Source organism: Anolis sagrei, chromosome 3, assembly GCF_037176765.1.
Source record: "Anolis sagrei isolate rAnoSag1 chromosome 3, rAnoSag1.mat, whole genome shotgun sequence".
NCBI classification, from domain to species: Eukaryota; Metazoa; Chordata; class Lepidosauria; order Squamata; family Dactyloidae; genus Anolis; species Anolis sagrei.
The window spans coordinates 159,526,030-159,670,208 of NC_090023.1; the positions used below are offsets into that span (position 1 = coordinate 159,526,030).

Below are 144,179 nucleotides of genomic sequence, written 5' to 3' on the forward strand. Positions count from 1 at the left end.
TGTTGGGGCCAATAAAACCCTTGGTGCCATTACGGCCAGCCGGTCAAACTGAACAAGCTGGATTGGCTGAAGGGAACTGACCAATCCAAATCTGTGCGCAAGTTTAATCTCAACTCTCTTTTAAAGAAATACATACAAGGGAACAAGTTCGGAAAAGGTATGCTAGGATGAGAGTTAAAATTGGTGGTGATGTAATTTCAGAATTCTTTAATATAACACAATTTCAGGAATTTCCTGATGCCTACAAATAGACAAATGCAATGGAACATCATTAAATTTAGTTTATTGATAGTTAATGGAGAGATATTGCATAAAAATAATTTCTTTTCATAAATAATGCAAATTTCAGCTATAAAAATAAAACGATTTCTGGAAGATTTTATACAACTCATTAAAATATAAATACATTTAAAAAAATCACTTATAATATTAGAGACTGGATGGTGAAAAAAGTTCAACATTCCTTCAAGAAAGCCCTTTGCTCAGAGGTCAAGATGAAAACCCAGCAGATGGAAATCCTTTTCCAACGGATAGCTGTTTTCATCCAGTACAAAATGGCTTCTGATTGTCAAAAGATAGGTTGCTTTTGTGTCTGTAAGAAGTGCATGGCATAAATCAGCTACAATCATGCCATAGGTGGTATCTAAGGAAGGCTCTGCAAAAGACAAAGACAGGCACAGCTATCAATAAAGCTCTTTTATCTAAAAAGATGTGGATTATTTTAAGTACCGCAATGCGATTTACAAAGATGTTTACAAGTCTCTAACTTAAAAAAATAAAGCAAACATTTCAAAAGGACAATGCACTGCTGAGATCCAGAACACAATGGAGATTGAAACCCCAAAGACCATAATGGAGAGGGAATCTTTTCCCTCCGGTGTTGGGGAGCAACCCTTCACACTGGTCCTATCTCTTCCTCATTACAACTGTAGAAAAGAAACTTTCACATTATATACTAAAGTTCTACTGACTGGATAAAGTGTTTTATGGTGTTTTGAGAATAGAATGTAAAGCTTCATTGGAAAATGGGTTGTTGTAGGTTTTTCCGGGCTATATGGCCATGTTCTGGAGGCAATTTTTCTCCTGACGTTTTGCCTGCATCTATGGCAAGCATCCTCAGAGGTAATGAGGTCCTACAACCTACAACAACCCATGGATTCCGGCCATGAAAGCCTTCGACAATTCATTGGAAAAGCTCTTGAATAAGGTAAAGGTAAAGGATTTCCCCTGACATTAAGTCCGGTCGTGTCTGACTCTGGGGTGTGGTGCTCATTTCCATTTCTAAGCTGAAGAGTCGCAGTTGTCCGTAGACACCTCCAAGGTCATGTGGCTGGCATGACTGCATGGAGCGCCGTTACATTCCTGCAGGAGTGGTACCTATTTTTTTTTTTGTAGTTTCAGGAGTGACTTTGGAAACTGCAAGTCGCTTCTGGTGTGAGAGAATTGGCTGTCTGCAAGGATGTTGCCCAGGGGATGCCCGGATGATTTTGATGTTTTCATCATCCTTGTGGGAGGCCTCTCTCATGTCCCCGCATGAGGAGCTGGAACTGATGGAGGGAGCTCATCCGCCTCTCCCCGGATTCGAACCTGCGACCTGTTGGTCTTCAGTCCTGTCGGCACATGGGTTTAACCCTCTGCGCCACTAGGGGCTCCATGTGGTACCTATTGATCTACTCACATTTGAATGTTTTCGAACTGCTAGGTTGGCAGAAGGTGGGGCTGACAGCAGAACCTCACGCTGCCCCCCAGATTCAAACCTGTGACCTTTCGGTCAACAAGCTCAGCAGCTCAGCGCCTTAACCTACTGCGCCACCAGGGGCTCCTCTTGAATAAACATCTAACAAAACAGGGATGAATAAATGGAAATCTGCATATCACCAGTTTTTCTTTATCATGTGAAAAGCAAGTTAAGAAATTGCACGTTGCTACAGGTGTGAGAGAATTGGCCATCTGCAGAGACGTTGCCCAGGGGACGCCTGGATGTGTTATCATCTTGTGGGAGGCTTCTCTCATGTCCCCACATGAGAAGCTGTAGCTGACAGACAGGAGCTCACCCCGTCTCGCAGATATGACCCGCCGACCTTCAGGTCAGCAATTCAGCTGGCACAAAGGTTTAACCCAGGGGTCTTCAAACTAAGGCCCGAGGGCTGAATACGGCCCTCCAAGACCTGGCCCTCGCTCAGGGTCAACCTAAGTCTGAAACGACTTGAAAGCACAACAACAATCCTATCTCATCAGCCGAAAGCAGGCCCACACTTCCCATTGAAATACGAATAAGTTTATATTTGCTAAAATTGTTCATTTTAATTATTGTATTTTAAGTGTTTTTTTGCACCACAAATAAAATATGTGCAGTGTGCATAGGAATTCATTCATATTTTTTTCTAATTATAAACCGGCCCTCCAACAGTTTGAGGGACTGTGACCTGGCTTAACCCATTGTGCCTTGGCGGCTGCTATATCTCCACTTGGGCAATTTATTTAAATTTATTTAAAGCATTTATATTCTGCCCTTCTCACCCCAAAGGGGACTCAGGGCGGAGCACAACATAAAAAACAGCAACTTTAAATGCCGAAACATACTAGACTATACACATATTAAAACATTAAAATCACTTATCTTGATGTTAAAATGCCAAACATTTTATTAGTCACTAAATATGATTTGCTTCTTTGATTCAGTTACACAATGACCGGGTAATTCACAATGCTTTACCTATAGTTTTGCTTTGCCACTCAGCTGGAATGTTGAGGAATATTTTCTCAATCAGTTCTGATATCACATGAACACAGATTTCATATCCTCCCTCTTCTATGGTCATTTGTGCTGGTCTAAAAAAGTAAACAAGGACAGTCATGCATGCATTTTTGATAATATACTTTGTCATCTGATGCTAATAGATAGGATAATTAATGTTACTAACTTCGGTCACACACTGTTATTCTGCTGGCATCTCTTTTTAAACATATTGCCTTGATTAAATGATAAGACCCAAACAAGCAATCAAAATGTATTGTCGAAGGCTTTCATGGCCGGAATCACTGGGTTGTTGTAGGTTTTTTCGGGCTTTATGGCCATGGTCTAGAGGCATTCTCTCCTGACGTTTCGCCTGCATCTATGGCAAGCATCCTCAGAAGTAGTGAGGTCTGTTGGAACTAGGAAAAAGGGTTTATATATCTGTGGAATGACCAGGGTGAGACAAAGGACTCTTGTCTGCTGGAGCTAGGTGTGAATGTTTCAACTGATCAACTTGATTAGCATATAATGGCCTGACAGGTTGAAACATTCACACCTAGCTCCAGCAGAGAAGAGTCCTTTGTCTAACCCTGGTCATTCCACAGATATATAAACCCTTTTTCCTAGTTCCAACAGACCTCACTACCTCTGAGGATGCTTGCCATAGATGCAGGTGAAATGTCAGGAGAGAATGCCTCTAGACCATGGCCATATACCCTTACAACAACCCAATCAAAATGTACTTTTGAACAATGGAGTAAAGCTTATTATTTCCCAGTTTTTGCTCCACTTCCTTCTCTCTCCAACCCGATATATGTTACAAAATACAGTAGGAAGTAAAATATTGCCATACTATTGCAATATTAGCTCAGATATTTATATACAAACAAAAGGCTATACCAGGGTTAAAGATTTTTTTTTTCACAACCCAGAGACTGAAAATCATGGATATTGCTGTATGGTGACTTCTCAGAACTATTCTAGGCCTGGGATGGTTTGAAAATCCAAAGCAAATAGATGCCACTCCTGGTTTTGGAAAGAAACTTCTCCCATTATCACAAGGCAGAAGAAACAGAAAATACGCTGCTTGCTTGCTATTTAATCCATCTATATAAATAAAAATGTAATGTTCATTTGTGGGATTAACAGAACTCAAAAACCACTGGGGAATTGACACCAAATTTGGACACAATACACATATCAGACCAATGTATGTCCTTCACTCAAAAAACCCACTCAAAAAAACAATGATAACAAAAAGCAGAAAGGACTTCTAAATTGCATTTCCACAAAGGAGAAACCGCAGACCCATGGCCACGCCCCCTCCTCCTTGCAGGGAAACAGCCGGCGGGTAAAGCATTAGGAGCCTGGCGCACATGCATGGCCACAAACACACACACACAAGCGAGAGTGGGCACCATGGGAGTGGAGGTGGAGGCTTGCCGCATGGAGCCCCTTCTCTTTCCCTGCTATGTCAGGAGGGCGGTCTCCTCCTCCTCTCCCTGCTGGAAGAGGAAGGGCCAGATGAGTGGCAGCGGCACCAGTGGAGCCCCCAGGCAAGGAAGGCGGGGAGGAGAAGGAGACGAGGAAGGTCGACGATGCTTGAGTGAAGGACCTCCTGTCCCTCACTCCCTTCCCTTCTTTCCTCCCTTTCCTTTTCTTCCTTCTTTCTCCTTACTGTCCCTCCTTCCTTCTTCCTTTCCTTTCTTTCCTTCTTTTTCCTTCCTTTCCTCCTTCTCTCCCTTTGTTCATTTCCTTCCCTCCCTCCTGTCTTCATCCCCCTCCTACCTTCCTTCCTTCTCCTTCTCCTTCTCCTCCCCTTCCTCTTTCTATGCAAGATATAAATACAATAGTAAATGGAAGGGACAGTCATGAAGTAATGAGAGAAGGAGGGAAAGAGGAAAGGAAGGAGGGAAAGAAGGAAGGAAGGAAGGAAGGAAAGAAAGGTAGAGGAACAAGGAAGGAGAGAAGGAAATAAAAAAGTAAAAGGAAAAAGAGAGGGAAGGAAGGAAGGAAGGATATTTATTTATTGTGTCATCAGCAACAATACCATTGTATTACATTTCTAACAGAACAAAACAAACAAACAGATAAAAAACCCCACAAATTTTGCAAACTTGGTAGTTGATTAAATGTCCTTTGACCAGTATCTGGCCACTTGGAGTGCCTCTGGTGTTGTCGCAAGGAGGTTCTCCATTGTGCATGTAGCAGGGCTCAGGTTGCATTGCAGCAGGTGGTCTGTGGTTTGCTCTTCTCCACACTCGCATGTCGTGGATTCAACTTTGTAGCCCCATTTCTTAAGATTGGCTCTGCATCTCATGGTGCCAGAGCGCAGTCTGTTCAGCACCTTCCAAGTCGCCCAGTCTTCTGTGTGCCCAGGAAGGAGTCTCTCATCTGGTATCACCCTCGGATTGAGGTGCTGGGTTTGAGCCTGCCACTTTTGGACTCTCGCTTGCTGAGGTGTTCCAGCGAGTGTCTCTGTAGATCTAAGAAAACTATTTCTTGATTTCAGTCATGATGTAACCAAAGAGCAAAGAAAGGGAGGAAAGAAACAGGTAGAGATGGAAGAAAGAATAGAAATAGGGAAAGAAAAAGAGGAAAGGAAGGAAAGCGGGAAGGAAGGAGAGAAAGAGGGAAAGAAGGTTGTCCACAGCAACGCGTGGCGGGTACAGCTAGTATATAAATAAAAATGTAATGTTCGTTTCTGGGATTAACATAACTCAAAAACTACTGGGCGAATTGACAACAAATTTGGACACAATATACCTATCAGGCCCATGCGTAACCATCACTCAAAAATTGATTTTGTCATTTGTAGTTGCTGGGATTTTTAGTTGACCTACAATCAAAGAGCATTCTGAACTCCACCAATGATGGAATTTAGTTGACCTACAATCAAAGAGCATTCTGAACTCCACCAATGATGGAATTTAACCAGTCTTGGCACACAGAATTCCCCCAACCAAGAGAAAATATTCGAAGGGTTTGGTGGGCATTGACCTTGAGTTTTGGAGTTGTAGTTCACCTATATCCAGAGAGCACTGTGGACTCAAACAATGATGGATCTGGACCAAACTTGGCACAAATACTCAATATGCCCAAATGTAAACACTGGTGGAGTTTGGGGAAAATAGACCTTGACATTTGGGAGTTGTAGTTGCTGGGATTTATAGTTCATCTACAATCTAAGAGCATTCTGAATCCCATCAACGATAGAATTGAACCAAACTTTCCACACAGAACTCCCATGACCAACAGAACATACTGTGTTTTCTGATGGTCTTTGGCGACCCCTCTAGCACCCCTTTATGATCTTTGCAGGGGTCCCGACTCCCAGGTTGAGAAATGCTGCCTTAAGGCCATCCAGTCCAATTCCCTTCACCAGGGCAAGAAAACATAACCAAAACTCTCCTGACAAAGAGCCATCCAGCCATAGGTATAGATATATATATATGATTCACACACAGAGAGATATAGTACTAGCAGTCCCCTGCCACGTGTTGCTGTGGCCCAGTCTGGTGATCTGGAAAATAAAGTAATGAGAAAGTGTTGGTTTCTAGTATATGTAATGTCTTTATGCTTGTGGGTAAACAGTATTTCTTGCTGTTTCTTTGTCAGTGTTGATATCTGGTTTGCCTACTCTGGAACATGCAACATATCATTGTCCTTCTTTAGGGGCCCCTTTCAAAGCTTTGATACTGCATCTGTCATATACATATGTGTGTGTGAATGGTTGGATGGCCCTTTGTCGGGAGGGCTTTGATTATGTTTTTTTGCCTTGGTGAAGGGAGTTGGACTGGATGGCCTTAAGGCAGCATTTCTCAACCTGGGAAGTCAAGACCCGGGGGAGGGGGGTCACCAGGGGGGTATCAGAAGGGTCACCAAAGACCACCAGAAAACACAGTATTTTAGGTTGGTCATGGGGGTTCTGTGTGGGAAGTTTGTCCCAATTCAATCATTGGTGGGGTTCGGAATGCTCTTTGATTGTAGGTGAACTATACATCCTAGTAACTACAACTCCCAAATGTCAAGGTCTATTTCCCCCAAACTCCATTTGTGTTTATATTTGGGCATATTGAGTATTCCTGCCAAGTTTGGTCCAGATCCATCATTGTTTGAGTCCACAGTGCTCTCTAGATGTAGATGAACTATAACTCCAAAACTGAAGGTCAATGTCCACCAACCCCTTCCAATATTTTCTGTTGGTCCTGGGAGTTCTGTGTGACAAGTTTGGTTCAATTCCATCGTTGGTGGAGTCCAGAATGCTCTCTAATTATAAGTGAACTATAAATCCCAGCAACTACAACTCCCAAATGACAAAATCATAATTTTTTGAGTGATGGTCACTCCTTGTGTTGTGATACGTTTTGTTGCCAAATTTGGTATGATTTCGTTCATTGGTTCTTTTGTTTTTCAGGAACTCATTACGCACAGAGCATTTATATATATATAGATAGATAGATAGATAGATAGATAGATAGATAGATAGATTATAGATTTGAAAGGGACCCCTAAAGAAGGACAATTCTATGCTGCATGTTCCAGAGTAGGCAAACCAGACAATCTCTCCATCGACACTGACAAAGAAACAACAAGAAATCCTGTTTATCCACAAGCATAAAGAAATTGTATATATTAGAAACCAACACTTTCTCATTACTTTATTTTCCAGATCACCAGACTGGGCCACAGCAAAGCAAGGCAGGGGACGGCTAGTATTCAGATATATTCAAGAATACAATTCTGTAGTCAATCTTATACTACACCTTACAAATGGTAGTTCTGAAAACCATGCAATTTGAGATCAGGGCATGCTCGGTACACTTTCACACAGATGAATGTATTTATTTACTGTAGTTATATAGCTATTTATTCAAATACAGCAGATGGTGGGCATGTGTACGTACATAGACTCAAGAATCGACTCCACCCAACATTCCATTTGTTGTTCAAATCCTCGAGTATCATGAAAGCGGGACGCAGAAGCTAGCATTATGTATTATCTAAATGTAGGCAACACGAGGAGCTAACATATGGCCCAGGGCTAAGCCGTAGCACAGAAAAGAGATTCCGTGGACAGGCTGAAATTAAGCTCTGAAAAATAAGTAAAGCAATAAAAACGAGAGTTTATAGAAAATGCCTGTGTGAACAGCTGGAACAACAAGCCTATCTTATGATCCAAAGTAAATTCAAGGGGGAAAAAATCAATATATGCTCAAGCATATCTAACCTTTAGCACTCCTCAAGTCAAGGACATCTCTCAGCTTTGAAGTCAAAACACTTGACTAATTGTGGCGCCTCACCACCCCGCTCTCTGATGCCAGCAATTAAATGTGTGCAGAGTCCTCTCCGCAGCCGAGCAGGCATTTCAGTCCCTCACTAATACTTTTAATCAGCTGCAAATAAATGGGACTTTCAAAGAGAAAGATATTTGACAAGATCCTAAATCATTAAAATACAATTATAAAATTGCAGCCTTCTCGCTTCCTTCCTTCCTCTGACAAACCGATGGAGACCTCTGTGCTGCAGTATGGAGAGCATTTTGGTGGGGGCACTGCTGGGTTACTCCCCTCACACATCCCCCCTCTTCAATTTTAAGTCTCCACTGGCAATTTGTGTGTATATGAGAGAGAGAGAAAAAAGAGAAATGTCTAGGCAAGGGGTTCTCAAACTGTGCTTCGCAGAGCCCCTGGGGCTCTGTGGGTGATAGCGAGGGGCTCTGTGGCACTATACAGGGTTAGTCAAAATGAATAGGCCAATAAGAAAATTAATTGTACCCGAATTGGCCTATTCATTTTGACTAACCCAGTATAATAATAATAATTAATAATATTTAATAATATTAATCCTGGTCTAGGCAATCATAGTTGCTCAGATACGCCTTGAGTTGGACTCCAATTTCATCACAGTGCCAGGAGAGGTGATTGAGGCACCTGCTTGTCCAATTTTGTGGGATTCTTTTAGGCTTGTTCTTCTTGAGACCGTGGAGGAGGTCCTTGGTGCTGTGAGGGCGACCACGTCGGCTTTAGACCCTTGCCCGTCTTGGCTAATTAAATCGGCCAGGGATGGGTTGATTGACTGGTTTTATTGATCATTAATGCATCATTGGAGCAGGGATTTTTTCCATCTCGACTAAAACAGGCTGTGGTCCGACCACTCCTTAAAAAGGTCTCCCTTGACTCCACGGTGCTGAACAATTACAGACCAATCTCCAACCTCCCTTTTCTGGGCAAGGTGCTGGAGCGGGTGGTCCCTCCCAGCTCCAGGACTTTCTAGATGACATCAATTACCAGGACCAGTCACAGTCTGGCTTCAGGCCTGGCCACGGCACCGAGACGGCTTTGGTCGCCTTGGTGGATGACCTCCGCAGGGAGCTGGACAGGGGAAGTGTGACTCTGTTGGTTCTCTTGGACATCTCAGTGGCTTTTGATACCATCGATCATGGTATCCTTCTGGGACGACTTTCTGGGATGGGTCTCGGGGGCACGGTTCTGTCGTGGCTTCAGTCCTTCCCGGAGGGTCGATCCCAGATGGTGACGCTGGGGGACGCCTGCTTGGACCCCTGGCCTTTGACCTGTGGGGTCCCGCAAGGCTCTATTTTGTCATTGCACCTACTCTAAAATCTTTACATTTCACCTGACATGTCCAGCACTTTTAATTTTATTCATTGCATTTGGCCCGGCCCTTTGTTTTTAAATGTGTCATGGTGTTTACTGTTTATTGCTTTAATGTTTATTGGTTTGCTTTTTTGAGTTTTTATTGTTGTATTTGTTATGCTGTTGTTTTATTGAGGGCCTTGGCCTTTGTAAGCCGCACCGAGTCCTTCGGGAGATGTTAGTGGGGTACAAATAGAGTTAATAATGTTAATAATAATAATAATAATAATAATAATAATAAAGAAGGGCTGTAGAAAGTCCATGCTGCATAAACCCCCAAGGCTGCTACTATGGTGCCCAGTGTCTCCCTGACCTCACAGTATTTTGTTTGAAAATAATTCAATTCATTTAGAGGAGCAATGGGGTTGCAGGGAGGGGAGTAGCTCCTCCAAAGTAGGTCTTGGAGGAGCTACTCCCCAAGTAGCTCCTCCTTCTTGGAGGAGCTACTTCTACCCAGGACTGGGTGTCCAACCTCAGTAACCTCCTTTTATACCTGGGATGTTGTCGTCTTCCACCAAGTGCGCAGCTTTGGGAGGGATGCACATGGAGTGGTGATGGAGGAAGGGGACACCCGACTAGCCAGCCAGATCAGCTGAATCAACCCTGGCAGTCAATGGGGTGACAGATGTTGCAGCCAGATCGCCTTCACATGGTTATCTTCTAACTTCTTGCAGTTATAAGAAGCTGAGTTAGAGACTACAGATGTGCTTACTTTGAGGCATAGCTTTGTCTGCTGGTGGTATGTGCTCTTCAATGTGCTCATCTACAATCAATTCAGCTCCTGGCCAAAAGTTTCCTACCTTGCTTCAAACACAAATAGACACATGCACACACACTTTTGTCTTTGTAAAACAGGGATAGGAATCATGATGGCTCTCCAGATGTTATTGGACTGCAACTCACAGCACTCCTTGTTCATTGGCTATATTTCCCAGCGTTGCTGGATGTCTCATTCCAAAAACATCCTGAGAGGCGGAAAACATTTGATTCCCGCTTGTGTTCTAAGCGATCAATCTGCCCATTATTTCGTGTATTTGCTACTGACTGTTTTCAATAAAGAGCAGAAAGACAAGAAGCAATTAAAGGGACCAGGAAAAGGAAATGTAGTTTTAATGTAATTTTTTGCATGCAGTTTCCTAAATGAGACAAATAAGCACTCTTTGAAATGCAGACAAAATCTAGTATTTGTCTTTTAACCATTCTACGCAAATAAAAAGGTTTGGTGCTTTATTAGGTGGTAAATAAGGTTAACTCTTTAAAAACAGGTGTTAAGAGACATGTTAGTGGTTATAAATGGAAAACTGACACAGGAATAAACACAAAGAAATACATAAAAATACATAGGTCCTCGGGTGTTTTGGCCTACAACTTCCAGAAATCCCAGCCAGTTTACCAGCTGTTAGGATTTCTGGGAGTTGAAGGTCAAAACATTTGGGACCCACAGGTTGAGAACCACTGCATTAGAGGCTCATTGGTGAGCTTCTCTGTAAACAAAGCAAGGCTCAGAATAAAAATAACGCCTCAAATTGGTAAGATCAAATTATTGCTGTTAATATTTATATCCCTCTTTTTCTCCCTCAAGAGAGACTCAAAGCATCTAACACAAAAAAATCATACAATATGTAAATTAAAACCTAAAACATAAATACTAAAGCAGGGGTCCTCAAACTTTGTAAACAGAGGGCCAGGTCACAGTCCCTCAAACTGCTGGAGGGCCGGATTATAATTTGAAAAAAAACATGAATGAATTCCTATGCACACTGCACATATCTTATTTGTAGTGCAAAAATACTTTAAAACAATACAATAATTAAAATGAAGAAACTTTTTAACAAATATAAACTTATTAGTATTTCAATGGGAAGTGTGGGCCTGCTTTTGGCTGATGAGATAGGATTGTTGTTGTTGCTGTGTGCTTTCAAGTAGTTTCAGACTTAGGTTGACCCTGAGCGAGGGCCGGGTAAATGACCTTGGAGGGCCGTATTCGGCCCACGGGCCTTAGTTTTGGGACCCCTGTACTAAAGGATCAAACCGACTACAGAAAGGACGGGATCATTTTTCAATGTTATTAAAGAAGAAAAAGATGGATCGAGGGCAGGAGCAATTTTACATTAGAAATATTGAGAAACAACACTCAGGTAGAGAGTTAACCTAGCTTGGAGGATATTTGGCATACATGTTCAAAGTAGTGACATCTCCTACCCAAGAAACGGGAAGCCAACGGAGAAGAGGGGAAGGGGAAGCAATTGTACTACTGTATTATATTTTATCGTGGACAAACCTTGCTTTTGAACTGTGGTGTTGGAGGAAAGTTCTGAGAGTGCCTTGGACTGCGAGAAGATCCAACCAGTCCATCCTCCAGGAAACAAAGCCCGGCTGCTCATTGGAGGGAAGGATACTAGAGACAAAGTTGAAGTACTTTGGCCACATCATGAGGAGACAGCAAAGCCTAGAGGAGACAATTATGCTGGGGAAAGTGGAAGGTAAAAGGAAGAGGGGCCGACTAAGGGCAAGATGGATGGATGGCATCCTTGAAGTGACTGGACGGACCTTGAAGGAGTTGGGGGTGGTGACGGCTGACAGGGAGCTTTGGCGTGGGCTGGTCCATGAGGTCACGAAGAGTCAGAGACGACTGAACGAATGAACAACAACAAAACCTTGTAATGCCTGCAAAACAATTGTGTATGTGTGTGTGTATGTGTTGGGGGGGGGGGTATTAAAGCAAGGAAATGGAGAAAATATAATCTATATAAATAAAAATGTAATGTTCATTTGTGGTATTAACAAAACTCAAAAACCACTGGACAAATTGACACCAAATTTGGACACAACACACCTATCAGGCCAACAAGTGACCATCACTCATAAAAACACTGAAAAACACAGCGGAAGAGACTTAAAAAGGAAAAAAATAAAACCAAAAAGACACCACAGCGCATGCGCAAAACGACTCTCTTGGCAAACAGAACACACAATAGCATATCCACACTACAGTTCCCAGCATCCCCTTTAGGAGAGGAGGATGATCCAAATGCACTGCTTCCAAGCTGTAAGCTTTCTTCTCCTTGGATTTCACTGTCCATACGTATTTCCCATTTCTTATTCCTGAACTTATTGCTGGGGGAGCAATCCTCCAGATAGATAGATTACATACAGATAGGTAGGTAGGTATATTGATCAATCAGGAGGGCTGCTGGGAGTTGCAGAGTAAGAATAGGTAGAGAAGAAAGAACAGGGAGAAAGAGGAAGGGAAAGAAAATGGGAAGGAAGGGAAGAGGAAGAGAGGGAAGGAAGGAAGGAAGGAAGGGGAGAAAGAAAGAAGGAGAGAAAGAGGGAGGGCAGGTTGGCCATGGCAACGTGTGGTGGGTACAGCTAGTTAAATATAAGAGTATTAAAATACATAGTTAGAACTAATAAAATCATCCAAAAACCTATTAAACTACATAAAAAATAGCACTATAATCTTGATTGTAAAAACTTTCTTCTTTAAAAGCCTGCCTGAGAGATATCTTTGCTACTGCAATGTTTTTCTCCACTTTGGAAGCATTGCCTCTGAGAGCCAGTTTTCAAAATGACAGTTGCAGCTTACCAGGAGACACATCATTGCTTATCTTTCCTTATTTTCGCCTTGTTATTTATCCTTACTAACATCCTTGACTTTAAGTTTGTCAGAGAAGGGCAAGCATGACCGATCGGTTAGGCAGGATAGAAAGAACTGTCAGAGAAGGGGCTCAATGGTTCAACTGAAAAAGAATCTTGGATCTTGCCATTCCAGTTGAAACATGGAGGGTTAAAGTCAATTGTAGTGGATTGCTCCTCTTGGACATCCTGAGAATAAAAAGGTTTTATTTAGTATGCCACTGTAAAGACAGCAGGGAGAGGCCCATTCTGGCTTTCCTAAGCGGAAAGGGGGTCCAGAGTCGAGGGGCAACCACCAAGAAAAAAGGCCCACTCTCTTGTTCCCACCAACTGAGCTTGTGATGGAGATGAGACTTTAAACCGCATTGAGTCACCTATTATAGGTTGAGAAACGCGGTATAGAAATAAAGCAAATAATAAATAAATAAATAAATAAAAAGGGCTTCTCATGAAGATCTCAGGGCCTGGGCAAGTTTATACAAAGGGATGCGGTCAGCCAAATAGCCTGGAGCTAAGCTGTATTATTATTGTTGTTGTTGTCATTATTATTATTATTATTATTATTATTATTCCCTTTTTTCTCTCTCTACAAGAGACTCAAAGTGGCTATAAAGGTCATAACCAGCACTCTGAATTGTGTCTGGAAACAGACTGGCAGCCAGTGGAGCTGTTGCAATGGGAAGGGGAGGGGGGTTGTCTGCTCCCTGTAGCCAGTCCCAACTCTTTGGATCAGCCAGTCAAACACAAATTATCTACTATAATCTGAAATGGTAGTCTGTTTGCTGCACTACAAAAAAAAATCACATTGTTTGCATTACAAAACATTGTGGGATCAATCAGATGAGCAGAATAAAGTTTAGGATCCAATCTCCCAGTTATTTTAGAGAACCTGCTTTTTTTTTTTTGTTGTGTCAGGAGCGACTCGAGAAACTGCAAGTCGCTTCTGTTGTGAGAGAATTGGCCGTCTGCAAGGACGTTGCCCAGAGGACGCCCGGATGATTTGATGTTTTTATCATCCTTGTGGGAGGCTTCTCTCATGTCCCCGTATGAGGAGCTGGAGCTGATAGAGGGAGCTCATCCGCCTCTCCCCGGATTCGAACCTGCGACCTGTCGGTCTTCAGTCCTGCCGGCACAGGGGTTTAACCCACTGCGCCACTGGGGGCTAGAGATCCTGCTGAGATACATTTTGTGGTTGTTATAGCCAGACACATCTCAAACGTACATTTTTGTGGTGGCTATAACCACTGGCACACCACTTAAGACTGGTGTGCCAAATGTATTCACTCCTGGCCATTGTGATATGTGTTTATTATGCTACAGGAATGCAGATGTTTGATCACAAACACCAAAACTCTGTGATAGTGATGAAACCTACTGTTAAGAGTAAAGTTTTGAAACTGGCCCAGTCAAACATAGTCTAACAGCAAACAAAACAAAAACAAAAAAAAAACCAAAAAAAAAACCTTGGGAGACCACCAGGGAAAGCCCATACACACAGACAACATTCAAACATCTGAATTAAAAACATAATTGCACTCATCTGAAAAACACAACCCCTGCTGCCACCTAGTGTTTGCTAACACAATTTTCCCACATTAGAATTGGTGAAAATAATTCAATATTGTGTTTAGTAGGGTGTTGTCCGGTATCGAATTTTCAAGATTCTTTTCAGCCCTAGAAAGTTGTGTGTGATGTTTATGCAGAACTATATGTATGAGGGAGAAACCACAAAGAAATATATCTTTGTGTGTGTATGTGTTTTAAACAGTCCTAGACTGCAACAATGGCATCCAAGGATTCAATAAAACCTCTAAGGGCAATGTAATCATAAAACTATTTTTTTTAAAAAGAAAATTGGACCAGTAAACAAAATCATTTCAGTCAGAACGGGCCTTTTGAATTCTTTATCAAAAATAATCTAAACACAACTAGATTGTTATCCAGGCAGGCTTTTAAAGAAGAAAGTTTTTACAATCATGATGTAGCTTACTATAAAATAATATATTAGAGAAATGTAATAAGGCACGATTGGTGGGACGAGAGGGCCTTTTCGGTGGTGGCCCCTCGACTCTGGAACTCACTCCCTAAGGACATCAGGCAGGCCCCAACTCTGGCAGTCTTTAGGAGGAGTTTGAAGACGTGGTTGTTCCAGTGTGCCTTCCCAGAATAATGTTCCCATAGCACTTTGTCCTCCAAAGCACTTTACATTTTAGGTCTGCTTGTATGTTTTCCACAAACGCCACTTTCGCCTTTTCACCCATGCCCTGGCATTACTTCCAATTTTAACTTTACATTTGACCTACCCACAGTTTTAATTGTGTGTTGTCTTATTGTTAATTGTTGCATTTTTATTGTCCATGTTTTTATTTTGCTTGTATTGTTGTTATTATTGCTTGTATTGCTTGTATTGTTGTATTTGGGCTCGGCCTCATGTAAGCCGCACCGGGTCCCTTGGGGAGATGGTAGTGGGGTACAAATAAAGTACAGGGTTAGTCAAAATGAATAGGCAAATAAGAAAATTAATTGTAGCCGAATGTATGTTTACTGTAACCAAACCACAGCTACGTAGCGACAGATAAACTATCAAAGTTTTTTTTGAGCAACACACATGTACGTTAATGCCGCTAGGCGTCGCTAGGAGTTGCTGTTTTCAAAATGGCGGAATCAGGCAAAGAGAAGGCGTTTTGTGTGATGACATTTGCTAAAACAATGTCAGTAATTACAGTCCAGCGAGAATTTCGAGCCAAGTATGGCAAGGAACCACCTCATCGACATTCCATTGCGAGGTGGGTAAAGCAATTTGAGGAGACGGGCTGCTTATGCAAGGGTAAAACCACAGGACGACCGCGTGTCTCCGAAGACACAGTGGAATCCATTCGTGCATCCTTTCAACAAAGTGAAATGATGTGGAATGAACTGGACTATCGCTTGGACGTCTGCCGTGTCACACGGGGCGCCCATATCGAACATCTCTGAAGGTGAGACAAAACTTTGATAATTTATCTGTCGATACGTAGCTGTAGTTTGGTTACAATAAACATACATTCGTCTAAAATTAATTTTCTTATTGGCCTATTCATTTTGACTAACCCTGTATTATTATTATTATTATTAGAAATTACAGAATTTCCATCCATAACATAAAATGCAGAGAGAGAAATCTGCCACTGAATTTATTTATAATTCAAAATCTAGAAAAAAATAGATGCATTTTATAATGGATATACTTTGTAACGAGTAAAGTCCACATAACTACATTGTCAGTGTTTTAAATACTACAGTACACATATTATAACATCAGTTAACGCTCCTCTTGGCCAGTTTATCACATATCTTTTCTGATTTCTAGCCAGCATCACACTACATTCCAATAGCACCCCCGACTAGTCATATGGCTATCTACTTACCTTTTCAGGTAACATCTTTCCTTCAACCATTGTGAAATCTGGACTTGTCATGTCTTCACAATACTCAAAAGTTTTGAATTTCTATTCCTATTCACACACATGGCTTGCTCATTCCTGGCTATAAAGGTATGTTCTTAGGTACTCTTACATCTACTCTAGGCATCTGATGAAGGAGATGCAAGTCTACAAAAGGTTATGTACCAACTTCCTTCTCTCAGTCTCTATGGTTCTACAAGATTCCTTTGCACATTTAAAAAATATATTTTTATTTGGATGGAAAAAGACACCTTTTTGGTAGTTAAGACCACAAACTATTTTTTAAAGTCCCTCAGTTTCAAAACCAGATTGGCATAAGACAGTGGTTCTCAACCTGGGGTCCCCAGATGTTTTTGGCCTTCAACTCCCAGAAATCCGAACAGCTGGTAAACTGGCTGGGATTTCTGAGTTGTATGGTCAAAAACATCTGGGGACCCCAGGTTGAGAACCACTGCCATAAGGGAAGACAGCTGTGGAGTATGAAGAACCATTGCGATATTTAATGAAATAATTGGGATCCAATGACTGTCTATACAATTACAATTTTTTACCTGTAGAATGTTTTCACTTTATTAGAGGGTAAACACCGATTGCATTGTTTGTAGATCTTGTTTTCATCTGCCTGAAGTTCACATCTACATTTTGCGCAGCCCACATAAGTGATAAGAGCAAGTGAGTCGACTATATGCTGTAATGAAGCATTTGAATCAAAAATAACTTCATGTGGAGAGGAAGTAACAGTAAATTTCAGTTCTGAGATATGGGCTTTCACCTGAAACACTCCTATGAAAACAGAAATAAGTTTTTCAGAATATATTTCTCAACTTTTTGCAACAAGAAAACAGTCAAAAAGATGACCGCTAGAAGCAGCATCCTTGCATGTATCATCACAAAATTTAAGATCAACAGAACAATCTTATATTATCCACCAAGAAAAAAAAGCCACTGACAGTTTAGTGAGTTTGTTCTCATTTAAGTAAGAAACCAGCCTTGGTTCTGCTGTTATTCTACAAAGAATAAATGTAGAGAATGTAGGGCAGCAATGAGACACACATGTCCTATAGCTCTATTTAGCAGCAAACTGAGAAAATATCATTAAAACAAACATTTCCTGCTTGTTTCCCAACATTTTCACTGAAGTTACTGAAATCTGGCTGAACAACATGCACTGGAGGAAGGATATGGTTCCCAGACCTGCCACAGTTAGAGTGACTTCATTAGGCCCCTTCCACACAGCTGTAAAAAATTCACATTGAACTGCGTGGCAGTGTGGACTCAGATAATCCAGTTCAAAACAGATATTGTGGATTATCTGCCTTGATATTCTGGGTTTTCTAACTGTGGGATCTCCCCACAGCTGTGAGATTCAAATAGTCTATGTTCTTTCTCAAAGAGATTTTAATGAATATGTTTTCTATCATTCTACCTCAAAGATAAGGAAGTGGTGATTTCCATTAGATTTTTTTGTGTCTCACGACCATGATCGTCTTCAAGCTTTTTGGAAAGGAAAGTATTTGAATTAAAACAAATAATCCACATCAATATTAAGTAAAAACCTCACCAGAACACTTCTTCTCTAGGTATGTAGCGAGAGTTGTGACACACATGAATAGTTTGAGGTCCTTTTCAAACTTTTCTTTGAATTTCACAGCTCTTTGGTCATCATCAAAGAGGCACTCTAGGGTTGACCAGGGTGTTGTGTGCAATTCCAGTTCACCAGAGAAAGGATTGTGTTTAGTAAACAGATATTTAAATTCCCAGATATGATCTAAGAAAAAGAAGAAATACACAGTTATTTCCATAATCACTCTAAATGTGTAGAGGTTGGGAACTGAATTGTGTCTAGGACAACTCTCTCATGCATCCCACCCACAGCAAGCCCAAATAATTCAAAAGTCATTCCTGTTAACATTTTTACTGTGACTACAGAAGTAAAAGGAGGCATTTGGGGGTAGCAGGAGGTTTGGGTGGATGGCTGTATTTTCAAATGTTTTCATTGTGTGTGTGTGGGGGGGGGGGGGGCTGTATGGATTGGGAGCCAGTTACCCCATAATCTTGAAGGAACTCTTCTGGAGTTTCAAGAGCCCCAGAAAAATGGTTCACTGATTGTGCATTAATAGGCAATAACTTCTGGAACCTGAATTCCTAAGTTGATTTTCCCATGGATTATTATACCTCAAACTTTCAATAAAAATAAAATAATTATTAGTGTTGTGGTAAAAGTTAACTTGTTTATATTAAGAAATATGGTGCTGTATCTCCTGAAGCTCACTCTTTGAACATAATATAAGCTGGTTTACATATACAGGCAGTCCCCAAGTTACGAAAAAGATAGGTTCTATAGGTTTGTTCTTAACAAAAGGATTGGTGATAAAGCTTCAGTGGAGACATCCTTTCCCCATGGCAACTCTTTCAGGAGTGAATTTCCCTTCCTGGGGATAGGTTTCTCTCACTTCCTGTTGTCCCCGTTCCATGCCAAGTGGTCTAAATTTTTAAAAAATTCCTACCATCATGTCTCCAATTTTGTTCAAATTTTAGCTGTAGCACCAGGACTGTGGCGCAGCTGGATGGGAGTCAGCTGCATTAAGATCACTACTGATCGAAAGGTCATGAGTTCAAAGCCAGCCTGGGTCGGAGTGAGTTCCCGACCAAAATTGTGTAGCTTGTTGTCGACCTTTGCAGCCCGAAAGACAGTTGCATCTGTCAAGTATGAAAATTAGGTACCACTTTGTCTGGTTGATACTGACACGATAAATAAAATAAATAACTTTGTGAGGAGGCTAATTTAACTGTTTTAAGAGGCCATAAAAATCACCAGGAAGTATGCAAAGAATGAGGAAGCAACAGCTGTCCTGGTGGCCAGAAGCAGGAATGTTAAATAGCCTTTGAGTGTCTGTCTATATATGTTGTGTGTCTATGGCACTGAATGTTTGCCATGTATATGTACATTGTAATCCTTCCTGAGTCCCCTGCGGGGTGAGAAGGGCAGAATATAAATGTTGTAAATAAATAAATAAATAAATAAATAGATGTTAAACTAAGTTTTCCAAAATTTGAGGTCTCCATCTGCAATAGTTGCTGTTCTAGACACCCTTATTTGAAGTGTAGTCAGGGTCTTGTAAAGAATGATTTCAGGGAAACTATATTGCTGATCAGATTATGTCACTGATGGAGCTGGAATAACAGCAAAAAATTGTTCTGGAATCCAGAAAGTATCGTGTCCTAGTGGCCAATCAAATGAACTAGTCAATAACTGTTGACCACACGATGAATTTGTGATTACCCTGACGACTTGGCTTTATGTAACTATTGGATCTGTATTTTAATGTATTGTAATGTATTAATGTACTATGATATTATTATGTTTTAGCTTATTTGTGTATGAATTTCCTGTTGTTAGCCGGTCTGAGTCCCTTTTCGGAGGTCGAGAAGACTGGGTTATAAAAGCTTTAAATAAATAAATAAATGCAGGACCATGAGGATGCACAAATGCAAAAATATACCATCTTTTGATCTGAGTAAATGGACACTTAATGGTTGAATTGCAAAACAAGAACATATCAGTCTTATAGAGCAAAATTTTCCCTTTCAGATGATACTATTCACAAGCATATTCAGGTATACTCTTTTTTAATAATTGGCTTTGAAATTTGGTAGATTTTACCATTTGCACTGACAGTGTCAAATTTGAAGAGTTCCTACAGGGCGGTAAAAGATGCTGGATAGTTGCAAATCTGGCAGTATTATGTTCAGCACAAGCATAATGCTTGGTCAAAATTTCAAGTCCGTATCATCGTTTGCATGGAAATTGTTGCAGTCATGACACATTTTGATGCAAATTTTGAGTCAACTTGTTTGATTGGATTTTGCATCCATAATGTTAAAATCAATGTCATTGGAATCAGCAGAAAAAACTGTGCAGGATTTCAATTTACTAGTCATTCTTATACATTTAATTTCAATTTTAGAGTCCAAAAATGGCATTTTGTTAAATGTTGTGCACACGCAGACAAATGACCTTCAGAAAAGGGGGGGGGTCTAGATCAGCAACTATTTCAGCTAGAGACCTCAAATGTTGGGAAACTTAGTTTAACATCTGACTGGTGCTACAGATAAAATTTGAACAAAATAGGAGAACATGATGGTGGGAAGATTTAGACCACTTGGCATGGAATGACCCTATCAGTCATTTGTAAGTCAGATGTTTGTAACTTGGGGACTGCTTGTACTTTGATTTCCCACACAAGTGACCATCACATGTCCAGCTGTTTTCCTAGGCATAGTATCCTGAATGGCTATCACGTGCTCTCTTGGGAATCAGCTGTCATGACCTGTAGCCCTGGCTGGCAGAAAGTGAACTCTGGATCCTGGCTGTCCTGAAGTAATCAAACATTTGGACTTGTCCAACAGAGATGGCTATTTGGACAGTTGAGAACACAAGTCTTATCTAAAATTCTAGACACTGTCTTTCAATGATTAAACCTGGTGTCAGAAATGTTGGTCACAAAGCAACCAATATAAAATATGTTTCCAAATTTATGGCAAATAAAGAGGTGACAAACACAAAGATTTGGGGGGAGCTAATTTAAAAAACAGCTGTAAAGAACTAGTATTAAGACATCCGAATCTGTTTACCAGATTTTCAACAAAATTTAATTGTTTTCCAATAGACTCTTGGCCACCCATGGGTTTCTGAGTGATTGAGCGTTACTATTAAAAACATTAAAAATATAAAAAAATACACCTAAGTAATGCTATACCGTACCATCAGGCATGTAGCCGGGGGGGGGGGGTAGCCCTCCCCAAACATTCTCATGGTTGTCCGCGAGAAAGCCTTACTGGTGCATTATTTAAACTGTTATGTTTATTCATATCATGATCTGATCACCATAATCAATATATCCCATATGCATGGGGATATTGGGGTAACGATACAAAAGGTTTGCTAGGGTAGACCCTCTTTCGCTCAGACTCAGCCCCCCCCCGAATCAAACTCAGCCCCCCCCCCCCCCCCGAATCAAAATCCTGGCTATGGGCCTGCGTACCATAGTATATACCGTATATACTAGAAGATATATACCATAGCCAGAGTAAAGAGAATGGGGGCCAGGAGACAGTTCGACCTTGTCTCCTGCATGTCATCAGCTGGGGATCCCTCCCCCCAGCACCAACGGCCGCTCCGAGCCAGAATGAAGGGGGGGGGGGAGGCCAGGGGACAGTTCCACCTTGTCTACTGTGCTATGCTAATAATATAACGTAATATAATATATTGTATATACATATAATATTTATAATATTATAATGCAATGCAATATAATACTAATAATAATATGATATTATAATTATATATTTATATTACATGTAATATTACTAATCATATTACAATATAATGGTATAGTACAGGGGTCCTCAAACTTTTTAAACAGAGGGCCAAGTCACAGTCCCTCAAACTGTTGGAGGGCCGTATTATAATTTGAAAAAAAAAAGAATGAATTCCTATGCACACTGCACATATCTTATTTCTAGTGCAAAAACCACTTAAAAACAATACAATACTTAAAATGAAGTAAAAAATAAACAGTACAAAATAACATAATGGAAAATAAAAAACAGTGGGCGGTCCAAATGCATGACATAAAATGATAAAACACTGGATGTGATAGAGATGAAAAGGTACATAAGACAGAAAAGGATGAAATGATAGGTATTCCAAATATTTTTCCCCTTTCTGCCGTCAAATAGCAACAGACTGCATTCGCATGTAATTTAAACATATTACACAGATTAGTCCCCCTTTTACCTCTTTTCCTTTGAAGTTGAGGATAGAGGGCTGTTAAAGCCCCCCATAACACCAAGGTGTAGTTCTGATCCTTGATTTGTTCCACTGTTATAACAATTTTTCTTTGTGTTTCTCCCTTGAAACTGTATGTCGATTCTGAAGTTAGTAAAGTACAAACATACATATGTTTAACATTAGACTTTTTTGGAAAAACAGGAATGATAGAGGACACTGAGATTAACCTTACATAAATTTTAGATATATAAATCACCTGAAATAGAGGGAAAACAATTTTATTATATAATGGTCACATATATTCTGGTGCATGTGGGCATACAGCACCATTTTAAATTGTAGGACTTTCAGAAATGGTTATGAACAATGGTGAGGAAATCAACATTTCCTGCATATCTTTTTCCTGGCTTTTCATAACAGAGCTTTGCTAGATCACAAACTCCTTGATAATCCCTTTGATTTAAAAAAATGGGTTAAAGGGTTACTATGTGATATGTGAATGCTTGTTTTTTTTTCCAAATATTAAAGAAAACAATACCAAAGAAAAGAGGGTAAGAGGTTTTTCATAAAGGAAGCGTCAGGTGATGTCATAAATCAATTTATGGCCTTCTTATCGCTACAAGATTTCAGGCACGGCTTTCAAGTAATTCCTTCAGAGCAATCTAGAAAGGATGTCTGCACGATTATACGCAAACAGGAAGATGTCCCAGAACAGACTCCGGATTCAAAGTGCTTAGGTGGTGGTTTTATCAGACAGAAGAGGTTAAAGAGAGGAATTACCTTAAGTTTTCAAAATCCTTAACTTTTTCACTCCCTATGACCTCAGAAGACACATATGGGAACGGAATGATTAGAAAGTCAACTGACCTGTTAGGACTGTGAGGTCAACAATTTTCAGGACAGAATGCACCAATATATCTGGTCTGAGTTGATCAAGTAGAACATGTTGAATATTGTTCAGAGTCTGTCTCTTTCTTTTGGGGAGACTTTCCAGATAGGCATATTTTGAAGACACATATGTCAGCAAATCCTGGAGAATATTAGCAGCCACTATATGGGAAACTTGGGGGAAAAAAACAAGAGAAAATCAAAATTACCTCTCAGTTTCATTCATGGAAGAAGCACATTGTTCTTGATCAGTGGTTCTCAACTTGTAGGTCCCCAGGTGTTTTGGCCTACAACTCCCAGAAATCCCAGTCAGTTTACCAGCTGTTAGGAGTTCTGGGAATTGAAGGCCAAAACATCTGGGGGCCCCAGGTTGAGAAACATTGTTCTAGATTGAAATAGCTATCAATTTGTGGTCTCCCATCCAAGTCTGAACCAGGGCCAGGCCGGCTTAGCACTCATTCTATTCAAGTCTGAACCGGGGCCTGCCCTGTGTTGCACCTTAGAGTAGATTCACCTTGCTAAAAACACCAAACTGTACACAGCCAGAAATCTTTATGGTTTATTAAAAATAAAAGGTAAAAAATTCTTAAAAGCAAGGTTAATGTTTCAAAAGATCAATATAACATAGCACTTGAAATAATCCAATAGGCATCAGCAAATCAAGACCCACGAGAACATGACAAAGTCCTGGAATCATGAACACAAAGACTGCAAGATAATCCAAGTTCTCAGCCTGATAATGAGAAAGCAGGGAAACAGGTAAGTTTCTTAGGTAAACGCAAAGTCGCTTTGACAAAGATCTGGTCTCAAACACCCTGTTTAATAAATACCCTTTGTAAAACATGAAGGCGTTTCTTTGGCCTCTGGCCTCCCTCTTGTTAGCTATCCTCTCACTCCTTCAAATTCGGAATTCCAACCAGTCAGCCCGATCTAAGTCTCCCATATCATCAAGGTCAATCTGTTTGTTAGCGTCAGCCTGTTTCCCTGCTTGCTCATTATCAGGCTGAGAACCAGGAGAAGAGCTGTCCTCCTTCTTGGAGTCCCCTCATCCTCGTCAGAAACACTCTCTGATTTCAGCTGTGTCGCAACACCCTGCTTAGCACTCATTGATGAACTCCCATCAGAGTCCCAAATGGGGAAGTACTGCTCAGCGCCAATTGGCGGACTCCCATCCAAGTCCCAAATGGGGTCAGCCCTTCTTAGCGCATTTTTGGTGGCCCCCCATCCAAGTCCAAACTGGGGTCGGACCTGCTTAATGCCCACTGGCAGACTACCATCGAAATCTGAACTGGGCCAGATCTGATTAGTGCCTATTGGTGATCTCCCATCCAAATCCGAACCCAGGAGACTCCCGAAAGACAGATCAGGGGCCCACTGAAATCCAGACACTGAAACAGCATGAGGTTCAACAAATTGCACACCCCCTAATATCTAACAGTGTTTAATTTAAAAACTTAGTTGTACATTCATGAATACAATGATAACCTGAGATGTTGTATTTTCAAGCAAGAACATCTGCAAAGGTAGACACTTCTAGATCAAATCGGCCATTAATGCCTTCCTTCCACTTGCCACTTTTTTCTGGCTTTGACAAACTGAATTCCTCCTCCCCCTTTCCCCTCCATTTTCTGTTCTTTATGAGTACTGCAGGTTTAATTTGGAAACCTGATAGAAGGGTCACTTTCTCTCTCTATGGGTAGTTTTGGGAGTCAGTGATTGCTGAAGAAACAGTAATAAACAAGCAATGGTCCCTATTTTAAAATTATTCATTTTTTAAATGGAAAATGGTATACTCTTCACATTAGCCATATTCTCTATTAAAGAATCCTCTGTTCTTTTTCTTAGAAACAGAAAGCAATTTATGAGCCATTGCAATATCTTGCTTCACCCACACCCAAAGAAGCTCACATATATATACTAGGACCAAAATCATGGTACAGACAGAAACATTAGGAAGATCTCCGTATAGGAGGTTATAGTATTGTATGGAGTAATGTATTTCTGGCTTGAGTGTGACAGAAAGAAGTAGAGGAGGAGACAAGTGTCTCTCATTTTTTAAAAAGTAAATACTGTAGTGAAACCTTGATATGTCACCTATCAACTCACAAATCCTCACATTCATTTTGATGAATATTTGAGCAGCTTCCAAGATTGAGTAACTGACTGGTAAAGGTTGACTGTAGCATTGTTTCCCCAGTCCAGGAGTTCTCATATAGAATGACATCTGCAATGAAGAAAAGATCACTGGTGAAATGAGGAAAAATTCCACTTTATCCATCATTTCCAATTCTTGGAAAGGTTGGTTTATCTCACTGTGCTTCTTCCTTCTTCATACAGTTTGACTTTTAGTATGCAACTAATTTTTCATCAAATAAAAGCTGTGACTGAAATAAGAAATGGAAGTCTTCTCAATACCATGATTTCCAACTATGGCTCATGGTTTCCAATCCTGATTTCCGTTTATCAATTTGGACTTCATGATCAGGCCAAAAATGAAATCACATACTGGGAATGTCCATTCTCTGCCTCCATTTTTCAGAAGTTATTTGAACTGAGCATATGGATACACAGAACAAAAAGCAGAGCAATCCTTGAACATATCCATTCATACAGTTATGAAACGAAATGTATATTCCATGAAGTTATGAAACTTAAGATGCTGGATGGGACAGAAGTAGTGACTTTTCCATCTGTCAGGTCAGAACTCTTAAATATATTTTGAACTCATATTTACAATAAAAGACACTTCAGAAATTTGGTTCTACATGGTCTACATTTAAATGGTTTCTCTTATGAATTCTATAAGCACTTGTTCCTCTGTCAACACTGTACAATCATATTGTGCGAATAGAAAGGGTTTTAGAAGCATAGACATATTGATAGGATCTCCAAATAGATGCATTCTGAAACCTCACAATACATTCCTTCTTCCTCGCTCTTACCAATCAAGAGCATTCCTGAATGTGAATGTAAAGCTATTTACAGGAATTATGGTAAGGGCACTAAATTATTTTAGTGTCCACACCAGTTGAAACAGATATGAATGAAAGACTCTATGATGAACACAATAAGATGCCTTATAATGTAAACAATATACCAGTTTCTATTATTTGCCTAAATACATTGAAGACATTTCACTGAATATAATGGCTGTATCTCTGCAAGCTGCTAACTAGGACTACAGAAAACAGGGTTTTTTTGTGTTACAGTAGTTTGGAAGCCCACTGGAACCTATCACATCAATATGTACCATATTTTCTGGCGTATAAGACTACTTTTTAACCCAAGAAAATCTCAAATGTCAGGGGTCGTCTTATACGCCGGGAGTTATCTTTTACGCCAGGGTTGTCTTACAGAGTGGGTGCTGAAACTTCCAATCCCAGTTGGCGAATCTGTGGTTGCCGCATGTGGTGGTGGTGAGCTCAAAAATGGCAGGGGCCGTGCCCCTGCCATATGCAGCAACTGTATGAAAGCATTAAGGGCAACGCTGTACAAGTACGGTAGAAGAAAATCCATTAATCAGGATTTGTGGGCTTAATGAAGTCCCGACAGTAAGGTGAAGGGTCACCTCACCAGGAAGGTGTAAGTGAAGGGCGGAGCAAGCTGCAGGTATCTGGGGTGCCCGGGATATGGAAAAAAGTGATAGAGTGGCTCTGGGCCCAGAAAAACACACCTCTTTTACCTGTCTGGCCCACCTTGTGTCCTATTACCGTACCTCCTCTTCTGCCTCTCAGATCTCGCTCCTGAAGACTGCAGGTGTGCAGGTGCGAGATCTGAGAGGCAGAGGAGGTACAGTAATAGGAAAATTACCATATTGAAATCAAATTTGATGATTTTTAAATTTTTATTTGGTGTGCGTTGGAAGAGGGGTAGTCTTATACGGCGAGTATATCCCAAATTCTATATTTTACCTGGAAAAGTTGGGGGTCTTCTTATATGCTGGAAAATATGATATATAGGAAATAATACAGTACTCCTTAACTCTGACTCATAGTCAACATTTTCTCAAAGATCACTGATCTGGAGTTCGGTTTAAGCAATTTAGTACCGTATATTCCAGAATACAAGGCGACGAAGGGTATAAGACACCCAACTTTTGATGATAAAATACAGGGATATATTCAGCGTTTAAAACTACTCCCCTCTTCAAAGACTATGCCCCCAGTGCCCCTGCCGCTCACCATTCAAGGACCTTCTCGCCCTCGCTGCTTACCTCCTCTGAATGCCACTGGGCTTTCCAAGGAAGTGCCTCTGGATGGCGACTCCTAGAAGCGGACCCCTGACTCCTACTGCTTCCAGCATGCCTCTGGGAGCACATCCAAGGCACACCGTTGCCCAGCGCTGCTTGGAGTCATCCGGAGACACTTCCTTGGGCCTCTGGACGCTGACTCCAAGCAGCGCTGGGTGACGGTGTGCCTTGGATGTGCTCCCAGAGGCATGCTGGGAGCAATAGTTCCCTGAATCCCACTGCTCCCAGGATGCCTCTGGGAGCACATCCAAGGCACGCTGTCAGCCAGCACTACTTTGAGTCGTTGTCGGGAGACGCTTCCTTGGGCCTAGGCAAGCCTTCGGAGAAGGTAAGCGGCGAGGGCAGAGGAGGACCTTGAATGGAGGGAAAAGGAAAGCCCAGCAGGCCATCACCCACAGCCGGTGTCTGTGGTAATGCGGCCTGCCACTCCTCCTCCCCATGCCCTCCCTCCCCCCTCCTCATCCTCCCTCCCTCCCCAAGCTGCGCCACTAAGGGCAATTTTATTTTTTTCCTTAATTTATTATTTTAATTTATACCCGGCGTACTAGATGACCCCAAACTTTTAATAAGATTTTCCAGGCATAAAAAGTTGTCTAGTACCCCGGAATATACAATAGTTACAAAAATTAAATTATAAAAAATACAAGTCCTTTTAGGTAATACTATAATGTTTTACCAACTATGCTTTGAAAATGAAGTTTCACACCTCACCTGTAAGCAGAATGATGTCCCCGGGAAAGACTGTCAGTGACCAAAATGCTGCTGCTCTCCATAACATCACCTTCCGTTGTATTTCTGATTGATCAAAAACTACGACTGTGGCTAATGGGACCCTTGAGGGTAATTTAGTTCCTGACTTGATCTGTATTTCTTTCACATGACATGGGTGCAGTACTGTGACGAGGACAGTGTATTTTTGGCCTTTGCAGATACATTCTTTAAGCAACGATGAGTGCTTCTGAATTGTTTTGTTTCTTAAAATGTTCTGCTCCTTAATTTGTGGAACTGGACATATGGAAGAATAAACCGACTTGGTTTTCTTTGATCGCTGCTCGTTTCCACTTCTAAAATGAATTGCAGGTGAGATATCTTCAAATGTTCGGGACCTTTTTGCAGACGAGTCTCTTTGAAAACTCAATGTTTTCGTCTTTGGTTGTTCAGTATAACAAAACTCATTATTATTAGGTTTATTATCAGGTGAATGATGTGTGGACATGCTAACGTTTTCCTGAAAGTGAGTTTCTTTGAAAATTAACTTCTCTTTTTCAGGACTATTAGAATCAAAAAGTTCAAGAGAGTTCTCATAAGTATGCCTACAATTTAATTCATCCAGGTCAGGCAGAGCTATTACTGTTTCATGATCCCTACCAGATTCAGACAATTTCACTCCCTGCTCTTCTGTAGATTGGATCTGAATTCCATTTTCTCCTACAGCATGTCTTCCTGAAATTAAGGCTGCCTGACTTGAGGTCAGAATACTAAGGTATTCAGTGTCTGTTGATATTACCAGGCTGTTACATAAATGGAGTGGTTTTTCAATTTTTGATTTGTCCATAATTTGTGGGCAACATGTCTTTAGGAATTGACCCAGGGGCTGGCAATGATCACACTGAAAGGCTGGTGGCTTATCATCTTGTTCCACAGACTTCATTTTATTGATATTTCTACTAGTACTGGGAGCTAACAGAGAAAAATCAAAGTGATTATTCTTCATGGAACTGATATCTTCTTCATTGTCTTCAGACTGTTTGCTTTGTTGTTCATTTGTCTTGAAAAGCTCCTTACAGGCAATATGATTCATTTGATTCTCTGTACTTACATCTCCAGGGACATGACAAATGATGCCAGTTGACTCACCTATCTCATTTGTATTGCTAAAGGATTTTATACTTGGAGAATCAACTGCACAGTCTGTCAAATTTGCCATCCTACTTTTTCCACCGAAGTTTGGTGTGACTTCATCTTTAAAGCGGGCAGTCAATGCTTCACTTTTTGGCATCTGATGGTCTGCCTGATCTGAACATCTGTCTTTTTTTGTACAAGGCAAAGAAGTGTCTTTGGTAAACGAAAGATAGAGTTTTTTCCATTTTTCAGAAGCTGTTGTTGAAGATATATCTTCTTTGGTTTTCTTTAATAAAGTTGGGATGATGGGTGCACCAACAAAAATATGAATTTGAGAGGCTTCGGACATGTTTTCCTTCCAAAGATTTGATTACAGAAAAAGCCAAGTTCCTTTAATAAGGACACCAATTCATTTCATAGAAAATGCCTAAAATGTCGTTTTAATTTTTCAAATAATTCATTCAAGGGTAGCTAGTAATCTAAATCTTCATAGTCTTGCAAAATAAATATATGTCATTTTTCAAATTGTCATATTAATGTGGACCATTCATGTAATATAATAAATAATAAAAAACACTAAACAAAGCTCATCACTTTTGTGACTGAATCAGATTTCATGTACTTTACAAATTAGTTAATTTTATATTTTGTTCATATTATTGCTGAGTGCTATTAAGCCCTAAAAGTAATTCTATTTTTTATTATACAAGTGCAATAATGGAAACATAGCTGTTGTAGGGAGTAGAGTGTCACATCTGTGTCTGCAATGAGGAGTCGTAGTGAATCAGGAAAAGAAGCTTTCTTGGGTTAGCCATTTAAAAGTAGAAATGCTGTTGCCTCCAAAACCCAGTTGTGTCTCTCCAGGCATAATAAAACATCCAATGTCATTAAATAGTATGAACACATGGAAATGACAAGGGCAGTAATTAAATTTTCCAGCCGGTATTTATATGGTGGTAGTAGTCTGTTTTCCACAATGTCCAAATCCTGAGGCTTAAAACAGAAGTACCAATCTTCTCACATTAAGTGTTCATGGAAGCAATGGCAAAACATATGGTGATAGATTTATGAAGTCATTAAATTGAAATCAGGAGTCCAAGATTTGTAGCAGAAATTTCAGGTGCTTGATGTCCTACAAATGATTTAAAGACAAAAAATATTAAATGTACATAATAGATGTACTATTTATTTACTATTTATTTATATGAACCAAAGTGCTGTTCCAGCAGTCACCAGCCAACCCTAACGTGGTCTACAGACGTCACATGCAACTCCTGGAACGACTCCATCAGTGCTGCCTCCGGAAAATCCTGCAAATCTCTTGGGAAGACAAGCGGGCAAACGTCAGCATGCTGGAAGAAGCAAAGACCACCAGCATTGAAGTGATGGTCCTCTGCCATCAACTCTGCTGGGCCGGCCACGTTGTCCGGATGCCTGACCACCGTCTCCCAAAGCAGTTGCTCTACTCTGAACTTAAGAACGGAAAACGGAACGTTGGTGGACAGGAAAAGAGATTTAAAGATAGCCCCAAAGCCAACCTTAAAATCTCTGGCATAGACAGTGAGAACTGGGAAGCCCTGGCCCTTGAGCGCTCCAGCTGGAGGTCAGCTGTGACCAGCAGTGCTGCAAAATTCGAGAAGGCACGAGTGGAGGGTGAAAGAGAGAAACGTGCCAGGAGGAAGGCACATCAAGCCAACCCTGACCGGGACCGCCTTCCACCTGGAAACCAATGCCTTCACTGTGGGAGAAGATGCGGGTCAAGAATAGGACTCCACAGCCACCTACGAATCCACAAGGAAACCCATCATGGAAGACCATCTTACTCATCCAACGAGGGATTGCCTAAGTAAGTAAGTAAGTAAGTAAGTAAGTAAATAATTTATTTATACCAAGTATTCTATTGCAGAAAAGGGGGCAAAAATAACCTACAGTACAAAGCAGTTTCCTTCCTTTTAATTTATTTGTTTATCATATCTGGAGCGAATCAAGGATACAGCTGTATCCATTTAATAAGTATATCCTGCAAAGTATTGGCTCTCCATTAGAGGTCACTATACACTTAGAAAAGTACAAAAGGATTGACTGCATGAGTCATGTATCAAATTTTAAAATAAATCCTGACAGAAAGCCCCCCCCCCCTCCATTAATGGTATGATCCAGGCACTGTTAAGAAAGTTAGTCTATTGTTCCTCATGGAAAACAGTTAGGTTTTCTGGATGGGCATCTACATGTGAATCTCATATATTTTTGCAGATCAATATATAATAAAACAAAAAAACAAAAACAACTTAATCTACATTTAGCATTTAAAGATACATAATTTTATCTGAATAATGCTCTTACTCCCTAAAGATATATATTACTGATACTTTTTGTTCATTTCTAGTTGTATTTATAAACATATACAAGCATAAAAACAAAGGGAAAAAGAGAAAAGATTATGAAAATAAGTGGCATATGCCAATGATTAAATAAAGTTTTGCTTAACTTTATAAACACCCCAGACCCAAGGATCCACATATATCTAGAAATTGGAAAAAATAATTGAATCCTGACCAAGGGATAGCATGGTGAAAAGATGCTGGATCCTATCAGCAAAAGGGATGCCATGTTTCTCTGCTGCATGCCGCCTGCGAAATCATATACCACCAAAAAGCTTACTATGCGTCTATACCAAGTACTAAAAAATATATTGGAAAGTCTTATAACTACATTCAGTTACAAAACAAAACACACTGAAACTACAAACATTTAAAATATATGATGGTAAACTAAATTCTGGGAGGGAACTATAAATAAAAGATTCAAGCTGACATGAACTGAGCTGACTTTTCTAAAGTAACTAATTTTGCTATGTTTTGGATGTGACCAAATGATTCAGTCCCAGGACACACTTTTCACTTTCCAATGAACCTAATATACTGTCTTTATACCTCAGTTAATATTTTCACCAGTCTATTCTTGCCAATATTCATAATTCCAAGAAATGTTGTCAAATGCCTTCTCTGCATCTCTCTCTCTCTCTCTCTCTAAGACAGCCTTGTCCTTACTGTGATGCTCCAAATATTCAATTATTTACATTATTCCTAATTGTCTTTTTGGAAGAAATCCACTCTGATCCTCGTGAATATTCTGGGAAATACATTCCTAAATTTGTCTGCCAAACTAGAAATGTAAATCTTATAGTCATTATTTACGAGTAATGACATATGTCTGCAATTCCTTTTAATGTCTCCTCTGTGTCTTCCTTATGTCTCACTATAATTTAAGCATTTCCCCAAGAATTTGGCATTTGTCCTTTATTTAATAATCTAGGTTCTGTTAATTTCAGACTAGATTCTAAACAAATGAAGAAAAATATGAAATCAGAAGAGATAAAATTCAAAAGCCAATGGGTACATGGCAACCTTCTAGGATACCCTGCAATCAACAATTCTTGAAAAAATTCAAGAGGCGACTGTAATGTGCAACTTAAATGCATCATGGAAAATTTAGCCCCAAATATCTGGAGAACACCAAATTGAGAAATATGGCATAGATCACGGGTGGGACTCATGCAGTTCTCCTACTGTCAACTGGACTGCAGATCCCCAAAGACCTAACCAAAGTGAGTAATGCTGAAAGTTGCAGTTCAACAAAACTGGAAGGCTGTATGAGTCCCATCTCTAATGGACAGCATAAAGTGTGCTGCTTATTTACAGATACGTTTGCCTGGACACTACGTATAAGAATAAAATAAAGAGTGAAAGTATACAGTTCTAAGAACTATGTTCCAAGTACTTTGGGGCTAATTAGTGATATACAAAGATGGAATGAAAAAAAAAAGGCCAGCCAAGCCAATCATGAATCACAAACACTGAAAAGGATGAAATATTACGGGAAACATCAGTACCGAGGCAGAGATCAAAGGCTACCCAGTGTTTGACGAAAGGTATGATGAAATTTTAGGCATTAGCCTACTCTCAAAGAGATAGACTTTGCTACATCCGAGATGTAGAGTTCAAACTGATGAAGGAATCACAAAAGTAAATAACCGGTTAAAATTAAGCACACTGAACTATAACCATTTAAATTTTCTCCAAACCAATTTGAGCTATGTAGATACATTTAATATTGGACAAGGAACGTATTTCCTTTACTACATGTTTTACTTGCCAAACTCTGTGGAATAAAGCCTTCAGATGGCTCATTAAAGAACTGAGTGTTATTAGTAGACTTCATAATTTGAACAAAAAAGTAATTGCACATAGGCTACAGCAGTTATCTGAGATATTATTTAAAATCCATCCCTGAATGAAAGGAATGCTTAGGGTTGGAAAATTCTGGTATGGAGTCTGTTTTAAATAAAACTGTTAAAAGTGAAATCCTAGATCAATTCACTCAGGGTTAAATCTTACTAAAATATACAGGACTTAATTCTAAGCAGTCACGAATTGCACTTACATCTAAGCCAACATTAGACTGCATTTATAGCCTCATATGCAATGTTATCTATTCTAAGAGTAGGTACAATTTTGCTGTCACAACTTCACAGCAATTCAGCAAAGTGATTGCATAGCAACAGATGTTGGTCCCCCCAGCACTAAAAGCACCAACATTTCAGTTTCCACTCCCAAACTGAAAAGCTGTTTCTGAAATAAGGCTATGGCACATAATGATTCAAAATACAAGGAATTATAGAGAATAGGACATTAATATTTACTTGCAAACCTTGTAAATTACATGTTGTTCACATACACTGTTGTGACAAAATTATTCAAAATAATTAAATGAAGGCACAACTACGGAGGAGTCAGATGCTGAATAGTTGTTCAAATGACACACAAATAATAATGACAATATGTATGTAACTTAAGAAAAGCCTCGTTTGCCAAGGTGGGAGTATGTTGAGCAGTAAAGTTACTTGTTTAAAAAGAAAAATATAGTTCTACTATCACTCCTGCATGCTATTTAGACCAAGCACAAATCCATCTAAAATTCAGTGTAGCAGAGGATAAACAATACTAACAGGAAAAGTCAAGAGGAGTCCACTGGGTTACAAAATGTCATCTCAACAAAGAAAAGCTAGCACTCACAAGTGAGACAAGTATCAAAAGGTCAGTGTATGCTCTTACAGTCAGCCATTACATCTCAAATACATTGGTTCGCTCCTGGGACGATAAATAAATATTACATCAGCGGTTCCCAACCAGTAGTTGTGGATCACAGGTGATCCTCAAGAAACAGAAAAGTGGTCATTGGGGGTCTTCTGCAGAAAATCTGAGTCAACATAGCGTGACTGTTGAGAAAGGCCCCATAGGCATAATTCCACCCCCCTCCCCAAACTCCACATACATCCTTTTCCTGCTGGCCTCCCCAACTCCTTCTTCCCAAACAGAGCCTTGGTTCCTGTTAACAATTGAGCTCAGAGTGCTCCTCTCCCACTGGCCCAGTGGAAGCTGGTGATGATGGAGCTATCCCTTTGGAGCTCTGCCAGCAGCAGCTTCAAGCCTAGGCAAGCAAGCAAGCAAGCCTCCCTTCTCACTCACTCCCTTTGCCCAGTGTTCGCCCCTTCCTTCCATGCTCTTGAGGAGGCTCTTGCCAGAGCACCATTTGAAGTCCTTGCAACTCAACCTCCTGCTGGCTGAGCCTGAAAGGAAGGATGGATTCAACGCTGGTGAATGGGAGGGAGCAAGACTGGCAGTGTTGGATCCTTCCTTGCCTGGGCTTGAAGCTGCTGCCAGACTCCCATTTCCAGGCTCAGGCAGCAGGGAGCTGGGTTGCAATGAGGAGATTGCAAATGGGGCTCTGGCAGCAGCCTCCACAAGAGCACTCATAAATTTTAGTTATTTAAAAATAATTTAATTTCTTTATGTGTGGGTTGTGGGGAGAGGGGTTGATTGATCTTGGTGATCCACAATGTATCTAATGTTTGCCTCAATGGTCTCTTAAAGGTTGGGAACTACTGCATTACAACATTCAGAATATACACTTCTATTTTCCATCTCCTCTGGTTTTCCATCTCCTACCCTAAGAACCTCAGCTATTCTTGGATATCAGAACACAAAGGAGCAAGCTTCTGAAATGGAAGTATACTATATTTCAAATCACTGTTGCCAGATGTTCACTACTTTCCAATTTCAGTATATCATATTTCCTTTATGCATACTAACCAACTAGAAGAACTTGTAAGAACTACTCAAAATTAAATATATAGCAGCATAGGAATAACACTGGGGATAGCCAGGGTTTGAACATTTACTCCTCTCTTCTGGCATGGCCATAAACAATAGTTTCTGTTTCCCACCAACTGTGGTTTGGTTCTATGTCCAAATTAGTGACTATGCTAAGTCTTTCACCATAGGACTGAATTTGGCATGTTTGTTATATCTTAGTTGAAATGAAAAAGCATTGTTCCGCAACTTGGACAGAATGACCAACAAGTGAAACCAAATGCTTCCAAATTTACAAATATATGGGAAATAAGGTAAGAATAAGGTAAGAACACAAATCCAAAAGTTGTCTTTATACAGCAGGTGTAACGATATATATTGAGGGGGCATGGGGAAGGGTCTTCTTTGCTGTGACCCCTGTTTCCTGTTTGTGGAAGTGTTGTTGAGACAAATAAAAACATGGCTTTTTATTGATGATGTTGAGGCCTAATCTTATTACCTCCTAAAATATGTGTAGCTTTAACTGTTTCAACCAGATCATTAAAAAATATTTTTATTTTTTAGCTATAAGTTGACCTCATGTGTCATGGGCTAAAATTTTTTGATATGAACCATGGATAGGTAGAGGGTCATTCTGTGGAAAAAGGAAGGCACTATTACCACCACAGTGGGTCGGTTGCCCCTGCCCACTGCTGTCATTTACTCAGGCATTCTAAAAGGCCAGAAGAGGTATCATGATGGAGAGAATAGAGGGGATTGGTGTTTTATTTGCTTCTCTCAGAATGGGCTAAACTTTTGCCTTTTTTGTATATAAGTACAGTACTTACACCAGGCGTCCACAAACTTTTTACACAGAGGGCCAGGTCATAGTCCCTCAAACTGTTGGAGGGCCAGATTATAATTTGAAAAAATATATGAATGAATTCCTATGCACACTGCACATATTTTATGTGTAGTGCAAAAAACACTTTAGAACAATATAATAATTAAAATGAAGAACAATTTAAACAAATATAAACTTATTATTTATTTATTTATTTATTTGCTGCATTTATTAACCGCCGCTCTCAGCCCTGGGGCGACTCGCGGCGGTGTACAACATACAAAAGACATTTTACAATGAACCAACATGACAAAAACCAACATATCACTACTACACAAACATCTAATTACACTAAAATAATCCGCTTCGTCATATTGTAGAATCATAATCAGTCTCATAGTCATATTCCGTTCCAGTTGTCATTTCCAGTTGCTGTAGCACTTAATTAAATGCCTTCTCGAATAGCCATGTCTTCAGGCTCTTACGGAAGGACATAAGGGAGGGCGCCTGTCTGATGTCAACAGGTAGGGTGTTCCACAGCCGAGGGGCCACCACCGAGAAGGCCCTCTCCCTCGTCCCCACCAGACGTGCCTGTGAGGCAGGCGGGATCGAGAGAAGGGCCTCCCCAGACGATCTCAAGGTCCTCGTGGGCCTGCTTTTGGCTGATGAGATAGGATTGTTGTTGTTGTTATGTGCTTTCAAGTCGTTTCAGACTTAGGTTGACCCTGAGCGAGGGCTGGGTAAATGATCTTGGAGGGCTGTATTCGGCTCCTGGGCCATAGTTTGAGGACCCCTGACTTACACTAACCATTGAATAAGTTGACCCAGGTCTTTCAGGTTGATTTTTGACTAAAATTTCTAATTTATGCAGTACGCTCTTTTGGTTTTATCTGGAATAATTTTAGCCTGTCTGGATTATTTCAATTTTATGCTGTTGTGAGATTTCATGGCAGAGGGTAACATAGAAAAGTTATAATGAATACATTTTAAAAACAGAGAAATGTAGTTTGGTGTTATGTCCAAATGACGCCTACAAAACAGTCATTGCCCAGTTGATCAATCTCAATCACTTCACTACTATAAGCCAGGAAGGGCAAAGGACCATGCAGACGTGTACTGACCTTGCCCATGCCCTCAGGTTAAATCAACTGAAATCCATTCAAAGATTTACAATAAAGAGTCTAAATGCCTGGTTCCTAACATGGCGCACAGACCCACGAGGAGGCAGTTTGATTTTTAAGGGGACAATTCGAGAATGATGTGATTTCTTCCTCAGTACTTCAACTGTCCTTTGGTTTTAATTTTTCTCTTCTGTGGATGTCATGTTCTTGGAAACTTGTCTAGATGTTAATAGCTTCCCTTTCAGCTTCCTCCAAGTAAACAGGAGTTTATGTTTTGAATAGTAAGAATTATGTCTCAAAGTGAGGGGGGCATCAGAATTTTAGAGACAGTTAGGTAGGTCATGGCCAAAAAAAAAAAAAAAAAAAGTTGAGAACCACTGATCTGAATTGACTTTTGGTAGAGATCTCATCCAAATGTAGCACCCCAATCAGAACTAAAAAGACAGTTTATATCTCCATAATGCTTTCCTGACAGAGAAACATTGCATAATTATGTTCTGCAGCTTGGTTTTAAAAGAAACACTTTCAATACTTTTAAATTAAAAACTATATGGCTACAAGCCTTAAATAGATGCCCACTGGATTGTAATTTTGTAATGATTTGCGGACGTCCATTTACATTTTTTCTTTTTTTTAAAAAAACAGTTAATACTACTGATAAAACTTGCAACTGAAATATACAGTTGGAACTCCAAAGACACATTTTCATTACCTTTGTTAATTATTACACTATTTCTCAATGTGCTCTGCTTTGTGTAGCCAATAGAACATTAGCTTTTTATCTCTGAAATGGTCAGAGTCTTGCAGATGGGTCAATGATCTATTAAAATGTGACTTAACTACATCAGCAGGTTTAGAGCTTTGCTATGATTTCTTTTAACAACTCCTATCACATCATTAGGACACAGAAAAGGGGGAACGGCTTGCACAAGCACTACAATAGGATAACATCTTTACACACATCACTTCAATGGCTAGTACAACTTGGTAATTCTAGTCACCTACTCACAACTGACACTTGGACCATGTTGTTGTTGTGTGCCTTCAAGTTGCTACTGATTTATGGCAATTCTAAGACCTTATTACAGAGTTTTCTTGGCAGGATTTTTTCAAAGAGGCTTTGTCTATGGCTGAGAAAGTATGATTTTCCCAAAGTCTCCTTAGTCGGCTTCCATGGCTGGTCTCCAGAGTAATAGTACAGTGCTCAAATAACTACATCACACTAGATCTACTGGGATCATAGGTAAAGTAAAGGTAACTCTCCCTGACATTAAGTTTAGTTGAGTCTGACTCTGGGGGGTGGTGCTCATCTCCATTTCTAAGCTGAAGACTCCGTGTTTCCCTCTTCACGTCTTTCTGCACTATACAAACAACAGGTTTGCCTCAGTGTCCGCCTCCTTTCAGCTACAACACGATCAGCTATGGTGCTTCACCTGCCCACACACCTGCCCCCCTCCCCAAATCAGCTACGGTTCTTCACTTGGCCGAGTCTGAAAGCACTGGTTGAAAACAGTCACTCTCTTCAAACCAGTGCTTTAGGACTCAACCAAGTGAAGCACTGTAGCTGATGGAGGACAGGCACGTGGCCAAGTGAAGTGTTGTAGCTGAAAGAAGAGAAGATGCACAGGCATAGCTGTTGTTTTTATAGTGCAGCAAGACACATGGAGAGGGAAGTCTGGAGTATTCCCAATGTTAGACTGTTTACAGTGAGAAGGCTGTCTTAATCAACTGGCTACACTGCATGTAGATTGTCTACCAGCAGCATATTTTTCATCGCGTAACAGTCGCACCCTGTTTTTACAGGCAAAAAAGGCATAAAATGTGACTACTACTTGACAAAATATGGTAAATTAAGTGTTAGCTGACATCACAGACATATTCATACAAGTCTCCTCTTTATTCTACACTGCTGGAAGGGAACTTTTCTTTCCAAGTTACATTTTCAGGTTCGGATCCTGACATCTACAGATAAAGTGGCAGACAGCAAGTCTTCAAAACAAAACAAATGAATCCAAACTACTACTGACCACACTTGCGGATTGTGATGAATGTGATTTTATCTTGACGATTTGGCTTTATGTATTTATTTGGTTTGTATTTTAATGTATTATGATGTTATTATGTTATTAGTTGAATTGTGTATGGATTTTCTGTTGTTAGCCAACTTGAGTCCCTCTTCGGAGGTTGAGAAGACTGGGTTATAAAAGTTCTAAATAAATAATAATAAATAAAGACCTTGGCTGACAACTCAGAGAGCTGCTGCCACCAATCCAAACAAACAGCATTACACTCTCATATTTTTACATTAAAATATAGAAATGTACTCCCTATATTTGATCAATGAGTGCACTTTCAGACATTTATTTATTTATTTAATTAATTTACTTTATTTGTATACTGTTGTTTCTCAGCCCTTAGGCGACTCAACGCGGTTAACAACATCAGCAGCAAAAAATCAATGCTAGCATCATACAAACCATTTAAAATCAATTAACACAATAATACACTAGGTAATTAAACATCAGTAAACAACTCATTAGCGTCTCATAACTAAAATCATGATCCAGCTCGTCATCCGTAGTTCCGTTTTCCTATATTTATTGCACTGCCTATTCAAACGCCTGTTCAAATAACCAGGTTTTCACTTTTCTCCAAAATACCATTAGTGAGGGGGGCGATCTAATGTCTGTGGGAAGGGTGTTCCACAGCCGAGGGGCCACCACTGAGAAGGCCCTGTCCCTCGTCCCCGCCAAACATGCCTGTGTTGCAGGCGGGATCGAGAGCAGGGCCTCCCCAGAAGATCTTAAAGTCCTAGTGGGTTTGTAGGCTGAGATGCATCTTGTCTTTTGGTATTATTTTTACAATTTTAGCATCCAACAGGTCTACTGCTGGTATAACAAGGTGTACTTCTGAGATATTTGTGTACATTTGTTATTCATTTTCCATTAAAAAACCCCTTGGACTTATTGGTACATTTAAAAAGTTCTGGATACATGAATTGGTGCCTCTATTGTGGGCATCTTGTTATCTGCAAATTTCACAAAAAAATCTGATTTTTCAGAGTTTCTATTATTTAATCATCTCATTTTACAGAAACTTTGGCTACTATAATTACAGAACTTTCTAGGCAGTTTTCTATTTCCATGTAAAATCTGATTGGATTAAAAAAATCTATGTGGTCAAAAATATACTAACTTTCTCAAGCATTATTTCAGATAAAATAAGAAATCACCTTTTCTGGTTCCCACTGCCATAAATATACATTCTGAAGTACTGTACCATAGACTGTTATTTTTAGAAATTGCATTCTTTCTCATGATGTAGATTAGATGTACCTAACATAAGTCACCAACTATTATATTTTATACTTTAGTTTTCCGTAAAGATATACTGTGGACTCACAGAAACTGGTCTGGAAGATACTGGTTTTTGCTTCCTGAATGACGGTGATGTGGAACGCTCAATCTAAAATGTAAATAGACATCTTTGGTAATATCAGAAATATTTATAGTTCCTCTAGCATTAACTGCACAGTGTCAAGTGTTTCCTGTTAAACTGTAACTAATCTGAACACTAAATGTCTAGATCACAAGATGGATGTGGTTGGGTTCTGACTTATATTCAAATAAAATGTTATTTAATAACAATCAACCGATGGATCTGACAGCTTTAGAAAAGTTGAACCTGCCCCTTTATTGGCCTCTTGGAATACACACACACACTAGCTGTGCCCTGCCACGCATTGCTGTGACCCAGTCCGTGTATATGTGTTTTGTATGTGTATATATGTGTATTTGTGGGTGTATATATTTGTGTATATGTGTGTATTTGTGGTTTTGTGCATGTGTTGTAATGTATTTTTTGTTTTTTTGCTTTTTAAGTCTCTTTTGCTGTGTTTTGCAGTGTTTTTATGAGTGATGGTCACTTGTTGGCCTGAGGTGTCTTGTGTCCAAATTTGGCATCAATTCATCCAGTGGTTTTTCAGTTATGTTAATCCCACAAACTAACATTATATTTTTATTTATATAGATGAAATGTGTAAAAATATGTGTGCAGCCCGATGGGGAAAAAAATCAACATCTCTTCCATACATCTCTTTATAATTATGTAATTATGTAATTATTATATGGTGTACTAATGTTGGATAATGGTTCCTGGTCAAAGTGGTCCCTGGTCATGTGGGTCCTAGTCAAAGAAAGGTTAGGAACCACTGCTATAGAATAAAGGAGCAAATGGACATCTCTAAATACTACCTTCTGAGACCTATCTGCATTAAAGCACTGCTGCACCCACCTTTCTAGAATGGTGGCTGAGCAATAAATCATTGTCACTAGTAGAAAGATGACAGAAAGGACCAGAAGAACTAAAACGGACATTTCTCTGTCTAGAGGCAACCTGTTGCCCTTCAAGATGTTTTGACTAATAACCTTATCATGTCCACTGTACTTGTGGATGCAGTTTTCTAAAACATCTCAAACACATTCATTTGCTGATCCTTATTAGGGTTACCATTATTATTATTATTATTATTATTATTATTATTATTAACTTTATTTATACCCTGCTAAAATCTCCAGAAGGACTCGATGAGGCTTGCAAAGGCCAAGGCCACCAACGAAACAACAGCATACAAATACAATAAAACTCATAAAACAAATAATTAAACATCAAGCAAAACAATAAACACTAAAACAATGACACCATGATGCATTTAAAACCATGGCTGCTTTACGTTTAGGACTGAAGTAAGGTTGATACGGATCCAGATGATCAATGATTTTCATGAACCCTTGAGACTGAATTGATATCAATTGAAACTACGCATAACTTCAATGACAAGTAAAATAGGCTAACTCCAGTTTAAAACATTTCTAGCAACAAATGCTAAATGATTTAAAAAAACATACCTTTAAATTAAGTCGTATTCAACTAATTTTGTTGCTCTAACTTTTGTAAAGATGTTTGTTAATGGGAAAACAGAGTCTGTTTGAATGACTAAAAAAGAAACCCCTTAAATCATAGTGTCTTATTTATCTAAAACCTTTTTTGGATCTCTAGAAGTATTCTTCTCTTTTGTTTACCGGGACTGGGAGGAAAGAAATCCAACAATTCTGGGAGCTGAACTGGGTCAACAAGATTTATTTATGCTTTTGAACCATTCCTGCTACAAAAAGAAAAAGCCTGAAGTGTGACACTGCAGAACAGTAAGAGTTCTGTATATTCACAAAAGCCATCAACTTGGCTTTCAAGTAATATCTGAAAACAAGCACAGAGAGATAAACATTCTGTGCAAATGCAAGACACTACAACCATGTTTGGTTTTCTATAAAACCATACTTTTTTTTCTAAATTTTCCTCTGAACTCACAGGTTCTATTTTTGTTTTTGAAGAGAACCCTGAGATTCCCCAACCAGAAAAAGGTTAAAAATTGTGGTTCAAGTGCATGGATATGCATAATAAGGAAGTCTTGAGGCACATGTTGAAACCCAGATTATTTCTATTCAGTAATACACCCACATCCACAAGTCCTTTCATTCATAAATCCATTTCTGATGACAAAGCTGTATTTCTGGACTTCCAAGCCTACAAAGAACAACTGCTACAAGACACTTTCTGACTATTTTCTTCACAGCATCACCACTTCAGTCATTCATATTTTTAACATTTTTTATAGCCTGAATACATGATGATCCCATTTTGAACAACTTCTTTGCAAACACCAGGAATTCCATAATCTAGCTATTGTAAATCCCTGCATTTGCTCCTTTGATCTTTAAAATTGGGTTTTTTTGAGTAATTACTAGTTACATCAGATAAATCAAATGATGTCTCATAGGTCAGCTCCAGCAGTTTCCAAGAAAAATACAGTTGCCTTAACATCATTATCTGGAATAAGGTCCAAGAATGTAAAAAACTGGGCCAAATGTTCCCTAAGGTGAGGATTATCTTGACATACTTTGCAACACTGTAACCCAACTTTATTTGTCCAACCGCTTTATCAGAAATCCAACAGGAGGTAGAAGACCTCACTATCTTTGACCTCTCCCAAGTTCAACTACTTCACTTTTTTCAATAATCATGTGTATCTGGAGTGGGCAAAGGAGCCTGGTGCACAGGACCATTTTCACCCCAGAAAATGCAGTTTTCCATAACAGACATTTTTGGTCAAACATAGTCTATTTCTGATTACATGTCCAATCCTGACCATTTGATTTTGAAAATCAATAGGACATAAACCAGCCATGACTAATAATCAAACTCAAATTAATTTGACTGGGATCTATTCTAAAATATTACTGAGTCTAGCTCCAAGTCACTATTGCAAGTCAATATTCTCAAAAAAAAAAACTTGTATCAGATACTCGAACACAAGTTATATTTGAGCAAAACAGAAAAATCCAAGTCCAAGGAGAAGCTAATTGGAAAGTAGTCGGAAGGAATGTAAAACAAACCAGGACCTATAGGGTTAGCTAAGAGACTTTCATAAGATGAGCAGACCTGTCATTTCTATTTGCTACAGTTAAGCAATATTATTTATTCCCTTCGATCATCCGAAGAGGCCCTGCTCTCGATCCCACCAGCATTGCAGGCGTGATTGGTGGGGACGAGGAGAGGGCCTTTTCGGTGGTGGCCCCTCGACTCTGGAACTCACTCCCTAAAGACATCAGACAGGCCCCAACTTTGGCAGTCTTCAGGAGGAGCTTGAAGACGTGGCTGTTCCAGTGTGCCTTCCTGGAATAATGACCCCATAGCACTTTACATTTGCCCTCCAAAGCACTTTACATTTCTTTAGGTCTGCTCGTATGCCCTTCTACAAACACCTTCCACAAACACCTATCACCTTTCGTCCATGTCTCAGCATCATTTCCAATTTTAACTCTACATTTGGCCTTACCGCTGTTTTTAATTGTGTGTTGTCTTATTGATAATGTTGTGTATTTTATTGTCTATGTTTTTAATTGCTTGTATTGTTGTTATTATTGCTTGTATTGTTGTGTTTGGGCTCGGCCTCATGTAAGCCGCACCGAGTCCCTTGGGGAGATGGTAACAGGGTACAAATAAAGTATTATTATTATTATTTATTTTTATTTATAGCCTACCTTTCTCCCCAAGGGAACTTAAGGCAGATAACAACCACAAAGGATAATCCACCAAAAACTCCTATGAAATATAACTTCATAAGGTTCTCTGAAAAGGCCAGCCACAGATTCAGGTAAAACGTCAGGAGAAAGTGCTGCATGGTCTTACGGCCCGGAAAGCACACAACACCCCAATAACGTTATAATGTTAGCTTAAAATGCCGAGGTACACTCATGTTTGAGAAAAAATATGTAGAACTGAGGTAGTAACATTGGGGATCTCTTTGCTTTTATATTATTATTATTATTATTATTATTATTATTATTATTAACTTTATTTGTACCCCGCTAGCATCTCCCGGAGGACTCGATGCGGCTTACACAGGCCGAAGCCTCAAAACACAATACAGTAAAAACAACACAACAGTAGAAAACATAGCAAATCAATAAGTTAAGCAAGCAATAACGACAATAACAATACATCATGACACTTTAAAACTGGGCCGGCCAGCGCAGTGGGGTACAGGGTTAAAAGTGCTAGAGTGGTAGGAGGAGCATGGGAATAAAATAGTACGGTGTGCAGTAATGTTAATTGTGCTAAAGTGCTTCTAGGACTTGGGTGGGGATTCCTAATCTGAGAAGGCACATCAGAACAGCCAAGTTTTTAGGTTCTTTCTGAAAGCTGCTAAAGTAGGGGCCTGGCGAAGATCTTTTGGAAGGGCATTCCAAAGTCGGGGGGCTGCCACAGAAAAGGCCCTGTCTCGTGTCCCCACCAGGCGCGCTTGCGACGTGGATGGGATCACGAGCAGGGCCTCCCCAGATGACCGGAGCAAGCGTGTGGGTTCGTAGGTGGAGATGCGGTCATGTAGGTAGGGTGGTCCCAAACCGTTCAGGGCTTTGTAGGTAAGCACCTGCACCTTGAATTGGGCTCGGAAAATAAATGGCAGCCAGTGGAGCTCCTTAAACAGAAGGGTTGACCTCTATATTGGAACAATCCCAAAGCAATGTTAACTTGGTAAACAGCTGATCTTATGAAAGAATGCTGCAACATGCACAATAATCTAATAGTAAGCCCCACTCAAAACAATGGGACTCAAGCAGTAAACACGCTTTACATTAGAGATCAAATTTATTTTCAGTTGGACCTCAATATATACAGATTTAATCATCCACAGTTTGAAAATATTACAATAAAGTAATTCTAAGAAGCAAATTCTGATTTTGCCATTTTATATAAGAGATACTGTTTATAATGAGACTGCGGAATTCACAAATATTGGTATTCTGGGAGGTCCTGGAACCAAACCTCTCTGGATACCAGAGGCACACTGTAGTCTATTTATAACTTTGCTTTCTGTTTAGAAGGGACCCCAAGCAGGTTACAGTTTCATTTTAAAAGTCAAGGACATTCTGAAACCCAAACCATCATAAATAAACTAGTTTATTATGCTGCAAGCTTTATTTATTATTTTTAATATACCAGCAAGTCACCAGCTAGACTTTTGATACTGGCAGCATGGGAAAGAGCCCTTGCCTTATTATTCAAGAGGAATGCAGTTCAATAGATGTTTATGGCAATTACATCAAGTCAATTCACAAGAACAGTCTGTTAAACTACTTCAAAAACTCATTTTTAGTATAAACAAAATGAATATAAGACTTTGCTTACTTCTTATCAGAATGCTGTTAGGAGCTTAAACAAAATGTTCTGTTTATATAAACAATACTTCAGATTGACCATTTCATACTGGAGGATAACCACTCTAACACAAATGACTTTGGGCTGCCATCCAGCCTCTGTGTCAGTCAGCAAAGAACAATGCTGACCAGCTTAACTTGAGAAAAGATCGGGGAAAAAGGAACACGTGTTATACCTTTCTTTTTCAGAAACTATGTTTTGCTACTTCAGTCTTTCATGTTTTAAGGAGCCAAACCTCACCCAGCCTGTGCTAAAATCTGCAATGTTATTTCCAAGATGTAGAAGGGTTTGTGTGCACGTCAGGCATCAGAAATCGTTATTAATTTGTCGTCCTCTGTGGAATGGGAACCATCACATACTTAAAGCCATCAGTTATACTTTTTTCACTTGAACTATCACTCAGATACTCACAATGACCTAAAAGCAAAACATGTAAGTACCGTATATTCTGTCGTATAAGACTAATAATAGTAGTAGTAGTAGTAGTAGTAGTAATAATAATAATAATAATAATAATAATAATAATAACACTTTATTTATACCCCACTACCATCTCCCCAAGGGACTCAGTGCGGCTTACATGAGGCCGAGTCCAAATACAACAATACAGCAATAATAACAACAATACAAGCAATTAAAATAAAACATGGACAATACAATAATGCAACATTAACAATAAGACCACACAATTAAAAACTATGGGAAGGTCAAATGCAAAATTAAAACTTGAAAATAATGCTGGAACATGGGCGAAAAAGTAATGGGGCATTTATGGAAAACATACAAGCAGATCTAAAAAATGGAAAGTGTTTTGGAGGATATAGTGCTATGGGATCATTATTCCAGGAAGGTACACTGGAACAGCCATGTCTTCAAACTTCTCCTAAAGACTGCCAGGGTTGGGGCCTGCCTGATGTCCTTAGGGAGTGAGTTCCAGAGTCGGGGGGCCACCACCAAAAAGGCCCTCTCTCTCGTTCCCACCAATCGCGCCTGCGATGTAGGTGGGATCACGAGCAAGGCATCTTCAGATGAATGGAGAGATCGTGTGGGTTCGTATACAGAGATGCAGTCATGCAGGTCCCAAACCATTCAGGGTTTTGTAGGTAAGAACCTGCACCTTGAATTGGGTCCAGAAAATGAATGGCAACCAGTGGAGCTCCTTGAACAGGAGGGTTGACCACTCCCTATAAGGGGCCCCAGTTAACAACCTGGCAGCCGCCCGTTGGACCATCTGGAATTTCCGAGCCGTTTTCAAGACTACTTTTTAACCCAAGAAAATCTTCTCAAAAGTCAGGGGTCGTCTTATACCCTGGAGTTGTCTTATACGCTGGAGTAGCCTTATGCATGGGAGTCGTCTTATATGCGGGAGTAGTCTTATATGCCGGGAGTTGTCTTGTAGAGCGTGTGTTGAAATTTCCAATCTGGATTGGAGAATCTGTGGTTGCTGCATATTGTGAGGAGAGCTCAAAAATGGCAGTGGCTGTGTCACTGCCATATGCAGTGACTGTATGAAAGCATTAAGGGTGACGCTGTACAAGAAAATCCATTCTTCAGGATTTGTGGACTTAAAGTAGTCCTGATGGTGAGGTGAAGGGGTGCTTCACCGGGAAGGTGTAAGTGAAGGGCGGAGCAAGCTGCAGGCGTCCGGGGTATGGAAAAAAGAGATAGAGTGGCTCTGGGCCCAGAAAAACACAACTCTTTTACCTGTCTGGCCCGCCCTTGTATCCTATTACCGTACCTCCTCCTCTGCCTCTCAGATCTCGCTCCTGAAGACTGCAGTGAAGTGGTGAAGGTATGCATGTGCGAGATCTGAGAGGCAGAGAAGGAAGTACAGTAATAGGAAAATTACCATATTGAAATCAAATCTGATGCTTTTAAAATTTTTATTTGGTATGTGTTGGAAGAGGGGTAGTCTTATATACAGTGAGTATATCCCAAACTCTATATTTTAACTGGAAAAGTTGGGGGTCGTTTTATATACCCAGTTGTCTTATATGCCGTAATATACAGGTAAGTAAATAGTTGCTATCATATCACAGGGCAATAGTCCCATTAATTGCTTTTGCCTAGAAAAAAGATGCTTCCTACTGACTTTTGTCATGCAATAAAGAATCCTCACTTCACGGAAAAATCCTTCCCAACCATAATTCGCAGACACCGGCAAAGTACTGTCACTAGACTAAGAGCAGTGCCAACTGTAAAAAACAAAAATGGCATATTTCTATGAAACCTGCCTTAGGTAGAAAAGCACTAGGGCAGATTTTAACTATTCATCACAACCATATATAACCTTGGCAATAAAGTCAATTTAATGTTCTTTAACTATGCTATATCTGAACTGGTAACACAGCAGAATGCATACCAGAAAACAACTGCAGTAAATCTATGAGCTGCTAAAAAAAATTGGTAACTCCTAGCCAAACCCAAGAGTTGAATAGCTACATTACTATTATCTCTTGACTTTGAAAAAAAGCAACTTGCAAACCTTTAAAATTCCAATTCACATTTTGTCCTTTAAACTGTATTTGCACCGATCAACTAAGCTATTTTCTCACGCTTTAAGGAAAACTAACACGGCAAAATGGTGTATCGGATTTGTGCTTTTTTGAAGGTCAGAGCAGCCTTCAACCAGTTACACATTTTAAATCTACACACAATTACATTAATTTCTCTTGAGAATGTTGTAGGGGAGACACTAAGTTTGCTCAGTATGAGAAGCTCAGTCTGCATGTTCCACTTCGCATCCATATAAATACAAATCATAGCAACATCATGACATGCTACAAAGCATGTCATGAGCCCTATCTACACCAACCATTTAGTGCAATTTCATACCAGTATTGAAGAAACTGGTTTTGCTGTGCAGATGGTTATATAGGAAATCCTGAAACCATTTTGAGGCCCAGATGGTGATTACACAAACCACAGAAAATTGGTGCACATTAGGGTCTTCCTTTTACTTATTTTAGTGGGTGTTTGTTGTCTGGCTGCCACAGTGTAAAACTAGTTTCAAACTCTGTTAAATGGTCAGTGTAGATGGGGCCATACTGAACTAAGCATATATTTAAATGGAGTTGAACAGAGTATATTTTCTAGCTACTCCAGCAACACATTCCTCTTTAGGTTGGCCTTATCACAAGATACAAGTCAAAAAAGTGCTTGTCTTTATGTACAATCAACTCTTTGTGGTCCTTATATTAGTTCTGCAGCACAACATCTCTTCAGTTTAAAAGAACTTTAGATTTCCTGAGTGTGAACTGAATGTGCAGAAAAGAAACAATCTTAGTTTCTCTTCAGATCATATGGGCCTTTTGCCTTTTATTTAAACAAGAACTGCATCCACCAGCAATGGAACTGGAATACAGTCACGGAGTATATTCATGTATTTGATCTTTGCATACTTGGGGGACTTTTTGAGGAAGCTTATTTATATATTTATTCATTTAGGGCTTTTATATCCCATCCTCTCTCAACCTCCGCAGTGGGACTCAGGACGGCTAACAAATTGGCACCCCATGGTGCCCATATCAGAACATAAATATACAATTTAACAGCAGAACAGCAAAACAGTATAAAAGAGTATAAAAACAATCAAGCAGTCAGCAGTCGCCGGTTTGACTCATCATCCAAAGGGAAGTCAGTCAGTTCTATAAACGTTGTCATGTCAGCAAGTCAACCTAATCTACAAAGGCCTGATCCCATAGCCAGGATTTCACGTGTTTCCAGATCTAATTTCACTTGGGAGGGAGTTCCATAGCCGAGGAGCCACCACAGAAAAGGCCCTGTCCCTCATAATAATAATAATAATAATAATAATAATAATAATAATAACAACAACAACAACAAACCTTTATTTATACCCCGCTACCACCTCCCGCAGGACTCGGTGCGGCTTACATGCGGCCGAGCCCAAATACATCAATAAAACAACGACAACAATACAACAATAAATAAGCTCATAAACAAAGCAAAAACAATAACAATAATATCATGACGCATTAAAAACCTGAGGAAGGGCCAAATGTAATGGTTAAAATTTTAAAAATGCTAGGCATGTCCAAGTGAAATAGGATAGATATTTTAGGGATAGGTGGGCGAGCAGACAATCCTTAATCTTGTTCCTTTGCTACCACATTATTTTCTCAGTCAAGCATATACACTCCAACAAGAGTGGATACATTAATGTGAAATGCTCATGGTTGACACAGTGGCCACGCAAACTCATAACTGGACATTAGTATTTTTTGCATGGAAATCCATGAAAAGAATAAAGAATACACTATCATAGAGACCACCCTTCATTAGTTCTGGTAGGGAAACTCTTAGATGCAAGCATTCAAACCCAGTAGCTTATTCTACATGCCCAGAATAGGCAATAAAATGAAGGTTGGCACAAGCTATCTCTACTCGTTACCTGTCCAATGGACTTCTACAGTTATGACACTAAATGATCTCATAGAAGTATGTGTGTCAGATAAAACACATGTTCATCTTTGGTGATACACACCCAGTTAGCATGCTGTTCGACAATCTAGCCATAAATTATAACATATTTCACTTTCACTGACATAGGGTTATAGGGGAATATGTTAAGACTCCATAACAATGCAAGTGAAACTTTTGTTAAGCAGAAGATTGGGAAAATGAATACAATCTTATCCTTTTACTAGATTGCCCTCATTGGCATAATGGATTAAACCCTTGTGCCGGAAGGACTGCTGATCAAAAGGTTGGCGGTTCGAATCCACGGAGTGGGGTGAGCTCCCGTTTGTCAATTTCAGCTTTTCATGTGGGAACGTGAGAGAAGCCTCCCACAGGATGATAAAATATCCAGGTGTCCCCTGGGCAACGTCCTTGCACACGGCCAATTCTATCGCACCAGAAGCAATTTGCAGTTTCTCAAGTCACTCCTGACATGAAAAAAAAACCCAAAAAACTAGATTGTGAACTATTAGCAGTCATTTTCATCCCTTACTTTAAATCCTCCACATTGCAAATCTAGATTCAGCACCCAGATCCCCCTTTCCATATTTATTTACCACACTTTTATCCTGCCCTTTTCAGCCCGAAGGTGACTCAAGGCAGCGTACAGACTGGCAACAATTAGATGCCGAACACACATAAATACATTGTTTAAAACAGGTTAAATCACATAATAAAATTCATATAAAAACAATTTAAAACTATTAAAATAGTGACTTCTGGGTTTAAATCCATATCATCACTGATACATAGAAGTCTACATAGAGGAAACAGCAAATTGGGAAATAATTAGTTATTGTGACATCTATATATAGCATTATAGATTTTTGAATTAATATGTGTGAACATTAAGAAACTGATTATCTTATTCCATATATATCAATATATAATGAAAGCATATAGTAGAATTTTAATATGTAGTTTATGTTATATGACCCATTACTATTGAATATATAAAAGAACCTCAATCAGGGAAGATAGAAAATGCAGGGGGAGGGAGAAAACCACAAACCATCAGCATAGTTCGTGATAAGAACACTAAGCAGGCTAACAGTCTTACAGATGGAATTACAGATGAAACAAAATGAATTCTAGGAGCTTATGAAGCTTAGCAATCGCCCATACAACAACCAGCTGTGCCAATACGCAAGTAAACAACTTTTAAAACTTGGTTAATAGATATTCTGTTTTGGCTCTAGGGTCCAATCTGAGGAAATACTGCTGCAAAGAATACCTCAATCTTAACCAACTATTTATTTAGAATTTCTAAAGCAGGAGATCAAACTTTACATGCTGGAGGTAGGTTTATGTGGTTTCCTGAGGATCTTCCAACACCTTGCAACATTGAAAAAAGTTTGATCCAAAACCAAGTACAAAGCATGCATTACAACTAGGATGAGGCATGCATCTAATGTAATATTGTTTTACAGTTATAATGCTTGAAGATAGCGAATGAACTCAGCTCTATTCAGTATTTCTGAGATATTTTACATAGACAAGAACCGAACTCTAGCAAATGCAGTTTGAATTAACAACAGATGATTTCTGGTTCCCAATAAAGGTTGGTGCAAATCTGTCTGGAAAATATGCCTTCAGTTTAGGGAGCCCACCTGTATAATCTCAATTGTACATGTTGCTAGGAAAATAATCCACATATTTTATTTTGAACGTCATTTCTCTAAATTCCAGGCACACCGTAGCCTAACCATGCATCTCCACCCATTATCCAACCCGCTCCCCCCCCCCCCCAAAAGCTTTTTTCCTAGAACAAATATGTACTTCAATCTCACTTTTGCCAATCTTGAACATGCTCCACTTTTCTTTCCTTCTGAATAGGAAGAGTTTAATGTGAAGCCAATGTATCTTGGGATTCCAAATGTAAATGTAGGTCCAGGGTTAACATAAAGAGTAATTTAACAACCCAGAAAAACAGGGTCAGCTACATCCTCTATTTCTCATGTACAAACTCTTAGCTTTAGCACGAAACTAGGATTCACATTTAGCCCAAACAAAGCTAACCAGGGCTTGCCTTTGTAATCACGATTTCCAATGGGCTTACAAACCATACTTAAGACTAAAACAGTTCATACAAACCATTGGAAATTATGTGTGAAGCCAAAAGATCTGACTTCTGTACAATACTGCATACTTATATAAGAAGCAGATATGTAGAAAACAATATTTTTCTCCTATAATGGAAAACTGATTAAACATATCTTATTATTTAATGAAATGAAAACTGGCATTTTTTTTTGTTTTGAAAGATTTACATAATTATTATGTATTTCTCCTTTTGCTTCTCATTTATTTCTGTGGTTTCATATTAAATAATAATAAAGTAAAGTGTCACCTAACACAGGAATATAAAACCATCTCTTCTTACTAAGAGATAATTAGGCCAAACACAATAACTTAATAACCTCATTTTTAAAAATTGGATAAATATTTCAAGTATACTATACTTTACTATTTTCTCTAAGGAAAAATACACTCTGCTTTTAAACAAGAGTAAAACATTCCGCATACAATAATGCATTAATGTAATGTGTACTTTTCTGATTAACATATATGGTATTGCTATTCCTATAAACTCTTTAATGCAGACACCTCAAGTACTGTAAGGAAAAGCATTTTTGGAAATGTTACTATTTCACAAATGACCTCAAGACTGGCAGAAATAAGTTTTAGCTGGCCCATACACCCACAGAGGACATACATTAATGAAAGGTCAGTGTTAGAAAGGGTCAGACAGAAAATACAGAGACCAATATTATGCAATAAACAGAATTAAGTCTATGAGACGGTCTTGGTCGCCTTAGTGGATGATCTGCGCCGGGAGCTAGACAGGGGGAGTGTGTCCCTGTTGGTGCTCCTGGACCTCTCAGCGGCCTTCGATACCGTCGACCACGGTATCCTTCTGGGGCGCCTTGCGGAAATGGGTCTTGGGGGCACTGCTCTGCAGTGGCTCCAGTCATTTCTGGAGGGCCGCACCCAGAAGGTGTTATTGGGGGACTCCTGTTCCGCACCACAACCTTTGACTTGTGGGGTGCCACAGGGTTCCATACTGTCCCCCATGCTGTTTAATATCTACATGAAGCCGCTGGGTGAGATCATCCGGAGTTTCGGGGTGCGGTGTCATCTGTACGCAGATGATGTCCAACTCTGTCACTCCTTCCCACCTGCTACTAAGGAGGCTGTCGAGGTCCTGAACCGGTGCCTGGCCGCTGTAACGGTCTGGATGAGGGCGAACAAACTGAAACTAAATCCAGACAAGACAGAGGTACTCCTGGTCAGTCGCAAGGCCGAACGGGGTATAGGGTTACAGCCTGTGCTGGACGGGGTCGCACTCCCCTTGAAGGCGCAGGTTCGCAGCTTGGGTGTGACCCTGGACTCATCGTTGAGCCTGGACCCCCAGGTTTCAGCGGTGACCAGGGGAGCATTTGCACAGCTCAGGCTCGTGCGCCAGCTGCGCCCGTATCTCGGGAAGTCTGACTTGGCCATGGTGGTACACGCTCTTGTCACATCCCGCCTGGACTACTGCAACGCTCTCTACGTGGGGCTGCCCTTGAAGACGGCCCGGAAGCTTCAGCTGGTTCAGCGCGCGGCAGCCATGTTACTAACTGGAGCGGGTGGCAGGGAGCACACAACGCCCTTGTTGTCCCAGCTCCACTGGCTGCCGATTTGCTACCGGACCCAATTCAAGGTGCTGGTTTTGGCCTACAAAGCCCTAAACGGTTCCGGCCCAAAATACCTTTCCGACCGCATCTTGGCCTACGAGCCCACGAGGACCTTGAGATCGTCTGGGGAGGCCCTTCTCTCGATCCCGCCTGCCTCACAGGCACGGCTGGCGGGGACGAGGGAGAGGGCCTTCTCGGTGGTGGCCCCCCGGCTGTGGAACACTCTCCCTGCACACATCAGACAGGCGCCTTCCCTCATGTCCTTTCGAAAAAGCCTTAAGACATGGCTGTTCGAGAGGGCATTTAATTAAGTGCTAAATAATACGGTAATGAGAACTGGAATGGAACAAGGAATATGAGACTGGCTATGATTCCACTAAGAGACGAAGCGGATTTTTAGTGTAGTCTGTAATTGTTGTATAGTTTATATGTTGTTGAAACTGGCTTTTTTGTAATTGTCTTTTATGTGTACTGTACACCGCCATGAGTCGCCCTTATGGGCTGAGAATGGCGGTTAATAAGTGCATCAAATAAATAAATAAAATAAATAAATATGAAGGTCATAAGACACTGCTTACACATACACCTATTGTTTACATGTTCTGTATTCAGAAAAAAGTGGTGGGCCCTCGGTATATATGAAGTTTGGTTCTAGGACAGCTCACACATACTAACAAGCCCATATGTCTCTTATTTATAAAATGGCACCGGGCAGCAGAGGATGTGGAAAGCCCTGGTCACCAGGCATACATTTTTGGGTTGCCCTGCCTTAGGAAAGCTCACCAGCCATCCGCTTCCACTTTTGAGGTGCCAGTTCCAGGTGCAACATTCCTGATTATTTCTTTGCAAGGCAGAAACGGGAAACTGGCAGGCTCCCTGGAGATCTCCTGCAAAGTACTGTTATCTCTAGCCTTGTCTCTCTCTCCAGCCTTGCGAACACAGTACACACTATGCTACTTGTGTTGTGTATTTTTGAATCTGTTCTTGGATGAATCTCAGATCCAGAACCTGTAGAAAGGTGATGAGATACAGCATATAGTCCTTTACACCAAGATTAGACAAATCTAGCTTGCCAGATGTTTTTGGACTACAAAGTCCTACAGTACTTTGCTACTTACTATTCTGGTTTGGGATGACAAGATCTGCAACTATGTGCCAATCAACATAATGTTTATAAACATACAGAGAATTGTACTATTAAAAGTCTAAATCAAAAGTAAGCACCCGAGGGAGGCTTAAGCAGGCATGGGCAAACTCTGCCCCCCCCCCCAGGTGTTTTGAACTCCCACAATTACTAACAGCTGGTAGGCTGTTAGGAATTGTGGGGATTCAAGTCCAAAACATCTGGAGATGTTTGTCCATACCTGGGCTAAAGGGACATATTACCTCCATAGAGACTTGGGGGCACATTTCATTCCAACCCCCCCCCCCAAGCCCCCCCCCCCCCAAATGCCACTAGTGCTCTCTTGGGGTGTAGAGGTCATTGCTGTTATGTTTTAAAGCCCAAGTAATGAAAAGAGACAAAGATATGACAGCAGTTGGCTCCTTAACTTTGCCCATCAACGATCTGAATCAACTGTCCTCCAATCTCGGCCTTCCTGCTATTTTGAACTTTAGTTTCTAGATACTATGAACACTGGCCCTAGCAGCAGGACCTTTGATCTCCAAACATCTGGAGGACAAAACATTAGGAGGCACAGGTTCCAATTAAATACTAATTCCATTTAATCACCATCTCTCAAAGCAATTGCTTTATTCTCAACTTAAGATTGAAAGTCATTGGACACCAAAAGATTTAAAGATGGGCTTAAAGCTAACCTAAAAAAATGTGGTATGAACACCAACAACTGAGATGTCCTGGCACTCAAGCTCTTACCAACAGTGCTATGGATATTGAAGAAGCACAAATGCAAAACAAATGGAAGAAGCATGTCATGAGGAAGGCACATCAAGCAAATCCTTGTCATGACTGCCCTTCCATCTGGAGGTCTATGTGTATTTAGAATAGGTCTTCACAGTCATTTATAAACCAATCACCAGACTCTATTTCTGGAAGACAATCATACTTAGGAACAAGTGATCACCCATGACCACAAGTTCCATTCTTTAGACGTGGCCAAGATGCTTCTCAAACTTATTCCTGTAACACGTTTGTAAATTGGGATACATAGCAAATTCTGCTTGCATTCCTGTCATGCATAATAAGAACCATGGATCTGAATGAAACATCAACATGAATTGCATTGGGGATCAGAGGTTACGATTTCCCATTATGTACATAAGACAATTTGCCATATAACTATATATACTTTTCTGAAAATTCAATAAACACCACATTTTTTTTCAGCACACCTCAAAGAAGTCTGGGAACTTCTACAGCATATACTCTGTAAAGAGACGTTAACTGCCATATTTTATATTGGGTCCTGGCACTCATATATACAGTCTCTCTTTGGTTTCCATTTCTCTCTGAACTGCCCCTGAATGCTGCATTAAAAATGCTTTCTTTCTGACTTAGCATAGAAGGAAGGTACAATACAAAGATGTGGGAGAGCAGTTTGTTTAGACCTGATTTGGCACTGCCAGAGTCAGGGAAGCAAGCAAAGAGTTGTAGATCAGAGTCCTACTTCTGTTATTTGCTGCATAAGAAAATGATTAAGATGAATACAGCAGTCCAATGAGCAATGCACTGTAGAAAAATATTGGCAGAACAAATAGTGCTTTCAGGAAGCTACATCACTATCACAATCTCTCCCCACCCCCTTTGCAATGTCCCAGGAGTCTTTTGGATGATCTAAATTGCTTAAAAGCACAATATCTGTACATACATACATCATGTGATGGCAGATATACAAAAAACCAGAAGGATCTGAATGTAACCCTGGAGAATCTCTCCCTGTATAACCTTATCTGCATGACCTTGGCAGTCCACGAATGTGCCCCTACCTCAGGCCCCTTCCACACAGCTGTATAAAATCCACATTGAACTGGATTATATGGCAGTGTGGACTGAGGCTCCTTCCACACAACTGAATCAAATCCCAAATGATCTGCTTTGAACAGGAATATATGGCAACGTGGACTCAAATAACCCAGTTCAAAGCAAATATTGTGAGATTTTCTGCCTTGATATTCTGTGTTATATGGCGGTGTGGAAGGGCCTAGCCTCCCTGGTAGTTTGGGAGCATTTGATGTTTCAGGACTGAGGATAAAGGAGGTTCACCCCGTGTCTGTGTCCCACCTGAAAGTCTAGGGGCTCTTCCACAAAGCCATACAATCCAGAATATCAAGGCAGATAATCCACAATATCTGATTAGAACTTGGTTACTTGAGTCCACAATACCATATAATCCAGGTCAACAACAACAACAACAATAAATAATGCAAAGAACCAGATGAAACAATAGATCACATCCTCAGCTGCTGCAAGAAGATCGCGCAGACAGACCACAAGCAGAGGCACAACACTGTTGCTCAGATGATTCATTGGAACTTGTACCACAAATACAATCTGCCTGCGACAAAGAACTGGTGGGATCACAAGCCTGAAAAGGTTACAGAAAATGAACACATCAAACTACTCTGGGATTTCCGAATTTAAACCGACACAATACTCCTGACCTCACAATCATGTTAAAAACAAAAGTATGGATTGTTGATATTGCCATCCCAGGTGACAGCAGGATTGAAGAGAAACTGGAAAAACTGACACGATATGAGGATTTAAAGATTGAACTACAAAGACTGTGGCACAAGCCAGTAAAGGTGGTCCCAGGATCAGCACACTGGGTGCAGTGCCTAAAGACCCTGGCCTGCACTTAAACACAATACATCACACAGTCCTAGACACTTGGGAAGTGTCCGACGTGTGATCCAATACAACAGCCAACAGAGTGATCTTGTCTGCTTTGGACTCATCTTGTTGTGTTTCAAATAGTAATAATAATACTTTATTTATATTCCACCCTATCGCCCTGAAGGGACTCAGGGCGGATTCCAAACATAAAAGGCAAAGATATAATGTTTGAACACAACAATAATACACCCACAGTAACGAACTTTGGCAACCCAACATATAAAAACAAATTATGCTTAAACAACTAAAATTTAATTTTTTTAAAAAAAAATGCAATCTGTTATATCAGAAATAAGGCAAAACATCAAACATCGAACAAAAGCATCAATTTCCCAGTTCCTTGGGGTGCAAACAGATTGATCATTGAACTGGTGGGGCAAACAGGATGTAGAATGTGGATTTTATGCTGCTGTGTGGATGGGGCCTTAAAACAGTGGTTCTCAACCTGGGGTCCCCAGATGTTTTTGGCCTACAACTCCCAGAAATCCCAGCCAATTTACCAGCTTATTGTTGTTGCTACTTCATAACTAATTTTGCTACTGTTATGAATTGTAATGTAAATGTCTGATGTGCAGGATATCTTTTCATCCACTGGACCAAATTTGGCACAAATACCCAATTATTTTACTTTATTTACTTTATTTATATACCGCTTTTCTCAGCCCTCAGGCGACTCAAAGCAGTGAACAACATCAATACAAAACATCACGAGACAAGTATAGGGCAATTAAAAACAATTGTAACACAAATAATTAAACATCCGTATAACAATCGTTAGTGCCTCAACAGTAAAATCAGAATCCAGACTCATCATCCATTATTACGTATTCCTATGTTCAATTGTAGGGGCAAAGAAACCAAAATATTTCCCAAAAAGGCAGAAGCCCCCTTTCCAATAGGGAGGGAAAGGATGGACACCATGAAAGTTGAATCTTTTAAACTGCAAAAAACTATTTATTGCGTGGCCATAGCAATAATGACAAACAAGCATACAGGGATGCAATCAAAGGATTTGTCACAACCCCCAATGGGGCTGCAGAGCATTTACAGTAAATGGAATATACACTTTCATTGGTTCCCAAAGACAAATCATTTCATTGGTCTAAGTTAGCTATACAGTTGTTCATTAGTTGTTTATGATTTTGATTGACATTATAGCACACGTAGGATCCTAACAATGGCACAACTATAACATAACTATAATCCATTGTTCTCTGAGCATGACTGTATCTTATGTTAGTCTGTTGCAAACATGGCTTCAGAGCAACTGGGAAACTTGGGGGGTTCTATCTAGGCAACAGCTAGCTGGTTTTGTCCGGATATACTGTTATCCTTGAATAGTAACTTCTTCTTTGAAGCACTGATTTCTCAAACAATCAGCATTTTCTGTGAACATAGGCCTACTGCAGAAATAGGCCAATATGGCAGTAAATCATGACATATGGGCATTGGGAAGATCTCTGAAAAATCCCTTTTTAAAACCACGTCCCCTCCACAATTACACTGTTTAATCAAATGCTTGTTTGAACAGCCAGGTCTTCACTTTCCTCCGAAACGCCAGCAGGGAGGGGGCCGATCTGATATCTGCAGGCAGGGCGTTCCACAGCCGAGGGGCCACCACTGAGAAGGCCCCGTCTCTCGTCCCCGCCAAGCGCGCCTGTGATGCAGGTGGGACAGAGAGCAGGGCCTCCCCAGATATGAATACTGGTGGAGTTAGGAGGGGATTGATTTTGTCATTTGGGAGTTGGAAGTTGCTGAGATTTGTGGGAGTTGAAGGCCAAAAACATCTGGGGACCCCAGGTGGAGAACCACTGGCAAGCATTACAAACAGTATAACATGTTTATATAACTGTTTGTTGAATTTTATTATTGTTTATCTTACAAAAGTAGTATTTTTGTTGTATGCACAGGCTTTACAAATCCAACAGGCAGGGACTGTTCTTCTCCCAACCCAGCACTTCCTGATGTGTTGTGCCATACAACCCAGTTCATTGTGGATTCTGTATAGCTGTGTGTAAGGGGCTTAAGAAAGTTGTCTCAGCAAGGCCCCCTCAATGCAGAGAAGCCTCCAGGCCGCATAGCTCAGGCCTCAATCTCCCAGGATTCCTCACCATTGAACAAGCTGGCTGGGGCTTCTGGGAATTGGAGGCTTCTCCCTCATCATCTGTCCGCGCGCGGAATTCTTAGGCCATCTGCCAACCAACGTACCGACACTTTGAAAGAAAAAGGAAACCGTCCTCGCGCGCGCTGGGATAGAAGGAACAGAGGGCGGGGCAAAACTAAGTCCACGCCCCTTTTCTGTGGGCGCGCATGCGGCATAGGAGAAAAAGACTTGCTTGGCGGAGGAAAGAGGGGAAGTGGCGCCTGCGCAATGGGAGGCTTGGCCACCTCCGCCCTCCCTCCTCGCTGAGGGGCCCTTTTAAAGGCAGCGGCGGGGGCGAGGCCGCCCGTGGTCGAGTGCCATTGGGTCGCCCAAGTGCAGCCGGCCTCCTTCCCCCTCCTGCTCGTCCTTTCCTTTTCCTCCGCGCCGACGCCCTTCAGCCTTTTCCTCAGAGAGTGGCGCGCGCTCCTGCCTGCCTTCTTGCCTCGCGCCCTCTGCTTGTCTCGCGCCGCTGAGGGGAACCACCACCGCCGCCGCCATGTACCGCTGCTTAGGGGAGCTCCTCGCGCCCGCTCGCGCCGCCGCCGCCTCGGCCGGGGAGCCCTGCGCGTCCGCCGCCGGGGCCTTGCTTTCAGGGAGCGGGACCCCCCGCAGCAGTAGCAACAGCAGCAGCCGGCGGCGCTACAGCCAAGCGGTGGAGCGGGAGGACGACCCCAACTTCTTCAAGATGGTGGAGGGCTTCTTCGACCGCGGCGCCGGCATCGTGGAGGACAAGCTGGTGGAAGGGCTGCGCACCCGCGAGAGCCCCGAGGAGAAGCGGCACCGCGTCCGAGGCATCCTCCGCATCATCAAGCCCTGCAACCACGTGCTCAGCGTCTCCTTCCCCATCAAGCGCGACAACGGCGAGTGGGAGGTGGTCGAGGGCTACCGGGCCCAGCACAGCCAGCACCGCACCCCCTGCAAGGGAGGTGAGGCCTAGCTCAACGCAACCAGGCAGGGAAGGAAGGAATGCCTTGGCTCCTTTTCCAGCTGGACCCACTGACAGGGGTTCTGGGAGGCGCACCAAGGCAAAATGACTCACAATATCTGCATTGAATTGGGTTATCGCAGCCCACACTGCCACATATCCCAGTTCAAAGCAGATAGTGTGGGGTTTTACTCATCTGGGTGGCTTTAACAAAACTGGAAGGGGCAAAAGTTGGAACCCACTGCCTTTGGGCCCTTCCATGAAGTCAATACGGACTTAACACAGCCACATAACCCAGATTGCAAAGGCAAGTGATCCCAGTATCTTCTTTGAACTGCGTTATCTGAGTCCACACAGCCATATATCCCAGTTCAATGCAGATCATGTGAGATTTTACTCATCTGTGTGGCCTTAACAAAACTAAAGGGGCAAAAGTTGGAACCCACTGCCTTTGGGCCCTTCCACACAGCCACAGAATTGTAAAGGCAGGTAATCCCAGTTCAATGCAGATCATGTGGGATTTTACTCATCTGTGTGGTCTTAACAAAACTGGAAGGGGCAAAAGTTGGAACCCACTGCCTTTGGGTCCTTCCACACAGCCACATAACCCAGATTGTAAAGACAGGTGATTCCAGTATCTGCTTTGAACTGCGTTATCTGAGTCCACACAGCCATATATCCCAGTTCAATGCAGATCATGTGGGATTTTACTCATCTGTGTGGCTTTAACAAAACTGGAAGGGGCAAAAGTTGGAACCTTTGGGCCCTTCCATGAAGTCAATACGGACTTAACACAGCCACATAACCCAGATTGTAAAGGCAAGTGATCCCAGTATCTGCTTTGAACTGCGTTATCTGAGTCCACACAGCCATATATCCCAGTTCAATGCAGATCATGTGGGATTTTACTCATCTGTGTGGCCTTAACAAAACGGAAAGGGGCAAAAGTTGGAACCCACTGCCTTTGGGCCCTTCATAACCAATCTGGGTGGCCTTAACAAAACTGGAAGGGGCAAAGGCTGGAAACCACTGCCTTTGGGCCCTTCAACACAGCCATATAACCCAGATTCTAAAGGCAAGTGATCCCAGTTCAATGCAGATCATGTGGGATTTTACTCATCTGTGTGGCCTTAACAAAACTGGAAGGGGCAAAAGTTTGAACCCACTGCCTTTGGGCCCTTCCACACAGCCACATAATTGTAAAGGCAGGTGGTCCCAGTTCAATGCAGATCATGTGGGATTTTACTCATCTGTGTGGCCTTAACAAAACTGGAAGGGACAAAAGTTTGAACCCACTGCCTTTGGGCCCTTCCACACAGCCACATAACCCAGATTGTAAAGGCAGGTGATCCCAGTATCTGCTTTGAACTGTGTTATCTGAGTCCACACAGCCGTATATCCCAGTTCAATGCAGATCATGTGGGATTTTACTCATCTGTGTGGCCTTAACAAATCTGGAAGGGGCAAAAGTTTGAACCCACTGCCTTTGGGCCCTTCCTCACAGCCACATAACCCAGATTGTAAAGGCAGGTGATCCCAGTATCTGCTTTGAACTGCGTTATCTGAGTCCACACAGCCGTATATCCCAGTTCAATGCAGATCATGTGGGATTTTACTCATCTGTGTGGCCTTAACAAAACTGGAAGGGGCAAGGGCTGGAAACCACTGCCTTTGGGCCTTCAGCACAGCCACATAACCCAGATTGTAAAGGCAGGTGATCCCAGTTCAATGCAGATCATGTGGGATTTTACTCATCTGTGTGGCCTTAACAAAACTGAAAGGGGCAAAAGTTGGAGCCCACTGGCTTTGGGTCCTTCAACACAGCCACCTAATTGTAAAGGCAGGTGATCCCAGTTCAATGCAGATCATGTGGGATTTTCCTCATCTGTGTGGCCTTAATAAAACTGGAAGGGGCAAAGGCTGGAAACCACTGCCTTTGGGCCCTTCAACACAGCCATATAACCCAGAATGTCAAGGAGCCCCCAGTGGTGCAGTGGGTTATACCCCTGTGCTGATAGGACTGAAGACTGACAGATCACAGATTCGAATTTGGGGAGATCGCGGATGAGCTGCCTCTATCAGCTCCAGCTTCTCACGCGGGGGATATGAGAGAAGCCTCCCACAAAGATGATAAAAACATCAAATCATCTGGGCGTCCCCTGGGCAACATCCTTGCAGACGGCCAATTCTCTCACACCAGAAGTGACTTGCAGTTTCTCAGATCGCTCCTGACACAACAAAAAAAACAACAACCCAGAATGTCAAGGAGCCCCCAGTGGCGCAGTGAGTTAAACCCCTGTGTTGTTGTAGCTCCAGTTCCTCATACATTGACATGAGAGAAGCCTCCCACAAAGATGATAAAAACATCTAGGCGCCTCATGGGCAACATCCTTGCAAACGGCCAATTCTTTCCCACCAGAAGCAACTTGCAGTTTCTCAAATTGCTCCTGACACGACAAAAAAAAAGGGCAGGTGATCCACATTACCTGCTTTGATCTGCGTTATCTGAGGCCCCGAACCCACAGCTGTATAAAATCCACATTGAACTGTATTATATGGCAGTGTGAACTGAGGTAACCCACTTCAAAGCAGATATTGTAGATTCTTTGCCTTGCTGTTCTGGGATATGTGACAGTGTGGAAGGGCCCTGAGTCCACACTGCCATATAATCCAGTTCAATGTCGATTCTATACACCCGTGTTACTCAACCTTCCTAATGCCGTGAACCTTTAATACAGTTACTCATGTTGTGGTGACCCCCCAACCATAAAAATTATTGTTGTTGCTACTTCATAACTAATTTTGCTACTGTTATGAATTGTAATGTAAAAATCTGATGTGCAGGATGCCTTTTCATTCACTGGACCAAATTTGGCACAAATACTCAATGCACCCACCTTTGCACACTGGAGGGGTTGGGAGGGGATTAATTTTGTCATTTGGGAGCTGTAGTTGCTGGGATTTATAGTTCACCTAAACTCAAATAGCATTCTGAACCCCACCAATGATAGAATTGGGCCAAACTTCCCACAGAGAACCCCCACAGAATACTGTGTTTTCTGATGGTCCTTGGCAACCCCTCCAGGGGTCTCAAACCCCAGGTTGAGAAACACTGCCATACACTGTGGAAGGGGCCCTAGGGGCCCTGCCACACAGCCTTATATCCTAGGATATCAAGGCAGAACATCCCACATTATCTGAGTGTGGACTCCAATAATCCAGCTCAAAGCAGATGGTGTGAGATTTTCTGCCTTGATATCATGGGATATAAGGATTTTCTGCCTTGATATCATGTGTGGAAGGGTCCTAGACCAGGGCTTCTTAAACATCTCCACCTGGTCCCATTTGTATCTAAAATAAGGAAAATAAACAGACGTTTGAGCAAATCAATATTTGCAAGGCTTGCTAGAACATTCCCTCTCCTTTTTATGAACTACAGCTGAAGCATTGTCTGAACTTTAAGGGCCCTTCCACACAGCCCTATAACCCAGAATATCAAAGCAGAAAATCCAACAGTATCTGCTTTGAACTGAGTTATCTGAGTCCAGACTGCAGTATAATCCAGTTTAATGTGGATTCTATACAGCTGTTTGGAAGGGGTCCTAGACTAGGGCTTCTTAAACATCTCAACTCGGGCCTGTTTGTGTAAAAATTTGAAGGAAAAAAACAAGTGTTTGCTAGAAAATCAACATTTGCAAGGCTTACCAGAAACAAAGCCTTTCCCCCCATTTTATGAAGTACAGCTGAAGCATTGTCTTCACACACGACTGTAAACCCTTCATAACTGATTAGTGTCAATGTCTCAAAACAGCCCGTAGTAGCTAGGACCTTGTCACACTCCCCTCTCACAGTGTACTTGCATTGTTATCATACTGTCATTGCTGAATCAGGACTATTGCACTAGTAATCGGTTTAATCTCAGTTGCTACATGGAAAGTAATTGCTTGTGAACATACTGAATTGTTTAATTGTGTTCCGTGCTGTCAGTGGTAGTGAGACTGCTTATAGTGAGTTCAAAGAACGCTTGGACTATTTTCCCTAATTAGCAAGTTTTGTAATGTTGTTTGCCTTCAAATTGTTGATCTTACAGGATTTTATGGGGCTAGGAATGGGTGACTTGCCTAGGGTCATCCAGTAGGTTTCTGTGGCTGAGTGGGGATTTTAAGCTTAGCCAGAAAAGTTGTAGTTCAGTGCTTAAATCACTACACCAGCTAACTCTCACTAAAAAGTGGTTTTTCTATTTGATTATAAGTAGCTATTCGTTTTTTCTAGACCCGGCATGGGCAAACTTCAGCCCTCCAGGTATTTTGGACATTTGTGGGAGTTGGAAGTCCAAAACACCTCAAGGGCCGAAGTTTGACCATGCCTGCACTATTATTTATTTATTTATGGCAGGTCTACACTGCCTTTCTCACCCCAGATGAGACTCAAGGCAGCTAGACCATGGATCCACTTCAAATCTGGTTGCTGCCTTCTGCAGAATTCTGGGATTTGTAGTTTAGAGGAGGGGGCTTTAAAATGCTCAGCCAGACAGGTCCTGGGCCTCCCTAAACTACAAACTTAGCATTCTGCAAGGAGGCAGCAACTGGGTTTAAAGTGGATCCATGCTCTAATGCAGGGGTCCACAAACTTTTTAAAGAGAGGGCTAGGTCACAGCCCCTCAAAGTGTTGGAGATTATAATTTGAAAAAAAAATAATGGGTGAATTCCTATGCACACTGCACATATCTTATTTGTAGTGCAAAAAAAACCCACTTAAAAACAACACAATAATTAAAATGAAGAACAATTTAAAGAAATATAAACTTATTGGTATTTCAATGAGAAGTGTGGGCCTGCTTTTGGCTGATGAGATAGGATTGTTGTTGATGTTGTGTGCTTTCAGACTTAGCTTGACCCTGAGCAAGAGCCGGGTAAATGACCTTGGGGCCGTATCCGGCCCCCAGGTCTTAGTTTGAGGACCCCTGCTCTAATGTGATGAGTCTATAGGTGATGTTCAAAACATTTTTCAGGGCCCCACAGTTTAAGAAGCAGCACAATCAACTATTGCTTCTTCAGCTGTCTTGTTGCGGAGCACCTACAGCTCTTCCCACTGCCATAATCATGTCTGTAAGCTACAGTGTTTCTTTTCTTCCTCCACATCCATCCAGGCAGCAGCAATGCTGTGTTCACCCATCTAGTTGCCATCCTCCAAACTCAGGCTGAAGTGCCTTGGCACCAACCCATTAAAGGCCTAGCAAAAGAGTCATGGGCGCCTGAAAAACTACAGTGCAGTGCTGTCTAGTTGCCAAAACAAAAAAAAGAGGAAAAGCTGCATCTGGTTTGCTCCACTACAGCTCTTATCATGTTGTTTTTCTCAGTTTAGTGCTGCTGTTTGGGGCCAGGGAATCATTCATAGGGTAACGCCCCTGATCTTTAAGGCACCCCTTGACTTTTTGTTGGTTTTGCTGCAGTGGAGATCTTGCTGGAATTCACTTCAGCAACTTTAGCTGTGTGCAATACACTGTTGCCTGTCCGTACTACCTCACTGGGGAGTTAAATCCATCTTCTATAATGATGCAAATTTAAGTTAGTACTTCATTGTTGCTGAAGTAAACTCTGGAGCAAGGGTACTCAAACCTTTTAAACAGAGGACCAGGTCACTGTCCCTCAAACTGTTGGAAAAAAATTGAAAAAAAATGTATTCCTATGCACACTGCACATATCTTATTTGTAGTGCAAAAAACATTTTAAAACAATATAATAATTAAAATGAAGAACAATTTTAACAAATATAAACTTAGTATTTCCATTGGAAGTGTGGGCCTGATTTTGGATGATGAGATGGGATTGTTGTTGTGTGCTTTCAAGGCGTTTCAGACTTAGGTTGACCCTGAGTGAAGGCCGGGTAAATGACCTTGGAGGGCCGTATCCGGCCCCTCGTTTGAGGACCCCTGCTCTGGAGGATGACTCTGCTGGGAAACAAAGTGACTGAAGTGATGTAATATTGTTTATTGGATTTGTTCAGCCCCTTCAGTGGAGTGTGGGTGAAGGAAGTCCCCCATATTTTATTTTGCTTCTTCTAATGTGTGTCCTCTTTATAAAGTTAGCAGCATCCTATAGTCTCTTGTCTTATTCAGGATATACCTAGTTTTTGTACTGGAAGCTATTGGTTTTAATATTCAGAGTGATGTGTAAAAATGTAATGATATAAGTTGCAGCTAGTTGCATACTGAACATAGTTTTCAAACTGGATTGAACTGAGACCGTAGTCAGGGTGAATGTGTAGCAGGGCATTCAAATGACTTGTATTCTGAACTCTTGAAAATAGCAATTAGTATTTGCCTTGTGTAAAAAGTAGGTTTGTGCATCAGTCCTACAACCACATTGTTCACGCAGTATTTCAAGATCACGTATGCCTGTTGCAGTATCTGATAGTATAAAAACTTATTTTCTGTCCATTTTCTGTACATAATTGAGTTCATCCTTCACATAATGGATGTAATTCTATGAAGTTCCTGTCTCATGTGTTTTTCAGTAATGGCTTCAAGCTATCTCTATAATGATATAAGCTACTATGTAAAACTATTCCTTGGATAATGTGTATCTCTTTTGTAGGCAAAGCACATTTGCAGGCAAAGCTCCTATATAATAGGACTCTTATTCTTAAAAACAACTCCTTAAGATTTGCATACACCTGCATCTTTATCTTTGAGGTCAGAAGTTAATTCTCTTTCAGGGTTTATGAAATGCAAGTGATTGTGAGAAACAGATGTGTCCTGTCTTATCATGGAAGGCAAGACTTCAACCTTTGGGAAGACAGAAGGAAGTGCAGTTTATCCAAATGCAAACTATGTTGGACATTCTGTTACGGATTATTTTGCATTATATGCCTCCCCAGATGAGAAACACTATTCAGAAGGCAGAGATAGAGTGATGGCTTTTATAACCCTCTAATACCTGCGCGAACACTTGCAGCATTTATAAGTTGTGTCACACTTCCACTCAGTTTTCTACATAGCTAATGAGACTATTCCTCCACATAGTACTCAGAAGGAAATTTGCACAAAGGCAAGAACATGATACCCCAGGTACACTTTTTATAAAGAACTGTGCTTTTTTGCAATGTCATACATTGTGATTCATAGAGTATATCAGGCACTCAGTCCCTGCCTAAGGGCAAATTTTGCTGGAATTATTGGAAGGGTAAAAATACCTCTCTCACAGTATTTTCTGTTTGTACTGATGAAATAGCAGAGCTGTAGGTAAGGTGCATCTGAGAATCACACAGTGCAAACATTATTTTCTGTCTCTGAAAGAGGATTTATTCTCTGCTTCCTTTCTTTTGGAAACATTCTTGCAACAGCTTACTGCAGCCCACACAAGGTCTTGTATATATGAGCTAAATTATAGAAAAGGGATCAGTCCAGTGAATACTAGCCATAAAGAGTTGTAAAGTATTTGAAGAAAATGGAAATGATTGGAATTAGTTCATTGTTGGGACTAATTTCCTTCAAAAACACTGTTTTTGGGGGGCTCATAAGGTTGCTTTGTCTTCAGGGACCGATTCAATGTATACAGATGAGTTGTTCGGTATCTCAAGGTTATACTGTTGATTGAAACAGTGTCTTATCTTCAGAAGTGCATTCTTTGTGAAGTTATGAAGAGAAACATGATTATCCAGAGAAGAGTGGAGTATTCAATGATACTGAATGGTGTGAACGGAGGATTCTGGAGAATTTGTATATTTTGTTACATGTTTTGGATATGTCTGCCACTGTGTAGTTCATAATCTGTTGGCAGATTTAGGGATTCCTAAAGGGACATTTGCTATTCATGCCATGAACCAATTGTTCTGAATAAATAAATGTACTAAATAAAATAACTAGGTAGTCTTGGACTGAGAAGTAACTTGTTCTTTGGTGTCCTAATATAGGAAACCTTCCCAGAAATGCACAAGACAATGTATCATTTTTGTTTGCAGTTCTGCAGTGTGGGTTGCCAACACAGCACTTGTGCTTTTCTGACACAGCAGTATTGGTTATCTGTGTGGAAGGAATGATTGCAGCTTATTCACTCTCAACCTAGCAGAGGTTTATCTAAGTCCATTGAAAAGAACTGCATGAGCAGTCCTTTCACATAGAAAGAGCAAATTCTCAGTTAACTCAATTAAGTTGGTTTCGCTTTTGTGTGTATCTTAAAATACAAAATGTCTCCAGGATTCCCTGCATAACGATTGCAATCCATTTATTAATTTGCTTTATACTCAGACTTGTTTCCTTCCCTAGAGTATTTTCAGGGCCTAATTATCTTTCATTTTTTTAGTTATTGTTTGTTCAGCATTTTCTGTGTTGGAACTGCAGCAGGGATATATACGGAAATGATTTACCTAGTATATATATATTTCTTTGTACAGTTTTGGTGGGTTTAATTACATTTGCATCTTGCTAGACCCAAAAGAACTTTTAAAAGTCCACATACTATTCATATTCTTCTTTGAATGAGACCACCATACCCATTGAGTGAGCATTGTGACCAATTGGAGGCTTTATATGCAGGACTACCAATACTGTCCATTAAACTGCTGTAATTTATAATTTGTATTTTATAAATTAGTTCCTAATCCTAATATTCACATATCAGAGTATTTAAGATTAAAACTCGATATTCATTGACATGAATACTTGCTACGTGGACAGTGAAGAGTATTAATAAAATCTAGTTAATTTAACTAAAAAGTTAGGTCATGAGTAAAATTCCTTTATTTTCTCCACCTCCTCTGAATTTTTCTGTCTTCCTCGCTATTTGTTCATTTAATTTTATTTGTGATTATTACTTTGAAGTAAAATAGCATAATTAAAAAGAGAGTGATAAGCATATCATATTCATTCCTATTATTTGCTCTTTTAATTGAAACTGATTGGATGTTTTAGGCTTCATATACATTTGTCTGCTATGTATTTCATTACATTGCCACCATTTATTTTATGTGTGGATGCCAAAGGAAGCACAATCAATAAGAATTGGTTGTGCTTCCTGGAATGGAATAGGAAGATTGTGGGAAATAACTCACAGAGATTTGAGCTCTGCAGGGTTGTGCAAACTCAAGGCAAATGGGTCCCTGTAACATGCCACAGAATGGAAATGTCTCTCCCTTCACACTTTTGACAGATTAGTTACTGCCAGAAACTGCTTCCACCACATAGTTCTTTTTTTGTGACAAAGGATAAAACGTTTCATGGAGTTTATGGCAGCTTTGAAGAGCTAAAATACAGGGGTATCACAGTCTGTTTCTGAAGCTTTCTCAAGAACTAGTAGTATAAGAAAACATTTGCATGACATTTCTCTATCCTGAGGGACATGTTCATATTTTAATAGTTTAATAACTTTAATAACTTGCACCTCTTTAGTATTTCTTGTCTAGGAAAATCTTATTAAATTCATAGGATCACCATAAGTATGCAGTCGACTTGAAGACACACACTGATTCTTGATAGTTTATTGGTAAAGGGCTTCCCTTACTTCAGTGATTCTCAACCTGTGGGTCCCCAGGTGTTTTGGAATACAACTCCCAGAAATCCCAGTCGTTTTACCAACTGTCAGGATTTCCACCTCTTACTTAAATGCTAGTATTAGGACCAGCTTATTTTAATTGGTTTCTAAATATGCCAGAAGTCTTTGAGATCTGTAGGGTAAAGTAAACATTGGAGCTTCAAGTAAATAGCAAAGGAAATTTGGTTTTTCTTGTTTGCATTCTGCATAGCTGAGAGAAATGATTAATCTGGGATACTAAGCTGAAAGATAAGACTTGCTGTTTATCAGGATCAGTGTTAAATGCTCTGAAGATTAAAGTCAAAAGGTCAAAGTAGTGGATTTTTAAAGACTTGCATGCATTAAATTGTCAGTCCATTCAACACACAAGATTTTCCAAAATTTCTACATTTAGAATTCTGGGCATGTTGATTTCCCAACAGTGTATCTCAGCACTTTTAATTACAGGTATATTATAGTTGAATATGTGACCAACTTCGTGCAAACCAATTTATTAATTATGGATCAGTGCTCCCCTCCTTTTCCCGGTAATAATGAATTATCTTATAAAGTTTAGGGTTTAGGAACACTTTAAATTGGTTATTCCTCACAACTCCGTAACACTCGTAGTATCTGTACAATGCAAATAAGGGAGCTACATTTTGTGTGATGCTTCAAGTGTTATCCATTTGTTCTGCATATCCAAAACAAGTCCAGTTGCCCGTGAACACATTAATGGTAAAGCAAAACTCTTGGTCTCTTCAATATATGGCCTCTATAGTTTGGTTGTATTAGCTCTTAACTTTGTAACTGTTAATAGCACACATATTAGATTATTATTATTATTATTATACCCTGCTAACATCTCCTGAAGGACTCGATGCGGCTTACAAAGGCCAAGGCCTCAATAAAACAATAGCATAACAAATACACAGCTTAAAGCAAATCAAAACATTAAAGCAATAACATAAACTATACACCATAACACAATATTAGATCAAGTGAATAGTCTGTCCTATCAGATTTAATCTTTCATAATGATTTTAGTGTCGCTTTACCACATTTGTTCATTTCAAACCTGAACAGAAACTGGAATACAGTAACATTTGATGATCTATACTTTTCCAAAGGTATATCTAGCCTTTGAGAAGTGTGTTCAAAAAGGCATGTAAGATAGTGGTTCTCAGCCCGTGGGTCCCCAGGTATTTTGGCCTACAACTTCCAGAAATCCCTGCCAGTTTACCAGCTGTTAGGATTTCTGGGAGTTGAAGGCCAAAACATGTGGGGACTCACAGGTTGAGAACCACTGCTGTAATAAATATAGAGTGTGACTCTTGTATCTGTAGGGTATATATTCCCGGATCCTCTGTAGATTACTGCAGCCATGGATAATATCGGACCTTGTGTTTTGACTATACATGGGAAGGAATACTGTAAATTTACATTGCAGGACCTCTAGAGGCTTACAGACACGTCTGGGAGAAGGCAGTTGCTGGAGCCTGGATAAATGGGTCATACTGTACATGGGAAATATACACAAATAACTTTATTCGGTGAAATATGAGTAACTTGCAAATATTAACACAAAAAACCTCTCACAATCTCATGTAGAACTAAGATAGACTAAATTTGGAAATTAAAAGAAAATCAAGCATAAATGATTTCACAATTAGCATTATTTTAGATTTGGACAACAATTTATAATGGATAAAAATGATGGTCCTATTTTGCCTCATTGATTGCGTGCTTAGAGGCAGTGCTTTGCATGAAACCACAGCTGCTCTTGTTCATCATATGGACAGCTGCTTAGAGAACTAAATGTATCCAAATAGAGTACAGGAAATAGGGCTTAGCAGTGCACAGCAAACTTGGAAGGAAGTTGCCTGCCTTCTCTTAGTAAAACTAAAATGGAGGCTTTAAGTATGTAGCCTGAAAATGAGCTGGCAGTTCTGTAATAATCTACAAATATGACCTATTTCCATTGTCAGTGAGAGCAGAGGATTGTCTGGAGACCTGGTTTAAACAAATGATCTTCTCCAGGAATAATGGATATTGCATATTGTAAACACATTTTTACTGAGCATAAACAAGATTATTAAACAGTGGATAAATTAAGAGTACAATTATTTTTTTAATTATTGCTAAGAAAGTGAAATTTTAAAAGCTCGTCTACCACTTAAGTGAAATGTATTGTTAAGATTGTGCTTAAATGAATTTGTAAATTATTCTGTGCTTTCAAGTCATGTCCAACTTATGGCAACCCTAAATCAACTTTACATTGGATTTTCTTAGCAAGGTTTGTTCAAAGGACATTTGGCTTTGCCTTCCTCTCAGGCTGAGAGAATATGATTTGCCCAAGGCCACCCAATGTGTACCATGGCTGAGCATGCCTGAAAAAATTAGGCTAATGTTAAGATGCAAAACTGAGTTGGAATATTAAAATTATCTGATGAACTAGGGGAGAAAAACAACAAACTTTGCTTAAATACGTAGAATTTTGTATTAACCTTTCTGAGCTTCATGGTGATGTAGTAACAAGCCAAGTTGTTTGGACCATTGACATTTATTACATTAATTTTGAGAGTAGTTTCCATTTGGTGTTAATATAGACAAAACTATGAGGGAAATGATTTAAAACAAATTATCTAGTTTCAGCCTTTAGTATTATCTCATGAAAATGTGCCTCATCCTGTAAATTCCCACTAGTACTCTATTACAAAGGAGGGTTAATAGAATCATGGTGTCTCTCAAACTTAACTTTGGGTGTGCCAAGGAAAAACCTCTGCTTAACAAACATTCTGAGCTGGTTCCAGTGGAAAGTATTTTGCCTGGCAGTGAGTCATTCTGTAATTTAAGATTTCTGTAACAGAAAAACATTTTATCCTACGTTTCTAATGAGTATCGTGGCAGCACTGTATGCTACGGAAGAGGAAGTATTAATTATGCAACTTCCATATAGTATTTCCAGTGTTTCCACAACAGAGTTGTTTGATTAATTCCATAAAATGGTGAATAGCTATGCTTGTGTGCTTGGTTGAAAACAAAAAATAACAGTGGCCTCTCTACATCAAAGGGCCCGAAACAGTTGTCTGTTCTGCTCTTCAAGTACAGTAAAGGGATAGGTTCCTCATTCATGGAACACATTGGGTGGCCTTGGGCAAATCATATTCTCTCAGCCTGAAAGGAAGGAAGGCAAAGCCAAATGTCTTTTGAACATTGATCTTTGTAGCCCACTAATGCAGGAGGGGAAAGTATATGTAGCTACTTCTTCCCTCAAAGAAGCATCTCACCAATTTAACAATATATTGTTTATTAGAACCACCCCTACCTTGTATCTCTAACATTCAAGAACATTTTCTTTCCCTTAGGAGTGTAACTTACTATGCAAAAGCTGCTTGTATTCCGAACTAGTCAATTTTACAATTTCATTGACCCACCTGTCCCCCTTGCTTGCCACTAACCTGCCCACCTTTCCCCTTGCTCACTCACAACTCACCTGCCACCTTTCCCCTTGCTCATTCACACCAGTTTGGGCACTCAGTCTCTAAAAGATTTGCCATCACTAGTATAGGTTATGCATCTGGATCATCAAATGGTGTTTCAACATATGACTGTTCAGATGCATAACTTATGCACACCTATTTCTTCTAGTGCGTTTCATAGCTTTTTCATCATCTGCACACATATAAATCACCAGTTGGTTTTGTTCAGAAACACTATGCAACAAAATTTGAAAAATGTTCTGTTTCTGGTTTGAAAGTGTTAATTCCTGATTAATTCTGTGGTGCTTACTTTGAAAGTAGTTGTTACACTAGTTGTTTTTGTGGCTGCCACAAACTATTGGTTGAGACTCTGAGATATTCATTGAAAAATTATAGCAAAATATGCTGCAGGATGTCCCCCACAACAAAAGTTATTGCAATTTAATAAACTTTCCCATGTTTTTATGATAGAACCAATTAGGAAATGACATTTATAACCCAGGAACCAAAATCATGTTACATAGTATTGTTTAGTAACACTCCATCAGCCAATATATTTAGAATAGAATAACTTTATTGCCATTGTATATTGTACAGTGAAATTAAATGCATTCCTCAGCAGAGATCACAAAAACAACACACTTATCCCTTGATGCTCCAACCACCAAAGCACAGCCCTCAATGCCATATCAATGTGAAACCATGGAGTTCAAGATCATTACAGCTCTAATATAAAAGCTATCTCTCAATCTGTTTGTCCTTGTTTTTGTCACCCTGTACCATCTGCCAGGTGGTAATAATTTTTTTTAAAAAAGATTACGCTGGGTGAGATGTATCCTTAAGAATGCTCTGAGCTTTCTTAAGGCTGTGGGACTTACAAAGTTCTTCCAAATTTCCAGAGGGAGAGGGCAGCCAATAATTTCTGTGCAGTAGTGGTGACCATTTGGAGCGCTTTCCTATCTGCCACTGTGCAGTTACAGTGTGCTTGGACATCTGACATCATGTGTCTGGAAAGGAAAAGTATCCCTTCTTTCCTCATTATGGGCTTCCTGTGGGCATCCAGTTGTTCACTGTGGATAAAAAGGTACCAAAATAAATACAGATCGAGTGGTTTACTTCAGCTAAAATAATTTTTAGTTATTTGTGGGGTTGTCTTTGGATATAACAAAGTAATTAAATACGTATGTTTCGAAGGGAAACCTCATTTTTACAAAATGCATGGATGTGTATATATATCCTTTCAGTTTTATTCTTGCTACATAATCTAGGGATAGAGAAGAGAATTCATGCTCAAGCATTTTGGAAATTCATAACGTTGCTATACATTGACAAATGACTTGAATGCACATAAACACATACACATTTTGAAGTAGAAGTTATTCATTGTGACTTTCAATATTACAAATGAACACTATCAAGCAAGTATGTGTTGTCATGTCCCCCATCAGCTTGTGACTTTCTGACTATGCACTAATAGTCAAATGGGAAGACATGGGTGCACCAGTGCATAAAAGCCTGAAATTGAGTTGTTTTGCCTAACTTGCACAAATACAGTGTTGACTATGTCAGTGCTTGCCATACTTCTTAATTACTTTAATCTGGAAGGGGAAGTGAATTTCCCGTTTTAAATCTAGGAGAGGTATTGAAGTCCTGGATTACTGTGTTGCATACAAATGTAGGATCCCCTTTGTCTGGCTCCAGAGAACTGTGCAAAATCGGTGACATGGAGCTTATCCCAAAAGAGTTTCTGATGCAGTGTTTCCTGCATAAATAACAAGTTTCACTTTTATCTTTGTGACTTATTTCTGTTTTTCATATGACAGAATATGAAATGCATAGGTTAACCTTGTTCCCATTTCTCTTAACAGGTATTCGTTACAGTACAGAAGTAAGTGTTGATGAAGTAAAAGCCCTGGCTTCTCTAATGACATACAAATGTGCAGTGGTTGGTAAGTAATGCTTGTTAAGGTTCATATCTCATTATTTTTTCTTTGCCAGTGCTAAATAAGATCCTTAAGTTGATACCTAAGTTTAACTTTAAACTTAAGTCTTAAAATATTATGTCAAAATATATACAGGTTTTCAGAGATCTAGAAAAGAGGTAAAAATTTTGTGGTTATCCCAAGTGTTGGACTGCAGCTCCCACAGGCCGTAGTCAGCATAGCAAACCGTGAGGAATGATATCAGTTGCAGAATTGCATATTCTGCATTACTTGCATAGAGATACAGATTACATAGTGAATCCTTTCACCTCTGCTTCATTTGTCCTTTTTAATACAGAAACAGTGTTCTGTTTAGGAATAATACATTCAAGGTTAGCTCTCAACTACTTGGCTGCAATGGAATTAGAGACTTCCTAAGTAGAAGAGGTGGAGCAGAAGAAGACTTGGATTTAATAAATCAGGAAATACTACTTAAAACTAAACTTCCTTGCTTCTAAAAGCCGCAAAGCATATGTTTCTCAAGCTACTGCGCTGTACTGTATTCTGAACACTAGGCTACAATACAGAGATGTTCTTTAAAAATTATCTTGGTTAGACTGTTTCACTGCTAATAGGGAGAATTTGGTACTTCAGAAACCTGGAGGAAATCCTTCTTTCCCATCTTTGGGAACCATCACAATTTCCTCTGCACTTTTAGGCTAACAGATGTTGGCTATAAGCCCCAACTTGTTTTGCCTTTGTTACTTTTTCAGGCTTAACCAAACAGCTGGCATTCTCTAAAATGAGAAAAAGTGCTGAGGGATCAAACAGGAAATTGGATCTGAAAATGTGTGGAGTTTTTGCCTCAGTAGAATTCAGTTTTTCTTTTTCTAGATTTTATCCCTTTATTTTTTGTGTTGTGCCTCACTCCAATGTACAAAACCCAAAAATACTCAAAATGGGATTTCCCTTATGTTTTGTTCACTTTCAGTTGTTCTTGTGTATGTGTGAATGTGATTTCTACGTCTCCTATAAACTAATGGCAAGCTCATTAATTTCATAGGGCTTTCTTAGGAGTATAGTGTCTAGATCCAGGGAAGTCATGCTATCCCTCTATTATGCCTTGGTCAGACCACACCTGGAATACTATGTCCAATTCTGGGCACTGCAATTGAAGGGAGATGCTAACAAGCTGGAATGTGTCTAGTGGATCAAGGGTCATGTTTAGCGTGAAGAAAAGACGGCTGAGAGGAGACATGATGACAATTTATAAATTTGTGAGGGGAAGTCATAGGCAGGAGGGAGGAGGCTTGTTTTCTTCTGCCTTGGAGACTGGGACACGAAATAATAGCTTCAAACTACAGGAAAGGAGATGCCAACTGAACATGAGGAAGAACTTCCTAATTGTGAGAGCTGTTCAACAGTAGAACTCTCTGCCCTGAAGTGTGGTGGAGGCTCCTTCTTTGGAGGCTTTTAATCAGAGGCTGGATGGCCATCTGTTGGAGGTGCTTTGAATGCAATTTTCCTGCTTCTTGGCAGGACTGGATGGCCCACAGGGTCTTTTCCAACTTAATGATTCTAAGAAATACTCAGAGGTAGTTTAGACAATCCCTTTTTCTGTAATACTTGGTATTCATTGGTTTGTCTTCTATCCAAGGATCCCCCGGTGTTACAGTGGGTTAAACCCTTGTGCTGGCAGGACTGAAGACTGACAGGTCACAAGTTTGAATCTGGGGAGAGCACGGATGAGCTCCTTCTATCAGCTCCAGCTCCCTATGCCGGGCCATGAGAGAAGCCTCCCACAAGGGTGATAAAACATCAAAAACATTTGGCCGTCCTCTGGCCAACATCCTTGCAGATGGCCAATTCTCTCACATCAGAAGCGACTCGCAGTTTTTTCAAGTCACTCCTAACATGACAAAAAAAAAAAAATCCAAGTACTAACCAGGGTTAACCATGCAGACGGGAACTAGTCCCTTAAGTTATTTGGATGACTTTAGTTATTCTTACTTTTCACTACTTGCAATTGTTTTTAACATAACTACAAATATTTATTTTCAGATGTACCATTTGGTGGTGCAAAGGCAGGTGTCAAGATCAATACTAGGAATTATACAGTAAGTTAAAATCTATTCCCATCTATCATGTTTTGGTTGTCTAATTTGGGAAGTACTGTGGGAGATTTGGTTGCAGGACTCGGTGGATGCTCAAATCCCATCAAACATAATGCCATAGTAAAATGATGTCCACACAGAAGACGGCGAAGAATTCAAATGAGTTATAGCAAGAGCCCGAGGAACTGTGAAATAGTTGCTGAATCAGACTTTGATTCGACTACATAGTAATAATGTTTTAAATGTATTTTAATCTAATGTTTTATCTTTTGGATACTGTTGTACGTAATGTGTTATATGTTGTCGGCATCGAATTGCTGCTGTTGTAAGCCTCCCTGAGTCCCCCTTCGGGGGTTGAGAAGGATGGGGTAGAAATGTTGGAAATAAATAAATAAATTCGAGGCTACAGCAGTGTATTGTTCAGCATGCAGCCAAACCCACATCTGCTTTTCAGATATTTCCCCAATATTTTTGAATTATGGTTGGTTAAATTCTTAGATGCAGAAACCCTGGATATGGAGGGCTGACTGTAGTGGATCCTGATTTATTTTTAGAGTTGGAATGTTTTCTCCTAAGTTTAAAACCAATCAGACTGTTAAAGTTCACTATTACACTTCCTTATGCAAATAAGTGGGATATTTTGCATGGCAGTGTTCTGACTTTCAAACACATTACAAGGTTGGATTCCATTTCCCACTCCACTCAAAGTTTGGAGCGAAAATGAATAATTATTCCTGCGATTGTGCTGCAGCTCCAAGGCACTTGTGATACCTCAGAATCATGAAAACCAGTCCCAATTCTTCTCAAAGCAGATAAATGGCATTTCCAAGGTACATTGAAAGCATAGCAGAGCTGCGGGGATAATATTCTGTCACAAGCTAGGCTGTGGCAATGTGACTAAAGCTAACAAAATAGACAGGATGAAACACACTAATATTCTCCTGGCTTTATTTTGCTAAAATTATAATATTTCAGTGATGGTTGTTTAATATCTTCGAGTAACGTGTATGTTTTTTGTTATAGGATAATGAATTGGAAAAAATCACAAGACGGTTTACCATGGAACTAGCAAAGAAAGGTTTTATTGGTATGTAAAATGACAGCTATTAAACAGATTTTTCTAAGAATAATGATTGGCTATATCTTCTGCTTTCACTTCTCGTTAAAAATAGCAGCTGTTGCTTGACATGCTCTAAATTATTCAGGTATCATAGTGTATCACATCTGAGTATATGTAGGAGTGCTGGAGAGCTTTTATTCCATTAAAACTACCAATAGAATTAGTTTTTCCCTGTACATCTTCTGATTGCAGGTTCTTGTGATTGAATTTCTCTCTGTTTGGTATGTTGTTTCTCCATAAAAACTGCTGAAGAGATGAGTTGTAGCTTGTATTTCTCTTTGATCTGTAGTTGATGGAGTATTTATTTATTTATTTGCAGTATTTATATTCCGCCCTTCTCACCCTGCAGGGGACTCAGGGCAGATTACAGTGCACATATACATGGCAAACATTTAGACATACAACATATATAGACAGACACAGAAGCAATTTAACATTCCAGCTTTCCGGCTTCATGAGGGTATGCTCGATTCCGGCCACAGGGGAAGCTGCTGCTTCACCGTCCACTTGTGACACTGAGACCTTGATGGAAACCTTAAGGTTTCATGGTGTCATAAATTAGTTAAATTAGCCTCCCCGCATAAAGCGTTACCTAAATTTCCTACTTGACAGATGCAGCTGTCTTTTTGGATGCATAGGTCAACAGCAAGCTGAACTATTAATGGTTGGGAGCTTACTCCAACCCGGGCAGGCTTCTAACTCATGACCTCTTGGACAGTAGTGATTTAATGAAGCTGGCTATTGACTAGCTGTGCCACAGCCCAGTCTCGATTATATACAGAGGAGCATCCAATCATGTGAATTCCTACTGTAGTCTGGAGTAGTATGGGATCAGATCCTGGGATATAGGGCAGTGTAGAAGAGGCCTGAGAACTGAGTTTTCAACTTGCTAATTTTGTCTTCCCACTACTCAGCTTCATTACTGAACAGAGGGTTAATGACTAATAATAATAATAATAATAATAATAATAATAATAATAATAACTTTTATTTTTATACCCCACCTCCATCTCCCTGAAGGGACTCAAGGCGGCTTTAAAACAAAGGGGTATAGAAACAATAGCCTTAAAACTCACTTGGACAATACACAACAAAAACCAATAACCAGAAACACTAACATAGGCATGATCAGGCTATAAAAAAGACTGGGTATGGGACAGTGCAAAGGGTTGCCCATATTCTGAAACAACAAACTCTCTGTTCCCCCATATTAATTGTACAATGCATTTTAATGTAGTAAGTTCTCCATTAATTTTTAATAAAGGAAGATATTTAATTCTTCATTTTAAAACAGGCCTCTTCAAATTGAGGCCCTCCAGAGGTCTGGGTCCCAACTCCCAGAAGCCCTAGCCAGCTTGTGAAGTGGTCAGGAATTCTGGGAGTTGGAGGCCAAAAAAGCTGGAAGGTTGTAGTTTGAGGATGCCTGTTTTAAAAAGTGAAGCATTTTCTGTGAGAGCCTAAGAATTGGTTGTACTGAATTAAATGAGTGCTTCAGCTTGTTTTTTGTTCTTGTCTGTTGATAATGACGAGATAAATGCATCAGGGCTTAATGGCGATAACGTTGTGCAGATGATGCCCAACATCTCATACAACATTAGAGGATAGCAATTTGTCTTAATATGTCCAAGTTTGAACGTAAGAGCAATGCTGAGTTCCTAAAAGTTGGGTTACAATCTGTCTTCTTGAGCCAGCATGGCTGGAGATAATAATAATAATCATCATCATCTTTATTTATACCCCGCCACCATCTCCCCCGACAGGGACTCGGAGCGGCTTACATGGGGCCAAGCCCAAACAACAAATTACAATACAAAAAGTACAAATTGCAATAAAATAAACAACATAACATAAATAAGAGTAAAAGCATCTATAATCCAAACATATTTTGTGTGCCCCACATTTGGGATATGCTCATCTGGTAAATGTTGCCATATTGGACAAGATCCAGTGTCTGAGATGGTTTCCTCTAGAAAAAAAAAAGACAGAAGAGACATGACATATATAGTATGTCTGAGTTATGAGAAATTTCTTTTTTGCTTAGCAACAGAATTCAGGGCTGTCTGTTGAAACTCAACAGCGGGCAATAAGGGCATTAGAAAACACTTCTTTCAACAGGATATTCCCAAAACTCTGGGCATTCACTACTATAAAATACTATAAAATGATGGCCATGAACTTGGTTGGCTTTAAAGGGGGATTCGACAGTTTCATGGAAAAGCAGGGGTTGCAGTGTCTCCTTTCAAGATCATCAGAGGCAGTTCAGTAAGTGGAGCCCGGTGGCGCAGTGGGTTAAACCCCTGTGCAGCCAGAACTGAAGACCCAACAGGTCGCAGGTTGGAATCCAGGGAGAGGTGGATGAGCTCCCTCTATCAGCTCCAGCTCCTCATGCGGGGACATGAGAGAAGCCTCCCACAAGGATGATAAAAACATCAAATCATCCGGTCGTCCCCAGGACAACGTCCTTGCAGACGGCCAATTGTCTCACACCAGAAGCGACTTGCAGTTTCTCAAGTTGCTCCTGACACAACAAAGAAAAAAGTAACTGTATAATCTGCTGGAGAGCACAAAGGAATTGGGGGTGCTGTTGCATCCACATTCTGCTTATAGGCTTCAGTTTCCAATTAGCCAGTGCTGAGCTAGGGAAACATTTCATCTGATTTGTCCAGTTTGCTCTTACATTAAAAAAACTATATGGTTTATGATTGCCGAAGGGACATCAATTGTGTTTGAAAATGTGTTTCAAAATTGAGAGAAGTTCAGTACATACAGTAGAGCCTCATTTATCCGACATAAACGGGTCGGCAGAACATCGGCTAAATTAAAATGTTGGTTACGATGGAGTCTCCTATTGTTACCTTTTGGACATGGCACTAGGCAACTAGAAAACTCTCTTAACTCTAGAGTGGTCCAACAGGAAGTGCCCTAATTTTATTTGTCGTGTCAGGGCACCCAGTCAAATATATTACATTTCTAACAGAACAAAGCAAACAAACAGACAAAATACAAAATTTGTGAGTTTGGTAGTTGATTAAATGTCCTTTGACCAGTAGCTGGCCACTTGGAGTGCTTCTGGTGTTGCTGCAAGAAGGTCCTCCATTGTGCAAGTGGCAGGGCTCAGGTTGCATTGCAGCAGGTGGTCAGTGGTTTGCTGCTCTCCACACTCGCATGTCATGGATTCCACTTTGTAGCCCCATTTCTTGAGGTTGGCTCTGCATCTTGTGGTGCCAGAGCGCAGTCTGTTCAGCGCCTTCCAAGTTGCCCAGTTTTCTGTGTGCCCAGGGGGGAGTCTCTCATTTGGTATCAGCCATTGGTTGAGGTTCTGGATTTGAGCCTGCCACTTTTGGACTCTCGCTTGCTGAGGTGTTCCAGCAAGTGTCTCTGTAGATCTTAGAAAACTATTTCTAGATTTAAATCGTTGATGTGCCCGAATGTAGAAGAGGAGCATGGAAATCACAGAGGGAAGGAGGGAGGACTCTTCTTCCGGTCCTGCCTCTTTTCCCCCTTTCCTCCCTCCTCCTCCAACTTATTTTGCCTTTTTCACTTATTGAGAATGGAGAGAGAATTGGGGAGCACTTCTTTTATCGAAGGGGAAATGCTGCAGGAGAAGGGGAGTGTCGGATAAGCAGTGGTTGGATAAGTGAGACTCTACTGTAGTCTCAAAATTCATGAGACAGCAGGCAGAGAGAATTGTCAAATTCCAGTAGGCCTTGTTAAGATCATTGGCATTCCTAAAGTAACTCTTTGATTCTAGGCACAGTCTGCTTCAACAGACACAGTTTTACAAGGTTTAATCTTAGTTTATTATCAGTCCATAGCTTGATTATACGTGATTAGTACAATTTTAAGTTCTCAGTTTTAGTTTTTTTAATTTAAGTCTCAAGTAAAGGTCTTTCTGCTCTAGCCTGGTCTTTGTAACTATATAAAGGCTTAGATCCTATGATTCTTTACTTGAGGTTCACAGAAGAAGTGTTTGCCATCCTGCCCCTGTGCATTTACTTCAGTCTCTCCCAACACCACTTAGTGGAGTGAGAGCCCTCTTCAGCAGGAGTGTGTGTGAATGTTGGGATGGATTTCTTTCCCTTGAATTTTATTATGTTGACATAGAGTCCAGAATAGTCTCTTTGTTTCAGTCTCAACTTTCTATTGCCTTGTTCCTCAGTTTGTGCTCTATAGGTCAATTGGCCATTACAAGTTGAGCGTCTCTTATTTGGTTATTTCAAATTCTTCAAAATCAAAAAAATTGTTCATGTGAGTGTCTGAGATAGAGTTACCTTTGCATTCTGATTGTTCATTGTGTAAAGACTTCGTTCAATGCACAAATTAATTAAAATATGTTAAAGTATATGAAATAGACATGGATTTTGTGATTACACTTCCAAGATAACTCATTATGTATATGCAAATATTTCAAAATCAAAATTCACTGGTCCCGTATTTCAGATAAAGGATACTAAGCCTGTACTACTTAAAATGGAAGATGTTGGCATTTACTAGATGACTCAAATCTCATTGAGGGAAGTGTTTGTGAAAAGGGAGAGAAGAGGTGGAGAGAAAATGAAACCTGCTAAAATCTTGTTGATGGGAGTGTGCCCATAACTGTTACTCCCACTCTGGGAGAAAGGCAGAATATAAATAGATAGATGGAATTGAAGCTTTTAACTCCCTTGCTAAGAATCCTATCCTATGTGTTTGCTTTGTTAATGTGTCTTTACTATGACTACAGCATTCTTGCTGAATAACTAATCACTGTGTAAACTTACTGCAAGTCCTCTAACTTACTCTGTTTGCAATCTTCCTACTCTCTGTTTTTCATCCTGATCTAAAATCTGCCCAGGAAGTTGAGGAAGGAAGTTGAAGCACCACCTCATAGCAAAGCAAAAACAAGACTTTGTAACATAGCTCCAAGATAAACAGAGGGTGCTGCTATCTGATACTGTATTTTCCAACTTTTATAAAGCTTCTTACAACGTGCACTACGTTTGTATTGCTACAGTAGTCACTTTTATATGCTTTTGTCAGCATTGTAGGAAAGCTTAATGGTTTGTGGAAAACTATTATAATATGAAACGGAATAGTTTTTGTAACATTTGATCACTCATTTTTAACGATATTGTTACAGTTGCTAAAACAGTAATCAGGACTGATATGCATATTGTATTAATGATCTCAATCTTGCCAACAGGGCCTGGTGTTGATGTACCTGCTCCTGACATGAGCACAGGTGAAAGGGAGATGTCCTGGATTGCAGACACCTATGCCAATACCATAGGTCACTATGTAAGTTCTGAGTGAAGGGGTATGCATGACTGAGGCAAAATGGGCAACATCACTCTGATTCACATTCAAAAATTAAATTAAAACACAACTAAAAGATCTAAATACAGGCAATCCCTGAGTTACAAAGATCCGATTTACAAATGACTCATAGTTAACAGGGCTGAGACAATAGAAAGTGAGAGAAATCTACACCTTGGAAAGAAAATTCACTCCTGAAAGAGTTTTCATGGGAGAAAGGTGTATCCACTGGAGCTCTTTCACCAATTCTTGTTTCCTCAAAAAACCAGTTTTTTCTCTCTTCAAAATCCAATTATCACAAGGAGAGAAAGTGAGGTGACAGATTCTGAACAGGGGCACAAACAGCAAAACAAACACCACAGGGGTGTTAACCCTCCCTTGTGCTATCCAAACCTTACATATCATTTATATATATGAGAGTGACTTCAGTTACACTTTCCAACTTAGAAACAAATGCAACTTAAGAACAAACCTACAGAACCTATCTTGTTCATAACTTGGCGACTGCCAGTTTAATCACTCAGGCCATGAACAGAATTCCTATGCACACTGCACATATCTTATTTGTAATGCAAAAAACATGAAAGAACAGTACAATATTTAAAATGAGGAACAATTTTATCCAACATAAATTTACCAATAGTTAATGGGCCTGTTTTTAGCTGATGGGAAGTATGAGCCTGCTTTTGGCTGATGGGATAGTCAAGTTAATTAGGATTGTTGTTGTTGTGTGCCTTCAAATAATTTCAGACTTAGGGTGAGCCTAAGTCTAAATTTAGGTTGGTTAAATTACCTTGGTGGGCATCATCTGGGGGGCTGCATCCAGCCCATGGGCCTTAATTTGGAAACCCCTGGTCTAGAATCTTGCTTAAGTAAGGAGTATTGGAGACTGATATGTAATTGTGTAGGACAGGGATCCTCAAACTTTTAAAACAGAGGGCCAGGTCATAGTCCCTCAAACTGTTAGAGGGCCAGGTTATAATTTAGAAAAAAATATATGAATGAATTCCTATGCACAGTGCACGTATGTTATTTGTAGTGCAAAAAACACTTTAGAACAATACAATAATTAAAATGAAGAACAATTTTAACAAATATAAACTTATTAGTATTTCATTGGGAAGTGTGGGCCTGCTTTTGGCTGATGAGATAGGATTGTTGTTGTTGTGTGCTTTCAAATTGTTTCAGACTTTTGACTCTGAGCGAAGGCCGGGTATATGACCTTGGAGGGCCGTATTTGGCCCCCGGGCCGTAGTTTGAGGACCCCTGGTCTAGGATGATGGAGTCCAGGAGGCCCTGCCCCCCAGTAACAGCCTCAGCCTCATCATACCTTTCACCATTCTTCTTACTCATTTGGCCAGACTCCATTCTGGAACCAGTAATTCAGTTTTACTAGCTAACTGGAGGTTAAACCAACCCTCACAGACACATACATAAATTGTAAGAGCAAAATGCATTGGAACACAACATATCTTATGACAACTTTTCATTTATATTTTTAAAAATAAATGATACCTAGGATAATAACACACATTTCCAAGATTTTTTATTATTACTGTTACATTCACGTAACACACCTACATGTGTTGCGACACACAGTTTGAAAAGCTCTATTATAGAGGATCATGTCCTGAATCACAGGTGTTTTCCCACAAATCAACCTGACATTCAGCAGTAGCATTTTAGGCCCAGGAGGCCACTTACCAGACCTCTTCAGACTATTTATGGGATGGGTAAGGAACTTTGGCTAGCTGCTGCCAGTCACAGAAGATAGCTCTGCCCCCAAAAGAGTATTGGATTGATTTAGTATAAAGCTCTTAATATATGAGTTGGTTACTCATTGAAAATTCTTGGACTAGGGTTTTCTTTTTGGATTTTGGGTATTTTGAGGAGGGGATTTTTTGAATATGTGTATTTGCATATACATACATGATACGGTATCTTGGAAATTGAACCCAAGTTTGAACACAAAATTCCTTAAAAGTTCATAAAATATTTTAAATTAGTTTTTTTCCTTGAAACACAGTTTGTGTACACAGAACTATCACAAAGCAAAGTTATCACTATCTTCCAGTGTTGATAATTTTGGATTCTGAGGTATTTTCCAAATAAGGCACAGCAAACCTTTATGTAGTTTGTTGTAACTTAACTGGAGTTAGATTTGCACCAATGAATACAAATTAATAACAGAATGTCCTACAAGATTTTTTTTGTTTCTAATGTCTTTTTAACTCTTCCTCATCTTTAGATGACAGATAAGGGAATGAAATACTACACTTCTTGCAAAGCAAGTTGAAACATTTTGTCAGGATGTTCCCACAAAAGTGGGCAGCTTGTTGTTTAGAATTCTGCAGGGGTTTCTGTGAGAGTTCTTAATTATTCATGCATGAGGAAGTTGTTGAATAATTCCACAGTTCCTTTGGCTAGATTTCTCTCAGTTACCACTTTGCTTATTCAGGGGTGACTATGGAAACAGTTTCCTCAACAACGCCCTACTTGGGCCTCCAACTATTCTGTGAATGTCTATTATCAATAAAATGCACACCCTTTTTGTGGTCAACGTTAGTTTAGAATGCAAGACAATAAAACTCAACTAGACTTATTTAAGGGATAAAAAGCAATGATATATAATAAGATTTCATATCCTTGCTAACCTATAGTCATGTTGCATTTAAAGTACAATCTAATGCAACAAACTCTTCATTATTTAGACCAGTAAATCAGCACTTCTGTACACTCTTCCTCTGTATTTTTCAGGTCAGTGCACAACTTAATGAGCTGTGTTTTTGTAGGATGCTTTTATGTATCAGTTCTTAATATCACACAGTCAAATTAGACTTAGCTATTTTCTATTTTAGCTTTGTTTACAATTTACTATATATATTCAGGTCTGAAGTATTGTCCAGATCAGGGGTGCTCAAACTTTTTAAACCGAGGGCCAGGTTACAGTCCCTTAAACTGTTGGAGGGCCAGATTATAATTTGAAAAAACATGAATGAATTCCTATGCACACTGCACATTTCTTATTTGTAGTGCGAAAACACTTTAAAATAATACAATAATTAGAAAGAAGAACAATTTTAACAAATATAAGTTTATGAGTATTTCAATGAGAAGTGTGGACCTGCTTTTGGCTGATGAGATAGGGTTGTTGTTGTTGTTGTTGTGTTCTTTCAAGTAATTTCAGACTTAGGTTGACCCTGAGCGAGGGCCGGGCAAATGACCTTGGAGGGCCGTATCCAGCCCCCGGACCTTAGTTTGGGGACCCCTGGTCCAGATGTTTAAAAGCTGAACAATAATTTTCTCAGTTCAGTTGCCCCTCAACATATTTTAGGTGCAAAGCACTTGGCCATTGTATATGTGTGTGTATGAACCTTCAAGTCACTTGTCAACTTATAGTGGCCCTGTGATTTCACAAGGGTTTTTTTTTTTAAAGAAATACTCAAAGATAATTTCCACAGTTTAGTCCTGTGAAATCCAACCTACAGCCCATGATATGCATTGGTTCTTTGTTGCACCCCAGTTGGATCAGACAGTGTCTTGTTTTTAAGGTCTGTCTTGAGCTGCAAGGACTCAGGGATGCCAAAGTGCAACTGCCATCGTGCTCTGTCATGCAGCAGACTTTGTGGTTGCGTTCTGTTGTTAATAATCCCAGTGAGAGACAGAGAGAGAAATAGACGAGAAAACAAGTGATCTTTGTATATAAACCTAGTTCTGTATGAGTCATCAGTAAAACAAAGTTTTAAGCTATGAGTCATATGTTTTTCCAAGATTATGGTGAACCGAGAGAAAAAAATGCATTCAGCAGTTGAAAGGATTCCTATAAGTTGAAGAGCAATTGTAGACTAGAAGGAAATCTACTTTTGTTAAGTTCAAAAAGATGTTCAACATTTGTCTATATTTCCTGCCACACTTTGAATTATATGTTATAGAGGTGGATAGAGAACGTGATCGAAAACTTTTCTTTTTGGCAGCAGTTCTATGGTTCTGAGAATGTGCAGTTCACTTTTTGTGTAATAGATTAATGTAAAATGAGAAATTACTCAGCCTGCCTCTCTTGATTTTGTTTTCACTTGAACATGCTTTTCAGAGGAGTACTTTAGCAGAAGTTGAGTATAAAGATAAAACAGAGTTGGTGGAAGAAATGTAGCTAGAATAGTAATGTTTCAATTAATAGGTCAGGAATTTGACCTGAACTTCTACGAAATTGAAGGATTATGCTGATTGTTTTTTAAATAATTGCCTTAGTTTCATGGCCCTGTTGCCAAATCATTTGAAAGTGATTAAACAGCTTTAGTTGTAAACTGCCTGCTTATAAAGGCATCAGAGCCTCTTATGGATTTAGTGCAAAGCCCACAGGGTCTATCTGAAGTGGGTAAAATATGAAACTAATTGGGATTTCTTAAATTTTCATAAGCTCATTTATGAGCAAGCTTAGAGCTGCTAGCAAATTTAAGCCAACAGTTTTTAATATGAATGAATCATTACATGAACGATAGATGAGCTATACTGTTGTACTTGTAAATTAGATATGGCAAATTTGAATGCAGCTCCTATATATTTGTTTCCAGAGCAACCCTTTTATTATTATTTATTTCCCGTATTTGTATCCCGTCACTTCTCAGCCCCCGAAGGGGGACTCAGGATGGCTTACAATGTGCCCCGTTACAAGGCCGCTACATGACAATTACAGTAATAAAATCACAAGTTACAGTGTTTATATGTGGCTTTCATATTTGAAATGCTACTGGAGCAATACAAGATTGTGAACATGAACCGTACAGCTCAAGTTATATTAATGGCAATGCTATAGCTAAGGTACCATAATAACTGATTGCTAACATTGACAATGCACTGTTTTTTGAAACGAGTTACTCCATTGTTCTATTTATTTTTTTTACAAATTGATTATTTTCAGTCTTTTAAAATTAAAAATTCTCTGAAATCTTTTTTAAAATGAAAGATGAAATATTATACTGTTTAAAAAATACATTTTGCAATTAGGCATAAAAGCATAAGGTTTTCTAAATGAGAACAAGATCCCTACCATCCATTGATTTGTTTCCAGAAGACAATATTTCAATTACTTTGAAAGTTCAGTGACAGAACATCCCATGTTACAGTTTCAAATGCTGCCTCTATACATAGAGGCTTCCCTTCATTTAATAACTGATATAATTGAAATTAGAAATTGCAGGTTTACACTTGACGTGATCACCATTATAGCTAATGGCATTTCTGAATCATTTAACACTTCTGTGTACCCATTCTTGACAACCACTTACCAGAAAAAATGTGTTGTTAAACTGATTCCACCCTAAGTAGGAATGCATAGTCTAACTGAAAAGTTGTTTTAAAGATTATTTTAAGATTTAGATAATTCAATATCTTGCCTGACTGACAGTTATATAAGTGCTTCTGTTGTTCCGTGTGATTTCCAGTTTAGAAGGCAGGTCCTTGTCATGTTCTGTATTGTGTTAATTTGTATAGATTACTAAATGAACTGTATTGTGGCAAATTGAGCTGGTTTGATGTAGTAGAAACAGATGTCTTAACTCTAGTTATAGTTAAAACCCATAGGTTTGGATCCAGACCTGGGACATTGGCTCCCCCTCTTGCCATGACAGGTCTCTAAAAATTATACACAGTATCTTTGGGGTTGGTGTGGAAGCAAGTTGGGATGCCTTGAAATTGGACAGAGGCACTTTCTGTAGGCAAAACAATTATCATCTACAGGAGGAAAATCCTAGATCTAGCCCATTCTGAAAAAAAAACATTAACACATTGTTTTCTTCCATAGAAAATAATCTTAATATGATTTTTTTATTATCTTACAGGATATTAATGCCCATGCCTGTGTCACAGGAAAGCCAATCAGCCAGGGTGGCATACATGGCCGCATCTCTGCTACAGGTCGTGGAGTCTTCCACGGAATTGAGAACTTCATTAATGAAGCATCGTATATGAGCCTCTTGGGAATGACTCCAGGATTTGGGGATAAGACATTTGCTATCCAGGTACTGTGTTTAGAAAATTTGGAAATGCATCTCTGCAGTGTATCCTGTGGCTTGGTCCTGGTTTTTCAAACAAAAGTCCCAGCCAGGCGTTTTAGAGGCTTCCTAGTACACGAATAGGATTATACACAAAAGTGGCTTAAAAGCACAGAGGAAGACTGTTTAATGGGGTATTGTAAGAATCCACTATTTGTGGTTTTTCTATACATTATAACTGTTTTCTCAATTTGCTTCTGACACGTTAAATAAAATAAATTATGAGAACAGTTCAGCTCATTAAAGCAAGATCATGTCACTTCATTTGTAGTGGGGCATTTGTAGTGCACCTACCGGACTGTTCCTATCGGGCCATACGTTACTATAGAGCAGTGGTTCCCAAGCTTTGGGCCTCCAGGTGTTTTGGACTTCAGCTCCCACAGTTCCTGACAGCTGATAAGCTGGGAGTTCAAGCCCAAAACACCTGGAGGCCCAAAGGTTGGGAACCACTGGTATAGAGGCTTATTTGTCTGTCTTCCTCGCTCCTAAGTCTTTTTATGTTACATCAGATAGGAACTGACTGATTCTGTAGCCTCTGTATAGTGTTAGAGAATGTTCATGTGCTTTATGAAGACATATCTAACCCCCGGTGGCGCACTGGGTTAAAGGGCTGAGCTGCTGAGCTTGTTGACCGAAAGGTTGCAGGTTAGAATCCGGGGAGCTGCGTGAGCTTCCGCTGTCAGCCCCAGCTTCTGCCAACCTGCAAATGTGAGAACATTGAGAACATGCAAATGTGAGTAGATCAATAGGTACCGCTCTGGCAGGAAGTTAACGGTGCTCCATGCAGTCATGCTGGCCACATGACCTTGGAGGTGTCTACGGACAACGCTGGCTCTTCGGCTTAGAAATTGAGATGAGCACCACACCCCAGAGTCAGACACGACCACACTTCATGTCAGGGGAAAACCTTTACCTACCTTTACCTGTACAATTTTATATCTCAGTTTGAGGAACTGCCAACTGAATGATAGGGCTACATGGGTTCATCCCTGTGTACAAATAGGCCCTTCATGTTCAAGTTACAGAGAATGCGCAATCCATCATAGTGATCAAAAATCCCACTATCCTAACTCTTACTAGACAAAACAAAAAACCACTTTTGTTTCTAATCTAACATTCAACAATGTGTATTAGGTGGGCATGCAGAATAACTAAATAAGTCCAATTTCCCACTTCGTTCATAGATATCATATTAGATGCATACACTGAAAGTAGGCTCCAGTAAAGGCTGTGCTACTTCTTGAGGGAGAATTCTGTCTTCTGCAGTTAGCTAGACTAGAGACCAGAATCCATGATTTTGCTTGTTTGCTGATGTGCTTTATTGGGAGCTTTGTAGTGCCCCCAAATTACTGTTACCATAATTGATAGTTATTGCTACTAGAAATGTACTAAAGAGGCCTGCCTAAACATTCCAACATTGGCTGATGCTTCAAGTTGAGGGAGGAAGGCTGTTCTGAAGAAAGGCTGAGCCCTCTGCCAATATTCAAAATGCTGATGTTGCCAGAACTGAAACAGGATGGGCCTGCATCTAGTCATTTAAAATAGCAAAGCACTATTTTATGTGCTAATTCATTCGAATAATATGTGTAAACTGTTCTACTGATGCAGATTTATTTGCATTACATGAAGATAGTTTGGCACTAACATCTACAATTGCTGTCCAGAATTTTATATCTCATTCATTTTGGGGAGGTCCTGGACTGTCTTGCTTCCAACTAGAAGGATTTTGAATATAAAGAGAAAACACAAAGCAATTGTTTTCATAGATAATTATTTTTTTAAAAAGAGTTTCCTTGCTATAATACAGCAATACCCTACATCTTTATCTTCAAACCAGATGAGATCTTCAAGCCACTAACATAGCAAAGCATACCGTGATCCAGCCTTTCCCAACTCTGAACTTTCCAAATAAAGTGATCTACAACTCCTAATATCTAAAGCTGTATTAGGAAATGGAGTCAAAGATATCTCAAAGATGTTGGAAGCAGGCCTGCGCACAATATCAGCATCTGCCTGGGTTTTATTTTATTTATTTATTTATTTACGACATTTATATGCTGCCTTTCCCACCCTGAAGGGGACTCAGAGAAGCTTACAAGATACACACACACACACACACACACACCGTATATACTCGAATATAAGCCGATCCAAATATAAGCCGAGGCACCTAATTTTACCGTAAAAAACTGGGAAAATGTATTGACTCTACTATAAGCCCAGAGTGGGAAATTCAGCAGCTACTGGTCAATTTCAAATTAAATATAGATACCAATACAATTAGATTAATTGAGGCATCAGTAGATTATTTTTTTTGAATATTTACATAGAATTGTAATATAAGACTGTCCAACTCTGATTAAATCATTATTCTCACCTTCTTCAATGTAAATGTGCTTACGTATCCTTCCAATAATAGAGTAAAATAATAAATACAACAACAATAATAGAGTAAAACAACAATGTAATAACAACAATAAAGTAAAATAATAAATGTAATAATAATAGAGTAAAATGATAAATATAGTAATAATGAATAGAGTAAAATAATAAATGTAATAATAATAATAGAATAAAATAATAAATAACCTTGACTCGAGTATAAGCTGAGGGGGACTTTTTCAGCCTAAAAAAAGGGCTGAAAAACTAGGCTTATACTCGAGTATATGCAGTGTGTGTGTGTGTGTGTGTGTGTATATATATACACACACACACACATACACATATACATACACACACACACATACATAATATTTTAAATTACTAGCATAGTACAATATCAGAATTTTATATTACTATATTGTACTACACCATTATATTGTAATATTAGTAATATTACATGTAGTATAAAATATATCACTATAATATTGTTATTAGTACTATATATATTATTAATAGTATTATATTGTATTAGGTAAAGGTAAACGGATCTCCCTCTACGTCCCACCTCGGAGTTTAAGATCATCTGGGGAGGCCCTGCTCTCGACCCCGCCTCTATCTCAAGCGAGGCTGGCGGGGACGAGGAGCAGGGCCTTCTCGGTGGTGGCCCCTCACCTATGGAACTCACTCCCCGGGGAGATCAGATCAGCGACCTCCCTTCTGTCGTTTAGAAAAAAACTGAAGACCTGGATCTGGGACCAAGCTTTTGGACATTCTGGCAGCTAAAATAAGGACCCATTGATGAGCAGGAATTGTTGGAATGAATGGACATTTCGAAACTCTGAATTTCACTGTGCATGAAATTGTTTTATTATATTATGTAGTGATATGTTTTAATGCTGCTAAATGTTTATACTGTTTTATATATACTGTTTTATATATGACAGGCATCGAATTTGTGCCTTTGTTTGTAAGCCGCCCTGAGTCCCCCCTCGGGGGTGAGAAGGGCGGGGTATAAGTAACTGCAATAAAATAAATAAAGGTAGTCCCCTGACATTAAATCCAGTCATGTCTGACTCTGGGGTGTGGTGCTCATCTCCATTTCTAAGCCGAAGAGCCGGCGTTGTCCGTAGACACCTCCAAGGTCATGTGGCCAGCATGACTGCATGGAGCACCGTTACCTTCCCTCCGGAGCGGTACCTATTGATCTACTCACATTTGCATGTTTTCGAACTGCTAGGTTGGAAGAAGATAGTGCTGACAGCGGAAGCTCACACCACTCCCCGGAATCGAACCTGTGACCTTTCGATCAACAAGCTCAGCAGCACAGCGCTTTAACCCACTGCGCCACAATATATACAATATATACAATATATTATATTTTAAGCAGAAGTTAGAGTGTTAGGGGATTGTTGAATTGTACTCCCAACACATCTGGATACTATTGGTTTGGAGAAGGCAGCAATGTACACAATATAATGTCCTTTCTTCTGTTAAACAAATCTCTCTATTTGTAGCAGCAACTGTAGTTACATTAAATGCATTTTCTTCTCTTAACAGGGTTTTGGCAACGTAGGTCTGCATTCTATGAGATACCTTCATCGCTATGGTGCAAAATGTGTTGCCATTGGAGAAAAGGATGGTGCTATCTGGAATCCTGATGGACTTGACCCCAAAGAGCTGGAAGATTACAAATTGGTATGAAAAATTGTTCTTCTATTAAACATGTTTCATTGCCAAGTTGCATAGTAAAAGCAAGTTACATCTTTCCAATAGGGAACAGATTACAGTGGCCATGTTGGTGGCCATTGTGATCAGTACAGCTGAAACTGTAGAAAATGCTATGGAAAAGAAAAGTTTAAGATTATTAATGTGAGGCCAGTTCCCTGTTCCGATTTGGCTTACTAAGAAGAGAAACACGACGAAAGAAATGCGTATGAGGACTACATAGGCTAGAAAATGAAAGACAACACTTTGCTTGCATTTCACCACTATTCAGCATTTTCTTACTCATTACTTTGTCATTTAGAGCTTCACCTCTGTAGCAAAAAACAGGCTTAGTGTTAGGAAACAACAATAATATTCAGGAGCAAAAATTTATAGTATTTCAAATGGATATGAAAAGAACACTTACTTGCTATTAAAAAGATTACCCTTAACTCCTTTTTAGTGCTGCTAAGAAAGATAGGAAAGAAAAATTAATCAAGAGATTCACATCATACCTGTAGGGTTTATTGACTCCCCTCCCCTTTTTAGGAGTACAGATCCGTGTTGTGTCAAAACATCATTCATAGTGAAAAAGGAACCATTAAGCTTTCAGGGAAATCTCAGGCTTGCAGAAATCCTTCAGCAACTATTGTGGCACCATAATTACAATAAGGACTTGAATGTACTCGGTGATCACACTATTTTGGTATTAAAAAACTGAGATGAAGAAGAACCAAAACAAATATTCTAATGAAGGGAAAGCATACTCAATGGAAGCAGAATGTAGAATCATAGAATATAATCAAAGAGTTGGAAGAGACCTCATGGGCCATCCAGTCCAACCCCCTGCCAAGAAGCAGGAATATTGCATTCAAATCACCCCTGACAGATGGCCATCCAGCCTCTGTTTAAAAGCTTCCAAAGAAGGAGCCTCCACCACACTCCGGGGCAGAGAGTTCCACTGCTGAACGGCTCTCACAGTCAGGAAGTTCTTCCTCATGTTCAGATGGAATCTCCTCTCTTGAAGTTTGAAGCCATTGTTCCGCATCCTAGTTTCCAAGGAAGCGGAAAACAAGCTTGCTCCCTCCTCCCTGTGGCTTCCTCTCACATATTTACACATGGCTATCATATCTCCTCTCAGCCTTCTCTTCTTCAGGCTAAACATGCCCAGCTCCTTAAGCCGCTCCTCATAGGGCTTGTTCTCCAGATCCTTGATCATTTTAGTTGCCCTCCTCTGGACACATTCCAGCTTGTCAATATCTCTCTTGAATTGTGGTGCCCAGAATTGGATACAATATTCCAGGTGTGGTCTAACCAAGGCAGAATAGAGAGGTAGCATTACTTCCCTAGATCTAGACACTATGTGTTGTCTTAGAGTAAGAATGAAGCATTGGGGAGAAAGCAGTAGAGTACCATATCTTGGAAAAAGAAATGTCTGGTCAAACAGGAACCTACACAGAAGTACTATGCACTGCCATATTGTCTTGCAGGTTTCCCTTACAGACTTGTATTTGAAGAATGATTACCAAAAGTGTAGCTTTATATATGCTGTTCAGACATAGAATACTAGCATAAGATCGCTGAACTTGAAACTTGTATTCTGGGAAAATACACGGACGCAGCTAAACTCTTTTGTCCAAACAGCAACATGGATCAATCCTCACCTACCCGAAGGCACAACCCTTGGATTGCCACATCCTGGAAGCAGATTGTGACATCCTCATCCCAGCTGCCAGTGAGAAGCAGTTAACAAAGGCCAATGCCCATAAGGTCAAAGCAAAGGTAAGAAGACACATTGTAAATTGTGTTTTCTCCCTTTTGATAGTATTGTGTTAATATAAGCTGTTCAATACTAAATTATGATCTCTCATTTTCAGATAATTGCAGAAGGTGCCAATGGACCCACAACTCCAGAAGCAGATAAAATCTTCTTGGAACGAAATATCATGGTTATTCCAGTAAGTTTCTCGTCCGCTCGGTGTTAAACTTGTAACAGGTTATATTTGGATATTGGTGGTCCAGTTATCTAGCTCAGAACTTCTTAGACTTTTTCAATTTGTGACTCTATGTGGGGATGTCTGTGAAGGCGGCCCAGAAACTTCAACTTGTGCAAAGATTGGCTGCCAAGCTTCTAACTGGAGCTAATTATGGAGCGCATACGACACCTCTATTAAAGCAGCTCCACTGGCTGCTGATCAGCTTCCCGTCCCAATTCAAAGTGCACATCATCACCTACAAGGCCCTAAATGGTTCGGACCCCACCTATCTTCACAACCTCATTTCCCCCTATGAACTGGCACTGGCTCTAAGATCCACCGGGGAGGCACTTCTCCCACTTCTCACAAGCACAGTTGGTGCGGATGAGGGAGAGGTCCTTCTTGGTGGTGGCCCCTGACTTTGGAACTCCCTCCCCAGGGAGATTAGGCAACCCTCACACTGTCTACTTTTCGCAGGGAGCTGAAAACTTTGATGTTTCAGCAAGCATTCTCGAATGCTTTGCCCCATTTATAAATGCCCAGTCTCTAGTTAACCTTTGCTCTCTTTACCCACCCAATTCCATAGCACTATCGTTTTGCTGTTTGCACTTTCCCATGCCCAGGCCTTTTGATAGCCAGTTCATGCCCATTTTAGTAGCCCTGGTTCCTAGATCTGGATTTGATTACTTATTGGATTGAGTTTTAATGCTACTGTTCTACACTTTTATGTCCATTTACTTTGTTTTTAACTGGACTAATGCTCTATTGATTATATTCTTACTTTGTGTTTTGTTTGATGGATTGTTTTTAATTGTCTTATCGACATTTGGTCCCATGTAAGCCACCCCAAGTCCTTTTGGGGAGATGGTGGCAGGGTATAAGAATAAAGTTATTATTATTATCATCATCATCTGGCCCTATAAAGTAGCCTGATATGGCATCTTGTTTAACATATACCTTTTTGCCAGCATTTTATTTAGTTCATTTTCCGGTCCCAATTCAAGGTACAGGTGCTAACCTACAAAGCCCTAAACGGTTTGGGACCTGCCTACCTGCGTAACTGCATCTCCGTTTATGAACCCGCACGCTCCCTTTGTTCATCTGGAGAGGCCCTGCTCACGATTCCACCTGCGTCGCAAGCGCGGTTGGTGGGGACGAGGGACAGGGCCTTCTCTGTGATAGCCCCCCAACTCTGAAACGCCCCCCCCCCAAGGACATCAGACAAGCCCCTACATTGGCAGTCTTTAGGAAGAGCTTGAAGACTTGGCTATTCCGGTGTGCCTTTCCAGAATAGAAAACCCCAGCAATATGTCCCAGAAGCACTTTACTAGAGACTTAAGATTGTCCGCACATTGTACTTACCCAAAAATCCTTATATTTCAACTGTCATACTTGGCATTTTTAATCTGTACCCATTTACACTTGGCCCGGCCTTAGTTTTATTGTGCTATGGTGTACTGTTTTTACTGTTTACTGTCATTGCTTTAATGTTTTGATTTACTTTATGGTTTATATGTATTGTTGTATTGTTGTTTTATTGAGGCCTTGGCCTTTGTAAGCCGCATCGAGTCTTTCGGGAGATGTTAGCGGGATACAAATAAAGTTAATAATAATAATAATAATAATAATAATAATAATAATAAATGCTATAAATGTTTTTCTTCTGCCTAATAAACATGTTTTTCCACATAACTTTTTCCCAGTTTTGAAAGTTGGATTAATTTATCTTTCATGTCGTTTTTGATCCTAAATATTGTTCGATCTTGTCATCTTCAGGATCTTTATTTAAATGCTGGTGGAGTGACTGTGTCTTACTTTGAGTGGCTGAAGAACCTGAATCATGTCAGTTATGGTCGGTTGACCTTTAAGTATGAAAGGGACTCTAACTACCACTTGCTAAGTAAGTCTAAACAAGTTATGTTCATATTATACAGAATGGGTAAGGGATTGTACTAGACATGCTAACATAAAACATGGAGTTTTAAGGTTTTTTTCGGGCTGTATGGCCATGGTCTAGAGGCATTCTCTCCTGATGTTTCGCCTGCATCTATGGCAAGCATCCTCAGAGATAGTGAGGTCTGTTGGAACTAGGAAAAAGGGGTTATATATCTGTGGAATGACCAGGTTAAGACAAAGGACTCTTGTCTGCTGGAGCTAGGTGTGAATGTTTCAACTGACCACCTTGATTACCATCTTGATTTCCAGCCATGAAAGCCTTCGACAATGGAGTTTTAAGTTTCCCAACCTGTTAGGTAGAAACTGTAATTCTTGTATGGGTGAAATAAATGCCTAGAAAATATATTGTTCAGAACTCCTAGAAATGCAGACTCTGTTCTGTGGTGGAAAATGTATTCATGTGTTTTCCTGCTTCTTGGCAGGGGTTGGACTGGATGGACCATGAGGTCTCTTCCAACTCTATGATTCTATGAATGTTGATGCATTCTGTGTTAAGCTTTGGCATAGACTTAAAAGAGATAATCACTTAACTTGCTTCAAAGTTCAGTTACATCTTGAATTTTAGTGGCCATAGAGTGACTAGAACATACGTATAATTATAAAGTTTTTTAAAGCATTCTTAAGTATCGTTAAGTAACGAAATCTTTCTTTGCTCAATAGTAAGTGCACACTTATTAAGGAAAAATATTAGAACACATTAATTTGTAAATGAACACAGATTTGTTGAATTACAAATGTCAGAAATTATGTAGCTAGGGAATTGTTTCAGACTTATCCATCTTTAGATATTCTGAAGCCAATGGGGCTTTAAATTATTCACTATTTCAATTTTGTATTCTCAACACAATTAACTTGAGATCCAATCTGGTATCAATAGCAACTGAGCTTCACTAGCTGTTTTTCCTTTCAGTGTCGGTCCAGGAAAGTTTGGAAAGAAAGTTTGGGAAGCATGGTGGGAGTATTCCAGTTGTGCCTACTGCAGAATTCCAGGACAGGATATCTGTAAGTAGTCATCTAATGATTTTACCAAAGTCAGAATCCGATTAAAAAAAAGAACAGGTTTGGTCAGTGATTACAACAGATAAAAGATACTAATCTGTGGGAACAAGTTGCATCATTTTAATAGTAAATGAAAGGTATATTTCCAGGATATAATGACAGAAAACATTAGTGCTAAAATGTAAAAACAGACAAAAACATCTAAAAAATTTATCAATACAGGTTAAAGATAATTATTATAAGTTAATATGGAAATGGTATCTAACACGAGTAAGAATAGCAAATATAAATTTATTTATTTATTTACTTACTTACTTACAACTTTTATATTTCGCCCTTCTCACCCCGCAGGGGAATCAGTGTACACATATATGGCAAACATTCAGTGTACACATAAGGAGCCCCCGTTGGCGCAGTGGGTTAAACCCCTGTGCCGGCAGGACTGAAGACTGACAGGTCGCAGGTTCGAATCCGGGGAGAGTTGGATGAGCTCCCTCTATCAGCTCCAGCTCCTCATGCGGGGACATGAGAGAAGCCTCCCACAAGGATGATAAAAAACATCAAATCATCCAGGCGTCCCCTGGGCAACATCTTTGCAGACGGCCAATTCTCTCACACCAGGAGTCACTCCTGACACAACAAATATGGCAAACATTCAATGCTGATTTTTGACATACAAACATATACAGATATACACAGAGGCTATTTAACTTTTTCTGACTGCCAGGGGATCTGTCGCTTTCATCATCCATCTGTGATGCTGATGAAGCACTTCCGCATTCCCCGCATGCTTCCTCGCTGGAATGGTTTGCTAGAGTCTTCTAAATAAAAACTATTCAAAAATATTTCTGGAGAGGATGTCAAGAATCAGGAACATATATACATATGTGGTGGCAATGTAAATATGTAAATAATTTTTGGGGGAAAGTATTTAGAGAAATAGAAGATATAATGAACATTAAAATAGAAAGAAGTCCTAGTATAGCTTTATTATCATTATATAATGCCACGCTTGGTCATTATATAATGATCACGCTTGGTCATTATATAATGACCAAGCGTGATCCCTGGGGAAGGCAATGGCAAACCACTCCAGTATCCTTGCCAAGAAAACTAAATGGACCAGTACAACCAGAGATATGTTGGTATGCCATTGGAAGACGGGACTCCCAGGTCGGAAGATGGCCAAAATGCTACTGGGGAGGAGCAGAGGATAAGTTCAACTAGCCCCAGATGTGATGACGCAGCTAGCTCAAAGCCGAAAGGAAGGCTAGCGGCCGACGGTACTGGAGGCGAACGATGAATCCGATGCTCTAAAGATCAACACACCATAGGAACCTGGAATGTAAGATCTATGAGCCAGGGCAAATTGGATGTTGTTATTGGTGAGATGTCAAGACTAAAGATAGACATTCTGGGGGTCAGCGAACTGAAATGGACTGGAATGGGCCACTTCACATCAGATGACCACCAGATCTACTACTGTGGACAAGAGGAACATCGAAGAAATGGAGTAGCCTTCATAATTAATAAGAAATTCGCTAAAGCGGTGCTTGGATACAACCCAAAAAATGACAGAATGATCTCAATTCGAGTGCAAGGAAAGCCTTTCAACATCACAGTGATCCAAATATACGCCCCAACCACAGCTGCTGAAGAAGCAGAAGTAGATCAGTTCTATGAGGATCTGCAGGACCTACTGGATAATACACCAAAAAGAGACATTATTTTCATTACAGGGGACTGGAATGCCAAGGTGGGAAGTCAAATGACAACTGGGATCACAGGCAAGCATGGTCTGGGAGAACAAAATGAAGCGGGACGCAGGCTGATAGAATTCTGCCAGGAAAACTCGCTGTGTATAACGAATACTCTCTTCCAACAACCTAAAAGACGGCTTTATACATGGACCTCACCAGATGGTCAACACCGAAATCAGATTGACTACATCCTTTGCAGCCAAAGGTGGCGGACATCCATCCAGTCGGTGAAAACAAGACCTGGGGCTTACTGTAGCTCAGATCACGAACTTCTTATTGCCCAATTTAGAATAAAACTAAAGAGATCAGGGAAAATACACAGACCAGTTAGATATGATCTCACTAACATTCCTAGCGAATATACAGTGGAAGTGAAGAACAGATTTGAAGGACTAGATTTAGTAAACAGAGTCCCAGAAGAACTATGGACAGAAGTCCGCGACATTGTTCAGGAGGCGGCAACAAAGTACGTTCCAAAGAAAAAGAAAACCAAGAAGGCAAAATGGTTGTCTGCTGAGACACTGGAAGTAGCCCAAGAAAGGAGGAAAGCAAAAGGAAACAGGGAGAAGGGGAGATATGCCCAGTTAAATGCGCAATTCCAGAGGTTAGCCAGAAGAGATAAGGAACTATTTTTAAATAAGCAATGCATGGAAGTGGAAGAAGACAACAGAATAGGAAGGACAAGAGACCTCTTCCAGAAAATTAGAAACATTGGAGGTAAATTTCAGGCAAAAATTGGTATGATAAGAAACAAAGATGGCAGGGACCTAACAGAAGCTGAAGAGATCAAGAGAAGGTGGCGAGACTATACAGAAGATCTGTATAGGAAGGATAACAATATCGAGGATAGCTTTGACGGTGTGGTGAATGAATTAGAACCAGACATCCTGAGGAGTGAGGTTGAATGGGCCTTAAGAAGCATTGCTAACAACAAGGCAGCAGGAGATGATGGGATCCCAGCTGAACTGTTTAAAATCTTAAAAGATGATGCTGTCAAGGTGATGCATGCCATTTGCCAGCAAATATGGAAAACACAAGAATGGCCATCAGACTGGAAAAAATCAACTTATATCCCCATACCAAAAAAGGGAAATGCGAAAGACTGCTCAAACTTCCGTACAGTGGCCCTTATTTCTCATGCCAGTAAGGTAATGCTCAAGATCCTGCAAGGAAGACTCCAGCAATACATGGAGCGAGAGTTGCCAGATGTTCAAGCTGGGTTTAGAAAAGGCAGAGGAACGAGAGACCAGATTGCCAATATCCGCTGGATAATGGAGAAAGGCAGGGAGTTTCAGAAAAACATCTACTTCTGCTTCATTGACTATTCTAAAGCCTTTGACTGTGTGGATCATAATAAATTGTGGCAAGTTCTTGGTGGGATGGGCATCCCAAGCCACCTTGTCTCTCTCCTGAGGAATCTGTACAAGGACCAAGTAGCAACAGTCAGAACTGACGACGGAACAACAGACTGGTTCAAGATTGGGAAAGGCGTACGGCAAGGCTGCATACTCTCACCCAACCTTTTTAACTTGTATGCAGAACACATCATGCGATGTGCGGGGCTGGATGAATGGAAAGCTGGGGTGAAAATTGCTGGAAGAAACATTAACAACCTCAGATATGCAGATGACACCACTCTGATGGCCGAAAGCGAGGAGGAGCTGAGGAGCCTTCTAATCAAGGTGAAAGAAGAAAGCGCAAAAGCCGGGTTGCAGCTAAACGTCAAAAAAACCAAGATTATGGCAACAAGAATGATTGACAACTGGAAAATAGAGGGAGAAACCGTGGAGGCCGTGACAGACTTTGTATTTCTAGGTGCAAAGATTACTGCAGATGCAGACTGTGGCCAGGAAATCAGAAGACGCTTACTTCTTGGGAGGAGAGCAATGTCCAGTCTCGATAAAATAGTAAAGAGTAGAGACATCAGACTGGCAACAAAGATCCGCCTAATCAAAGCCATGGTATTCCCTGTAGTAACCTACGGATGTGAGAGCTGGACCTTAGGGAAGGCTGAGCGAAGGAAGATCGATGCTTTTGAGCTGTGGTGTTGGAGGAAAGTGCTGAGAGTGCCTTGGACTGCGAGAAGATCCAACCAGTCCATCCTCCAGGAAATAAAGCCCGACTGCTCACTGGAGGGAAAGATACTAGAGACAAAGTTGAAGTACTTTGGCCACATCATGAGGAGACAGGAAAGCCTAGAGAAGACAATTATGCTGGGGAAAGTGGAAGGCAAAAGGAAGAGGGGCCGACCAAGGGCAAGATGGATGGATGGCATCCTTGAAGTGACTGGACTGACCTTGAGGGAGCTGGGGGTGGTAACGGCCGACAGGGAGCTCTGGCGTAGGCTGGTCCATGAGGTCACGAAGAGTCGGAGACGACTGAACGAATGAACAACAACAACATCATTATATAATAATAAACAATTGAAAAAAGAGAATAAAGATATGATAACAAATTTGTTAACAATAGCAAGACTGCTTATAGCAAGGAATTGGAAAAGAGAAATCAATATACAAATAGAGGAGTGTTATAAGGAAGTATGGAAATTGGCAATAAATGATAAGCTGACATGTATATTAAAAATTAAAAGAGGTATATGGAAATGAAGTAATTTCGATGATGTATGGAGAAAATTTATTGAAAAAGGATTAAAAATAAAGAAGGAAAGTTACCTCCACAAGAAGAATTGAAATTTTGGACAGATGATTTGTAAAAGCCGTGGCTTGGGAGGGGGAGAGGGGAGCACAGTGGTGATGGATAGATAGTATGTATGACCAGAAAAATAACAGTAGATGTCAAAAGTTAAAGTATGGTAGGTTGTATTGAATAATATGTATCTGCTGTAAAACAAACAATGTATAACAAATGTATTGAACCATGATAATATATATATATATATATATATATATATATATATATATATATATATATATAAAAATGTAAAAACCGGATACAATTACAGGTTTTTGAAAACTTTTCTATTCAGGACCCGTTTTTGGCCTGATAAATTTTTACGTGAGCTCAGATATAAAATCAAACGTTTGCTGATCAACATTTAGAACATTGAACTGAGGATCAGGGCCCACAGTTTAAGAAGCAGTGATAAAGTGCATACTGAACATATAGTCCTCAGAGCTAGTATTGTATTTAGCTATTCTCATCCAGTATTAATTAGGCCAAGTTCATGCATTGAGTCTGTCGTTGGAAAGAGATTGACTACTGATGGCGATTCCTTCAATACAGGGTGCATCCGAAAAAGACATTGTACATTCTGGCTTGGCCTACACCATGGAACGTTCTGCTAGGGTAAGTGTTGCACCAACATGGAATAGTAGTCTTTATGTTTAATAGTACAGCCCCTTATTGGGAGAAATGGTGGGCTATAAATATTATTATTATTATTATTATTAGTAGTAGTAGTAGTAGTAGTATATAGTAGGCATGTAAATACCCCCCTCCCAGCTCCCACTATTTATTTATCATGTCAGGCAACCGAACAATTGTATTACATTTTTGACAGAACAAACAAACAAACATACAAAAGACACAGAGTTTGCAAGCTTGGTAGTTGATTAAATGTCCTTTGACCAGTATCTGGCCACTTGGAGTGCCTCTGGTGTTGCCGCAAGAAGGTCCTCCATTGTGCATGTAGCAGGGCTCAGGTTGCATTGCAGCAGGTGGTCTGTAGTTTGCTCTTCTCCACACTCGCATGTCGTGGATTCCACTTTGTAGCCCCATTTCTGAAGGTTGGCTCTGCATCTCGTGGTGCCAGAGTGCAATCTGTTCAGCGCCTTCCAAGTCGCCCAGTCCTCTGTGTGCCCAGGGGGGAGTCTCTCATTGGGTATCAGCCATTAATTGAGGCTCTGGGTTTGAGCCTGCCACTTTTGGACTCTCGCTTGCTGAGGTGTGTCCAGCGAGTGTCTCTGTAGAACTTAGAAAACTATTTCTTGATTTAAGTCGTTGATGTGCTGGCTGTCCCAAACAAGGGATGAGCTGGAGATGTCACTGCCTTGGTCCTTTCACTCTTGGCAGCTACTTCCCAGGCGGATGTCAGGTGGTGCAATACCAGCTAAGCAGTGTAATTTCTCCAGTGGTGTAGGGCGCAGACACCCTGTGATAATGCGGCATGTCTCATTAAGAGCCACATCCACAGCTTTAGCGTGGTGAGATGTGTTCCACACTGGGCATACATACTCAGCAGCAGAGTAGCATAGCACAAGGCCTTCACTGTGTCTGGTTGTGACCCCCAGGTTGTGCCAGTCCGCTTTCGTATAATATTGTTTCTAGCACCTACTTTTTGCTTGATGTTCAGGCAGTGCTTCTTGTAGGTCAGGGCACAGTCCAGAGTGACTCCCAGGTATTTGGGTGCACTGCAAAGCTCCAGTGGGATTCCTTCCCAGGTGATCCTCAGAGCTTGGGATGCTTGTCTGTTCTTAAGATGAAAGGCACATGTCTGTGTTTTAGATGGGTTAGGGATCAGCTGGTTTTCCCTGTAGTAGGCAGTAAGAGCACCTAGAGTGTTCTACCATCTCAAAGCTCCCTGCTTGAGCAGTAATGGCACGATCATCAGCTCCCACTGAACCACAGAAATCATGAGTATTTTTTGTGTATATTGAATAGGGGCTTAGTAAATGTCTTCCTTCATAAATATTATTGCTACTGACTTTTAATATGTTTTGTTCTTTAGCAAATCATGCGTACTGCAATGAAGTACAATCTAGGCCTAGACCTGAGAACCGCTGCCTACGTCAATGCCATTGAGAAGGTTTTCAAGGTGTACAATGAAGCCGGCCTGACCTTCACATAAATGGATAGCCTTCCTTTGCCTGACAGCCTCTCGTGTGCCCTCTTCAGAAAGCTTATGACAAGTTTACATATAACCACAGACGTCCCTCTCATCTTTTCTCACAACTGTAGTGTAGATAATTCTCTGTTAACTACGGTTCAAACTAGTCCTCCCTTTTTCTAACAAAGTGAAAAAAAAAATCCACTGATTTAGGGCTTCGTGCCAAGAGATATTGTAGATAACCAGTTCATCTGCACTTGGTGGGGCCGGGGGTATTAGGGTTTTTTTTTCACCTTGAGATTTAAAAAGGTACCTTTTTATTGTATGGATCTGTGGTCTTGCCACAACAAGCAACCCAGAAATGCTTCATATCACACATATAACTGTGTACCTTTGGAGAAACAGCTTAACTCTTCATGCACTTTGGTTTTCCGAAAATAATGTAACTCTCTTAGCTTTGGCACTTTTGATTAAGGCCTTGGATGTTCAATGCAGTGGCATTATCGAAGACAGAACGGGCCTTCTGCAGGGAATAACGTCAATAGGATTCTCCTTTTTACACTTAACCGAACCGTTGGCCTGGTTCACGTTAGGCAATGTGTGTTTCTTTTTGTAATCTGTGCTCCTTTTACAAGGCTGCCTTTAAATCATGTACTCGGTCTCAGTTTTACTACAGTGTGCACATATAAAACGATGTGTTCCGGGAGTTAGTATTTTTATAAAACGAAGCAGTATCATTGTTGTACAGACGTCCAATGAAAATGACTTGTTTATCCTTGACTGTCCATTTTCCTTGCATGTTTGTTAAAGAATAGCCCTTACTTGAGCATCATGTTAGGTAGTCCAAAGAATTTATGTCACTCTTCAGTCATATCATGTGTTTTAATTTCTGAGGTGTTTTAGCGTTAGCTATTGCCTCCGAGAACAATTCAAGCAGAAGTAATCATTGGCAGCAAGAGGGCAGGCTTCTTTTTTGCTATGAACTGCATAGGGTCTTAACATTTTGATTTTCTACACCCTTCATTTGGAAATTTTCCGTATTCTGACCATAAACGATTTAATAAAGAAGGCCTTGAAGCAAAAATTGGATCACATGGTTATTATAGGGGATTTTTGACAAGAATCTTTGTCTGGAAGAGTCCTATAAAGTGCCCGGATATATTTATGTAATGAATATGAATGTTTTGTTTTTTAAAAAACAAATCCAAGCCCTCCCAGAAGCTCATGCTTTTTTTCTAGCTACTTTGTAACTCATGACATAACATGACAACAAAAGCAATTATTAAAAGTTGACTTTCCAAAAGTACGTTGATGTGTGTTTTTTATAGGTGGGTTGTTGTAGGTATTTTCGAGCTATATGGCCATGGTCTAGAGCAGTGTTTCTCAACCTGGGGGTCGGGACCCCCGGAGGGGTCACAAGGGGGTGTCAGAGGGGTCACCAAAGACCATCAGAAAAAACTATTTTTTGTTGGTCGTGGGGTTTCTGTGTGGGAAGTTTGGCCCAATTCTATCATTGGTAGGGTTCAGAATGTTCTTTGATTGTAGGTGAACTATAAATCCCAGCAACTACAACTCCTAAATGCCAAGGTCTATTTCCTCCAAACTCCACCAGTGTTAACTTTTGGGTATATTGAGTATTCATGCCAAGTTTGGTCCAGATCCAGCATTGTTTGAATCCACAGTGCTCTCCGGATATAGGTGAATTACAACTCCCAAACTCAAGGTCAATGCCCACTAAATCCTTCCAGTTGTTTTTTTCCTGTTGGTCATTGAAGTGCTAAGTTTGGTTCAATTCCATCACTGATGGATTTCAGAATGCTCCTTGATTATAGGTGAACTATAAATCCCAGCAACTAGAACTCCCAAATGACAAAATCAACCCCCTCCAACTCCACCAGTATTCAAATTTGTGTGTGTTGGATATTTGTGCCAAATTTGGTCCAGTTAATACATCAGTTCTGAGAGTGCCTTGGACTGCGAGAAGATCCAACCAGTCCATCCTCCAGGAAATAAAGCCCGACTGCTCACTGGAGGGAAAGATACTAGAGACAAAGTTGAAGTACTTTGGTCACATCATGAGGAGACAGGAAAGCCTAGAGAAGACAATTATGCTGGGGAAAGTGGAAGGCAAAAGGAAGAGGGGCCGACCAAGGGCAAGATGGATGGATGGCATCCTTGAAGTGACTGGACTGACCTTGAGGGAGCTGGGGGTGGTGACGGCCGACAGGGAGCTCTGGCGTGGGCTGGTCCATGAGGTCACGAAGAGTCGGAGACGACTGAACGAATGAACAACAACAATACATCAGATCTTATTATTACAATTGATAACAGTAGCAAAATTACAGTTATAAAGTAGCAATGGAAATGATTTTATGTTTGGGGGTCACCACAACAGGAGGAACGGTATTAAGGGGTCGCGGCATTCGGAAGGTTGAGAAACACTGGTCTAGAGGCATTCTCTCCTGACATTTCGCCTGCATCTATGGCAAGCATCCTCAGAGGTAGTGAGGTCTGTTGGAACTAGGAAAGTGGGTTTATATATCTGTGTATATCTATAACTTTCCACAGTAACATGGAAGAGCACTATAATGTAAGCATGTACATTCAGGCCAAAGGGCATTCGGGTCCATTTTCATCTGATCCCTCATTTTGTTTACCAGAAAGTTTCTTGAACAGGCGGGGGGGGGGGGGGGTGTTTCTATTTTCATTGGTTAGAGATTTGGCCCATTGGCTACAATGGGAAACTTTAAAGGCTCAATACTCAGCCATTTTAAGGCCTATCTGCAGGAAAGCTAACTCAGTTGTAGACCCCATTTACAACTGCAGGCCTGCTAAGTTTCAAAACAATTCGCCAATTTACTGATTTTTTAAATATATATATATATATTTAAATAAGACATACTATTTCAAGAATTGTATTTACTGCTTGTGTCCATTCTCAGCCAATCAGAGCATGGACATCACCAGGCTTTTTATCGGCTGAGAGACACACATAGAGAAGAACTTCAACTCCCATCATGCTCCCTAAGGCCACCCTATTCAAGTGCCACTGGGAAAGTGAGTTCCCAAGGATCTCTCTGGAGGAGAAGGTAACTTTCCAAGAAAAAAATGGAGGAGGCTTCTTCTGCCAAGGAGAGAACAAGATGTCGCAGATCCCCCAGCCTTGAGTATTTTCTGGACTTTTTCCAAAAATGTCGTGTCTCTGAATCCGTTTCCCTAGTCTTTTCAACTCTCTCTTTCCCTTCCTGTTTTGGAAATTTAACATATATAGCCCTCCAAAAACTACAAGTCTTTTCATTAACATTAATTTGGGTCCAAGTCTACTATAAAGTGCAATCTTTAGTAGAGTGCAGCTAAGCTTGTGATTAAGGTGAGAACTTCTCAAACTCTAAAAATCAAGCCCAATTTCAATCTGCATAAGCTCTCTCTCCACCATAATACCGGATTTACAGAAATCGGGAGAAGACCCTCTTCCCAGTTGTTTTGAAGATAAAGGACATCTTGAGAGTGATCTGTTTGAAGGGGGTTAAGAAGGACTTGTCTATAATATTTGATTTAAAATAACTATAAAATGTACAAGTTATGGTTTGGTGGATTAGTTGCCATCTGGAGAACATATTTCTATTTTGCCTTTTGATAAATGTTGCATTTATTCCTTCAACGTTTTTCCCAGCTTACTGTTTTGTTTCTTGTCCCTTACCTTCTTCAAACCACATCCTATTCTGTCAGTTCTGTAGTTGTTGTCTGATACCATTAAATCTGGAATTCAAGTAACTGGAATATAAATGGGAAGCATCTCTCAAAAGGAAGAAGAATCCCTACCTACAGTGTTACCATGAAATGAAGCTGTTCCTGAGATTTTCAAATTGGGATGAAGAAGCATCAACAGGCATGACTTGAGCATTTCACAATTGCATGAAGTCACACGTTTTTCATTTCTTATAGTCCGTGTACATGTGTGACTCACACAGATAATCAAGAGAAGTATGTGTATATACAGACAACCCTAACTATTAGATCAGTGGTTCCCAACTTTTTTTTTAATCCAGGGACCACTTTTAACATTAGTACCAAAAGGGTTACTGAGGCAAGGGAGAGAGACTATTTCCACTTTAAAAACCTTTTTGCTGCCTTATACTGATTCACTTTCTTCTTTTATATTGGCTGGGACTTTCTGTGTGCTGTTAAACCTTTGTACTTTATATCGCAGGCAATGAAACACTCTTGTGTATAACGAAGTAACACAGTTTATAACTTCTGGCTCCAATACTTGTCGTTACATTTGTGTTTTGTTGCAATCTTGAGGTTTACAGTCAGTATCATTTACTTGGTTAACTTTTCTGAATAAACTATCAATGTTTCACATTCACAAACATGTTACTTGCTTTACACACTCTTGGCTGAATTATATTCTGAACTAAGGCAACACTAGCCTTCTTTATGTTCCTTAAAACTCGAGCTCTATTTAACTAACTGCTTCTCTATATCAGAAGTCTTTAACACATCTTCATAACTGCTTATTTCTATCAGGCACTCAAAAACCAACTCTCCTCTTCACACACAAATTCCTAACTGTCATTTTCAAACTCCCTCACTCTAACTCCTTTTTTCAGAACCTTGGCTCCGCCCCTTTGGAATGTTCAGCTCTGCTCTCCCCAACTGTCATTTTGGCCTAGCAGCCTTTTCAAATTCTGGGCCTACACTAATCTGCATATGACCAATCGGCTTCACATATGCATATCTCTGCTGTTGCTACCCTGTCTGTGCCTATTCTTCCCTATCTGCCATATGTAAACATAGAGCTATACACCAAAACTTTAACATAGAGTAGCAATTTCACTACAGTTACGAATCGGTTTTTGGTCAACTTTAGCTTTGGTTATTTGGGGTGCTGATTCAAAAATTGTATTTAATAGACCATACCAGCTCTAGTTTCTGATACAGAAATATGCCATCCGGTAGTCACCATCTGCTCGCCCACATAAAATCATATTTAATAAGCCTTGGCACTATAAGAGGGTTTTGCAAGACCAGTTGCTCATGTTGCAGTGATATAGTAACGTTGAGGCCGTAGACCAGTGGTTCTCAACCTGTGGGTCCCCAGGTGTTTTGGCCTACAACTCCCAGAAATCCCAGCCAGTTTACCAGCTGTTAGGATTTCTGGGAGTTGAAGGCCAAAACATCTGGGGACCCACAGGTTGAGAAACACTGCTGTAGACCAAATTTTAGTTCTTGTGGACCACTGGTGATCCATGGTGACCACTGGTGACCACAGGTTGGGAACCACTGTATTAGGGATATATACAGAGCCAGCCCTCATGTTTGTTTTTTTTGAGGGGGGTGCAATTAATCTGAAACTCAAGTTTTTCTAGTTTTAGAAAAAAACAAAATAAACATAGGATTCATAGCTTTAATTTTCATACAGATTTAAAATAATATATTATATGCAAAACAATCGAAATGAATTTTCAGTGATTTGAAGATCTTGAGCATTGTACTCTGTCTTTTCAATATACAGAAAAAGGATTTAGGTTGAAGCATTCTTTTCTTCACTCTGACCAAAGAGATTCAGATCTCGTGTCGGCTTTTCTCCGGCATCTTGTACATTCTTTTCTTCCTTCTGACCAAAGAGATTTAGACCCCACTTTGGCTTTTCTCCGGCATCCTGTACATTATTTTCTTCCCTCTGACCAAAGAGATTTTGATCTCGTGTCGGCTTGTCTCCGGCATCTTGTGCATTCTTTTCCTCCCTCTGACCAAAGGGATTTAGGCTTCGTGTCGCCTTTTCTCCAGAACCTTGTACATTCTTTTCTTCACTCTGACCAAAGGGATTTAAACTTCGTGTCGCCCTTTCTCCAGCATCTTGTACATTTTTGCAGGTATCATCATACGCTTAAAATCAAAAAGAGAAATGGTTTATTAGTTGACTAGCTGTACCCGCCACGCGTTGCTGTGGCCAACCTTCCCTCCCTCTTTCTCTCCTCCCTTCCCTCTTTCCTTCCTTCCCTCTTTTTCTTTTCCTATCTCTCATCTTTTTCCATCTCTACCTGTTTCTTTCCTCCCTTTCTTTGCTGTTTGGTTACATCCTTCCTTCCTTCCTTCTTTCCTTCCCTATCTTTCGTTCCTTCTCTCCTTCCTTCCCTCTCTTTTTCCTTTCACTTTTTATTTCCTTCTCTCCTTCCTTGCTTCTCTTTCTTTCTTTCCTTCTTTCCCTCCCTCCTTCTCTCCTTCCTTCCTTCCCTCTTTCCCTCCTTCTCTCGTTACTTCTTGACTGTCCCTTCCATTTAATATTGTATTTATATTTTACATAGAAAGAAGGAAAGGAAGAAGGAAGGAAGGAGAGAAGGAAATAAAAAGTGAAAGTGAAGAGACAGGAAGGAAGGAAGAAAAAAGGGAGGGAGGGAAAGAAGAGAAGGAAGGAAAAGAAAGAAGGAGGGACAGGAAGGGAGGAAGGAAGGAGGAAGGAAGGAGGGGGATGAAGAAAGGAGGGAGGGAAGGAAATGAAGGGGAAGGAAATGAAGAAAGGGAAAGAAGGAGGAAAGGGAGGGAGGGAGAAAGGAAAAGAAGGAAAAGAAAAAGAAAGGAGGGGCAGGAAGGAACAGAAGGAGGGAAAGAAGGAAAGGAAGGAGAAGGAAAGAAGAAAAGGAAAGGGAGGAAAGAAGAGAAGGGAGAGAAGGAAGGTCCTTGATTCAAACACCGTGGACCTTCCTCGCCTCCTCCTCCTCCTCCCCTTCTTCCTTGCGTAGAGCACTCCGTTGCTGCTGCTGGCACTTTCCAACAGGGAAAGGAGGAGGAGACTGCTCTCCTGACATAGGAGGGGAAGAGAAGGGGCTGCATGCGGCAATCCTCCACCTCCACTTGCTTGTGTGTATGTGTGTGGCCGTGCACGTGCGCCTGGCTTTAACGGCCGGCTGTTTCCCCGTGAGGAGGAGGAGGGGGCGTGGCCATGGGTCTCGGTAGACATGCAGTTTCTCCTTTGTGGACATGCAGTTTAGAAGTCCTTTCTGCTTTTTGTTTTCGTTTTTTTGGGTGGAGAACATACATTGGGTTGTTAGGGACATAGTGTCCAAATTTGGTGTCAATTGCCCCTGTGGTTTCTGAGTTCTGTGAATAGCACAAACGAATAAAATACCCTATATCCATGCGTAGTTTGATTTTGTGCAACTCCCATCACAAAATGGAAAAGCATTAACCCTGCAGTTGTGTTTTGCCTTCTGCCTAGTGGTTCTCACACTGAGTCCAACTGCTTAAAACTGCAACTCTGGGCCTGCTGGCTGGGACTTCTGGGAGTTGTAGCCTAACAACATGTAGTGGATTGGAAGGACTGTCAATGTCAAGGTTCGAAAACACTGTCCTTTAGGGCAGACATAGAGTGAGATTAACAGTTCCGGACTTAATGCTAAGGAGGATTTTTAAGTTCTTTGGTTTATTATTTGGAGAAACAACTGCCTTTTTCAGTTCTAGAAGGAAAACAACCTCAATTGAAATGGATGCATCATATTTCCTGCATTCATTGCAACTTCAGAAGTCCCTGGATTATTAGAAAGATATCTTTTTACCTCTCTGACCAGCATCTGTCACCTGATCCACCACTTGCTGCACAGTCCGACCGGCTGAATCAACTGCAGTTACAAAAACAGAACAGAACAAGAAGCACATTAATCGAAACCATACAGTTCTCCTTTGAAGAAGGTAACCTTATCTGGAAAGGTGATCTTTTAACACAAAACCAAAGTATCAGTGTTATATATAACTGGTACGTTAAACACTTGCATGTAAACAATCTAGACATATCTGATGCATGGTTTGATTTCAAATTGAGCAAATTTACATAATTGCTTTACATTTTCATAGGACTGTAATTTTACTCTTGTGTAATTTCACCTTGCTTTCCTCGTCACAGAAAATATCAATTGAGAATAACTATTATTCACGTTCTTGTGCAAAGCTTTTCAGAGCAGCCCACAAAACAATTGCTGAAATCACATACAGACCTCTTATATCCCAGGATCTGATCCCAGATTATCTACTTATTCCAGATTATATGACAGTGGAGACTGCATCAATAGAAGCATAGTGTCTAGATCTAGGGAAGTAATGCTACCCCTCTATTCTGCTTTGGTTAGACCACACCTGGAATATTGTGTCCAGTTCTGGGCACCACAATTCAAGAGAGATATTGACAAACTGGAATGTGTCCAGAGCAGGGCGACTAAAATAATCAAGGGTCTGGAGAACAAGCCCTATGAGGAGCGGCTTAAGGAGCTAGGTATGTTTAGCCTGAAGAAGAGAAGGCTGAGAGGAGATATGATAGCCATGTATAAATATGTGAGAGGAAGCCACAGGGAGGAGGGAGCAAGCTTGTTTTCTGCTTTCTTGGAGACTAGGATGCGAAACAATGGCTTCAAACTTCAAGAGAGGAGATTCCATCTGAACATTAGGAAGAACTTCCTGACTGTGAGAGCCGTTCAGCAGTGGAACTCTCTGCCCCAGAGTGTGGTGGAGGCTCCTTCTTTGGAAGCTTTTAAACAGAGGCTGGATGGCCATCTGTCAGGGGTGATTTGAATGCAATATTCCTGCTTCTTGGCAGGGGGTTGGACTGGATGGCTCATGAGGTCTCTTCCAACTCTTTGATTCTATGATTCTATGACTCATATCCAGTTCAAAGAAGATAACCTGGGGTCAGATCCTGGGATATCAGGACAGTGTAGAAGGGACCACAGCCCTCTACACTCTACAGCAGGGGTCCTCAAACTTTTTAAACAGAGGGCCAGGTCACAGTCCCTCAAACTGTTGGAGGGCCAGATTATAATTTGAAAAAAACATGAATGAATTCCTATGCACACTGCACATATCTTATTTGTAGTGCAAAAAACACTTAAAACAATACAATAGTTAAAATGAAGAACAATTTAAACAAATATAAACTTATTAGTATTTCAATGGGAAGTGTGGGCCTGCTTTTGGCTGATAAGATTGGATTGTTGTTGCTGCTGTTGTGTACTTTCAAGTCTTTTCAGAGTTAGGTTGATCCTGAGCAAGAGCCAGGTAAATGACCTTGAAGGGCCGTATCCAGCCCCTTGACCTTAGTTTGAGGACCCCTGCTCTACAAGAACTAAAGTTAGAGTGCCAATATAGAACTAGGATTATATAGGTAGTAATCCTTTCCATAGTAGTTTTCTTTCATCAGCGTGGTCACTGTGAAATCCACACCTATGGTATTTCATGCGTCCACGCATCTGATTTGGATCCTTATTGAAAAGCTTTTGCCAAATTAGGGACTCCAGCCCCGCCCATCCACTCCAGTAATAAAGCCAGGCAGCGGGGTTTGAGGCCTTAGTTCCTTTTGTCCGCGAAAGCAGCAACAACTCGGTGTTCTCTCCTAAAACAACTATTGCCTTGATTCAAGGACTCCAGTTTGACTACTCTAACAGACTGCAATTCCAACTTGTGGTCTGGGACAGGACATTGTCCTTCCAACCTTATTTCCAAACCCCTCTACTCCTCTGGAGCAGTCTTTACACTCTCTTGATATGGAGAGAGCCCTTACCTTCTATGTCCACTGCACAGCTCTATTACGAAAGTCACTAAGACTTTTTGTCAAGTCCCGTAGGGACTTTGTAGGCCTTCCGGTTTCTACCCAGAGATTGGCAGCCTGGATAGTCACAGCTATCCGGCTAGCATATCAGATGGCAGGACTGGACTTACCTGTTCAGATCCATGCTCATTCCACTCAAGCAGTGGAAGCCTCTGTGGCTTTTTTCATGGTGCGTCACTGGATGACATTTGTCGGGCGGCCATTTGATCGACACCACACATATTTGTCTCCCATTAGAAATTGGACTTGGCTGCCAAAAAACGTGTGGCTTTTGGGAGAGCAATTCTTTTTTCTACACTAACATGACGCCCACCATCCATGGGACTGCTCGCTAGTCTACCACAGGTGTGGATTTCACAGTGACCACGCTGAAGAAAGTAAGGTTGCTTACCTGTAACCATGTTTCTTCGAGTGGTCAACTGTGAAATTCACACAACCTGCCCATCCTCCCCGCACTCCGTCATGCCTTCTATCTCCGACTGTCTTTCGCGGTACAGAACTAAGGCCTCAAGCCCCGCTGCCTGGCTTTATTACTGGAGTGGATGGGCGGGGCTGGAGTCCCTAATTTGGCAAAAGCTTTTCAATAAGGATCCGAATCAGCTGCGTGGACGCATGAAATACCACAGGTGTGAATTTCACAGTTGACCAATCGAAAAAACATGGTTACAGGTAAGCAACCTTACTTTCTTACTGTTGCAGCCCACATCAAAATCCTCAGAGGTGGAGTAATAGGTCTGAGTAACGGATTGTCAGCTTTTATGGAAGCAAGCTTCTATGAAGATAGTATTTGAAGAATACTATCTTAGCAAGAGCCACTTCATTATCTCATAAGTTTCTTACAGGATGATGATGATGATAATAATAATAATAATAATAATAATAATTATTATTATTATTATTTATATTCCACTCTATCTCCCCAGAGGGACTGATAGTCCAGCCTATGGGATTAGTACTTTTGTGAGGACCTATATTTATAGCTAACGGTAATTGATTTATAGCTCTTGATAAGACTTCCTTCTCTGCATAGTAATCTCAATCATGTAGAAATCTTGGCAGCTCAAGGCTGTTCTTTCTGCCCTGGGCTGCCTTTAGCTAAGCAATTAAACTGCTGGCATCTGCAGTGAAAAGGAGGTGCATCCAAATCACATTAATGGAGATGCGAATCCATCTCCTGAACAACATATCCATAGCCTCAGCTGCTATGTTTATTCCTCACCATCATATCAATTGTTTCTCCTCTGCCACTATTAAAATGGGGTGGGAAAGGTTTTAACTCTGAAAAGCATATGTATAGAAAGAAATGTAGAAAGTGAATGTGGCTTTGGTGTCTTTTTTTCCCATCCATTCCTCAAAAGAAAGGTGTTAAAAGAAGAGATATCAACAAAAGTATGAATCCTGTGTTTTTGGTGACATAAAAGTAAATATCATAGAATTATAGAATCAAAGAGTTGGAAGAGACCTCATGGACCATCCAGTCCAACCCCCTGCCAAGAAGCAGGAATATTGTATTCAAATCACCCCTGACAGATGGCCATCCAGCCTCTGTTTAAAAGCTTCCAAAGAAAGAGCCTCCACCACACTCTGGGGCAGAGAGTTCCACTGCTGAACGGCTCTCACAGTCAGGAAGTTCTTCCTCGTGTTCAGATGGAATTTCCTTTCTTGTAGTTTGAAGCCATTGTTTCGCGTCCTAGTCTCCAAGGAAGCAGAAAGCAACCTTGCTCCCTCCTCCCTGTGGCTTCCTCTCACATAATTATACATGTCTATCATATCTCCTCTCAGCCTTCTCTTCTTCAGGCTAAACATGCCCAGCTCCTTAAGCCGCTCCTCATAGGGCTTGTTCTCCAGACCCTTGATCATTTTAGTCGTCCTCTTCTGGACATTTTAGTTGCCCTTCTTTGGACACATTCCAGCTTGTCAATATCTCTCTTGAATTGTGGTGCCCAGAATTGGACACAATATTCCAGGTGTGGTCTAACCAAAGCAGAATAGAGGGGTAGCATTACTTCCCTGGATCTAGACACTATGCTCCTATTGATGCGGTCTCCACTGTCATATAATCTGGAATAAGTAGATAATCTGGGATCAGATCCTGGGATATAAGAGGTCTGTGTGCTCCTTAAGCCGCTCCTCATAGGGTTTGTTATCTAGACCCTTGATCATTTTAGTCGCCCTCCTCTGGACGCATTCCAGCATATCACTCCTGTTCAGTGAAACTCTTACCTATCTGAAAGGGCTGCTAACATTTCAACAGATTGATTTCAGGAATAATTGGCCATCATAATTCTCTCCTTACTCTAAAAGACCCAATCTGCTTCCTAAAGCGTAGGCTGTTTCCTAATTCATTGGTAATATTGTTATACAAATCGAATTATTGTAGAGCTCTGCAATGGCATTTTGTAACTTGATTTAAAAGTCTGATATAAAAAGATGTGTGGGAAGGGGGGCTAAAAACTTCAGAACACGCATACTTTTTCATAATTTCCCTGCAAATGTGTGGGTGGCATGTTTCTCCAGACAGGGAGGAAAACAAATGTATTGTCGAAGGCTTTCATGGCCGGAATCACTGGGTTGTTGTAGGTTTTAACCTTTAAAGCCCTAAAGCGCTGGTTTTAACCTTTAAAGCCCTAAACCAGTGGTTCTCAACCTGTGGGTCCCCAGATGTTTTGGCCTTCAACTCCCAGAAATCCTAACAGCTGGTAAACTGGCTGTTTTGTAGGCCAAAACATCTGGGGGCCCACAGGTTGAGAACCACTGCCCTAAACGGTTCTGACCCAGACTACCTGTCTGAACGTATCTCCAGAGGAGGACGACTAAAATGATCAAGGGTCTGAAGAACAAGCCCTATGAGGAGCGGCTTAAGGAGCTGGGCATGTTTAGCCTGAAGAAGAGAAGGCTGAAAGGAGATATGATAGCCATGTATAAATATGTGAGAGGAACCCACAGGGAGGAGGGAGACTAGGATGCGGAACAATGGCTTCAAACTACAAGAAAGGAGATTCCATCTGAACATGAGGAAGAACTTCCTGACTGCGAGAGCCGTTCAGCAGTGGAACTCTCTGCCCCAGAGTGTGGTGGAGGCTCCTTCTTTGGAAGCTTTTAAACAGAAGCTGGATGGCCAACTGTCAGGGGTGATTTGAATGCAATATTCCTGCTTCTTGGCAGGAGGTTGGACTGGATGGCCCATGAGGTCTCTTCCAACTCTTTGATTCTATGATTCCTGTTACGAACCATCACAAAATTTAAGATCAGCTGGAGAGGCCCTGCTCTCAATCCTATCACCATTGCAAACATGACTGGTGGGGACGAGGAACAGGGCCTTCTCAGCAGTGGCCCCCCTCCTGTGGAACACTCTCCCCAAGGACATCAGACTGACCACCTCCCTCCTGTCCTTTAGAAAAAACTTAAGACTTGGCTATAGGACCAAGTGTTCAACCAGTGAATGGCAGCAGTGAATGAGTTGACCCGGACTTGGATTTTGGATTCTAATTTTTAATACATGTGTTTTAATCTATTGTTTTAATTATTGCTTCAATATTTTTAATATATTGTTGAATGTTTTATGATGCTGGCATTATTCTGTGAGGTCGCCCTGAGTCCCCCCTCCTCCGAGGTGTAAGAATGGCGGGGTATAAATATAGGAAATAAATAAATATTTTTTTTAACTGACATTTGGATTCCATTGTGAGATTCCCCCCAACACTATGTATTTTCAGTTTTTAATCATGAAAATGGGGAAAGCACTACTGAATTGTTAACCATGGAATAAAATATTGCGGAGAGAATACAGGTATTTTTACTTTTTGTGCCCCAAATTTGTCACATTGAAAGGTTAGATCCAAGGTGTCTTTTCTTTGATCGCCATTTAATTTAGAAACATAGAATCATAGAATCAAAGAGTTGGAGGAGACCTCATGGGCCATCCAGTCCAACCCCCTGCCAAGAAGCAGGAATATTGCATTCAAATCACCCTTGACAGATGGCCATCCAGCCCCTGTTTAAAAGCTTCCAAAGAAGGAGCCTCCACCAAACTGGGTTGTTGTAGGTTTTTTCGGGCCATGGTCTAGAGGCATTCTCTCCTGACGTTTCGCCTGCATCTATGGCAAGGATCCTCAGAGGTAGTGAGGTCTGTTGGAGCTAGGTGTTAATGTTTTAGCTGACCTCACTACCTCTGAGGATCCTTGCCACAGATGCAAGCGAAACATCAGGAGGGAATGCCTCTAGACCATGGCCAAACAGCCCGAAAAAACCTACAACAACCCAATCTCATGTATTGTCAAAGGCTTCCACAGCTGGAATCACTGGGTTGTTGTAGGTTTTTCGGGCTATATGGCCATGTTCCAGAAACATTCTCTCCTGACGTTTCACTTGCATCTATTACAGGCATCCTCAGTGGTTGTGAGGTCAACTGAAACATTAATGCCTAGCTCCAACAGACAAGAGTTCTTTCTCCCACCCTGGACATTCCACAGATATATAAACCCAAATTTCCTAGTTGCAACAGACCTCACAACCTCTGAGGAAGCCTGCCATAGATGCAAGCAAAACATCAGGAGAAAATGCTTCTAGAACAGTGTTTCTCAACCATCCTAATGCCGTGACCCCTTAATACAGTTCCTCATGTTGTGGTGACCTCCAACCATAACATTATTTTCGTTGCTACTTCATCACTGTAATTTTGGTACTGTTGTGAATCATCATGTAAATATCTGATATGCAGGATGTCTTCATTTGCTGGACCTAATTTGGCACAAATACCTAATACGCCCAAGTTTGAATACTGGTGGAGTTGGAGGGGATGGATGTTGTCACTTGGGAGTTATAGTTGCTGGGATTTATAGTTCGCCTACAATCAAGAAGCATTCTGAATGCCACCAATGGTAGAAACCGAACCAACCTTGGCACACAGAACTCCCATGAGCAAGTAGAAAATACTGGAAGGGTTTGGTGGGCATTGACCTTGAGTTTTGGAGTTTTAGTTCACCTACATCCAGAGAGCACTGTGAACTCAAACAATGATGGATCTGGACCAAACTTGGCACAGATACTCAATATGCCCAAATGTGGACACTGGTGGAGTTTGGGGAAAACAGATCTTGACCTTTGAGAGTTGTAGTTGCTGGGATTTATAGTTCACCTCCAATCAAAGAGCAAACTGAACCCCACCAATGACAGAACTGGGCCAAACTTCCCACACAGAACTCCCATGACCTGTGTTTTCTTTCGGTCTTTGGCGACCCCCCTGACACTCCCTTGCGACCCCCCCAGGGGTCCCGACCCCCAGGTTGAGAAACACTGTTCTAGAACATGGTCATATAGCCCAAAAAACCTACAACAACCCAATTAGCAATCTCACCTATGACGGGGATAAATAAGAGTGGATTCTGAAAAGGATAGTGACTAGGGATGCAACTTTCCTTAAAGATTAGGATAAGACAGAAGATAAGTGTCCTTTACCTTTATTCTGCACAGCGTCTCCTGCCATTTTTGTTGCTCCGTCGACAGGATTCCACTGGAACATGTCTACTGCTCTTGTGTAGATGTTCTTCTACCTTCGTGATCAGTTGATAGTTTCCTAAATGGAGTCCAGACCTATTTCTCTGCTCCCAAATGTGTTGGCTTTTATAGAATGGGGAACTCCTCCTATCTGGGACCTGGAAAAGCCCCCTCATTATCCTCAGCATCTTGTTTGGTGACTTTCTCTGAACTTCAAAGGCAGTCGAAGGATGTGTGGAATGACTGTGTTTCTCTCTCGAGAGGGAAAGGAGGGGTTTGGCTTTTTTTGTTTTGAGTTCTGAAGTAGTTTTCCATAGCAGTAAACTAAAGAGCTGTTATGGAGCTGTGGTTTCCACTACTGTTATGAAACATTTCCATTATGAAAGCTCTTGGAATAACTAGAGGGTACAACAGTAAAATGGTGTAACATTTCAGCGGACAAAATGGGGTGGCCTGGAGCAGGAGGATGAACTATCAATGTTACCTCCATGTGCAAAGGGATCTTGCAGCACCTTTGAAAATAACCAAGAGAAAGAAGTTGGTAGCAGAAGCTTTTGTAGACTTATGTCTATGTCCTCAGATTCAAGATACCTGAGATGTGTCTCAAGAAGTAGACTCAGGCCCCTTCTACACTGCCATATAATTCAGATTATCAACACAGATAATCCACATTATCTGTTTTGAACTGGATTATATGAATCTACACTACCATATAATCCAGTTCAATGCAGATAAACTGTATTTTATATGGCAGTGTAGAAGAGGCCTCAGTCTTTGAAAGCTTATGTTACTAACGTCATTCTTTAAAGACTTCATTAGATGGTTTCCTGCTACTAAGGAGGCTATTCAAGTCCTTAACCAGTGCTTGGCCGCTGTAATAGACTGGATGAGGGACAACAGATTGAAACTAAATCCAGACAAGACAGAGGTACTCCTGGTCAGTTGAAAGGCCGAACAGGGCATAGGGTTACAGCCTGTGCTCAACCGGGTTACACTCCCCATGAAGGAGCAGGTTCGCAGCTTGGGAGTGATCCTGGACTCATCGCTGAGCCTGGAACCCCAGGTCTCGGCAGTGGTCAGGGGAGGTTTTGCACAATTAAAACTTGTGCACCAGCTGCGCCCGTACCTTGGGAAGTCTGACTTGGTCACAGTGGTCCATGCTCTGGTTACATCCCGCTTAGATTACTGCAGTGCTCTCTACGTGGGGTTGCCTCTGCAGACTGCCCGGAAGCTCCAACTAGTCCAATGAGCGGCAGCCAGATTACTAACAGGAGCGGGGTACAGGGAGCATACTACTTCTCTGTTGCGCCAGCTCCACTGGCTGCCAATTAGCTTCCGAGCACAATTCTAAGTGCTGGTGTTAACCTATAAATCCCTAAACGACTCTGGCCCAGTTTACCTGTCCGAATCGATTCTCCCCTATGAACCATCAAGATTGTTAAGATTGTCTGGAGGGGCGCGCCTGGTGGGGACGAGGGACAGGGCCTTCTTGGTGGAGGCCCCTTGGCTCTGGAACTCCCTCCCACTGGAGATTAGAACTGCCCCTTCTCTCCTGACTTTTAGAAAACAGGTGAAAACCTGGCTCTGGAAACTGGCATTTGACGAGTGAGTTATATGGATGGATGGTAATAACTCGTGGCTATATGGATGGATGGTGATGAACAATGATTTTATTGTGACGACTTGGCCATTGTAATTATATGATTGTATTTTTGGAATTTTAATGTGTTAGTGTATTATGGAATGTGATGTTTTTAAACGATTGCTTGTGATATTATTGTTAAAAACCGGCCTGAGTCCCTCTCCGGAGGTCGAGAAGACCGGTATATAAAAGTTCTCAATAAATAAATAATAAATAAATAAATTTAATTTTAGTTGTTTAAGCATAATTTGTTTTTATATGTTGGGTTGCCAAAGTTCGTTACTGTGGGTGTATTGTTGTTGTGTGACCATCACTCATAAAAACACTGAAAAACACAGCAGAAGAGACTTAAAAAGCCAAAAAAATAAAAATAATTACAGCACATGTGCAAAACGACACATATAAACACAAACACACATATATACACATATACACAAATATATACACACACATATACAAACACAAAAGACATATACACAGACTGGGCCACAGCAACGCATGGCAGGTGATGGCTAGTAAATAAATAAAGGGTTTGGGATAGTTGTTTTTCATTTATGCTTTGCAACGCCCCATTTGAAATTAAACAGGTGAATACCCTCATTACACAGTTTTCCTCTTTCCACTTTCTTTTCAAATTATCTGTTTTTCTTTCTCATCACACTGGAGACATATTTTCCCCCCTACTGCCCCCCCCCCCCCGTATTCTTTGGATATTACAATTTCTCTTTATACGTACAGATAGCTCTCAGTTCAAAAGGTAAGTCTATATGTTTTACGTTGAAAAAGAGATATAAATTACCATTCCTTGCCAGTCCCAAAATGGTAATGATGGAAGAAAGGAATCAATACATCTCAGCTTCTCCCACCAAAACACCGCCATCATTGTGTTCAAAAGTAGGCAAGGGGGAATTCCCATCACATGTTAAATCGGGCATTTTTACACATTTCTATGAAGGGAATTGTTGGGGCTCAGCAGCAAGACGCTGGGAATTTCTCAGAGGATGAGGGGGATGATGGTTTCCCTACTGAGAAGTCTGTGTGTGATCAGAGTGAATTGCAGGCCTTAGATCGGAGAGACGGGCCAGCAGTAGCAGTTGACTCAGAGGATGTTTGGGATTCCAATGTTTATTCCTTAGCAACCAGGGAAAATTCCGTTTCTCTTGGGAATCAGCCTTCAGCAGAAGATAGGAAGGTTTCCAGTGATATTACATTAGGCCTCCATATGGAGGGAGTGAAGGATAGATTAATTGGGCATACAGAAAGACTCTGTGAGAAGTCTTTGAGATCCAAGTGTCAAAGGCATGGCCACACGTCTTTTTGGTCAGGCCTGAGCTTAAATTAAGTGATGTTTACCTGGTCTCTCTAGAGCAGACGTTGCCATAGATTCAAGTTCTTGTTTCAGTTCTCAAAATCATGTTTCAAGTCTCTTGTGTTTGCCTATGTTCCTGCAGGATGTTTTGCCTTGGAAAAGTTCATGTTTCCATGCCTATGGATTTAAGCCTATGATCTTGACTTCTTGGATTCCATGTATCTTTCTTTTTTGGACTATTGAACTTTGTATATATGGACTACTGCTATTTTATAGCACCGTTTCTATGTTTTTTGGTAAATGCCTTTTTCCCCAGTTGCTGTATTTGAAACTACTGGATTCTGGTGTGGTGCCGGGTGAAAAGGTGTTCCCAAGGCTATAGTACAAGAATGCAATTGAAAAAGAAGTCAATTTCCAATCACCTTATGAAGTGTAGGAGAAAAACACTATTTAGAAATGGCAAAATACCTGGAAATGGTACGAGCATGTGCTATGTGACAGGCTTTGTCAGTAGCCTGTCACATGATGCGAGAAATGTGTAGAAATGCTGATTTAATTGTGTGTGATAAAGTCTTTGATTATAATTCTATGTTGAAAACGGAATTGAGATATTTGGCAGAAATTTTCCATGGTCCAAGAATTGCAGGATTAAATCCTAAAATGTAGTTGCACTAAATCCAAAGGTTATCATTAAGGGTAGGGGGAGCCCATTGAAATCTATGCACTCAATCCTCCATTGGATTGCAGTCAACAAAAAATACCAACTGATAGAAACAAAAAAAAAAAAATTAGGATGTGACATCCTCTCCTCTTTCCTGACACAAAAGCTTCTAGCAGTTCTGATTTACGGATGAGATGGAAAGTGCTTCATAGTTGTGAATCACTTCCTTTCTCTGCCACCAGTTTCTACTTTTTGAGTGCATTGGCCTTCAGTGATTGGGCTCAAGCCAAGCAAATCGTTTTTGGGTTGTTGTTTTTTGAAAAATATTTGCATCTATCGGTCTTCAGATAGCATATCACATGCCTTGGGTTTCTCAACCTTCCTCATGCCGCCACCCCTTAATACCGTTCCTCATATTGTGGTGACACCCTACCATAAAATTATTTTCGTTACTACTTCGTAACTGCAATTTTGCTACTGTTATAAGTCATCATGTAAATATCTGATGTGCAGGATGCATTTTCATTCACTAGACTAAATTTGGCACAAATACCTGATATGTCAAAATGTGAATACTGGTGGGGTTGGGATTGATTTTGTCATTTGGGAGTTGTAGTTGCTAGGATTTATAGTTTGCCTACAATCAAAGAGCATTCTGAACACCACCAATGATGGAATTAAACCAAGCTTGGCACACAGAACTCCCATTACCAACAGAATAACTGGAAGGGTTTGGTGGGCATTGACCTTGAGTTTAGGAGTTGTAGTTCACCTATATCCAGAGAGCACTGTGGACTCAAACAATGATGGATCTGGACCAAACTTGGCATAAATACTCAATATGCCCAAATGCGAACATTGGTGGAGTTTGGGGAAAATAGACCTTGATATTTGGGAATTGTAATTGCTGTGATTTATAGTTCACCTGCAAACAAAGAGCATTCTGAACTCCACCAACAATAGAATTGGGCCAAACTTTCCACACAGAACCCACATGACCAACAGAAAATACTGTTTTGTCTTAAGGCCTTTGGTGACCCCTTGGACACTACCTTGCGACCAGAGGCGGCCCTAGGTAATTTTCAACGGTAAGCACACAGTATTTTGGCGCCCCCACCCTACCCCCACAACCAATCACTGATATATATTTTCTGTTCGTCGTGGGAGTTCTGTGTGCCATATTTGGTTCAATTCCATCATTGGTGGAGTTCAGAAAGCTCTTTGATTGTAGGTGAACTATACATCCCAGTAACTACAACTCGCATATGTCAAGGTCTATTTTTCCCCAAGAGCACCCCTGGGCAAAATCAACTATACTGCAAATGCTTACTTTGCGTAATGGGTTGAGTTGCCCCTGCTTGTGACCTCACAGGGGTCCCCACCCCAGGTTGCGAAACGCTGCCTTGGTGGATTGCTCCAGTGCTACTGCCATTTTCCTCGCTGACATGCTTACTTCCAATTGAAAGAATCCTTTTCAGTTGCTGAAAAAAAGGTTGAGGAAAAAATAAATAAAAACAAAGGAGGCGAGCAAGTACGGGAGGAAACAGATGGAAGAACTAAACGCATATCATCAAAATATAGGACATGAAAATCAACAAGGCTCCTTGTGTTATATTAGGGCTATGAATTCTATAGACATCTTAAATTGCATATATTTTCTGGATTGTTTGTTTTATTCACTTTATTCCTCTTGTGGATTAGATAAAGGAATCTCATATGTGTGTGTACACACACACACACACACACACACACACACATATACACATACACACACTGTAAACACCTTTTCAGAAGCAGGCATTTTGCTCTCTTGAGTGCACCATCCTCATTCTTTGGTGACCGTTTTCCAAGTGGGTGGAGATCACTAGTAAACTTTACAGTTATGTGAGTTATGTGTACAAGCCAGATGGGCAACATGCCACAGTGTGTTTTTCATATTGCTAATAGCTTGCTGTGCATGATGGTCTTCTACTCTTTCCAGTTTTTTTGCTTCCTAAGGTAGAGTCCATCCAGTTACTAGTAAAATGATCTCAGGCAAAATGCAAACTTCATAAACAGATTTTAAAAAGGAAGGAGAGGCAAGATATCCTGGATCCCACATGGCAACAGCATGTCCTCCAATTGCACATGAACGATCCCAACTAACTCTCTATTGTCTCAGTTTATTCTCTGCTTTGAAGATTTCCCAGCTTCTCTCCCATTGTGTCCTCAGTTTACTCCCATTGATGCAAATCGATTTCAAAGGTTGAAAATAGTTTCATTCAATTCATCAAGGGGAAGGGAGGACAATTTTGACTCAGTAGACTCAAACTGCAGTTTCATCTAGCTTGTGTGTTCTCCTTGCAGTCCTAACCACATCCTGATGTTGCTTGGCCATGTGGCAATCTTAGCCACACTCTCCTATGGCCTGGTGTTTCAGTTTCCATTTGTGCAATTGTGGAGGAACTGCAGCATTCAACATACATTGACTCCTTAAGCCTTTGTTGTTTTGTGCCTTCAAGTTCTTTCTGACATTGCAAATTTATCAAGGGGATCTTTGCAGAATTTATTGGAAGGAAGTTTGCCATTGCTTTCTTGTGTGGCTGAGAAGATGTGACTTTCCCAAGACCAATCAGAAGGTTTTCATAGTTCAACGAGAATTCAAACCTTGGTCTCCCAGGGTTCTAGTCCAATGTTCAAGCCAAATTACTCAACCAAGATGTTCTCCATATGTGTCCAGACCCTGACCCGGTGCTTGGCTGCTGTGTCGGACTGGATGAGGGCTAACAAATTGAAATTGAATCCAGACAAGACAGAGGTCCTCCTGGTCAGTCAAAGGGCTGAACACAGGCATAGGGTTACAGCCTGTGTTGGATGGGGTTACACAGTTTCGCAGCTTGGGAGTGATCCTGGATTCATTGCTGAGCCTGGAACCCCAGGTTTCGGCGGTGGCCAGGGGAGCATTTGCACAGCTAAATCTCATGCACCAGCTGTGCCCGTACCTTGGGAAGTCTGATCTGGCCAAGGTAGTCCAAGCTCTGATTACATCCCGAATAGATTACTGCAACATGCTCTCCGTGGGGCTGCCTTTGAAGATGGTTCAGAAACTTCAGCTAGTTCAATGGGTGGCAGCCAGATTACTAACTGGGGTGGCATACAGGGAGCATAACACACCCCTGCTATGTCAGCTCCACTGGCTGCCGGTCCATCTCCGAGCCCAATTCAAAGTGCTGGTTTTGACCTATAGCTCTATATGGTTCTGGCCCAGCTTACTTGTCCGAACATATCCACCCCTACGTCCCACCTTGTAATCTAAGATCATGCGGGGAGGCCCTGCTCTCGCTCCCGGCAACAGCACAGATGCGTCTGGCAGGGACGAGAGACAGGGCTTTCTCGGCTGTGGCTCTCCGCCTATGGAACACACTCCCAAATGAGGTAAGATCTGCTCCCCACCTCCTGGATTTTAGAAAAAAAATTAAAATCATGGTTTTGGGACCAGGCCTTCGGGCAATGGAAGTAAATGTATGCAGCATTTTGGAAAGGCAATGACTGAAATGGCGATTCAACGGATGAGACTGTTTTATTGTTTAAATGATTGTTTTATTGCTCATGGATGTATTTTTTTAATTTGCTTTATGTCTAATTGTAGTGTATAATTGTAATTGTTTGTACTGGCATTGAATTTTTGCCATTACTTATGCGTAAACTGCTTTGAATCCCCCTCAGGGTAAGAAAAGCAGTATACAAATACTGTAAATAAATAAATAAATAAATAAATAAATAAATATCTACTTTGAGGCAATGATCAGTTCCTCCTCCAAATTCATCAGCTACCAGTCCTCTTCAGAAGCCCCCTCTACACTGTCCTGATAGAATCCTAGAGTTGGAAGAGACCTCATGGACCATCCAGTCCAACTCCCTGCCAAGAAGCAGGAAAATTACATTCAAAGCACCCCCGACAGATGGCCATCAAGCCTCTGTTTAAAAGCCTCCAAAGAAGGAGCCTCCACCACACACCAGGGCACAGAGTTCCTTATATCCCAGGATTTGATCCCAGATTATTTGATTATTCCAGATTATATGGCACTGGAGACTCATGTAATCCAGGTCAAAGCAGATAACCTGGGATCAAATCCTGGGATACAGGAATGGTGTAGAAGGGGCCAGATTTACCTGGCAGTACATCTAGCTGAGTAGAATTACTAAACATACTTAGTATTTTATTTGTCATGTCAGGGCAACCAGTCAATTATATTACATTTCTAACATAACAAAGGAAACAAACAGACAACTACAGTTTGGTAGTTGATTAAATGTCCTTTGACCAGTATCTGGCCACTTGGAGTGCTTCTGGTGTTGCTGCAAGAAGGTCACCATTGTGCATGTGGCGGAGCTCAGGTTGCATTGCAGCAGGTGGTCAGTGGTTTGCTCCTCTCCACACTCGCATGTCGAGGATTCCACTTTGTAGCCCAATTTCTGAAGGTTGGCTCTGCATCTCGTGGTGCCAGAGCGCCTTCCAAATCGCCCAGTCTTCTGTGTGCCCAGGGGGGAGTCTCTCATTTGGTATCAGCCATTGGTTGAGGTTCTGGGTTTGAGCCTGCCACTTTTGGACTCTCACTTGCTGAGGTGTTCCAGCGAGTGTCTCTGTAGATCTTAGAAAACTACTTCTTGATTTAAGTCATTAATGTGCTGGCTGATGCCCAAACAAGGGATGAGCTGGAAATGTCTCTGCCTTGGTCCTTTCACTATTAGCTGCTACTTCCCGGCGGATGTCAGGTGGTGCAATACCGGTTAAGCAGTGTAATTTCTCCAGTGGTGTAGGGCAAAGACATCCCGGGATAATGCGGCATGTCTCATTAAGAGCCACATCCACTGTTTTAGTGTGGTGAGATGTGTTCCACACTGGGCATGCATACTCAGCAGCAGAGTAGCACAGCGCAAGGGCAGATGTCTTCACTGTAGCTGGTTGTAATCCCCAGGTTGTGCCATTCAGCTTTCGTATTGTTTCTCACACCCACTTTTTGCTTGATGTTCAGGCAGTGCTTCTTGTAGGTAAGAGCTCAGTCCAGAGTGACTCCCAGGTATTTGGGTGCGCTGCAATGCTCCAGTGGGATTCCTTCCCAGGTGATCCTCAGAGCTTGGGATGCTTCTCTGTTCTTGAGATGAAAGGCACATGTCTGTGTTTTAGATGGGTTGGAGATCAGCTGATTTTCCCTGTAATAGGCAGTAAGAGCACCTAGAGCTTAGGAAAGCTTCTGTTCTACCATCTCAAAGCTCCCTGCTTGAGCAGTAATGGCACGATCATCAACATAGATAAAACTCTCTGTCCCTTCTGGCAGTGGCTGGTCATTTGTGTAGATGTTGAACATGAATGGAGCAAGCACGCTTCCCTGAGAAGATGGCTTTGAAAGGCAGCAGATCACATCACTCACTCAGTGCAACCAAGCTTATTACCAGATAACTATGTATGTAGGATTCTGGTGGATTTGGAAGGAGAATTGGTCATAGCATCAGCTCTTTTTTGCTTTCAATGAACCTTCTTATAAATCAACAAACTTCAGACCGCAATGTTCAGTTGCTCTGGAAACATCTGGAATTAATGTAGTTCCCCACCAATGAGATGCCGTTTTGCCCTGTATTTACAAAATTTACGTCATGAAATTGGAGGCCTGAATGTTAAGCCACTCTGATGACGGGGCTGCAAGCTGAAAGTAAACAAGCATCCAGGACGGGTACTTCGATGCCTATTCAGAAATGTCTGAAAATAGGAGAAGGAAGCATATATTTTAGGAATAAACAGAAGGAGAGAGAGAGAATTATAGTAAGTCTCTATCATGTTATTTAGGCATGGGATATTTAAAGTAAATTGTGCATCTACATTTGCCATAAGAGGTAAGAATAGCATTTCTCAACTTTGGGGTCGGGACCCCTGGGAAGGGGGTGTCTGAGTGGTTGCCAAAGACCATCAGAAACAACAGTATTTTCTGTTGGTCATGGGAGTTCTGTGTGGGAAGTTTGGCCCAATTCTATCATTGGTGGGGCTCATAATGCTCTTTGATTGTAGGTGAACTATAAACCCTAGCAACTAAAACTCCCAAATATCAAGGTCTATTTTCCCCAAACTCCACCAGTGTTCACATTTGGACATATTAAGCATCTGTGCCAAGTTTGGTCCAGATCCATCATTGTTTGAGTCCACAGTGCTCTCTGGATGTAGGTGAACTACAACTCCAAAACTCAAGGTCAATGCCCACCTTACCCTTCTGGTATTTTCTGTTGGTCAGGGGAGTTCTGTGTGCAAAATTTGGTTCAGTTCCATCGTTGGTGGAGTTCAGAATGCTCTTTGATTGTAAATAAACTATAAATCTCAGCAACTACAACTCCCATTTTTTTTTTTTGGTGGCCCGACGCAGGCCTCCAAAAAATGTTGTTTATTCGTTCAGTCGTAACCTCATGGACCAGACCACGCTCTATCAACTACAGCTCCCAAGTGACAAAATAGATTCCCCCCCCCCCCCCCCCAAACCCACCAGTAATCAAATTTGGGCATATTGGGTATTTGTTCCAAATTTGGTCCAGTGAATGAAAATACATCCTGCATATCAGATATTTACATTATGATTAATTGTAATAGCAAAATTAGTGTTATGAAGTAGCAACGAAAATAATTTTATTATTGGAGTCACCGCAACAGGAACTGTATTAAAGTGTCATGGCATTAGGAAGGTTGAGAAACACTGGGTTAGAAACATAGGTAAGAAGAAGAGTAAAAGGTCAGTAACAAATGGGTTATTGTTGCCAGATTTGGTGCATTATAGGGCCTTCAATAGTTAAAAAAGAAATAACATTGCCATGCCCAGTTTCTCTGAACTTTTCGTGCTTGCCACAGCAATGAAAGGTGGGTCTCCTGCCAACATTTCTCCTTCCGCACAAAAGCAGACAAGGACTGCCTCACATTGAGTCTAAGGAAAACGTGCTGGGAGAAATTATTTTGGGTGAGGGTGCTGTCAAGAGGAAGTGGGACACAAGGTCCTGGAATGTTTGTAAGTTTGTTCCAAGAGGTCTGTTTCAGTCGTTCGTAGCTGTTTTAATCTGAACCCGTTGTACCAATCTCTCAGAGACAAGCTGCATGTTGCAAGGAATTTGTGTCCTCTTTTCAGAAATATAAAATTTAATTAGATGTCATAATTAGTGCAAATTATTATTTTTAAATGAAAGCATTAAGGATGAGCAAGAGCAGGACTTGGGTAAATAGGAAATTAAATTTCTTGCATAAGGGTTGATGATATCATCTCTACCTCTGAAGCTACTCTCAGTAAGAAAGAGACAAATGCAATATGCCTTTGGTATGTTCAATGAGGGCTTGTTCAAGGACACATGAACCCCGTCTCTACCAAAATCAGTAGGTGCTCAAGTTCCATCTATATATATAAATCTGTTAGGTTGGTTCAACCGGACAGCAAAACTCCACAACCTCCCAACGAAACTTAACCAAAATTCCCATGCCCATAACACAACCCACAAGGTACAAACATATCTACCCAAAATGAAAAACAACACAACAACACACTCACAAAATGGCAAAACAACAAAACTCACAAACCCCCCAACAAAACTTAACCAAAGTTCCCATGCCCATAACACAGCCCACAAGGTACAAACATATCTACTCAAAATGAAAAACAACACAACAACACACTCACAAAACGGCAAAACAACTGAGCATGCGCATTGGTGCCCAGCCGCAAGTTCCCTGGCGCGCGTACACATCCTTCCGGCCAACGTTCCCTCTGCAGAAGCCATGCCCACTCCAAGCCCCTCCGCGCCACTTCCCGCACACACACACCCCCTGCCGCACGCACACACACAACCCCACGCTCCGCCGCCACACACACGCAACCTCACTCCCCCCGCCGCCGCACACACACACGCAACCCCAGGCTCCATCATTCCCCCCGCCGCCGCACACACACACGCAACCCCACGCTCCATCACTCCCTTGCCACCCCACACACACAACCCCACTCCCCCGCCACTGCACACACACACACACACAACCCCATGCTCCATCACTCCCCCCACCGCTGCACACACACACGCAACCCCACGCTCCATCACTCCCCCCGCCGCCGCACACACACACGCAACCCCACTACCCCCGCCACCGCACACAGACATGCAACCCCAGGCTCCATCATTCCCCCCGCCGCTGCACACACATAATAGTCCAGATATCTACCTCAACTTTGATAAGTTTTACTATAGGCCACAGCAACGCGTGGCAGGGCACAGCTAGTTATATATAAAGGTAAAGGTTTTCCCCTGACAGCTGTGCCCGACTCTGGGGATTGGTGCTCATAGAATCATAGAATTGGAAGAGACCTCGTGGGCCATCCAGTCCAACCCCCTGCCAAGGAGCAGGAATATTGCATTCAAAGCACCCCCAACAGATGGCCATCCAGCCTCTGTTTAAAAGCTTCCAAAGAAGGAGCCTCCACCACATTCTGGGGCAGAGAATTTCACTACTGAATGGCTCTTATTTTGAAATGGTCATATGACTGATAAAATAAATAAATATTATTATTATTACTAAATGGCTCTCACAGTCAGGAAGTTCTTCCTAATGCTCAGATGGAATCTCCTTTCTTGTAGTTTGAAGCCATTGCTCTGCGTCCTAGTCTCCAGGGCAGCAGAAAACAAGCTTGCTCCCTCATCCCTGTGACTTCCTCTCACATATTTATACATGGCTAACATATCTCCTCTCAGCCTTCTCTTCTTCAGGCTAAACATGCTCAGCTCCTTAAGCCGCTCCTCATAGGGCTTGTTCTCCAGACCCTTGATCGTTTTCATCGCCCTCCTCTGGACACATTCCAGCTTGTCAATATCTCTCTTCAATTGTGGTGCCCAGAATTGGACACAATATTCCAGGTGTGGTCTGACCAAGGCGGAATAGAGTATGGGTAGCATGACTTCCCTGGATCTAGCCACTATGCTCCTATTGATGCAGGCCACCACATCACATTGTTGGCTCATGTTTAACTTGTTGTCCACGAGGACTCCAAGATCTTTTTCACACGTACTGCTCTTGAGCGTCCCTCATTCTGTATCTTTGCATTTAATTTTTTTCTGCCTAAGTGGAGTATCTTGCATTTGTCACTGTTGAGCTTCATTTTGTTAGTTTTGTCCCATCTCTCTAATCTATCAAGATCATTTTGAATTCAGCTCCTGTCCTCTGGAGTATTGGCTATCCCTCCCAATTTGGTGTCATCTGCAAACTTGATGATCATGCCTTCTAACCCTTCATCTCCATTTCTAAGCCGAAGAGCCGGCGTTGTCCGTAGACACCTCCAAGGTCATGGGGCTGGCATGACTGCATGGAGCACCGTTACCTTTCCGCCAGAGCGGTATCTATTGATCTACTCACATTTGCATGTTTTCGAAATGCAAGGTTTGCAGAAGCTGGGGCTGACAGCAGAAGCTCACACTGCTCTCCGCATTCGAACCTGCAACCCTTTGGTCAACAAGCTTTGGTTAGACCACACCTGGAATATTGTGTCCAATTCTGGGCACCACAATTTAAGAGAGATATTGACAAGCTGGAATGTGTCCAGAGGAGGGCGGCTAAAATGATCAAGGGTCTGGAGAACAAGCCTTATGATGAGCGGCTTAAAGAGTTAGGCATGTTTAGCCTGAAGAAGAGAAGGCTGAGAGGAGATATGATGAGAGCCATGTATAAATATGTGGGGCTGACAGCGGAAGCTCATGACACTCTCCGGATTCGAACCTGCAACCTTTTGGTCAACAAGCTTAGCTCAGTGCTTTAACCCACTGTGCCACCGGAGGCTCCTCCATTATATATAATGATGCAAAAATGGTGTCCCTTATATAAAATGGAAAAATCAAGGCTTGCTTTTAGAAATTTCAAGTCATGCATGGTTCAGTCTGCGTGGCACAAGCTTATCACCTCCTTGCAATGTACATACACACACTGTGCATGTTTATATGTTTATGTATCAAACATAGGAGAGACTGAGCTTCAGAAACTATCCAAAATATGTTGACCAAGAACTTGTATGTATTGTTTTCCAAAATGTTGTTGGGTTGTTAGCATAGGACAAAGAGGCTGGAGTCCTCTATATGAGAAATGCCTGTGAGACTGGGAGTTACACTAGCATACATACATTTGGGGATGTTGTGGAAAGAAGTAGCACACACCACCTTGCGAAATGTGTCTTCAGCAGAGCCACAACTTGGCAGTACTGGAATGTGGATCCCAGAGGCATGGTTACCTCAGGTTTCAGCGGTGACCAGGGGAGCATTCGCACAGTTAAAACTTGTGTGCCAGCTGCGCCTGTACCTTGGGAAGTCTGATTTGGCCACGGTAGTCCATGCTCTGGTTACATCTCGTATAGACTACTGCAATGCTCTCTACGTGGGGTTGCCATTGAAGACTGCTCGGAAGCTTCAAATGGTCCAGCACTTGGCAGCCAGGTTGCTAACAGGAGCGGCACTCAGGGAACATACTACTCCTCTGTTGTGCCAGCTCCACTGGCTGCCAGTTTGCTACCGGGCACAATTTAAAGTGCTGGCGTTAGCCTATATAGCCCTAAACAGTTCTGGCCCTACTTACCTCTCCGAATGCATATCCTCCTATGAACCAACTAGGACATTAAGATCATCTGTGGAGGCCCTGCTCTCTGTCCCGCCTGCATCACAGGTGCATCTGGCGGGAACGAGAGACGGGGCCTTCTCAGTGGTGGCCCCTCGGCTGTGGAATGCCCTTCCTATAGATATCAGATCGGCCCCCTCCCTATTGGCGTTTCAGAGGAAAGTGAAGACCTGGCTGTTCGAACAAGCATTCGATTAAGCAGTGTAATGAATATAGAACACGGATTAACAGATGATGAGATTGGATTCTGATTTTACTGATGAGACGCTAATGATTGTTACATTGATGCTTAATTGTTGATGATGCTATTGTTTTAACTGTCCCATAATCATTTATGATGTTTTGCATTGAATTTTGCTGTTGTTAACCGCTTTGAGTCGCCTGAGGGCTGAGAAAAGAAGTATATAAATGAAGTAAATAAATAAATAATAAATACATCAATACATCTGGATCAATTTAGTTTTATAGAGACCTGAGTCTACATCTATGCAAACACAAGGTCCATTTTATCCTTTTTTTTTTTTTTCTGGTGATGCATTTTGTCTCTTTTATGCTGTGTATGTATTGATGCCTTATTCTTAGAGCCAATCCCTGTCTTTTGGAGACTATTTTCTATCTGTTTGGGTTCCAATACAGGAGGAAGAGTAGGTGAGTACGGACCATGACTGTGGAATTGGCCACAAATCCCCCTTTAGTGTATGCAGTCTTGTAACAGAACAATTCCTTTTTATTAGCCCAACTTAGATGTACTTAGAATTCCAGCTGCTTCTTTAGTTTTGGGGAAATGAAGCAAACAACTTAGTATGTATAAGATATTCTTGCACTCCACTTTGTGGTTAGAAAAAGAAACTGCAGCAGGGAGTTGTTTAGGTTTTTTAAAAAAAAGATATTATTAGCTGTATTATCGAAGGCTTTCATGGCTGGAATCACTAGGTTCTTGTGGGTTTTTTTCGGGCTATAGGGCCATGTTCTAGAGGCATTTCTCCTGACGTTTCGCCTGCATCTATGGCAAGCATCCTCAGAGATAGTGAGGTCTGTTGGAAATAGGACAATGGGTTTATATATCTGTGGAATGGCTGGGGTGGGGCAAAGAGCTCTTCTCTGCTGGAGCTAGGTGTGAATGTTTCAACTGACCACCTTCATTAGCATTTGAATGCCTGGCTGAGCCTGGGAAAATCTTTTGTTGAGAGGTGTTAAGATGTGCCTGGTTGTTTCCTCTCTGCTGTTTTGCTGTTGTAATTTTAGAGTTTTTTAATACTGGTAGCCAGATTTTGTTCCATGTTCATGGTTTCCTCCTCTCTGTTGAAATTGTCCACATGCTTGTGGATTTCAATGGCTTCTCTGTGTAGTCTGACATGGTGGTTGTTGGCGTGGTCCAGCATTTCTGTGTTCTCAGATAATATGCTGTGTCCAGGCTGGTTCATCAGGTGCTCTGCTATGGCTGACTTCTCTGGTTGAAGTAGTCTGCAGTGCCTTTCATGTTCCTTGATTCATGTTTATACTTTCAATGGAATTTTGATATTAAATCTGTATTTTGAATGTTATCCAGAGGACCACTATTCCTAGGTAACTTTGAATTGGCTAGATGAATAATAAATGCAGAACTGTGGCTGCCCCAAATTATCTTCTACGGGTAATATAATAATAATATAATAATAATAACACTTTATTTATACCCTGCTACCATCTCCCCAGTCTCCCCAGTCTCCCCAGGAGACTTGGTGCGGCTTACATGAGTCCCCAAGTAATGAACAAGATAGGTTCTGGGGGGTTGTTCTTAAGCTGAATTTGTTTGTAAGTCAGAACAGGTCCATTTATTAAATGTTATGCTTAATAAATGGGCCTGCTCCGACTTACAAACAAATTCAACTTAAGAATTTGTATTGTTGAGGATGCTTGTCATAGATGCAGGCGAAACGTCAGAAGAGAATGCTTCTGGAACATGATCATACAGTCCGAAAAATCTACAGCAACCCATCAATCATATACTTTGCATATGTAAGGTCCTACATTCAGTTCCTAGTATTGTCTGTTAAATGACAAGGTGACAGGAAAGAATCCAATACTCAAACTAGCTGTTAAATTAGTCACCAAAGGAAGGTTTGAGCTTTCAACCAGCTTTTAGTGTCACAGCAAAGATAGCCGATTGTGATAGGTCCAAATAAGAATGTTCTTCTTCTTCGAGACTATAGTAGCTCCATAGATTGATGACAAGTCCAGGGCAAATCACATTCTCTCAGCCTCTCAATGCAAACTCTCTCTCAGCAAATCTATTTAAGAAAGATCTTGCACATCTCGCACATGTGGCCTGCCCTTTGGGATTGATTTTGCACTGTACTATTTTGTATTGTTTTATTGCATTCTTATATTTTTATTTACTTAACTAACTGTCCCTGCCATGCGTTGCTGTGGCTTAGTCTGTGTATATGTGTTTTGTGTGTGTGTATATATATGTGTATATGTGTGTGCGTATATTTGTGTATATATGTGTGTTTGCGTATAGGTGTGTGAGTGGGTGTGTGGGTGTATATATGTGTGTTTTTGTATTTGTGTGTTTATATGTGTACATGCATGTTGCATATGTGTGTGCTTGTCTATATGCATTTTTGTGTGTATATGTATGTATGTGGTTATGTATATGTGTGTGCATGTATATGTATATATGAATGTGTGCATTTGTATATATGTGTATATATGTGTATATGTATATGTGTATATTTGTGTGTGTTTGTGGATATATATACGTGTGTGTAATGTGTGCATGTGTATATGTATAGAATACATATACTATATATGTGTGTATATGTGTATGTGTATATTTGTTTGTGTTTGTGGATATATATATGTGTGTGTAATGTGTGCATGTGTATATGTATATAATACATATACTATATATGTGTATATGTATATGTGTATATTTGTGTGTGTTTGCAGATATATATACGTGTGTGTAATGTGTGCATGTGTATATATGTGTATATGTATATGTGTATATTTGTTTGTGGTTGTGGATATATATATACGTGTGTGTAATGTGTGCATGTGTATATGTATATGAGTGTATGTGTATATGTATATGGTGTATTTTTTGGATTTTTAAGTCTGTTTTGCTGGAGTTTTGTGTGTGTGTGTGTGTGTATGGATGATGGACACTCATTGGACTGTTAGGTATATTGTGTCCAAATTTCGTGTCAATTTGTCCAGTAGTTTTTAAGTTCTGTTGATCCCACAAATGAACATTACATTGTATTGTCGAAAGCTTTCATGGCCGGAATCACTGGGTTGTTGTAGGTTTTTTCGGGCTATATGGCCACGGTCTAGAGGCATTCTCTCCTGACATTTCGCCTGCATCTATTGCAAGCATCCTCAGAGGTAGTGAGGTCTGTTGGAACTAGGAAAAAGGGTTTATATATCTGTGGAATGACCAGGGTGAGACAAAGGACTCTTGTCTGCTGGAGCTAGGTGTGAATGTTTCAACTGACCACCTTGATTAGCATATAATGGCCTGACATTGCCTAGAGCAAACTTTTGTTGAGAGGTGATTAGATGTCCTTGTTTGTTTCCTCTCTGTTGTTGTGCTGTTGTAATTTGTCTCACCCTGGTCATTCCACAGATATATAAACACATTTCCCTTGTTCCAACAGACCTCACTACCTCTGAGGATGCTTGCCATAGATGCAGGTGAAATGTCAGGAGAGAATGCTTCTAGACCATGGCCATATAGCCCGAAAAAACCTATAACCCAGAACATTACATTTTTATTTATATAGATTGTGACGTTTGTTTTGTTATTTTGGTTTTATTTTGTTGTAATGTACTGTTGGGCATGGCCTCATGTAAGCTGCCCCGAGTCCCCTTTTGGGGAGATGGTGGCGGGGTATAAATAAAGTTTATTATTATTATTATTATTATTATTATTATTAAAGACCCTTGATAGGATCATCTTATGGTCAGGAAACAAATTGAATACACACAACAACAACAACAACAACAACAACAACAACAACAACTTTATAAATAGGGAAAGGGAGTATTAAAAATAAAATTTAAAATTCATTAAAAGGAAAAATATTTTAAAAATCAACAAAATAGCGTACTGGGTTGTTGTAGGTTTTTTCGGGCTATACGGCCATGGTCTAGAGGCATTCTCTCCTGACGTTTCGCCTGCATCTATGGTAAGCATCCACCTCACTACCTCTGAGGATGCTTGCCATAGATGCAGGTGAAACGTCAGGAGAGAATGCCTCTAGACCATGGCCATACAGCCCGAAAAAAACCCTACAACAACCCTATATTGTTTTTACTTAGACATATTAAATATATGAGTGGGTGGAGGGCAAGATATCTAGACAGTTGGGAGTAGGCTTGCCAGGTCTTTAAATCAGTAATACGGAACAGTCAATGGCTAGTTCAAAACCGGATAAGGATACATAAGATAGGCTGAATTAAATCTTGAGTAAAGATAGCCTCTCATGTAATCTCTGTGTTCCTGTGACATTTCAGATTTCTCTCCTGACGTTTCGCCTGCATCTATGGCAAGCATCCACCTCACTACCTCTGAGGATGCTTTCCATAGATGCAGGTGAAACGTCAGGAGAGAATGCCTCTAGACCATGGCCATATAGCCTGAAAAAACCTACAACAACCCAGTGACTCCGGCCATGAAAGCCTTCGACAATACAAAATAGCGTACCATTAAAATGTCCTGATAGTCAAGTCAGATGCAATAAGGAAGAGTTCAAAAATAACAGTGTTTTCAGTCACTCACAGGATTCATATATTTATGCACCTTTTATTTCATTATATTCAAATAAACAAAAAATGGAAATACATACGAGCTATCATAGTATTTCTGTATTAATAATTATGTAGCTGAGCTATTGCAGTGGTTTCTTTGTTGGTTGAGGCTAGGTTAGGGGACAGACAGCAATGAAGAGTGACTTTGGCATCCTCTACATTTGCACCGTCTGCAGTTTTGAAATGGCTACAGTTGGAAAATCATTCCAACTGCAGCAGCGTAACGTCTCTGCAGATTTAACATTAATTTTCAGACAGTCAGCAACAGAACCATCTGTTCAAAGATAAAACACAAACTTCCAAAGCCATCATGATTTAACAACTTGCGCAAACTGCACACAAAGAAGTGTTTGTGTGTGCCTTCAAGTCAACTGTCGACTTCTAGCGATCCATAAAGGTTTTTTCTTAGGCAGAGGTGGTTTGGCCAATTCTTTCATCTGAAATATAGGACTTGGATTATTGTAGACTTTTTGGGCTATATGGCCATGTTCTAGAAGCATTCTCTCCTGACATTTCACCTGCATCTATGGCAAGCATCCTCAGAGGTTGTGAGGATGCTTGCCATAGATGCAGGCGAAACGTCAGGAGAAAATGCTTCTAGAACATGGCCATATAGCCCAAAAAACCTACAACAATCCAGTGATTCCGGCCTTGAAAGCCTTTGACAATACATTAATATAGGATTTGTTGTTGGTCTCCCATCTAAGTACTAAGAGTTGATATCACTGGGCATCCACTGCCTTTATTGTATTTCGACCACATGCAAAAAGGGCAAGCTGGCTATATCAATACACTCAAAAAAGATCTCAAAAACAGACATAGTTTGGGGATGTCTGCAGTTTCTCAACTGGGTGACCTTCTTAGTTTCATGCTGCCCTCCAGATATTGTTGGACTGCAAGGTCCAGTAGCCCTATTCAGAATAGCCAATAGTGAGGAATGCTGGGAGTTGTAGTCCAACCACCTCTGTTGGGAAGGCCATATTATTTTCTCCTTTGCTTTGTTCTGACGTCTCATCTGTACTTTAAAAATGAAGGGAGGGGGATAAAAACATCTTAATGGGGTGATGAATTTGTTTTATGGTCATTATCATTAGACCAGAGAGATGATCATTCAGCAAATCCTCCTACAGTTGCAAGTGATGAAGGACCGCGCGCTGTTGGTCAGTGGATCATGAAGATGTTGTCATCTTCTGGAGGTTGTACACAATCTTTTTCTTTTCTTTTCAGAAAGTACACCAATTAAAATGAACATAAAAGAAGAATATATTCCACATTTTATGCAAAGATAATGATTATAATAGAAGCGGAAGAGGGAAACGCAGGTCTAGAGTTGCTCAGCTATATTTATCTAGTGATAGCTATCCTCATTTCTTAAGTCCAATTTTTTTCTCAAGGCCAGATATGGCGTTTGCTGCTTCTCCCGTTGCTTTGTCGACACCTTCTTGAACCCTCTTGCAAGTCTGGTCCACAGCTGAAAAGGAAAGAAAGATCATTTTTGTGGTATAGACCTGTTGTGTTTGTGTGTGTGGTTTATAAAAACATGAATCCAGCTTTCCTAATATTGGGTGGCCTAGTTGCTGACAACAACCTGCTATATTTCATTTCAGTGTAATATTGACCACACACACACACACTTCGTGCTTCAACATGCATAGTTTGTTAGTGGTGTCCCTAAGCAACATTGTTCTGAAAAGAATAAGGTAATAATGGAACAGAACATGGGAAGATTCTGCTGGACACAAGAAAATGGTGCCTTGTTGCTTGGTTTTGCTGGGGAAAGTGTTCATTTATACCAGTTGCTACTACGGTTGAGTTCAAGTTCAGAGTCTGGAAACGTTATATAAAGAAATCAGAGTTTGAGTTTTAATTATGTACCAACGATGAACATTACATTGGTAAAATATATAAACCATTGTTAAGTTTATTTATTTACAGTATTTATATTCTGCCCTTCTATTCAGGGGACTCAGGGCGGATTACAATGTACATATACGTGGCAAACATTCAATACCATAGACACACAACATATATAGATAGACACAGAGGCAATTTAACATTCCAGCTTTTCTTGAGGGTATTCTGGCCACCAGGGGAGCTGTCCCTTCACCGACCATTTGTGACACTGATGAAGTACTTTCTCATTCTTTGCATGCTTGCTGGGGGGGGGGGGGAGGGATCTTAGTTGTAGTTACTTTTATTTCTATTTCTTTTTCAATTTGTATCAGTAATTTTATAATATTTTTTGTTAAGAAAAATTATAAAAACACTATGAAAAACATAAAAAACTTTGATAGAAAACATGAACATATCTAGAAATCCTGTTTATCTAGAGCGGTGGTTCTCAACTTGTGGGTCCCCAGGTGTTTTGGCCTACAACTCCCAGAAATCCCAGCCAGTTTACTAGCTGTTAGGATTTCTGGGAGTTGAAGGCCAAAACATCTGGGGACCCACAGGTTGAGAACCATTGATCTAGAACAGTGGTTCTCAACCTGGGGTCCCCAGATGTTTTTGGCCTTCAACTCCCAGAAATCCTAACAGCTGGTAAACTGACTGGGATTTCTGGGAGTTGTAGGCCAAAAACATCTGGGGACCCCAGGTTGAGAACCATTTATCTAGAACCTTAAATTATCAAAATCTGGTTGATTCAACTTTGAGCATAGTACTGTTGTATTGTTAGTTTAGCACTGCAGCATTTTTTAGTATTGTTTGCGAGTTTTTTTTATTTTTCATACCTCTGTATGTAATTTTCCGTTCTAACCATACTTTTGTGTTCTTATTACCTGAGGTTTTAATGCCATGATTTGGTAATTATATAATTTATTTAATGTATATTGCAGTTGTATGCTTTTATATGAAGGTTCTCAACCTGTGGGTCACCGGAAGTTTCAGCCTTCAAATCCCAGAAATCCTAACAGCTGGTAAATTGGCTGGGATTTCTGGGAGTTGTAAGCCAAAACACTTGGGGACGCACAGGTTGAGAACCACTAGTCTAGGTCTTCTGTGATGATCTAGCAGAAGCCATCTATTTCAATGAAGTTTGCTATTATCCATAGTAAGTTCAGGAAAGTATCCACTGCAGGTACAGGAGTCATATCATATACAAGACATTTTCATGTAAAGCCTGTTAGTCTATCCAGCCCACTAGGGTTGTTTTTCTGGACTTCTTGGCACAGCCCTTAGTGATTCTTGCGCCTCATCTAAGATTTTTTTTCATGTGCTCTGCCCAGGAAGTATAGCTTGAGCAGATGTCTCTTAGGCACTAAGGATTATGGACAAGCATTACAAATCAAACAGGCAGTGACTCTACTTCTCCCAACCCAGCACTTCCTGATGTCTTGGTTAGAACCTCTGTCAGTAAAGTGTTGGGGCTTGCAGATCAACACATCTGGAGGAGACAATGACAGGTCTGAGATCCCCAGTTTCTCCCCAGTGCATATCTAATAATAATAATAATAATAATAATAATAATAATAATAATAATATAATAAACCTTTATTTGTACCCCGTTACCATCTCCCGAAGGACTCGGTGCGGCTTACAAGAGGCTGAGTCCAAATACAACAATAAAACAACAACAACAACACAATAACTCAAAAAACAAAGCAATAGCAAAGAATAGCAATACATTAACAACATCCAATGACGCAGTTAAAATAATGGCCGGGCCAAATGTAATAATTAAAATTAAAAATGCTGGGCATGACAAGGTGAGGTGTTTGGAGGGGGATGGGCATGCAGATATCCTGAATCTCTAATAAAGTGCATTGG

The 144,179-nt window shown here is 40.7% G+C and overlaps 3 protein-coding genes across 7 annotated transcripts in view; 1 reads left to right on the forward strand and 2 right to left on the reverse strand.

Annotated features, from left to right (window-relative positions):
• Nucleotides 1-267: 267 nt before the first annotated feature.
• Nucleotides 268-60,479, reverse strand: SHLD2 (shieldin complex subunit 2). 5 transcript variants are annotated; one of them, XM_067465634.1, is made up of 9 exons: nucleotides 60,346-60,479; nucleotides 28,118-30,380; nucleotides 25,274-25,381; nucleotides 23,137-23,331; nucleotides 22,276-22,410; nucleotides 18,037-18,243; nucleotides 17,027-17,258; nucleotides 2,717-2,832; nucleotides 268-655 (listed from the first exon to the last, which is right to left on the reverse strand). In XM_067465634.1, exons 2-9 carry the CDS (start codon nucleotides 29,595-29,597, stop codon nucleotides 483-485), a joined length of 2,646 nt encoding a protein of 881 aa, XP_067321735.1. In that variant the 5' UTR covers nucleotides 29,598-30,380; nucleotides 60,346-60,479; the 3' UTR covers nucleotides 268-482. The 5 variants fall into 5 exon arrangements, with proteins under 5 accessions (XP_067321735.1, XP_067321734.1, XP_067321736.1 ...); XM_067465633.1 differs by having other exon boundaries at nucleotides 60,249-60,479; XM_067465635.1 differs by lacking the exon at nucleotides 60,346-60,479 and adding an exon at nucleotides 40,747-40,820.
• A 107-nt stretch (nucleotides 60,480-60,586) lies between these two features.
• On the forward strand, nucleotides 60,587-107,566 carry GLUD1 (glutamate dehydrogenase 1). The gene is made up of 13 exons (XM_060768986.2): nucleotides 60,587-61,206; nucleotides 76,065-76,145; nucleotides 78,180-78,235; nucleotides 79,256-79,319; nucleotides 84,535-84,629; nucleotides 90,485-90,664; nucleotides 94,637-94,774; nucleotides 96,428-96,565; nucleotides 96,661-96,741; nucleotides 98,536-98,659; nucleotides 99,626-99,717; nucleotides 104,718-104,780; nucleotides 106,162-107,566. Exons 1-13 carry the CDS (start codon nucleotides 60,777-60,779, stop codon nucleotides 106,279-106,281), a joined length of 1,662 nt encoding a protein of 553 aa, XP_060624969.2. The 5' UTR covers nucleotides 60,587-60,776; the 3' UTR covers nucleotides 106,282-107,566.
• Nucleotides 107,567-141,009: 33,443 nt separating this feature from the next.
• The window catches only part of ADIRF (adipogenesis regulatory factor), a 9,650-nt gene continuing 6,480 nt past the window's right edge, over nucleotides 141,010-144,179 (reverse strand). Inside the window, exon 3 of the mRNA XM_060766846.2 lies at nucleotides 141,010-141,882. Coding sequence (XP_060622829.1) covers nucleotides 141,776-141,882 — 107 coding nt within the window. The 3' untranslated portion in view covers nucleotides 141,010-141,775. The remainder of the gene's footprint in view (nucleotides 141,883-144,179) is intronic.

What these genes read in the sequence shown, in the direction of transcription:
- SHLD2 (XM_067465634.1), bottom strand. Translation starts at nt 29,597, where the DNA reads ATGTCCGAAGCCTCTCAAATTCATATTTTTGTTGGTGCACCCATCATC. An exon ending in AAATATTCATCAAAATGAAT is followed by an intron (nt 23,332 to 25,273) that starts GTGAGGATTTGT and finishes TTTTCCCCCAAG; the next exon opens with TTTCCCATATAGTGGCTGCT. An exon ending in GTGGCAAAGCAAAACTATAG is followed by an intron (nt 656 to 2,716) that starts GTAAAGCATTGT and finishes TGTCTTTTGCAG; the next exon opens with AGCCTTCCTTAGATACCACC.
- GLUD1 (XM_060768986.2), top strand. Translation starts at nt 60,777, where the DNA reads ATGTACCGCTGCTTAGGGGAGCTCCTCGCGCCCGCTCGCGCCGCCGCC. An exon ending in ATACAAATGTGCAGTGGTTG is followed by an intron (nt 76,146 to 78,179) that starts GTAAGTAATGCT and finishes ATTTATTTTCAG; the next exon opens with ATGTACCATTTGGTGGTGCA. An exon ending in TCAATACTAGGAATTATACA is followed by an intron (nt 78,236 to 79,255) that starts GTAAGTTAAAAT and finishes TTTTTGTTATAG; the next exon opens with GATAATGAATTGGAAAAAAT.